This window comes from Capricornis sumatraensis, chromosome 11 (assembly GCF_032405125.1).
Source record: "Capricornis sumatraensis isolate serow.1 chromosome 11, serow.2, whole genome shotgun sequence".
In the NCBI taxonomy this organism is placed as follows: domain Eukaryota; kingdom Metazoa; phylum Chordata; class Mammalia; order Artiodactyla; family Bovidae; genus Capricornis; species Capricornis sumatraensis.
Window position 1 is genome coordinate 92056671 of NC_091079.1, and position 144179 is coordinate 92200849.

The following is a 144179-nucleotide window of genomic DNA, read 5'->3' on the forward strand; positions in this document are numbered from 1 at the left end:
TATTAGTGATTACCAGAAGGGAAGTGGGTTGGGGAAGGGCAAAATGGATAAAGGGGAGTAACCATATGGCAATGAATGGAAACTAAACTTCTGGTAGTGTATACAGAAGCTGAAATATAACATTGAATATATGAAACTTACATAATGTTATAAACCAATGTTACCTTAATAAAGAAAGAAAAAGAAAGATTTTAGTGCCTCTTAGAAAATAAGAACTCAACTGAAATCATAATTGAACTATCCAGCACTAAAAAGTGATTCTCTCTCACTTGCAAAATACCCATAAAATAAACACTTGACCCCATCAAAATAGAATGACCAAAAAATGACACTCAATTGCCACACACACTGATTTTTCTATTTTTTTATTTTATTTTTCAGCACACTTAAGAGTCTAAACAATCTAAAGGTAGACTGTGGTGCTTAAATTGGTCCTTTACTTTTCTTTTCTTCCTTTACTTAATGTATTGACAAAGAGCAGGGTATCACAAGCCGGGCATAATCTGACTATGTGTGCAGAGCCGACGGGTAAGTCATGTGAGGCTCTAAATGAGCTTCTTACCTGCTCTACCCCTGAGCAATCCCAAAGATGTTAGGGTTACGTTGGTAAAAACATTTATAAGAACAAATTAATATTTGAAGAGGTACCAGCTGTAGATTTCTGCTTATTTTCCAGTTCTAAAAAGTAAAGATTAAAAATAAAATTAAGGCACTACTCAATAAATATTTTAAACATTTACAATATTTTAAGTATTTTAAGTAAATAAATATTAGCTTTCTCAGAGATTTCAGAATATTGATTTCTAAAGTACATGCTAAACTATTTATGCTTGATTTGCTCTTTTCCCACACACAAACAAACAAGCTTAACTAGTTAACAAAGGCGTGCTGCTGTGTGCTGTGCCTAGTCGCTCAGTCGTGTCTGACTCTTTGTGACCCCAAGGACTGTAGCCCACCAGGATCCTCTCTCCATGGAATTCTCCAGGCAAGAATCTTGGAGTGGGTTGCCATTCCCTTCTTTGGGGGATCTTCCCAACCCAGGGATCAAACCCAGGTCTTCTTCACTGCTGGTGGATTCTTTACTGCCTGAGCCACCAGTGAAGCCCTAAGAAGGGCATACTCAACACTAAATAAAATTCAAATGATAAAAGATTATCTAGGCTTTTATCCAAAGATATTATTCTATTGCCTAGTTGTAAAGTTTCTGGGATGAAGGCAAAAAAAATGATACAGAATCCACACAAACCTGATTCTGATCTACAGGGATGTTAAACTGATCAGTAAACAGAGACTAACTGAACACTTCAATACACATCTCAGTTTTACCCAGCATCCATTTCTCATGGAAATTAATCTTCCTGATACTCTGTTTATTGTCTGCAATGTTCATTAAGATTTTCATGGGCTAGGTTTCAGGCAAGTTGATCAATATATGACTTAAGTTTTTGTACTTACAATATCTCTCATGTTACTTCTAAATGTACAAATAAGGAATTTTAGAATATATACACTAAGTTGGTATACATGTTCTGACCATTTCAATTCAGTTCTGTTTGGTCATTCAGTCATATCCAACTCTTTGCAGCCCCATGGACTGCAGCAGACAGGCCTCTCTGTCCATCACCAACTCCCAGAGTTTATTCAAACTCATGTCCATTGAGTCAGTGATCCTATGCAACCATCTCATCCTCTGTCATCCCCTTCTCCTCCCACCACCAATCTTTCACAGCATCAGGGTCTTTTCAAATGAGTCAATTATTCACATCAGGTGGCCAAAGTATTGACCTCTTAGTGTACATGTTCTGACCACTATATTTGAAATAATAGCAACCTCAAAGCTTACCATTTATATGCTTTATAAACACTTCTGAGGTCAACACAGCTCTCAGTGAGAGAGTCCAAAACAGAGTCAAAGTTTAATTGGTTGATAACGCTGCTTAGTTTTATCATTAACCAACCCACTGGGCTATCATTGTCACAATCCACAGTAAAAGATTTCATTACTGTTCTGTTCACTCTTCCATAAAAGAACACCCTGGACCTATTTAAAGGTTAAAGCACCTAAATACAGCTATTAATCCACCCTCAAGAGAGTAATAATCTTTCAACTTGGTAATAAATCAATGAAGAGCCAAAGGCTCAGAGAATACTAATGATAAAATATTTTGGATGAGGGTGAAAATTAGAATCTCTACAAACCTGACTTATCTCCTAGAAGTTTACGTGATCAACCAGGAAACATGACTGAAATTCCCTAATGGGAATATTATTTTTTGTCTGTCAGCACTCATTTCCCACCAGCTGGCACAAAAGCCCACCTGTTCCTTTAAGGAACTACCCATACTCCAATTTCAGTGCAAATGTTATGAAAGAGAGAGGGCAACTGATCCCACTACCATAGCCATGTAAGCACATGACCCAAGAGCTTCCAAGAAAACCGATAATCATTAGCCCCAAAGCTTTCCCTGAATCTGTTGAGAGAGGGAAGCGCCCCCTCCACAGCCAAAAGACACAACTGAGAGAACTCTAACCGAAGAGCAAGGGTGCCCCCAGTGGCTCAGTGGTAAAGATCCACCTACAGGGCAGGAGCCACAGGAGATGCAGGTTCGATCCCTGGGTCGGGAAGATCCCCAGGAGGAGGGCATGGCAACCCACTCCAGTGGGTTGTTCTTGCCTGGACAATCCCATGGACAGAGGAGCATGGCGGGCTACACTCCACAGGATTACAAAGAGTGAGACACGACTGAAGCAACTTAGCACACATGCACGCAATCTGAGAGAAAAGTCAAAACAAATGAAACCAGGAGGACAAATTCTGGATGAATAAATTTGGATACCCAACCCAGCATGATTAAATATTCAGCCAGACTTATCCCTAGACCTTCTTCATTACTTGAGTTAGTGTGTGAGGTGGGTTTCTTTTACTTGCAGCTAGGAATTATGACAAATAACAACCAAAAACCTGTACCCCATTAGGCAAAAGTGTCAAAGATACAAAGATACATAAGAAACAATCCCTGCCTCTAAGAATCTTTCAGCAACTAGTTGGAAATGTAAGACATAAACACAAAAAAATAACTAGAAACATAAGGCTCAATCCAATGACGTGTTCTGCATGAGCGCAGAGAAAAGACACATCACCATAGGCTGCATATGAAGCAAGACTTCACAATATAACAAAACAGTGAACTAGGGCTTTAAGGATGTCTAGGATGTGGCTACCTGGAGAAGATACAAAAAGACATTTATTAATAGAAAAGGTTAACTATGAGAGCAGTAATTCAAGAATGTTCATTTTGTATTGGGAAAAATATACTCTCTATATAACCAATAAACATCATAAAATGTTGACTCACAGGACATCAACAATAAATATTAGTCCAAAGATAAAAAGAATTCATAAGTAGTTGTACAGTATCAGACACATTATATATAATAATTCAGATCTACTCTATATGAGATCAAATTGATTAATTAGCTTATAATGGTTGTATGTTGAAATGGTACTTAAAAAACTAATGACAAAAGCCGAAATCTACATGTGGCCTTTCCATATACACAGTAGATAACCCTCTCATCTAACAAGCTATTCCTGTCGACTACTGTAACACATCTCATCCAGAAGTAACGGCTATCAAAATATACCGTGCTACATGCACTTCACTCAGCTTCTGTTTAAAAACCAGGACAAAGAGCAGAGCCATGAACCAAGAGGAGGAGGTTGAAGAAAGACAAACACAAACCAAGGAAGCAAGCGCAGCCATACAGCAATCCAATTCTCTTTGTCCAGTTTCTCCATGAGGTGAAAATGTCATAACAGAAACTATTAAAAGCATTTTCTATTTCTGCTGTGGTTTTAGCCATTCTCCCTCGTGTCTTTAAGAAACTGCATGAGCACAATTTGACTTGGCACTTGCTGCAAGCAGGAATGCAAGATGTCTGTGTTCCTCATTCCTCTTCTGGAGGATATTATTATTTAATTAGAATACAGTATTTTATTTAAATTTTTTAGTATCTTATTTTACCAAAAGCCATTATCAGCTTTGTATTGAACAATTTGTGGTTATTCTCTGAGTTAATAATTACTATTTTGATATCATATCTCTCACAGCTATTAATTGTTTCCTGGAAATTTTACTGAGAAAAATGGACTCAATATAATTCCTTGATAATATACTTTTCCATCTAAAGTCTTTGGACTCAGTAATGCTTACATGAGAAAAGAAAATCTCTAATACCTCGACTCTTGATGCCCATTTAAGTTTCTATTTCCATCTGTGGCACTGTCACCACTATGACATATATTTCTAATTGTATAACATACATCCATTTGAAATAAGCATTTACAAAGGAATTATGACACACAGAGCAGACATGTCTTCAAAAACCTCAATTAATAACACCTCGTAACTCTACCAAAGATAAATACCACTTTGTTGTTTACACTTAGAAACTGAAACGCTAAAACATCCTTTTTATCAAGCCAAAGTCAGAGAAGAAGGAAAGGAGTTGGTTTATGATTTTCTATCTTTTTAGCAAAAAGCTTTAAAATGTGAAATGCTACACTAAAGTCTAATTTTCAGTCTTTAGTCTCTACAGTGAAATGCATTATTTCATAAAGGAAATAAACATGATTATAATCCTCTCCGTATTTTAAGGAAAAGTAGTCTTACACTTTAAGTTTGAAAATGCATGCTTACTAAGTTTTATATTCATTGAATGGTGGAATTGAGAGTTGTTTTTAAAATATGCCTGAGTGACAACTACCATATTTTAAGCTTTAAGAAATCAAAAACTATCAAAATATATATTTATATCATATAGTATAAAGCAGAGCTTTGGATAAAGTTTCAGTATTTCATGAAGCGCAAGGACTAGGAAAGAAGAGATTGATGTCTTTCTTTTTTTTTAGGAAAAGGTATCATGGTAGGCAGGAAAAAGGCTCCCCCAAAATATCCAGGTCTTAAACTCTGGAACCTGTGACTACATATGTTATCTTACATGGAAAAAGAGACTTTGCAGGTGTGATAAAATTAAAGATCTTAAAAAAAAAAAATTAAAAGGATCTCAAGATGGAGCGGTTAGCCTGAATTATCCAGGTGGACCCAATTTCATCGTAAGGACCACTGAAAGTGGAAGCGGGAGACAAAAGACAAAGTCCAAGTGACGTGGTCTGAGAAGGACTAGATTTGCCAATGCTGGCTTTGAGGATGGAGGAAGGAGACCATGAGCCAAGGAATGTAGGCGGCCACTAAACCCCGGAAAGAGCGAGAAAATGGATTCTCTCTTGGAGGAAAGAATCCTCCAGAAGGAATGCAGACCTCCTGACACTGATTTTAGCACAATAACACTCATATTGATCTTCTGACCTACTAAACTACAAGATAATACATTTTTGTCGTTAAAACATCAAGATTATTAGAAATTTGTTACAGCAGCAATGGGAAACGAATACTAATATCATGTTCTGAATTAGCAGGACCATTAAAAGCATGACAATGATAGCCACTCTCCCAACTAAGGAATCAAGGCACTCTGGAGCTAGGAGAGATTTTGAATCTACTCACTTCATTATACAGATGAGGAAACTGGTCCAGATATAATGAGAAGGAAGGTGACTTACCTTAGGCCTCATAGTTAGAGGCAGAGACATGACAAGAATCTAAGTTCACTAAACTCTAGATCATTTTAGTCATAGTGTGCCTCCCAGCTTCTTTCTCCAATGTAGTGTTTTGATCAGAGTTTAATAATAATTTGCAGAACTGTTTGGAAGAATGAACAGTTATTGGAAAGTGTACATATTTTCAAATAAAACATAAAAGTTTGTTGTCTGCTATTCTAATCTGTCTCCAACTGATTGCTAAACATAGTCACTTGAATTATCCACATATCACTTGAAACTCAACATGTCTAAAATGAAACTTGAAGTCTTGCCCCAAATCAGATCCTTCTGGAATCTTCTGGGTTTCCCACGTCCAATCAGTCACCGCGTTCTGCTCTCTTTCCTCCCTCATGGCGCTTCCTTTCCTTGCATTTCTACTTCTACCCCCCACACTCCACCAGGCAAGCACTCTAACAGGTCTCTGTTCTTTAGTTTCTCTTCTCTTCAAACTCCAATTACTCTAGCATAAATGATTCCTTCTAAATCCCAAATGACTCCTTCTAAAATTCTTTTTTATAGCATTGACTCGTCCCCACACATTCAGGAGCACTCCATTTCCAAACAGGATCAAGTTCAAACTCTTTATTCTATCCTTTCCCATGTTCACAGAATTTGACCTTAATATTTCTGTCTCTTTCTCCTACTCTTAGCCACAAATCACCTTAATTGATTCATTGCCTATAAACATGACTCTATCACCTCCATACTGTTCTCTTCTCCTAGAATATCTTCCCTGCTTCCTTCTCCATGTATCTGAATTCTAACTATGTTAATGCCCTGCACAAGTTTCAGCATCTGCCTAGGCACTTCCTAGGCCTGACAACCTATAGCAATCTCATCTTACACTTTGAATCCCTAAAGCAACTAGTCTCATTTAACATTTTGAGTTTATAGCTAATGTCTTTTACACCTTCAGAGTTTAAACTCTTAGATTTTAACCATTTGAGACAAACTAGGTTCCCTATTTGTTTCCATGGTACTTAGCACCCAGACGTCCCTGCTTAAAACAAGCTCTCAAATATCTATGTAATGACTGAAAGTGAAAATGAAAGGTGAAAGTGAAAGTTGCTCAATCGTGTCTCTTTGTGACCCCATGGACTATACAGTCCATAGAATTCTCCAGGCCAGAATACTGGAGTGGGTAGCCTTTCCCTTCTCCAGGGGATCTTCCCAACCCAGGCATCAAACCCAGTCTCCCACATTGCAGGTGGATTCTTTACCATCTGAGCCACAAGGGAAGCCCTGAAAGTGAGTATAAAAATACAAGATGAACATTCAGAATGACAACTCCTCTATTCCACATAAGCACCAGGAATGAGCACTCCTCTAAAGTTAACTGCTTCAATTAGGAAGTGTAGGAATATTCAGTTTTGCTTAGGACAGTCCTGGCTTCCTGATTTTTCAGTTACTAAGAATGCTGTCTACTTTCACTCTCAAAAGAATCTTGACTAACATGATATACTATACATGGTCAGTCCACCCTTAGGGCAGTTTGGACTGTAATAAGGGCAGAAATCATAAAGAAAATCATGCTCATGATTCAGCGACCCATCTAGCTACGCAACATTCTCTCTAGTACAGAGTGATACTGCCCTCTCATCACCATCTCTGCATAATCAATGGCTTTTGAGTTTCACGTGGGAGGTTCAAACATTCTGGTAATGCACAGCAGATAAATGTGGTGCAGTTGAATGAAAAAGATTCTTTAGAAGGAAAAAAAAATCATGTATACTGAATACAATTGTTAACTCTACCTAGCAGTTTAAGAAAAGAGTTCCTTAAAGGGAAAAGAGAATTCCATGAATTCCCATATAAGTAGAAGCAATCAAGAGACAGTATGTGAGATCATTCATGATGCTGTTATTGTTCAGTAGCTAAGTAGTTTCCCGACTATAGATCACCAGGCTCCTCTGTTCGCCACCATCTCCCAGTTTTTCAAATTCACATGCATTGATTTGGTGATGCTACCTAACCGTCTCATCCTCTGCCACCCCCTTCTCCCAATCAATCTTTCCCAGCATCAGGGTCTTTTCCAATGAGTCAGCTCTTTGCATCAGGTGGCCAAAGTATTGAACCTTCAGCTTCAGCATTAGTACTTCCAATCAATATTCAGGGTTGATTGACTTTATGATTGACTGGTTTGATCTCCCTGCTCTCCAACAGACTCTCAAGTCTTCTCCAGCACCACAGTTCAAAAGAATCAATTTTTTGGTGCTCAGCCTTCTTTACGGTCCAACTTTCACAGCCATACAAGACTAATGGAAAAACCATAGCTTTTACTAGATGGAAGTTTGTTAGCAAAGTGATGTCTCTGCTTTTGAATACATTGTCTAGGTTTGTCATAGTTTTCCTTCCAAAAAGCAAGCATCTATTCATTTCATGGCTGCAATCACTGTCCACAGTGATTTTGGAACCCAAGAAAATAAAAATCTGTCACTGCTTCCATTTTTTTATTCTTCTATTTGCTGTAATGGGACCAGATGCCATGCTCTTAGTTTTTTGAATGTTGAGTTTTAAAGCAGGTTATCCACTCTCCTCTTTCACCCTCATCAAGAAGCTCTTTAGTTCCTCTACATTTTCTGCCATTAGAGTGGTATCATCTGCATATTTGAGGTTGTTGATAGCTCTCCTGGCAATCTTGATTCCACCTTGTAATTCATCAAGCTGGAATCATGCTTGGCATTTCACATGATGTACTCTGTATATAAGATAAATAAGCAGGGTGACAACATATAGCCTTATTATGCTTCTTTCCCAATTTTGAACCAGTCAGTTGTTTTACACCTGGTTTTAACTGTTGGTTCTTGACCCACATACAGGTTTCTCAGGAGGCAGGTAAAGTGGTCTGGTACTCCCATCTCTTGAAGAATTTTTCAGTTTGTTGTGATCCACACAGTCAAAGGCTTTAGCATAGTCAATGAAGCAGAAGTAAATATTTTTCTGGAATTCCCTTGCTTTCTCCATGATGCAACAAAAATTGGCAATTTGATCTCTGGTTTCTCTACCTCTTCAAAACCCAGCTTTTACATCTGGAAGTTCCTGTTTCATATACTGCTGAAGCTGACCTTGAAGGATTTTGAGCATAACCTTGCCAGCATGTGAGATAAGTGCAATTGCACAGAAGTTTGAACCTTCTTGACATTGTCCTTCTTTGGGACTGGAATGAAAACTGACCTTTCCTAGTCTTGTGGCCACTGCTGGGTTTTCCAAATATTCTGACATATTGACTGCTTTGATTTAGGTCATACCTGGATGGCTTAGTGGTTCTCCCTACTTTCTTCAATTTAACCCTGAACTTCAGTCATGATCTAAGCCACAATCAGCCAGGTCTTGTTTTTATGATCTTACAGAGCTTCTCCATCTTGGTTGCGAAGAACATAATCAATTTGATTTTGGTATTGACCATTTATATCCACATACAGTCATCTATTGTGTTTTTGGAAGATGGTGTTAGCTGTTGCTAGTGTATTCTCTTGACAAAACTGTTAGGCTTTGCCCAGCTTCATTTTGTACTCTAAGGCCAAATTTGCTTGTTATTCTGAGTATCTCATGACTTCCTACTTTTGCATTCCAATCCCCTATAATGAAAAGGACATCTTTTTTTGGTGTGAGCTCTAGAAGACCTTGTAGATCTTCTGAGAACTGGTCAGCTTCTCCAGCATCAGTAGCTGGGGCACAGACTTGGATTACTGTGATGCTGAATGGTTTGCCTTGGAAAAGAACCAAGATGATTCTGTCATTTTTAAGACTGTACCCAAGTACTGCATTTTGGACTCCAGTGGACTGTGAGGACTACACCATTTCTTCTAAGAGATTCTTGCCAATAGTAGTGGATATAATGGTTATCTGAATAAATCCACCCATTCCCATCTATTTTAGTTCACTGATTCCTAAGATATTGATGTTCAATCTTGCCATCTCCTGCTTGACTGCATCCAATTTACCTTGATTCATGGACCTAACATTCCAAGGTCCTATACAATATTGTTCTTTACTACATTGGACTTTACTTTCACCACCAAACACATTCACAGCTGAGTGCCATTTCCACTTTGGCCCAGCCACTTCACTCTTTCTAAAGCTATTAGTAACTGCCCTCTACTATTCCCCAGTAGCATACTGTATACCTTCTGACCTGGGGGGTGGAGGGGAGGGCTCATCCTCCAGTGTCATATCTTTTTGCCTTTTCATACTGTCTGCGGGGTTCTCCAGGCAAGAATACTGGAGTGGGCTGCCATTTCCTTCAGCAGTGAACCACATTTTATCAGAACTCTTCACCATGACCTATCCATCTTCGGTAGCACTGCACCACATGATTCATAGTTTCATTGAGTTATGCAAGCCCCTTTGCCACAACAAAGCTGTGGGTCATGAATGGCAAGATCATCTATACTCTAACTGTTTTACTGTTTTCCAAATAAAGTGATAAGAAAAATTCATGCCATTTCAATTTTCTGAATAACTATATATTACTGTCATGATTATTTATAGTTAGAAAATGTGGTATCTTTGATCTCCTAAGTGTGTAATTTACTTTAAATTAACTAACCACTGCATAAATGTTTTAAAACTAACATTCATTTTCACAGCTGACTGGTTGAAATCAGTTTCATAAATGAATGTCAGTGGTATATAAACAATAACTTTTTGTTGCAAAGTAGGATTTTGCTCTATATGTAATGAGTAAAATTATTAAATGTAATCTTATGTTTTATTACTGACAGCTTGTTATAAAAAAAAGCAATTAAGACTGAAATTTTCATTATTTTCATAAAGTAGATCAGCTTTTCCACTCATGTGTGGTGAAACCTACTCAACTGAGATTCTTTTGAAGGAAGCCCTAATTACATTACATCACTAAATACAGGACTGAGAGTTCATATTCCAAACTATTCCCTCCCTAAACTCTTCAGCTTTAAAGGAATCTAGGAAAATATTAAGTTCAATTAATCTAACTATACAAAATGAAAATATTGAATGCATATCTTTGGCACTATTTGGAATGCAGTATTTGGAAATAATTTTATGAGATTATTTCATTGGTAGTACCAAGTACCATCAACATAGATGTTATGATCCAAGTTGGTGGTAACTAAAAAGGATTAATTTTTGTTGTTGCTTTGAAGCATTATATCCGTAATAGTTAATACTTAAGTATCAATTACTTGAAGTTAATGATAATTCTGTAAATGCTGAGGACTAACAAAACTCAGATGGCAAGAGCTATAACACATGAAAAAGTCAAAGGCATCTGAATGAATTATGGTAAAAGTTAATATTTGAGATTCAGAAGAATTTTTCATCAAATATTTTCCAATCCACATCTCACTAATCCATAAAATAATTATGGCATAATTTCACATTCACATGAATAGAAACATTACAATTTGATATTTAGTTATTTCTAGCTTTTTAAATCAACAACAAGGCCAATTTGTGATTGTGTCTCCTTTTTCAATACAATAGGAAAGACTAGAGATCTCTTCAAGAAAATTAGAGATATTAAGGGAACATTTCATGCAAAGGTGGGCACAATAAAGGACAAAAACAATATGACCCAACAGAAGAAGAGATATTAAGATGTGGCAAGACTACACAGTGAAGTGAAAGTCTCTCAGTCATGTCTGACTCTTTGCAACCCCATGGATTAAACAGTCCATGGAATTCTCCAGGCCACAATACTGGAGTGAGTAGCCATACCCTTCTCCAGGGGATCTTCCCAACCAGGGATCAAACCCAGGTCTCCCACATTGCAGGCAGATTCTTTACCAGCTGAGCTACCAGGGAAGAAGAACTATACAAAACAGATCTTAATGACCCAGATAACCACAATGGTGTGATCACTAACCTAGAGCTAGACATCTTGGAATGCAAAGACAAGTGGGCCTTAGGAAGCATCACTACAAACAAAGCTAATGGAGGTGACTGAATTCTAGCTGAACTATTTCAAATCCTAGAATAGGATGCTGTTAAGATGCTGCACTCACTATACCAGCAAATTTGGAAAATACAGCACTGGCCACAGGACTGGAAAAGGTGAATTTTCATTTCAATTCCAAAGAAGGGCAATGACAAAGAATGTTCAAACTACCGCACAACTGCATTCATGCTAGCAAAGTAACGCTCAAAATCAACAGCATGTGAACCTAGAACTTGCAGATGTTCAAGCTGCATTTAGAAAAGGCAGAGGAACCAGAGATCAAATTGCCAACATCCACTGGATCATAGAAAAAGCAAGAGAATTCCAGAAAAACATCTACATCTGGTTCATTGACTATACTAAATCCTTTGACTGTGGGGATCACAACAAACTGTGGAAAATTATTAAAGAGATGGGAGTATCAGACCATTTGATCTGCCTCCCTAGAAACCTGTATGCAGGTCGAAAAAAAAAAAAAAAAAACAGTTAGAACCGGACAAGGAACAATGGACTGGCTCAAAACTGGGAAAGGAGTACATCAAGGCTGTATATTGCCACCCTGCTTATTTAACTTATATGCAGAGTACATCGTGAGAAATGATGGGCTAGATGAAGCACAAGCTGGAATCAAGATTGATAGGAGAAATATCAATAACCTTAGATATGCAGATGACACCACCTTTACAGCAGAAAGTGAAGAAGAACTAAAGAGCCTCTTGATGAAAGTGAAAGAGGAGAGTGAAAAAGTTGGCTTAAAACTCAACATTCAGAAAACTAAGATCGTGGCATCTGTCCTATCACTTCATGGGAAATAGATGGGGAAACAGTGGAAACAGTGTCAGACTTTATTTTTTGGGCTCCAAAATCACTGCAGATGGTGACTGTAGCCATGAAATTAAAAGACACTTGCTCCTTGAAAGGAAAGTTATGACCAATCTAGACAGTTTATTAAAAAGCAGAGACGTTATTTTGCTGACAAAGTCCATCTAGTCAAGGTTATGGTTTTTCCCGTAGTCATGTATGGATGTGACAGCTGGACTATAAAGAAAGCTGAGCACCGAAGAATAGATGCTTTTGAACTGTGGTGTTGGAGATGACTCTTGAGAGTCCCTTGGACTGCAAGGAGATCCAACCAGTCCATCCTAAAGGAGATCAGTGCTGGGTGTTCATTGGAAGGACTGAGATTGAAGCTGAAACTCCAGCACTTTGGCTACCTGATGCGAAGAGCTGATTCATTTGAAAAGACCCTGATGCTAGGAAAGATTGAGGGCAGGAGGAGAAGGGGATGACAGAGGGTGAGATGGTTGGATGGCATCACCAACTCAATGGATATGAGTTTGAGTAAATTCTGGGAGTTGGTGATGGACAGGGAGACCTGGCGTGCTGCAGTCTATGGGGTTGCAAAGAGTTGGACACGACTGAGTGACTGAACTGAACTGTATGCACTACTGGTGGAAATGCAAATTTGTACAGCCACTATAGGAAAGAGTATGTAGGTCACTCAAAAAATTAAAAATAGAACAACTATAACATACATCAATTCCACTTTATTACATATCCAGAGAAACTGAAATCGGGATCTCGTAGAGATCTGTGCACTCGTGTGCATTGCAGCATTACTCACAATAGCCAGGATTTAGAAACAACCTATGCATGTCTGTTAACAGATGAATGGATGAAGAAGTTGTGGTGTATATCTATACACCACTGAATGTTATTCAGCCAAGGAAAATAAGGAAATCCTGCCATTCATGACAACTCAGATGGACACTGAGGGAAGTACACTAAGTGAAATAAATCAGACAGAGAAAAAATAAATACTGCACAATAATTTATATGTGGAATATAAAAAAGAAAAACTTAGAGAAATAGTAAAGTGATAGTTATCTGACGTTATGGGTTGGGAGAAATGGGGAGATAGTGGTCAAAGTGTACAAATTTTTAGTTATAAGATTAAGTTACAGGGTCTAATGTACAGCATGGTTATTATGGCTAGTACAATATACATGTATCATGCTTATTATATATATGTATATATATGCATCATACATATGTATGATATATATTAGTCATATACACATATATTAGAATACATATTACATATGTATCATATGTTTGAGAAGAGTTGACTCATTGGAAAAGACTTTGATGCTGGGAGGGATTGGGGGCAGGAGGAGGAGGGATTGGGGGCAGGAGGAGAAGGGGATGACAGAGGATGAGATGGCTGGATGGCATCACTGACTCGATGGGCATGAATCTGAGTGAACTCCGGGAGTTGGTGATGGACAGGGAGGCCTGGCATGCTGCGATTCATGGGGTTGCAAAGAGTCAGACACGACTGAGCGACTGAACTGAACTGAAGAAAATAGATCTTAAGTGTTCTCACCACAAAAATAAAAAATGATGATATGTGACAGGATGGAGATGTAGGTGATAACTGTGGTGGTAGTCATTTTGCATTTATAAATGTATCAAATTAACATGTTGTACACCTTAAATTTATACTATGTTATCTATCAATTATAAATCAATAAAGCTGGTGAAAAACTCATTATATCATCATAGATGTCAATTCTTAGATACAAATGTAGTTTATATTGATCAACTTAAACAAGGACAAAGAATAAGAGGTGGTCTTATGTTCATATTCATACAAAAAAACACCATTTACCTTTGATGGAGGAAAAAATTCAACACATTCCAGCCATATGGTTAAAAAGAACTTCCCACATATTGCACACTTTCTTCCCTGAGAGATTATGCTCCTGACCTGTGGGTACCATTTTATGGCTTTCATTAGGAAAGGATTCTTTTCTGCTAGCTGATTCATTATAAATCTTGATGTTATTTCCTAGATTAAAAAAGAATATGGTTCCTCAGATTATTCTCAAAATAACTGTTTTATATTACATTGATTCCCATTTCACTAATTTATATTTTTGGCTTATTCTTCACAGTTTCTGTTAAATTAGTTCTCCATGGTATATATAATGAATTATATTGTCAATAACTGGCATTGTAAGTTTAGTTTTCAGCATATACAAAAAGCAAGTTACTTTCATTGTAATATTTCTGTCTCTGACATATAGGAATTCAGATTATAATAAATTTACATTATTAAAGTATAGGTTCAAATTTTGTATCTCTCATCACAATAGGCAAGGACTGTACAAATATTTAGACTAGACTCAAAAATTGAGTCTGTCACATTTACTAAGCTCTAAATCCTTACTACTTAAGCTGCAGAATCAGTAGAACCTGTATCACCTAGAACCTTATTAGAAATTCAGACTTAGTTGCACTTCAGATCTATTGAGCCAGAATCCACAATTTAACCAAGTTCCCCAGGTATTCTGTATGTATGTTAAAGTTTGAGAGATACTAGACTTAAGTTATCTACTAAACTGAGTACCTGAATTGAACCAAATTAGTAGAGTATTGATTTCTATTAATCAAATCTTTGAATTCAGTAGGTATTAAATGTATCCACATAAATACATACAGAAAACTACACTTTAGATAATAACATTATTAAACAATAAAATAGGTGGTAAGGATGGTCACTATGACAACATCACCATTCTAAAATAAAAAATTATAAAATACATAATTATATCTTCACTGCCCAAGCAAACAAACTAAACATTTGATTCACTTCACTAAATGCCCCTCTTGTACCAAGAGCATGAAGTTCTATGTAAATTTTACAAAAACACTGCATGAATTTTTAATAGTGTATAAGATCTTTTTCTATGGGCTTCCCTAGTGGCTCAGATGGTAGTCTGTCTGCAATGCAGGAGACCTGGGTTCGATCCCTGGGTTGGGAAGATCCCCTGGAGAAGGAAATGGCAGCCCACTCCAGTATTCTTGCCTGGAAAATCCCATGGACTGCGGAGCCTGGTAGGTTACCGTCCATGGGGTCGCAGAGTCGGACACAACTGAGCAACTTCACTTTCACTTTCAAGACCTTTTTTTGGCCAAAGTGAAAGATTTCTCAGTGGTATTCAAGATAGTCCATGTGGAAATACAAACATACATACATAAATATACATATATAAGCATAACCTTTCACTCAACTATCCCAATTAAAATATTAAAAAATAATAACAAATTCTATAAATCTCTGTCTCCCTGTTCCTTATTACTCTATCCCTCCCACTCAGCAAACATCTGGGAAAGTTGCCTCTGTACAGAAACAGCCCTGAGCATGGGTTCCTTAACTGCCTGATCCTTCAGCAGCATAACCTCCTACATACTTCAGCTTATTCTCTGGGATGGTTACATGATGAAGTCATCCTTTCTGAAAGAACTGCCCTTTCACACTAATATTACAGGACTCCTAAATTCAATGTCTATTATCCCTTCCCTCTAATTAATTACACAGAACATAGCTTGTGATTCTGAATAAAGTGGTGATTTTTGAGGTAAGTTTTAGCTACCAGAATTCAATGGCTAGTTTCACTATAAAGCCACAGAAAATAGAGAAGAATTCAGACCCAAAATAGCAGACAGTAGAAGAATTTGCTGAAATACACGGGACCAATGAACAGGTCCCATGAAAAAGACACTGATGATGGGGAGAGGCTGAAGGCAAAAGGAGAAGGGGGCAGCAAAGGACGAGATGGTTAGATACCATCACCAACTCAATGGACATGAGTGTGAGCCAACTCTGGGAGATTGCAGAGGACAGAGGAGCCTGACGTGTTACAGTTCATGGGGTCACAAAAAGTTGGACATGACTTAGCAACTGAACAATAACAATTCACACAGCTGACATTTTCCATTCATGAAATTCTGGAACCAATCATGTTTGTTGCACTTGGAATTGTTGCAGAACTCTTCTATTACCCATTATTTATATCTTTCTCCTACTTGCTGCCAATGTGTTGCTTTGGAAGACTAATACATATCATTGAAATATAAAGTTATTACTAGAAGAAACACACACACACATATATATAATAAGATACTTTTGGCATGACCAAAACTTTAAATTTTAGGAAATTTGTACCATAAAGACACACGCAATGCAGTTTTTGAGAATATACTACTTAATGATGGCTTGATCTCAGTGTTATTTAAAAGTCAAGAAATCATTTATGGAAAAATAAATTATTCCTTTTGAATAGCTTATATGCTATTCTGTTAGAGTATTTGTTAGCTAACTATATGCAGGTCAGAGATTATATTTATGTTTAAACAATCATAGATTAAAATTAGTTTAAGGTGTTTCTTTTAGTTTCCTTGATTTGATTTGGATCATAACGTTATCTTTACATATATTTATATATAAATATTAAAAATTATAAAACATAAAAATAACTGTGAATCAGAAGGAATGAAGAACTTTGGAACTCTTGTACGATCAGTTGTTACTGAATGATAGGCACTAAAACACAGCATCAACAGCAAGATACTGAGTCAGTCAGATACATACATACTTGAAAATCATGTGGCTCTATGACTTGCTAGTGTGATCCTATTTGACAAGTCCTTAAATTCTCTGATCTGGAATACCTCACCTATAAAATAGGAATTTTGTTTCCAACTCTACCATACAGATTTCAGAGAATCAAATGATATAACACAGGTAAAACTCTATCTAGTATCTGCTGACAGAGTATACTCTGGTTAATATTTTGTTATAATATAATTATCAATATTAAATTTTAGTTCACAAATCTCTGAGATAAGGAAAAGTCTTTAAAAACCTAACCAAGGAATATCATGAAACCAGTCCCTATAGTTTTGAAAGTCCAAGTGCTTTAATCAGTCATGTTATAATGGTAACCAAATATCCAGTAGAAATGACTTTTAAGTATAAATACAAAATTTTAGTAAATTTGTCATCTTTCTAAGAAAAATTCTTAGAGATACTTTCAAAAACACCCAAATCATTTATATAAGTAAAAATCATTGCTTCTACTAAATAAGCAAAACAAAACTCCCAAATTGTTGTGCTCCTGGGTCCTTAAAGTTTTGAAAATGAGAGGGAAGAACTGTTCTCTCACCCTGCACCTGGGTCCCCAACTCAAGGTAACATTCTTGCTCTCATGGGCTCTCTGTAAGACCCCTGCCACCTTGGGTTAACTGCTTATCCAGTCCCCTCCACAAACCAGAATTTCTTAGAACAAGAGACTACCTTTGTTTCCCTTTTCCCTCACTTCTGGCAGCCCCTTTCTGAGGCAATATTGCAGCATGGAGTCTGGAGGCCAACTGCTTAGAATGGCATCAGCATTTTAAAACTTACTAGACCTGTGAACTTGGACAAGTTATTTAAACCAAGGCTCAATTTATCTATAAAAGAGGAATAATAATGGTGTCTTCTTTCTGAGGGTTAATGGAGGACTGCTGCAATTGATGGGGTCAGACACAACTGAGCGACTGAACAGAAGTGAACTGAAATTAGTTCATTTCCATTAAGTGCTTGGAACAATGCCTTGCCCATGGTAAGTATAGTAAGTATTAGTTGTCTATTAATATTTTTATTATTACTATCAATACTATTTTATTACCACTGTTCTGAAATGTTTGATTCAAGGAGAACAATTAGGGTATGAGGAATTAAACAAATTTAATACTTCAATTTTAAAATCATTTATAATTAAACATCAAATGAGTTTTTATTCACATAAGAGAGGGAAATAATACTGCTTATGGAAATATAGATTGAGTCTCTGGAAGAGAACTGGAATAGAGTTAATCAGCCTTGAAAGGATGAAAGTCCTTTGGCTAAGTGATTTCATTCACAGGGATAATATGGACATGAGAAGAGGGTCCAAGGTCAGGGGCGGCAGCCAGGAGGAGACACCCCACGTCCGAGGTCGGGGCGGTGGCCGAGAGGAGCTACTCCATATCCGAGGTCAGTGGCGGCCGGGAGGAGACACCCCATGTCCGAGGTCAGGGCGGCGGCCAGGAGGAGCTACCCCGCGTCCCAGGCCAGTGGCAGCCGGGAGGAGACACTCTGCATCCGAGGTCAGGGGCAGCCAGGAGAAGCCACCTCGCACCCGAGGCCAGGGGAGGTGACCCTGAGGAGCCACCCTGAGCCCAAGGCCAGGGGCGGCAGCTGGGAGGAGCCACCCACGTCCGAGATCAGAGTCAGTGGCGGGGAGGAGCAACCCTTGGAGCTGTGGCTGCGCAGGCACAGGAGGGCCTAGAGGAGCCATCCCACGTTGAAGGTCAGGAACGGAGGCAGAAAGGAGATAGCCCTCGTCCAAGGTAAGGAGCAGCGGCTGTGCTTTGCTGGAGCAGCCATGAAGAGATACCCCATGCCCAAGGTAAGAGAAACCCAAGTAAGATGGTAGATGATGCAAGAGGGCATCAGAGGGCAAACACACTGAAACCATACTAACAGAAAACTAGTCAATCTAATCACACTAGGACCACAGCCTTGTCTAACTCAATGAAACCAACCCATGCCTGTGGGGCAACCCAAGATGGGCAGGTCATGGTGGACAGGTCTGACAGAATGTGGTCCACTGGAGAAGGGAATGGCAAGCCACTTCAGTATTCTTGCCTTGAGAACCCCATGAACAGTAGGAAAAGGCAAAATGATATGATACCGAAAGAGGAACTCCCCAGGTCATTAGGTGCTACTGGAGATCAGTGGAGAAATAACTCCAGAAAGAATGAAGGGATGAAGCCAAAGCAAAAACAATACCCAGCTGTGGATGTGACTGGTGATGGAAGCAAGGTCCGATGCTGTAAAGAGCAATATTGCATGGAAACCCGGAACGTCAGGTCCATGAATCAAGGCAAAGTGGAAATGGTCAAACAAGAGATGGCAAGGGTGAACGTCAAATTTCTAGGAATCAGCGAACTAAAATGGACTGGAATGGGTGAATTTAACTCAGATGACCATTATATCTACTACTGCAAGCAGGAATCCCTCAGAAGAAATGGAGTAGCCATCATGGTCAACAAAAGAGTCTGAAATGCAGTACTTGGATGCAATCTCAAAAATGACAGAATGATCTCTGTTCATTTCCAAGGCAAACCATTCAATATCACAGTAATCCAAGTATATGCCTCAACCAGCACGCTGAAGAAACTGAAGTTGAACAGTTTTATGAAGACCTACAAGACCTTTTAGAACTAACACCCCAAAAAGATGTCCTTTTCATTATAGGGGACTGGAATGCAAAAGTAGGAAGTCAAGAAACACCTGGAGTAACAGGCAAATTTGGCCTTGGAATGCAGAATGAAGCAGGGCAAAGACTAATAGAGTTTTGCCAAGAAAATGCACTGGTCATAGCAAACACCCTCTTCCAACAACACAAGAGAAGACGCTACACATGGACATCACCAGATGGTCAACACTGAAATCAGACTGATTATATTCTTTGCAGCCAAAGATGGAGAAGCTCTATACAGTCAACAAAAACAAGACCAGGAGCTGACTGTGGCTCAGATCATGAACTCCTTATTACCAAATTCAGACTCAAATTGAAGAAAGTAGGGAAAACCGCTAGACCATTCAGGTATGACCTAAATCAAATCCCTTATGATTATACGGTGGAAGTGAGAAATAGATTTAAGGGCCTAGATCTGATAGATAGAGTGCCTGATGAACTATGGACTGAGGTTCGTGACATTGTACAGGAGACAGGGATGAAGACCATCCCCATGGAAAAGAAATGCAAAAAAGCAAAATGGCTGTCTGGAGAGGACTTACAAATAGCTGCAAAAAGAAGAGAGGCGAAAAGCAAAGGAGAAAAGGAAAGATATAAACATCTGACTGCAGAGTTCCAAAGAATAGCAAGAAGAGATAAGAAAGCCTTCTTCAGTGATCAATGTGAAGAAATAAGACGAAAACAACAGAATGGGATAGACTAGAGATCTCTTCAAGAAAATTACAGACACCAAGGGAACATTTCATGCAAAGATGGGCTCGATAAAGGACAGAAATGGTATGGACCTAACAGAAGCAGAAGATATAAAGAAGAGGTGGCAAGAATACATGGAAGAACTGTACAGAAAAGATCTTCACGACCCAGATAATCATGATGATGTGATCACTAATCTACAGCCAGACATCTTGGAATGTGAAGTCAAGTGGGCCTTAGAAAGCATCACTACGAACAAAGCTAGAGGACGTGATGGAATTCCGGTTGAGCTATTTCAAATCCTGAAAGATGATGCTGTGAAAGTGCTGCACTCAATATGCCAGCAAATTTGGAAAACTCAGCAGTGGCCACAGGACTGGAAAAGGTCCGTTTTCATTCCAATCCCAAAGAAAGGTAATGCCAAAGAATGATCAAACTACCACACAATTGCACTCATCTCTCATGCTAGTAAAGTAATGCTCAAAATTCTCCAAGCCAGGCTTCAGCAATACGTGAACCATGAACTTCCTGATGTTCAAGCTGGTTTTAGAAAAGGCAGAGGAACCAGAGATCAAATTGCCAACATCCGCTGGATCATGGAAGAAGCAAGAGAGTTCCAGAAAAACATCTATTTCTGCTTTATTGACTATGCCAAAGCCTTTGACTGTGTGGATCACAATAAACTGTGGAAAATTCTGAGAGAGATGGGAATACCAGACCACGTAACCTGCCTCTTGAGAAATCTGTATGCAGGTCAGGAAGCAACAGTTAGAACTGGACATGGAACAACAGACTGGTTCCAAATAGGAAAAGGAGTACGTCAAGGCTGTATATTGTCACCCTGCTTATTTAACTTATATGCAGAGTACATTATGAGAAACGTTGGACTGGAAGAAACACAAGCTGGAATCAAGATTGCCGGGAGGAATAACAATAACCTCAGATATGCAGATGACACCACCCTTATAGCAGAAAGTGAAGAGGAACTAAAAAGCCTCTTGATGAAAGTGAAAGATAGGAGTGAAAAAGTTGTCTTAAAGCTCAACTCAGAAAACGAAGATCATGGCATCTGGTCCCATCACTTCATGGGAAATAGATGGGGAAACAGTGGAAACAGTGTCAGACTTTACTTTTTTGTGCTCCAAACTCACTGCAGATGGTGACTGCAGCCATGAAGTTAAAAGACGTTACTCCTTGGAAGAAAAGTTATGACCAACCTAGATAGCATATTCAAAAGCAGAGACATTATTTTGCCGGCTAAGGTCCGTCTAGTCAAGACTATGGTTTTTCCTGTGGTCATGTATGGATGTGTGAGTTGGACTGTGAAGAAGGCTGAGCGCCAAAGAATTGATGCTTTTGAACTGTGTTGTTGGAGAAGACTCTTGAGAGTCCCTTGGACTGCAAGGAGATCCAGCCAGTCCATTCTGAAGGAGATCAGCCCTGGGATTTCTTTGGAAGGAACGATGCTAAAGCTGAAACTCCAGTACTTTGGCCACCTCATGCGAAGAGTTGACTCATTGGAAAAGACTCTGATGCTGGGAGGGATTGGGGGCAGGAGGAGAAGGGGACGACCGAGGATGAGATGGCTGGATGGCATCACTGACTCGATGGACGTGAGTCTGAGTGAACTCTGGGAGTTGGTGATGGACAGGGAGGCGTGGCGTGCTGCGATTCATGGGGTCGCAAAGAGTCGGACACGACTGAGCGACTGAACTGAACTGAATGTTTATAAAGGCCAAAAAGTTATAAGATTATTAATATCTAAACAGCCAACAGCAGGAAAGTAGTTTAAAATATTCTGGTATAATTGTATACCAGTATATTATTATGTAATCATCAATAAAGATGTCATGGACTTATTTTTTACTGACTGGAAAAATATTCACCATATTTTGAGTAAAAAATGAAGTATCTAAATAGTACACAGCTTGAACAAAGTTTTGATATCAAAAACTTCTGGATTTATGAAAAGTTCTAGCAAAATAAATGTTAGAACAGTGATTGTATCTCTGCACACTGGATTTTTTAGTATTTTTATGAATTTTTATTGCCTTTTCTCTGATTTCTCTAAATAAGCTTGTATTACTTTTAAATAATTTTTCAACTGGTGGCTCAGATGGTAAAGAATCTGCCTGCAATGCAGGAGACCCTGGTTCAATTCCTGGGTTGGAAAGATCCTCTGGAGAAGGAAAAACCAATACACTCCAGTACTCTTGCCTAGAGAATTTCATGGACAGTGGAGCTACATGTGGTGGGCTGCAGTCCACAGTATCGCAAAGAGTTGAACACAACTGAGTGACTGACACACATGGCATTATAACTAATGTTCTTCCTCGCTCATCTGTATTTTCTCGTTTTCTGTATTAAACATATATTACTTGTTCAATAAGGGGAAAATGTTATTTTTTTTTTAAAAACTAAACCATTATTGTTTCCTGTAGTCAAGAAACTTGAACCATTCCCAATACTTGAACGTTTTAAGACAATTCCGCATGTTCAGCTAAAAGGACCTGAGAAATCCACATTCACAATACAGACTCATACTCAAATGTGGTAAAATCTGCAGTCTTCGACGTGTCTATCACCAAAAGACATATGCAGCCAGTCCTCTAGTATACTTCCCTATTCCTCCTTTTAATATCACCAACTTCTTTGACTAAAGGGAACACAATTTCTGGATCTTATTCTTTCATCCCCTAGGAATGGGGATAAATGACAAGGGGATGGAAGAGGCAAAAGACCCCAGTAAGAACAAATCAAATATATCTTTAGATAATACTGAAAAAATACATGGACGCTAAAGCGAACACAAATTCCTCTCTTTTGATCCAACAAAATGTTTAAAACGTCTCTGAATGTGGTCACTCTGGAAATCAGATAGGATCACATTGGATTCTGCATCAAGTCAAAAAGATTATGACTAGGGTCCACAATGCCAATGGATTATGGTTGTATTAATCATTTGCTGGCTTGGTAAGAATGCTTTAGAAGAAAACTCTTTAAAACTTAAATCATGGCTGTAGCTCGAAGACCTGTGTGAATGACATAAGGCTTCACCTGTAAACTCCAGACGTCCTCCTGTTTTACAGCACTAACTGGCCACTTCAGGAACAGTGGGTTTCCCTCACAGTAGAACTCCTTCAGCTTCAAATCTTGAAACTTTCAAAAACAAAATAAAAAACTTCATTACACAACAAAATAAACCTTACTTCGGAGCCTCCATCGTCAACAAAACTAGACTTTTTAAAAAGTCTACTTTAAAATTTAAAATAATTAAATATTTACCAATATTTTTAAAAAATATTACTTTATTTAAAATCCATATCCCACATTAGGATTTTAACAGCAAGGCATACTCAAGTTATTAGAAGCATAACCATGTTACCAAGGATGGCAATGACTTTAAAGGTCATTGGTGGAATCCCCCAAACTAGACAGCTGAGAAAGCTTGTTCAGGATCATAGAGCTGGTTATTAATGAAATAAGGGTTAATTAATCAAGTGCTGGGTACAGTTTGCAACTAGTATGTTTGTTAGGAACCAAGTATGATGAAAAATCCCTGGAGGTATGCATAGCAACCCACTCCAGTATTCTTGCCTGGAGAATCCTCATGAACAGGGAAGCCTGGAGGGCTACAGTCCATAAGATTGCACAGAGTTGGACACAACTGAAGCGACTTAGCACGCACTCATGCATGATGAAAAATAACACTCTAATACACACCAACATCTAGGTATCACATACTGTCTTATGATTCATTTATTTATGATCAGGGAGGGAGGAAGGTAAGGGGAATAGAGAAATATCAAAAAAAAAACCTCATTTTATTGAAGTACAGTTGATTTACCTGTTGTGCACAATGAAAATTTAAAAAAAAAAAGAAAATATACAATTCACAAGGGTATTAAATCTTCTTTGAAGAAAACCTAAATTCAGCTGGATTCTATGCTTTGTATAGAAAAATAGGGAATTCTCTTATATTAATATTATGCTTTGACTCCCAAGAACTTATGTGGTTTTTAAAATTAAACTAATTTAGGGATTTACTTTTCTGAGACTGTCAGATAGGGAAAATAATACCTGCCTTTAGTGGTGTGCAGATAAAATGGTTCTTTGGAAAGGAAAAAGAAGCTCTGATTTGTGGCATGTTTCGATTCGAAGGTGTCAATTCTCCTACAATGGCTGATTCCAGCCACTGAACAGAGTTGGGAAGAGATGTGGAAAACTGACTCTTCTGAGCCAGGACCAGTGCCATTACACCACTGCACTTCACACTTATGAAAGAATTAGAGATACTTCCTTGATTTCAGCCCAGGGTTTAAAAAAATAATTGATTTTAATACATCTCTCCAGGGCAGCATGTCATCAAGTCTCAAAAGTCTCATGAAATTTCTACAACATAGACAAGATTTTAAAATGAAATACAGGGTTCAAGACCCCACTGGAATCACCTTTAGACATTCTGTCTTTCTTAATTTAGTTTCCTCTGGTATCCATCAAGAAGGAGAACCCAGAGAGTTGAACCCAATGGTAGCCCCTGGTAAGTGCTGGGTGTGCTAAAATGAAAAGAGCACTTCTTGTGCTTAATGGAATCACCCTTTCTTCCTTCTGGTCCTGGAGAATAACATTCTATTATTTATACTTAAACTCAGTCTTTTTATAAAAAAAACTGATACAAACGAGTATCTTGGGATATGCAAAAGCATTAACAGATGTGAACCTCATTTCAAAGCTGACCATGGTCCAAAGAGCATATATTTTTCTTTAGGGATCATTTTTTTCTTCCTTCAAACCCTGTCATTATTCTTCCATTGAACATGGTAATGAGTTATCCAGCTTGCTAACTTACTACACATAATATATCAGAAAGAAATTAATGAAAGGAAAATAATTAATAATGAAAGTCATTAACATATGTTTTGTAGCAGGTAAATTTCAGCAACCTGAAGTCACACAACGTCTCAGTGTCCGCTCTGAATATTCCCAGAGCAGCATTCTTTAATAGCCTGTTTCTACATGCACTATGGGGCTTCCTGTCAGTGCAAGCACGCTGTCACCTCAGTAGTGCCTGACTCTGTCTGACCCTATGGACTGCAGTCTGTCAGCTCCTCTGTCGATGGGACTCTCCAGGCAAGAATAAGTTGCCTTGCCGTCCTCCAGGATATCTTCCTGACTCAGGGATCAAACCTGTGTCTCTTATGTCTACCTGCATCGGAAAGCAGGTTTTTTACCAAGAGCGCCAGCTCAGAAGCCCTTCCTGTCAGTCTAACTTTTTAATACAACAATATACTTTGCTAGTGTCATCACTCCAATAGCATAATCTCTCCTGCTAATAAAATACTGTTATAGCTGTTCAGAGGTTCTTTGCATAGGCCTGCTTGAACAAACACTGTCATGACTTTAATCTCAAATGGAACAATTTTGTCCCTCCCCTCCCCCTTCAAGAGTCTACAGATATTTTTCATTGTTACAAGTGGGGGAGGGGCAGTATTACTGGCATCTATTTAGTAAATATTAGGGATGCTGAGAAACATCCTGTAATATATACAGCAGCCCCCGTAACAAAGAATTATCAGGCCCAAAGTGGTGCTGAAGTTGAGAAAACCCTGGTTTAGAGGTACAAAGTCATAAACATTCACTGACCCTCTTATCTAGAAAGGGTATTTGCAGCTGGAGGAAAATGAAGGTTCAAATGAGGGGTTTTATTTTTTTAACATAAAGACGACTTGATCATGTAGAAGTACCAACATGGAGAGATTAATTTAGAGGAGAAAGAATAATTGAAAGAGTAATGCTCAGGTGAAGGACACAGAAAGACCTTTGAATATTAACATTTTTGAATTATCCTGTTCTCTATGGCTAGAAGAAAAGATGCAGACATGAATAAGTTTGAAGGTGTGGAACTGGATGTGAAGGAGTCAGACGTGATCCTTTCAATTTTGCCTTTGAAATAGAGAATAAGACCATCTGCTAACTGAGTTATGAAGTTGTTAGCAAGTTGCTAATGTGGGAAAAGTATGGAACAGTATGGGATATGCTATAGGTTTTAGAAAAGGAACCTAGCATGGTACAAGCAAAAATATTATACAGGGGTGTTGAGGGACCCACTGAATCCACACATTTGGAGCAGTCCCTGCCCACAGACTGTGTGCTCCTGTGGCACCCAGCAGTCCAGATGCACTAAGAATCTGCAGAAGGATATACCAGAAAGCAGGGAATGAGCTCATACGTACTAAAGCATAAGTGAACTGGACTGGGTTCTTTGACGTTTGGACCAGATAGAAAAAAAAATAACAATACAAAGTTTTGAGGGACTGAAAGTAAAAGGCAGTGTGGAGGGACATGAAGTCTCAGTGATCTCAAAGGAAAGATACCGCGATAAAGCAACAAGAGAACTTGAGCATGGAATAAAACAGAGGTCAAACTGCCAAACTGGACTCTTAATTCTTCACACTGAGAGCAGCTGAACAGACGTGATGTGATGGTAAAGCGAAGACCTGAAAAGAGCATCAAAGTCAAGGAATCAAGGGACTTTGAGCCTAAGTTGACTGTGTTGACCACATTTATAAGACTTGAGTAATATTTATTCTCAAATATTTGGCTGTCTCCTGGACATCTCCAGATGGGAGTCCCACAGTCACCATAAATTCTAACATTCAAGAATTGAATCCATTTCTCCCATATTTTCTTCATTCCTTTTCCTTATTACCCACATCAAATCTTCTGTCATCAACCTCCTGTTCTATCAATTCTACCTTCTTAAAACTTCCGGAATTTATCCTTTCTTTTCATCCCCCATCCCACCCACCTCCTCAGCACCTCTGCACCATCCTTCTTCCTGCTCCCTGCCCCAGCCACTAATCTCTCCGGTTTGATTGAGGGCTTCATCTTATATGAACTACTGCAACAGTTCATATATTGCAAACTTTTGCTCCCAAAGTAGTCTTTTAAAATGAGAACTTATTCATAATACATCCTTGCTTAAAATTATCAAGGTTCCCTTATGTCCACAAGATAAATTCAAAAGTCCTAGTATATCATATTTGGTTCTCCTTGGCCTGTTTTAACAACCATATATCCTGGTAGGCTCTATTGTTACCCTTATAAAACAGCCATCCTGTAGAACTTAGGGTCTCAGAAGAGGCCAGTGTCTTATAATTATCACTTGTGTTGTGCCCACTACTCAACACACTCCTGGATATTCACTTCATGACTAAAATATCACCCCTATAAGCTTTTTTACTTTCCTTGTGACTCAGATGGTAAAGAATCTGCTCGCAAGGTGGGAGACCCGGGTTCGATCCCTGGGTCGGGAAGATCCCCTGGAGAAGGGAATGGCAACCCACTCCAGTATTCTTGCCAAGAGAGTCCCATGGATAGAGGAGCCTGATGGGCTACAGTCCATGGGGTTGCAAACAGTCAGACACTACTGAGCTACTAACATTTCCACTTTCAGTTCTTGCAACTACTACCAAATATTCCCATATCTCCTTAGGCCTTATATGTAAATTAATCATATAAGTCATATATGAATCATGCAAGTCGCTTTTGTCATGTCTGACTCTTTGCGACCCCATGAACTGTAGCCCACCAGGCTCCTCTATCCATCAGATTCTCCAGACAAGAATATTGGAGTGGGTTGCCATACCCTTCTCCAGGGGATCTTCCCAACCCAGGCATCGAACCCAGGTCTCTTACATCTGGTGCACTGGGAAGCGGGTTCTTTACCACTAGAACCACCTGGGAGTCGTGTCCAACTCTTTGTGACCCTGTAGACTGAAGCCTACCAGGCTCCTCCATCCATGGGATTTTCCAGGCAAGAGTACTGGAGTGGGTTGCCATTTCCTTCTCCAGGGGATCTTCCTGACCAAGGGATTGAACCTGGGTCCCCTGCATTATAGGCAGATGCTTTTAACGTCTGCCACCAGGGAAGTCCAAATTAATCATACCACCTGTAAATACTATGAGGCAATCACTGTTGAAAAGTCTGCCTTCATTTATCAGGTTTTGGTCTTTTTAAGAGCTGCATCTAGAGCTCTTAAATTTCTTTACTCTTAAATTAAATTATTATTTAATGTAAGTTCTAAATAGTACCTAGTACACAGTTGAGGCCCAATAAATAATCAATCACATACAGCTCTCCCTGGATACTTAAGATTTGCAAAGGCCTCCTTCTCTAGACTTGTTCAACTGTTACAAGTGTTTCTGAAAAGCCCCAGGCCTATGGACAATGTGTAAGTTCTGCAAGCCCTTTTTTTGCTTTAGACCAGTCTTAAGTAATGGGGGAAATCAGAACAGGGCTAATTTAGGAAGAAATTTGTTAGTGTAAATGAGGAGAATGGAGGCTGAAATTTCATATGAACTCAAAAACAGAACTGATAAGTAAGTGATGGCAAATAACCACATACCCTTTAGACCATCTCAAAGCTCACAGGGTTACCCTTTAGCAAGAATTGGAAATGATATATATGCTAACAGTTATTTGTGACAAGAGTTAAGATTTTAAGTATTGGGACTATGTCATCCAAAAATATCTGAAATGGGAGCAAGTATGTATATATAATTTCCTCAGAATTATTTAAAATTTTAAAACCTTCCTATATATTAAACAATGCATGACAAGTCACATTACACATGTAATATTCAGGTACTCTACCTTATCACTGTCTATGTATAGCGATCACCCCTACCATCAGCCTTCCCTGTCTCTGTGCTATTTACAGTTACACCTTAGGGTATGCAAGAATCACAACAAACTCTTCACCGACTTCCAATATGGTAGTCGGTGGTTGCCAGAAATTCTCCTCTAGTCAACATGCTAGTCAATACAATTCCATGTTTTCTTTGCTGGCTCATCTTTTTTGCCCAACCATGAAATAGTTCTCTCCTAAGCCTAGCACATTCTCTTCTCACTTATTTTTTCCCTAGGCAATCTGAGCCATATACATGACTTCAGTGAAACCTTTATGCATATGACTCAGGTTCCACACCCTAAGCCAACTGCCAACTCAAAATCTTCACTTGGATATCATAAATATATGTTAAATTCACTCTATCCAAGACTGAACTCAGGATCTGCCCTCCAGAAGTTGGTATTTTTCCAGTGTCTTCTATCTTACTCTATAGAAAGCTCACTAGCTCATCACCATTTCTAAATTTACCTCTTAAATATCTCTTGAATTTGTTCAGATATTTCTATCCCAATTGTCACCACCTTAGACCAACTTACTATCATTTACTTCACTTCAGCAAAAGTCTACCAGATGCCCACCCAGTTCCCTTTGTCAACCCTTCCGATGTGTACTCTACATTTCATAAATATGATCTTTTCAAAATATAGTTCTGATTATGTCACCCCCCCTTCCTAAAACCCTTTAGACTTGCATTGCTCTTCAAATAAAGATCAAAATCCTCAGCATACTCTACATTCCTTGGTCATGGGCCCCTTCTATTCCTTCCAGTTGCCTGAATATCCAAGGTCCCTCCCACGCCAGGGCCTTTCCACATGCCATTCATTTTGTCTGGAAAGCATCTTTCCCCTTCATCTAATTTATTCCTACCATTCTTCAGACAAGTTTTGTCACTTCTTCTAAGAAGTCTTCCCCTACCTACTTTTTAATCAAGTTCTTTTTCTCCTTCTCAGGCCAGTGGTCCTTTCTTTTACTGTACTGATATCAGTTTGCAATTATACATTCATAATGATAATTATTGATTAATCTGTTCTCCTCCCTATAGTACAGCACTGGAAAGAGCAGAGAGCCTGTCTTGTTTCCTCACCATTATATGCCCAGTTCTTAGTACAGGGCTTAGTATGTAATATAAAATGTCATAGAAAGAGAAGATAGAATCAGAAATCAAATTGCCTTGTTTGAATTTGAGGTCCTTTAAGCATACTAGCAAACATCCTCTTCCAACAACACAAGAGGCGACTCTATACATGGACATCACCAGATGGTCAGATTGATTATATTCTTTGAAGCTGAAGATGGAGAAGCTCTATACAGTCATAAAAAACAAGACTAGGAGCTGTCACATCATTTATATAAAACCATAGACCCACAAGTGGTTTTCATTAGGTAAGTGTTGGCTTGTGTCCCACTTTTTAAAGGCCACTGAATCTTGTTTTAAATGTATATCTCCTAATAAATATTGGAGAAGGAAATGGCAACCCACTCCAGTATTCTTGCATGGACAGAGGAGCCTGGTAGGCTACACACCCCATGAGGTCGCAAAGAGTCGGACATGACTGAGCAACTAACACACACACACACACACACACACACACACACACACACTCCTAATAAATTGAACCACTGACAACCAAAGAAAAATACACTATTTTCAAATTAAGGTCAAATTTTAGAGAGGCTATAATAAACTGTAAGAATAGGGTACAACATTTCCTAACATTCAGCCTAGACAGAAGATAAACTATACATAATGAACAGGAAAAAAGTGGATCTCTAACGTTGCTATTCAATAGAGGCAGAAAAGCAAGGAAGATGGAGGTAGATAACTGGAATGTCTCATGGCTATTTGAGCAAAGTGGAATACTCAAAATACTTCAAAACAAATTATTAGAATATGGAGATACTTGGAGATGTCCTCATCTATAGCTTTATGAACATTTCCCTGAATATCATTTTTCACTTTGAGGTTATTTTTAATCATCTTGCAAGAGAGTTTCCAAAGTTTTGATAGAACTTTTGGTACTAGTCTGACATCATAATTTCATTTTTCCAAGTTCCATTCACAAAACTGTACAAAACTCAAGGACATTTTTGGTCATGGACATGTTGAAACTATATAGAACAATTTTCTAAGTGTACAATCAATTTCACAAAAATACTTGCCTTAATCCAAAGCTGAATGACCTCCATGTGTGTATGTGAACATATCTGTGAATAACTGCTCATACATGGGTATAATTTTACTGAAGTCAAGTGAGTTTATTTGGAAATTATAAGAATCATTCAAATATAAAATGGCTATCATCACTTGACTTTGGATGAAGCACAAAAAAAGTAAAACAACAAAAGGCACTGGGAACATTTGTGAAATATTTAGGCTTTATAAATTAGACAAATAAGAAGCCAAGAGTGACACTAAACCAGGATCTATCTACTAGATCTCAGGCAAGGGTCTGGAATCAAGGGAATATAAGATATGCTTTCACTGGAATAGATTAAAATCAATCAGCATTGCATTTTTAGAGCAATGCAAAACAAAACTACAATAATGTACCACCTCACACTGGTCAGAATGGTATCATTAGAATGTCTGCTGCTGCTGCTGCTGCTGCTAAGTCGCTTCAGTCGTGTCCGACTCTGTGCGACCCCATAGACGACAGCCCACCAGGCTCCCCCGTCCCTGGGATTCTCTAGGCAAGAATACTGGAGTGGGTTGCCATTTCCTTCTCCAATGCATGAAAGTGAAAAGTCAAAGTGAAGTTGCTCAGTCATGTCTGACTCTTCGCGACCCCATGGACTGCAGCCTACCAGGCTTCTTCGTCCATGGGATTTTCCAGGCAAGAGTACTGGAGTGGGGTGCCACTGCCTCCTCCATTAGAATGTCTACAAAGAACAAATACTGGAGAGGGTGTGGAGAAAAGGGAATCCTCCTATACTATTGGTGGGAATGTCAAAGGATGCAACAGTGTGGAAGTTCCTCAGAAAACTAAAAATAGAATGACCATATCATCCAGCAATCCCATTTTTGGCATACACCCAGACAAAACTGTAATTCAGAAAAAACCCATGCACCCCTGTGTTCACAGTGGCACTGTTCACAATAGCCAAGCCATGGGAACAACCTAAACGTCCACGGACAGATGCATGCATAAAGATGTAGCACATGTACACAAGGGAGTCCTATCAGTCATTAAAAGGAATGCAATGCTGCCATTTGCAGCAACATGGATGCTAGAGATTATCATACTGAGTAAAGTAAGTCAGAAAGGGGAAAAATATATCATGTGACGTCACTTATACATGCCGTCTAAAATATGGCACAAATGTACCTATCTACTAAAACAGAAACAGACTCACAGACATAGAGAACATACCTGTGGTTGCAAGGGGGAAAAAGGTTGGGCAAGGGAAGGACTAGGAATGTGGAATTGGCAGCTGTAAACGATCATTATATTGCTATTATTATATAGTTATATTTTTATTTGTATATATAGGATGGACAAACAACAAGGGCCTACTGAATAGCACACGGAACCATATTTGATATCCTGATAAACCACAATGGAAAGGAATATAAAAGAAGAATGTCTATATATCTATAACTGAGTCACTCTGCAGCAGAGATTGGCACAACACTGTAAACCAACTACACTTCAATAAAAAATATATACATATAAACAGAGCTATAAACAGAGAAATAATTTTAAATTAAAAGTATTCAAGGAAATAAATGACACCAAGATAAGTAGTAGGTGACCAGTTGTGTAAAGCATCTAAGAAAAGAGGAATTCAGTTTACAATGGATTCAGAGGGATCTCATGTGACAATCAGAAACCAAGTGAGTCAGGAGGAAGAGGGGAAAGGATGAGACAGAAATAAACAGAGAATCAAAGGTGAGGATCTAGGGAAAGAAGGAACTCTTTCAGGGAGACAGCTGATTAGTACTGTTTTGTTGATTAACCAAGGTAGGCCAGAGAATGTCAATGGATCTGTAGAGGAAAATAAGCCAAAACATTGTGCTGCTAACACAGTATTTACCCTTGCACACAGAACGGTGGTTACCCTACAAATTGCACATTAGAATCATTCAGGTGTTCTCGTAGCTTTGAAAGACATCCCTACATTTGGTATAGTTTCAGCAGCAGATAGCTCAGACCAAACTTTAAAATGAAAAGAAAATAACATTTAATATCCAGCATGTGCCAAGCATTAGTAAAGGATTTATATACATTATCTAATTTAATTATTCATTCATTCTATATGTGCTACGCACCAGCTATTGTGTCAAATACTTACCCAACAATGTTATGACACAAGCGTTTATTAATATCCTTGTTTAAAATCACATGCTAAAAACCTCTCCATTGCTTAGACTGGCTGACGAATACATGTTTAAGAGATTACATCACTTCTGGTTGAAGATGGGCAGAGTAGAAGGACAGACACTCATCTCCTCCTGAAAGAGCACCAAAATTGCAACTAGCTTTTGAACAACCATCAACAGGAGGATGCTGAAATCCACCAAAAAAAGATATCCCACATCCAAAGACAAAGAAGAAGCAACAATGAGATGGTAAGAGGGGTGCAAACACAATAAAATCAAATCCCATACCTGCTGGGTTGGTAACCCAACTATCTGGAGAACAATAAATACCAAAGAAGTTCTCTCACTGCTGTGAAGGTTCCGAGCCTCATGTCAGACTTCCCAGCATGGGGATCCAGCCAAGAGACTGGGAATCCCCAGGGAATCTGACCTTCAAGGCCCATGGAATTTGATTACAGGACGTCCACAGGACAAGGGGAAACAGACTCCACTCTTGGAGGGGGCAAACGAAATCTTGTGTGCATTAAGACCCAGGGGAAAGGAGTCATGACCCTACAGGAGACTGAGCCAGTCCTACCTGCTAGTGTTGGAGGGTCTCCTGTGGAGGTGTGGGTCGGCAGGGGCTCACTGTGGGGATGAGGGCACTGGCAGCAGCAGGCCTAGAAGAGGCCCCTTGCCATAAGTCCTCTTGGAGGTCACCATTAACCCTACCAGAGAGCCAGGAGACCCCAGGGCTGGGTTGTCTCTAACAGAGGCAAACAACTAACAGAGAGTGAGTGCAACCACACCCATCAGTTGAGAATTGGATTAAAGTTTTACTCAGCAGGCTCTGCCCACCAGAGCAAGACTCAGTTTTCCCACCAACAGTCCCTTCCATCAGGAAGCTTATACAAGTCTGTCAGCTTCATCCATCAGAAGGCAGACAGAAGAAGCAAGAACCACAATCCCTCAGCAGCGAGAACCAAAACCACATTACAGAAAGTGAACCAGAATGAAAAAGTAGAGGGTTTTGTCCCAGATGAAAGGACAAGATAAAACCCCAGAAAACAAATGAATGAAATGGAGATAGACAACCTTCCAGAAAAATAATTCAGAAAAATGACAGCGAAGATGATCCAGAATCTCAGAAAAAGAATGGAGGCAAAGATTGAGAAGATACAAGAAATGTTCGCCAAAGACCTAGAACTAAAGAACACACAAACACAGACGAACAATACACGAGAAGCAATCAATAGCAGAATAACTGATGCAGAAGAACAGATACGTACCTGGAGGACAGAACGGTGGAAATCACTGCCATGAACAGAATATAGAAAGAAGAATGAAAAAAATGAAGACTGCCTCAGAGAACTCTGGGACAACATTATAAATACCAACATTCACATTATAGGGGTCCCAAAAGAGAGAGAGAAAGGACTTGAGAAAATATTTAAAGAAATAATAGCTGAAAACTTTCCTAACATGGGAAAACAGTCAGCCAAGTCCAGGAAGCACAGAAAGTCCCAGGCAGGATAAACCCAAAGAGGAACGCACCAAGACACATGGTAATCAAAATGATGAAAACTAAAGATAAAGATAAAATATAAAAAACAACAAGGACAAAAGGACAAATACCATACAAATGAACTCCCATAAGATTATCAGTTGACTTTTCAACAGAAACTCTAGAAGACAAAAGGGAATGGCATGATATACTTAAAGTGATGAAAAGGAAGAACTTACTACCAAGAATACTCTACCCAGCAAGACTCTCATTCAGATTTGATGGAGAAATCAAAAGCTTTCCAGACAAGCAAAAGTTAAGAGAATTCAGCACCACCAAAATGAGCTTTGCAACAAATACTAAAGGAACTTCTCGAAGCACAAAACACAAGAGAAGGAAAAGACCTACACAAAATAAACCCAAAACAATTAAGAAAATGGTAATAGGACCATACTGTTGTTCAGTCACTAAGTCATGTCTGACTCTGTGTGACCCCACGGACTGCAGGATGCCAAGCTTCCCTATCCTTCACCATCTCCCAGAGTTTGTACAAACGCATGTCCATTGAGTCAGTGTACCATCCTACTATATTATCCTCTGTCACCCTCTTCTCAGTCTCTCCCAGCATCAGGGTCGTTTCCAATATGTCAGCTCTTCACATCAGGTGGCCAAAGTATGGGAGCTTCAGCTTCAGCATCAGTCCCTCCAATAAATATTCAGGGCTGACTTCCTTGAGGATTGACTGGTTTGATCTCCTTGCTGTCCAAGCAACTCTCAAGAGTCTTCTCCAGCACCACCATTCAAAAGCATCAATTCTTCGGAACTCAGCCTTCTTTATGATCCAACTCTCAAATCCATACATGACTACTGGAAAAACCATAGCTTTGACTATACAGACCTTTGTCGGCAAAGTGATGTCTCTGCTTTTTAATATGCTGTCTAGGTTTATCATAGTTTTTCTTTCAAGGAACAAGTGTCTTTTAATTTCATGGCTGTAGTCATCATCCACAGTGATATTGGAGACCAAGAAAATAGTCTGTCTCTGTTGCTATTTTTCCCCATCTATGGTGGCTCAGAGGTTAAAGCATCTGCCTCCAATGCGGGAGACCCGGGTTTGATCCCTGGGTCGGGAAGGTCCCCTGGAGAAGGAAATGGTAACCCACTCCAGTATTCTTGCCTAGAGAATCCCATGGACAGAGAAGCTTGGTAGGCTACAGTCCACCGGGTCGCAAAGAGTCAGACACGACTGAGCGACTTCACTTTCACTTTCACTTTCATTTGCCATTAAGTGATGGGAATAGATACCATGGTCTTCGTTTTTTGAATGTTGAGTCTTTAGCCAGCTTTTTCACTCTTCTCTTTCACTTTCATCAAGAGGCTCTTTAGTTCCTCTTCACTTTCTGCCATAAGGGTCGTGTCATCTGCATATCTGAGGTTAATGATATTTCCCCCGGCAATCTTGATTCCAGCCAGAGCTTCATCCAGCTTCATCCAGAATTTCACATGATGTACTCTGCATATAATTAAAATAAACAGAGTGACAATACACAGCCTGGACATACTCCTTTCTCAATTTTAACCAGTCCTTTGTTCCATGTCCTGTTCTAACTGTTGCTTCTTGACCTGCACACAGGTTTCACAGAAGGCCTGTGAAGTGGTGTGGTATTCCCATATCTTTAAAAATTTTCCCCTGTTTATTGTGATCCACACAAAGGCTTTATTATAATCAATGAAGCAGAGGCAGATGTTTTTCTGGAACTCCCTTGCTTTTTCTATGATCCAACAGATATTGGCGACTTGATCTCAGGTTCCTCTGCCTTTTCTAAATTCAGCTAGTACATCTGTAAGTTTTTGGTTCATGTACTGTTGAAGCCTAGGTTGAAGGATTTTAAGCATTACTTTGCTAGCATGTGAAATGAGCTCAATTGTATGGTAGTTTGAACATTCTTTGGCATTATCCTTCTTTGCAATTGGAAAGAAAACTAAACTTTTCCAGTTTTATGGACACTGCTGAGTTTTTAAACTAGCTGACATACTGAGTGCAGCACTTTAATAGCATCTTTTAAGATTTGAAATAGCTCCACTGGAATCCCATTACCTCCACTAGCTTTGTTCATAGTAATGCTTCTTAAGGTCCACTGGACTTCACACTCCAGGATGTCTGGCTCTAGGTGAGTGACTACACGATTGTGGTTATCTGGGTAATTAAGACCTTTTTTACAGTTGTTCTGTGTATTCTTGCCACCTCTTTTTAATCTCTTCTGCTTCTGTTAGGCCCATGCCATTTCTGTCTTTTATTGTGCCCATTTTTGTATGAACTCTTCCCTTGATATCTCTAATTTTCTAGTCTTTCACATTCTATTGTTTTCCTCTATTTCTTTGCATTAGTCACCTAAGGCTTTCTTATCTCGCCTTGCTATTCTTTGGAACTCTGCATTCAGTTGAGTATATCTTTCCCTTTCTCCATTGCCTTTCACTTCTTTTCTCAGCTCTTTGTAATGCCTCCTCAGATAAACATTTTGCCTTCTTGCATTTCTTTTTCTTGGGGATGGTTTCAATCATCACATCCTGTACAATGTTATAAACCACCATCCATAGTTCTTCAAACACTCTATCAGGCTGAATCTATGTCACTTTCTCTGAATAACCATAAGGGACTTGATTTAGGTCATACCTGAATGGCCGAGGGTTGGTTCTTCCTCTGTGTTCATCATTTACCACAATAGTGGCCTTATCTCTCAAATGTGGAAAATTCTATTCATTTGGACTAGCTGGACCAAACCTCAGATGAATTCACAGAATATTTTACTTCAATGCTCCCAGAAAATTCTGAAATAGGTGCTCCAAATGCAACACTAAGTCATATTCTTTCAAAATTACCCTAAATTAATGGGATGGTGTTTTATTAAAACAACAAAATTATAACTATAGTATCACTATAGAAGGAACTTTGAATTCATGGTACTACTAAGTCAAATACTGAATATAGTTAAAGAAAATTACTTTTATTTATATGTTTAACAAATATTTATTCAATTCAAGGGCTTCCCAGGTAGTCTAGTGGTCCAACTGTCAATGCAGGAGATAATAAGAGACATGGGTTCAATCCCTTGGTCAGAAAGATCCCATGGAGAAGGGCATGGCAACCCACTCTAGTATTCTTGCCTGCAGACTCCCCACGGAGCCTGGCAGGCTATAGTCCACGGGGTCACAAAGAGTCAGACATGACAGAAGTGACTTAGCACACATGCATTCGACTGAAATTCAAGACTCTGCTGGTATAAAGGGAAAAAAGAGAACTCTTCTCCTTTGGAAGATTACAGTTTATTGAGAAGACCAACTTGAAAAGTATTGTTCTATTTTGTGGTACATACAAACCACAGAGGTGCCAGAGAAGACATGGGCGGCTTTGGCAATCAAGGCAGGTATCATAGGGCAGAAGAAGAGTCATACCAAGACATGGATAATATCGTGTAGCAGGAGAAATAAAATCCTGTAGGATTTTCAGGGTCAGTATTAACATCAAATGCTTATTAAGCATTCAAAACTGTAGGTTTTTGGAAAACAGTTTGGCAATTCCTTAAAAAAAATTAAAATATGGAATATGACTCTGCAATTCCACTGCGGGGTATATGCCCAAAAGTGAAAGCAGGGACTTGAGCAGACATTTGTATGTCTATATTCACAGCAGCATTATTCTCAATAGCCAAAAAGGGCAAGCAATCCAACTGTCTGTGGGCAGACAAATGAAAATACAATATATATATATACATTTAATGCATATGCATTACATATAATGGAGTATTGTTGGAGCCATAAAAAAGAAAATCTGACACAGCTATAACATAGATGGACTGTGGAGACATTATACTAAGTGAAATATGCCAGTCATAAAAGGACAAATATGGTATGATCCTATTTATATGAGATTCCCAAAGTACTCGAATTCTCAGAGACAAGAAGTAGAATGCTGGTTGCCAGGGGTTAGAGGGAGCGAGGAATGGATAGAAAACTTCTGGAGACAGGTGGTGATAATGGAGCTGCACCAACATGAATATATATATGTATTTATATATATATATAGTGACTTAGAACTATACACTTAAAAATGGTTAAAATGATAAGCTTTACTAAATATCACTCAGAGGGTAAAAAGGATGATAATCTCAATTTTGTATTGATTAATCAGAAAAAGTAATGGATCAACAACTATTTATTGAATACCTCCTGGATTGTTGGGCTTCTAATTACTACCTTGAAGTGGAAACACATTCACTCCAACATGAAAAATTAGCTTATTTCTGAAAAGTTACAAGTTACTAAGACCAGTTACTTAAAGCAAAGTCAAAATTCATCTCCAAGTGAAAAAAAGTGCATTTCTCATTGTCCATGGCTTAAGTAACTAATAAATATCTCCTTTGGACGAACTCAGTTCAGTCACTCAGTCGTGTCTGACTTTTTGCGACCCCATGGACTGCAGCACACCAGGCTTCCCCATCACCAGCTCTCAGCATCAGGGTCTTTTCTAATGAATCAGTTCTTCACATCAAGTGGCCAAAGTATTGGAGCTTCAACTTCAGCATCAGTCCTTCCAATGAATATTCAGGACTGATTTCCTTTAGGACTGACTGGTTTGATCTTACAGTCTAAGGGACTCTCAACTGCAAGGGATAAAAATCTATGCTCTGGAAAGTAATACTTTGAAAAAGTCTGAAGTGACCAAAAACAGTATGTGATTTTTAAAAAAAAACAATCATAGATAATCTATTAAAATATTTATGATAACAATCAGAGTTCACTCCGTTCAAACAAGTTCAGCAAGCACAGAACACAAAGGAAGGAATAAGAAAGAACAAGTTCTGAAGTTCTAGAACAAAGCAAATCTTTCCATTATTCGTATTAATTCAAGGTTCCACTTACCAGAGGTTTTACTGGCTGCCTGTTTTTTCACAGAGGATTTCCTCTGGCTTAGACAGTAAAGAATCTGCCTGCAACGTGGGAGACCCAGGTTCAGTTCCGGGATTGGGAAGATGCCCTGGAGAAAGGAGACAGAGGAACCTGGCAGGCTACAGTCCATGCGGTTGCAAAGGGTCGGACACGACTAAGCGACTGACGCTATTTTTTCTATTCCCAATAAACAAAATTATTTTTCAATTATAATACAAGTTGACTCTACTTACTCCTGATGGAAACATCTGAATAACATTTCCAGCTACGTCTAGAATTCTCAGGTTGAAAAGATCACAAAGTCCCTATGTCAGGAAGCAAAAGAGAGAAAGAGAGCTTTTACAAATCTAATATGTAGCATCATAAACATCTCTTGTAAGTTTAAACTTGATGAGGCTGATCACCTTTCCTAATTACCTGATCAGTACTCTCCCCAAGGAAATCACTACGAATGAAGCACCAGATTCTCTGAATTCTCCATTTCCTCTGACCACTTCAGGGCAACATAACATGGTAGCCAAGAACTAGACTATTTGTAGTAAATATCTGTAGGTTCAAATTCACCTCTGACACTTACTATATATCAAATTTCTTAATCTTTGTACTTTAGCTTCTCCATTTCTAAAATGGAAACGTTAATGGAAACCTTACTTTCAATATACCAGCAAGAGATCCAACCAGTCAATCCTAAAGGAAATCAGTCCTGAGTGTTCACTGAAGGACTGATGCTGAAGCTGAAACTCCAATACTTTGACCACCTGATTGATGTGAAGAGCTGACTCATTTGAAAAGTCCCTGATGCTGGGAAAGATTGAAGGCAGGAGGAGAAGGGGATGACAGAGGATGAGATGGTTGGATGGCATCACCGACTCAATGGACATGAGTTTGAGTAAACTCCGGGAGTTGGTGATGGACAGGGAGGCCTGGCGCGCTGCAGTCCATGGGGTCGCAAGGAATCAGACACGACTGAGTGACTGAACTGAACTGAACTGACCTTCAATATGGACACTGAATGCATTAAACAAATTACTAATCAGAAAGTGCTCACTAAAGGGTTTAATAGATAATGAGCATTTAGTAGACATTTCTGTCATTAAAATAGAAAGAATCTTTGGGAGGCAGAAAACAGACATAATTCCACTGGCACTTACTTCACAACTACCTCTTGTGCAGCAATAAGCTGACACAACCCTTTCCTTATAAAGGAAATCTGTTAGTCTAGCACATGCCCAACAGGACTGGATGGGCATATACATTCAGACACATGTGTGCAGACATACACATGATTTACAACAGATCAGAAAATGATTCACAATACATTCATTATCAAAACAAACGACTATTTTCTGCAATGCCTTATCATTTATAATACAGACCAAAAAGAACAATGATAGACTGAATCATATTAAACTTACAAGGATATAAATGATTACAGGCATTCTTTGCATGATAATTCAGGACAGGATTTACTAGCCTTCAAGTTTTTTTTAAGTTTAAAAGCTTCAGGGTTTATAAATTTGTAGTAAGACTATTGATTTGAAATATGGACTTTTACGTTAGACAGGCATGAATCTAAGATCCTTCCTTGACCTTTTCAAACTATGCTTGAGTCACATAACCACCTTGATCTTTATTCTAAAATGAGTTTAATAAGAGATATATGATAAAGCTGTTATAAACACAAAATAACATAATGCTTCATGATGATCCTGTTGCTGCTGCTGTTGCTTTCCTTCAAATAAGAGAGACATGCTTTTAACAGGTTTATTCTATAATTTCAAGATATTTTACTTGTTTATACTAAGTAGGATTTTAAGAAATATATGAATAAATTTTTGAAACATACTTATTTACAGCCTATACCTTGGTATATTTTTACATATCATATTACAGTGTGCACAGAATTTTTAAAGGAAACATCTTCTTTAGAGAAAAGTGAAATAGTAGGAATTAATCTATTTTTATTCCTCAGTTTACTGCACACCATGCCTTTCCTCCTATCAAATTAATTCTAACTTGCCTAATAAGGAAGGTAAATCTGTTGACAGGTTCCTAACAAGAAACAGTACTCTCAAACTAGAAAAATTGGGGGGGGGTGGTTAATAAAGTCACTGTTTTTAAAAGTTTGACAGGGTTTAGGGAAACCAACAAGGTTCTCCAAGCCAAGAAAGGTTGTTCCCTAAACCTACAAAGTTCCCAAAAGCTAGCAACAGCAGGGAGTTCTTTGACACCACAGGTCTAAAGAGCCAAGGGAATGTAACAATGTTCACACGACAATGTTCTGATGATCACAGGACGTTGCTATGACCCTCCAGAGAGGCATGTGGGCAACTCACAGCAACATTCTAGACAGCCCCACGGGAAAACCATCTGGTACTCAGTCTCTAGGGCTTTCCAGGGGGCTCAGTGGCAAAGAAGCCGCCTGCCTATGCAGGAGGTGAGGGTTTGGTCCCTGGGTTAGGAATATCCCTTGTGGAAGAAATGGCAACCCACTCCAGTACCCTTGCCTGGAAAATCCCATGGACGGAGGAGCCTGGCAGGTTACAGTCCATGGGGTCACAAGGAGTCAGACACGACCGAGCAAGTGCTCATGCATGCACTCAGTCTTCTCCTGCCCTTTCACCTCCTGACACTGCCTCTCACTGAACATACCCTATAGGAAATCAGAGGACGAAGGAGTTCACTGATGCTCATACAAGTCAGTCTCCCAGACACAGAAGAGAAAAGCAGGTTGGAAAAGGATGGACAGTGGATATAAAAGAAAAATGGAAGATATCCAGAATATATTCCAAAATCAAAAAGTACTTATACTTTGTGCTCTATACAAAGTTGCCAGATAAAAATGCAGGAGACTCACTTAAATTTAAGTTTCAGACAAAAAAGATAAGATTTTTAAAATGTTGAAGTATGTCCCATGCAATATTTGGGGCATACTTATACTAAAAGAATTCTTCTTTGGTAGTCTGAAAATCAAATTAAAGCATTTTGTATTTTTATTTACAAAGTCTAGCTTTGTAAAAAAAAAAAAAATCCAAGTTATAACCTTCTTTTGTCATAGTGATTTGGGAACTAATCATATATAATCAGAGGGAAAGCAAATGATGGCTTGTACTCAGACACCCTAATCTAGTCTATAACTGCTCTCTATCACAGTGTAATGAGTTCTTCACCAACAAAAGAAAATCTGGTTCCATCTTGTGCTTACCTCTGGCAAAGATTTAATGTTGTTCCTGGCCAGAAGAAGCTTCTGAAGCTTCTTCAAGAACTTAATTTCTTTGGGTATGCACACAAGCTGATTGTAGTTAAGTTGAAGTTCAGAAAGATTCTCAAGGAAACAAAGTTCTCTAGGAATGCTGGCTAGCTGGTTATGATTTATACTCAAACATCTAAGATTTTTTAATCTAAAAAATAAACAAAATATATGAATGAAATTCACAAGAATAAGCAAGTCCATTGTACATTTATGTACATGTATCATATATCAGAGCCACATATCAATTCATATTTTTTGTAGCTCATCTGAGCTTTTCTCCAGTCAAGTGTTCACAACTACAATGAATCATTTGAGGATTAAAAAAAAAAAAAAAGCCTTTGCTGTAATTTAACTTTTAAAGACATTTTATGATCAGATAGTTCATGTTTAAAGTATTTTATGTAATCACAACCTAGATTTAAGAGAAAGAAAATTTTGTCTTCAGTCTTTGTACTTTATTAATAGTTATACTGAAGAGGAAGCCAGAAGCCAAATGCCATATACACACATATGGATATAGATAGATAGGGATAGATTTAGACATAGATCATATATTCTGTACCACTTAGATGCTGTGAAATATGCAAAGACAGGTTGACCACAAATTCTACCCTTATATATATCATTGTCTAGAAGGAGATCTTACAGACACAAAATAAGGAGAGCAGATACCAACAAACAGTGAGAAAAGGATTAATGTTTGAGCCTGTAATTGCAGATACAGTACCTGAGGTTCATAAGCACTTTGGAAGAACCAACATTTTGAACTTGGCCTGAAAAAATTAGGGCAACAGGGAGGCATAGTAAATATGCCTTGAGTAATATTTCCCTTGAGAAAATATTAAGTTTATTTTGAATAAAGAAGCCAGAAGAAATAAGCATTCAAAGTGAAAAGTGAAGTCACTCAGTCATGTCTGACTCTTTGCAGCCCCATGGACTGTAGCCTGCACCAAGCTTCTCTTTCCATGGGATTTTCCAGGCAAAGGTATTAGAGTGGGTTGCCATTTCCTCCTCCAGGGGATCTTCCCGACCCAGCGATCGAACCTGGGTTTCTCGCATTGCAGGCAAACGCTTTATTCTCTGAGTCACCAGGGAAGCTAAAATAAGCATTACTGAACACCAATTTTGTACTTGTGCATTAAAGTTAATCAACAGCACAACCTTAAGGTTGGAATTATTACATTTAATCTAGAAATGAGGAAAACAAAAGATCAGAGGCAGTGAATAACTTGTCTAACTTAACCATCAGAAAACAGTGTCAAGATTCAAATTTCTTCTTGCAAAGCTAAGAATGAAGATTTATAATGCTCTAAAGGTGTTCCCTGGTGGCTCAGACACTAAAGCATCTGCCTGCAATGCGGGAGACCCAGGTTCGATTCCTGGGTCGGGAAGATCCCCTGGAGAAGGAAATGGCAATCCACTCCAGCACTCTTGCCTGGAAAATCCCATGGACAGAGGAGCCTGGTAGGCTACAGTACATGGGGTCGCAAAGAGTCAGACACAACTGAGTGACTTCACTTCACTTCAAAGGTGTTAAAAAAATAACAGAATGAGGTGCCATTTCTAGGCAGTTATAAATGGGGCCTGGAGCTTACGATAATAGTGAGAGTGAAAGAGATTTATGGAAAAACTCTATGATCTCAACTGCGGAAGCCATATGAATAGATGAGACTGACAGAAAGAACAAAAACGAAAGGGCAGAAAGAGACAGACAGGAAGCCAATGGAAAGATTCTTGAGAAATATGAACATCTGATCCCCTCCCAAAAGGCACTCAGAGAAGGTAAGAGCAGAAAAATAGATAAACCAGGTTAAGAAGTAATTTCTAAAGGTATGGGAGAGGAGTATTTCAAAGTTTAAAAGATGGGCAAAACTCTAAATATTAAAATATTAAAGAGAAGTAGTATAAAAAAAACCCAACCTACTAGAACTAAAAGCAGGGTCACAGACTACAAAGTCTCTATTTAAAATTTATTAATTATTTATTAGTTATTAGAGATGAGAAAACCAAGATCCAAGACAGTTAAAATATTTGGCTAATGTCATAAGGCTATTTGCGCAGTTACGACCTGAACCTAATTCACCAGATCTTCCAAAGCGTCATTTTTTTAATTACATCACCAACATATAAATCAATTGATAAACTCAATGAGTGAAAAAGAAGACAACTATTGGCATTTTATTACTATAAATATTCCTTTTCTTCAGAAATGAGATGGCTTCAAATATTTTTCTAGGTGCTTTTATTTAAAACATTACTTTTTCTGTAAAAATCTATCTTGGAAAAATACATTGGGTAGAGGTATGGACAAGTAAATTAGAATAAACTTTAGGTAAGGCAGAAAGCCTTTTGTTGAGAACTATTCATAGTTTTGGATTCTTCCTTCAAAAATCTGGATTTTTTATGTTGTAATACATCTGTTTCTGTTCAACAGGCAATAAGGAGTCTCTGAAGTAACCCTAAAGGTTTCTCTAACAGTCAGAAGAAAAACCCAAGAGGGTGTTCTGCCAACAGAAGGACAAGGCCCTCAGTTGGCTCCAGAAAGCCCCTTTAACAACAGCTTGTCTGTGCAAATTTGAGTGATAATAAAATGTGGGGCTTTTTTCATGAAAATGACATACTGATTTTAAAACCTTTATTTTCACATTACCTATTCCATCAAGCTGAAAATGTTTTACTGTAAAGTCTCCAGTTCTATGGCAGAGCAAGCTCCAAGAACCCCACAGTTAGGAAATCAGTAACAATCAACTTTAGAACTGTTTCAAACCCTCACTTTTATACTTAAAAACACTACCAAATCCTGTGGTTTCTCATTTCTCTGAAGTGTTTAAAGAACCATCTGCTTAAACTTAGTGGCTTGCCTCAGTCTTTCGACTGCTCTTTGCTATGTATAAATCTCACAAGGACTTGAGTCTAGGCATACGGTGTTCTTCTAACGACCAGGGTGGAGGGACACAGTAGCTGGGGGCGGGGGGGGGGGGGGGGGGGCGGGGAGTAACCATCTCTCATTATAACAAAATTACCTGCTAATTTCTTGAGGAATCCATGTAAGCTGATTGTTGTTCAGATTAAGCAGGATCAAACTTTGTAAACCATCTGTTAAAAAATAATTTCAATCACTTTAGCTATCTGTTAGAAAATAATGTTTAGTCACTTTTCCATACACCTTTGCTCTCCTTGTTTTTTTGTGTTGGCCAAGGTTCTTTGGGTGCTGCTGATATCCTCTTAAATTAGTTAAGGCAAAAAGGTACACCTTACCATGAAGTTACAAAGCTAAATCGTGGCCCCAGTACTGCCAAACTCACCAGAAACTTGAAGCAGAAACTCAAAGGCACCAGTGCCCACGGCTGTTTTAGTTCAGTTTTTGAGACTTGCAAGAGGAGCCCCATCAGTTCAGTTCAGTTCAGTTGCTCAGTTGTGTCCGAATCTTTGTGACCCCGTGAATTGCAGCATGCCAGGCCTCCCTGTCCATCACCAACTCCCAGAGTTTACCCAGACTCATGTCCATCGAGTCCGTGATGCCATCCAGCCATCTCATTCTCTGTTGTCCCCTTCTCCTCCTGCCTCCAGTCCCTCCCAACATCAGAGTCTTTTCCAATGAGTCAACTCTTCGCATGAGGTGGCCAAAGTACTGGAGTTTCAGCTTTGGCATCATTCCTTCCAAAGAAATCCCAGGGCTGATCTCCTTCAGAATGGACTGGCTGGATCTCCTTGCAGTCCAAGGGACTCTCAAGAGTCTTCTCCAACACCACAGTTCAAAAGCATCAATTCTTTGGTGCTCAGCTTTCTTCACAGTCCAACTCTCACTTCCATACATGACCACAGGAAAAACCGTAGCCTTGACTAGATGGACCTTTGTTGGCAATGTAATGTCTCTGCTTTTGAATATGCTATCTAGGTTGGTCATAAATTTTCTTCCAAGGAGTAAGCCTCATAAATGTTTGCAAAGCGCCATGAATCAAGTCCAGAGTGTCTTCTTGACCCGTAGAACTCATTCACCTGACAGAAAACTCGCCAAAGGCCCGCGGCCTGCAGGCACCTCCCACCCAGGCAGGGGTCTGCAGACCTCCCACCCGGACGGAGTCTGCAGTCTCTTAGGAACCAGGCAGGCAGAACTCCATATCGAAGAAAGCAAAGTAGACTCAGAGCGTGCTCCACTCCATGCAAGTGCAGAGCCAGGGTCTCCCTGGAGCAGAAGTCGCAGATGTGCACTGGCCCGTGCAAGTTTCTGATCTTCCCCGGAGACTGGAAGGATCCGGGAAATTCTGTGCGGTCTTCCATGGAGAACAGGTCCTCTTCGGTCACCAGCATCTGCGCAGGGCACAATACGAAGTCTAGTACTAGCGGGCTCTCCCCGCTCTCCATGCCGGCTACTTTGATGGCTCCCCTCTGGCACCCCTCCTGCGTGCAGGGCGCCGGGCTTGCCCACGCTACTCATGGACACCGTCGCACGATGCTTCCCAGCCCCTGGAGGAGGTCGATCTCCCAGGCACCACTACCAGTGCCTTGAACTTGAAGTCGGTGATTCCAGACTGGGTGTACCCCGCTTCTAGGTACCTTTTCGTCTCCCGAGCAGTCTCCCTGGTTTTGGCCTCAGACTTTCCCAGGAGCCAGTCCATTGCTGCCTGGGCCTGCCCCGCCCTATCCTGTTTCCAACACGCTGGGCCCTGTGGTGCAGCGAGAGTCAAGTTAATAGAAACGTATGTATGTGTATAAATGTGTATGTGTAAATATGCATAATATGTAATTTTACATATCACAGTCCCATGAACAACAGGCAGGCATTAGAGGCACCCATCCTCCATCAGTGGAAAAATCCATGTATAACTTCCAGTGGGCACTCCCATCTGTTCTTCCTCTGCACCCCAGGATTTAACCAACCGGGGAACCTGCAGTAGGCAGTATTTACCATTGAAAAAATACCCTGGTATAAGTGGACCCACAATTCAAGCCTGTGTCGTTCAAGTGTCAACTGTATGTATTGGGTACACATATATAAACACAGTCCTTTGGTTTCTCTTGGTAGTCACAGAGGGTCTCCTGGGCTTCTGATGCTCCCTCAGAATCACTGAACCAGGTTGTGATGGTCAAGGAGACCCCCACACCAGCTCCAGGCTTAATAGTCTCTCTCCAGAAGATTCTCCAAGTCTGGGCGATTACACTCTCTGGGAATCTCTGCAGAACATAAGAGCTTCATTTTTCATTACAGCTTCTCTAAGCTTCATATTCATATTCTCTCTCTCCCGCATTCCTTCACTCCTTATTCTTTCACTTTTAAACATATTATCTCTACTTTTCCATGTATCCATATAGCCATCCCACAACTCCTGCATTTGAATGGTTACGGAGCAGATGGAGTTCTCACACTGACATGCCTACAAGAACCTGCCAGGAGCCAGCATGGGGAATCCCGCCCGTGGCAAAAGTCATGTGGAAAGGGGCCTGACAAAACGCAAAGGCGGGATCAGGCCTCAGGGGTCCCCCTGGACTTTCTTGAGCATCTACTCCCAAAAACCAGAGTCTGCCTGCCTTACTGCATTATGCTTTCCACCTATTCTTCTGACATTACAGGGGGGCTATCCCTGACCACCTTTCTCTGGAAAAAGTTAACTTAGAGCTCCAGTTAATAGACTCTTGCATATAAAAGGAGTGTCTCAGCTCAAACCCCTCTGATGGCTCTCTAACTTGCCTGACAGGTTTACCCGGACTTTTACAACTACGCATGTGATTGTTTACAGCCCCCCAACTGGGAGAGGCATGGGAAGTCTAAAACATAGAGCCTTTCAAAGAGTTAAAAGCTGTTAGAATAGTGCTGGTGTAAGATTTCACTGTTGAGTCAATGCTTGCTGCCAAGTTCCTGTATCCCTTATCCACTGTGCACCTGGGAGTGCATTAGTTAACATAGTCGGAATGTAAGAAAAACAAGTGTAGCCTTGAAATTAACCACATCAGACCTTTGAACTAATTGGTTCTTTCTTTGTTGTAACTCACTGCACTTCTGCTTCATGAAAATGTAACTGTTTGATACTTTCTGACGCTAACGTAGATTAGAAATATAAAGAAAAAACACTTCAAGGGAAAATAAGTTTTCTGGTTGAGCAGCTTTTATCAAAAGAGGGTTATAAAATGTCCACAGGCCTCCAAGGCCAGAAGATAATATACACAACATTGTTTGTGGGAAAGGTATGCAGAAAAAAGCCTGGTCTTGATAAGGGTCAGGGCTGCTGACCCTGCATGACTTTGTATTATCCATTGATCTCTATGTACAACTTAAAGTATAAAAGCTTTCCTGGAAAATAAAGAGGCAGACCAGTTTCTCGGAAATCTGGCTCCCCCCGTGTCAATTCTCTCTCTCTCTCTTTCTCCCTCTCCCTCCCTCTCCTTTTCAGGCTGAATTCCCGTCTGGAACACAAAGGCTTGCTGTGTCTACTAATTTTGCCTGGGCTTCTTAGACTCAAATGGGAGGCGCTTTGCGTCTCCGCTCCTTTGGGAGACTGGCAGGGCGCCTGTGGCCTAACATAGACGGTGCAAGCTCCTTGTCTCGGAACTTTATTAGCTTCTTGTGTAAACCAAGGAATCTCAGCCCCTTTTTCTCTATTACACTATTCTCTTCTAATCTCTCTTTATATCTCTAAATAAATAAGTCTCTTCTCGCCGATGCCGTCTCCGCTTCGAATTACCCTGGATCCACTTGGGCTGGACCCCAGCAGGAACCAAGAAGATAACTCAAAGCACAGCAGTGGGCCTGGCAGGGGTCCACCTCACATGGGTACACTGAATTGGTGAGCACATGCTTTCTGCCACAGCGGACCTGCATTTCTGCCAGCTCCCAGTAACTGGTGTCATGTGGGAATATGAGTCCATTGTTGCCTGATCTTTCTTTTTCAGAGAAACACAAAAGAGCCAGAGATCCAGACTTTTATATGAACTCTCTTAATTTGCAAATTTGGGTTGTTGTTCAGGTGCCAAGTTGCGTCTGACTCTTCACTATCCCATGGAGTGCAGCACACCAGGCTTCCCTATCCCTCACCATCTCTCTGAGTTTCCCCAAGTTCATGCCCACTGAATCAGTGATGCCCTCCAACCATCTCATCCTCTGTTGCCCTCTTGTCCTTCTTCCTTCAGTCTTTCCTAGTATCAGGGTCTTTTCCAATTAGTTGCTCTTCACATCAGGTAATTAAAGTATTGGAGCTTCAACTTCAGCATCAGTCCTTCCAATGAGTATTCAGTGTCGATTTCCTTTAAGATTGAAGGATTTGATCTCCTTGCTATAGAAGGAAGGGACTCTTAAGAGTCTTCTCCAGCACCACAATTCAAATTCAGTGCTCTGCCTTTCTTATGGTCCAGCTCTCACATCTGTACATGACTACAGGAAAGACCACAGTCTTGACTATATGGACCTTTCTTGGCAAAATGATGTCTTTGCTTTTTAACACACTGTCTAGGTTTTTCATAGCTTTCCCGGCAAGAAGCAACTGTCTTCTAATTTCCAGGCTGCAGTTACCATCCGCAGTGATTCTGGAGCCCAAGAAGAGGAAATCTGTCACCTCTCCCACCTTTTTCCTGTCTATTTGCCATGAAATGATGGGACCAAATGCCATGATCTTTGGTTTTTTAATATTAAGTTTTAAGCTGGCTTTGACCCTAATTCAAAGAGGCAGACAAAACAGAACCAACCTATTTGTAAACCAGATTCATAACAGGTCACCAGTTTGCAACTTTTCTCTTAGTTCATGTGTTTAGCTCAGACCAGAAAAACTATTTTAGATTCTGTCATAAACCCCAAGAAAGAGAATGTGACTGACTCAGCTTGGGACACATCTTATCCTGGTCCAGTCTACTCTGATGGGGTAGGGAGAGGGGCAAGAACAGCACCATGCAATATATGTTGGACACCAAACTGCCTCTGCCTTTGGATAATCAAGACCTGGCATAGAACATAATTTATGTCACTCACATGACATTTTCAAAGTTCGACAGCCCCAGATCAAGAAACAGAGAAACTATAGACCTTCAGGGGTAGGGTACTGTACACAGATTACATATATTTTTTAAACCTCAAATTTAAGAGCAACATGAGAAAAAATTTCTTTACAGAAGCCTAAAGTAGCATGAACCAGGTTGCTTAATATCATTTATGTATATCAGATTTTACCTGTTTGCCCCTCAGTGTAGATCATAAATATTATTATATGCTTTTTTGCATCCCCTTAATTTTTTGTTATTTATAAACTGTTTTCTTTGTAAGTAAATTATAATTGAACCCTGTATCTATAAATTTGTATATATAATGTACATACCATTAATAAGTTTATTACAGTTATTATTTTGTGGAAAAATATTTCTCCAAGACACATGATCTAATATTTTAAAATATTTTAAAGAGGTAGGTAGTACTAGAATCTACTTGTGTTTTTGTTATATATCCACAACTGAGACCCCATGAAATTATACCTTTAATAAGTGCTGCTCAGTTATAATGATGACAATATACAGTACCCATGCCTCAGAAGTTCACAGGACATCATAAATTCTATTCTATAGTTATGATTTTACTCTTGAGGACACATAAACTAGTGAAGGGCCTTACATGAGTTAATGAAGCTATAAGATTATCTGGATCTCTTTGTCATGTGTTCTATCCTTAAGCATTTTCTACCTATATTAAATAGGAAAAAGGTCATATTAAATGGAGAAATTATTAGCTTAAGGGAAACACGAAGAAGAAATGCCATTTATTTAACCTCATATCTTTTCTTTAAAATTCTCCCCAAGTTGAGTTAAGCTTCACATCTTTATTTATTTATTTATTTTAATTGGAGGCTAATTACTTCACAATATTGTAGTGGTTTTTGCCATACATTGACATAAATCAGCCATGGCTGTATATGTGTCTCCCATCCTGAAGCCCCCTCCCACTTCCCTCCCCATCCCATCCCTCAGGGTCATCCCAGTGCACCAGCCCTGAGCACCCTGTCTCATGCATTGAACCTGGACTGGCAATCTATTTCACATATGGTAATATACATGTTTCAATGCTATTGTCTCAAATCATCCCACCCTCACCTTCTCCCACAGAGTCCAAAAGTCTGTTCTTTACATCTGTGTCTCTTTTGCTATCTTGCATATAGGGTCATCGTTACCATCTTTCTAAATTCCACATATGTGCGTTAATATATTGTATTGGTGTTTTTCTTTCTGACTTACTTCACTCTGTATAATAGGCTCCAGTTTCATCCACCTCATTAGAACTGATTCAAATGCAGCTTCACATCTTAAACAAAGATAGTGACTTAATAGTTAATATGGGATAAAAAGTATAAAGAACAAGGAGAACTGTGGAGATGTTTCTTGATTTGATTTTCAACTAGTTTTCTCTCCAGTCCAAAAAAAGGGTGCTCAGATTTGATAGTCTATGTGTACACTGATTCTGAAAAGGGGAAAATTTGCTAACTTTAATTTAACTACTTATTTTCTTAGATTTACATGTAAAGAAATATATAGTGCAGTAGTTTAAAAAAGTTGTTCCCCAAATTCTCTAATTTCCAGTGTAAATATCTTAAACCAAAAAAGACTAAAATTCCTTTTTCACTTTAGTTCCAAATTGTTCAATATAAGGAAATTAACTTTGACACTATAAACATGCTCTTATTTGACTAACTTACCACATACTCCAGGCGCAAATCTATGTATCTTATTTCTAAATAAATGGAGCTTCTTCAGGGATGTAAGGTATTTCACCTCTTGTGGAACTTCTTCTAAAAGGTTGTTTCCCAGATGTAGTGCTGTCAACTGCAAACATATAGAGATTAATAAACTCATAATAAACTCATTATCCACCTTCAAATGAGAAAAAAAAATAATTAAGCCACTTTTCTGAGATCCATATAACCTAAAAAAATCATCATAACCTTAATTATTTCACATTACCCAAAATTATCTTTATAAATAAAAGTTCATTTGAGTTTCATGTTCACTTGATTTAAGCACAAATTCTCAATTAGAGTACATAATTTCATTAAAATTTTATTACAAACCATTTCAAGGGTATTTAAAAACACAATTAATGATCCATTCACAACTCACTTGAGCAACTCAAGAGTATCCTAACACTGTGACTCACAGACTGAGAATCATTTAAAAGTCAGCAAAGGGGCTAATTTCCTGAAATCAGAAATTAGCCAAAGATCTGAGGTCCTTCTCTCATACTAACCCCAAATGAACTTTTTCACTTAGGCCAGTAAGACATGGGTGGGGGTGGAGTAGGAACATAGCCATTAACATCACTGTGGTCACAAAGTTCGTACCAGAAACTATTAACATGATAGGTAGGGTAGGGAAGATCTGCTCTACATGTACCTACTAACATCAGATTGGTCAGATATAGGAAGGACCATACATAAGAGGAGTTAGAAAGATCCTCTAATCCAATAAATCCGTGACACAGGATTATTTCCTAAAGATGGTATTCTTCACTGATTTGAAATCTAATTTTATCTTTCAAGATTTGGAATCTTTCTTTTTACTCCTAAACCACAGTCACAAAAAACTAACCAAACTGATACACAGATCACAGCCTTGTCTGACTCAATGAAACTGTGAGCCATGCCAAGTAGGGACACTCAAGACGGACGGGTCATGGTGGAGAGTTCTGACAAAACGTGGTCCATGGGAGATGGGATTAGCAAACCACTTCAGCAGTAAGAAAAGGCAAAAGACAGGACACTGAAAGATGAACTTCCCAGGTCCATAGGTGCCCAATATGCTACTAAAGAAGAGCAGAAAAATAGCTCCAAAGAAATGAAAAGGCCGAGCCCAGCAGAAACAACACCCAGTTGTGGATGTATCTGGTACTGAAAGTAAAGTCTGGTGCTGTAAAGAACAATATTTCATAGGAGCCTGGAATGTTAGGTCCATGAATCAAGGTAAATTGGAAGTATTCAAATAGGAGACGGCAAGAGTGAGCGTCAACATCTTAGGAATCAGTGAACTAAAATGGACGGGAATGGGCAAACTTAATTCAGATGATCATTACATCTACTGTAATGGGCAAGAATCTCTTAGAAGAAATGGATTAGCCTTCATACTCAGCAAAAGAGTCTGAAATAGAGTACCTGGGTGCATTCTCAAAACAACTGAATGATCTCTGTTCATTTCCAAGACAAACCATTCTATATTATAGTAATCCAAGTCTACCCCCCAACCACTAATGCTGAAGAAGCTGAAATTGAATGGTTTTATGAAGAACCTACATGATCTACTAGAACTAACACCAAAAAAAGATGTCCTTTTCAACATAGGGAACTGGAATGAAAAAGTAGGAAATCAAGAGATACCTGGAGTAACAGGCAAGTTTGGCCTTGGAGTATAAAATGAATCAAGACAAAGGCTAACCAAGTTTTGCCAAGAGAATGCACTGATCATAGCAAACACCCTCTTCCAACAACATGAGACAACTCTACAGATGGTCAATACCAAAATCAGATTGATTATAGAGCTTCTCCACCTTCGGGTGCAGGGCTTCCCTTTGGCTCAGCTGGTAAAGAATCCAACTGCAATGTGGGAGACCTGGGTTCAATCCCTAGGTTGGGAAGATCCCCTGGAGAAGCGAAAGGTTACCCTGTCCAGTACTCTGGCCTGGAGAATTCCATGGACTGTATAGACCAGGGGGTCACAAAGAGTTGGACACAACTGAGAAACTTTCATTTTCACCTTCAGGTCCAACGAATATAGTCAGCAAAAACAAGACCAGAAGCTGACTGTGGCTCAGATCATGAACTCCTTATTGCAAAATTCAGACTTAAAATGAAGAAAGTAGGGAAAACCATTAGGAGAAGGTGATGGCACCCCACTCAAGTACTCTTGCCTGGAGAATTCCATGAACAGAGGAGCCTGGTGGCTACAGTCCATGGGGTTGTGAAGAGTCAGACATGACTGAGCGACTTCGCTTTCACTTTTCACTTTCATGCACTGGAGAAGGAAATGGCAACCCACTCCAGTATTCTTGCCTGGAGAATCCCAGGGACGGAGGAGCCTGGTAGGCTGTCGTCTATGGGGTCGCACAGAATCGGTCATGACTGAAGTGACTTAGCAGCATAGCTTACCATCAGAGAAGGCAATGGCACCCCACTCCAGTACTCTTGCCTGGAAAATCCCACAGACAGAGGAGCCTGGTGGGCTGCAGTCCATGGGGTCACTAAGAGTCAGACATGACTGAGCAACTTCACTTTCACTTTTCACTTTCATCCATTAGAGAAGGAAATGGCAATCCATTCCAGTGTTCTTGCCTGGAGAATCCCAAGGACAGGGGAGCCTGGTAGGCTGCCCGTCTATGGGGTCGCACAGAGTCGGACACGTCTAAAGCAACTTAGCAGCAGCAGCATAGATTACCGTTCAGACTGCATTACAACTTCCATACTTCAGAATTTTAATATTAAAGGGTAAAAGAAAAGGAATCATGGGAGTTTGACAAATTATTGAGTTTACATAAGACAAGAAAAATAACTAAAAAGAAAATTAAGGCAGTTTGTGGTTTATATTGAAATACCACCTGGTATCTGGTATGAATGTATGTCAATTATTTAAATTAATAAAAGTAGACATAGATATATTTACAATGAAATTCCCTGTCCTTAGAATTCATGGAAAAGATTTTACTTCAGAAATTCATGCTTTCCTTTGAGAATTACCATTATCCTATAAACAAACAAACAAAAAAAAATGCATCCATCCTGGAGGCCTTATTCTTTTGTGAAGCTTAAGTTAAAATATATTCAGGTAGCCATGCTACAGAAAGACTTAATCCAGAGTCAGTGACTGTATTAGTTTCCAATTGCAGCTATGACAAATTACCAAAAACTTAGTGGCTTAAAATCATACAAATTTATTGTCTTACAGCTCTGCAGACCAGGTATCAGAATGGGTCTCATTGACCTAAAATCAATGTGTTGTAGGGGTGTGTGTATTTTGGAGACTCTAGGAGGGAATCTGTTTTCTTGCCTTTTCCAGCTTCCAGAGGCTGCCCACATTCCTCAACATCTGATCCCCCTCTTGTCTTCAAAGCCAGCAACAGCTGGTCAAGCCCTTCTCAGATCACATTACTCTGAAGCTCTCTTCTACAATTTAAAGACCCTCATAATTACACTGGATGCACCCAGGTAATCCAGGATAATCTCCTTATGTCAAGATGAGGCGACAACTCTAATCTCATTTTCACCCTTCTTTCCCCTTTGACATATGATCCAACATATTTGTAGATTGTGGGGATTAGGATGTGTATTATCTTTGGGGCACCAAAGCAACTAAACCCACACACTACAACTACTGAGCCAATGCCCCACAACTAGAGAGTTTGTGTGCGACAATGGAGGATCCTGCATGCTGCAACAGAGACTCAATGCAGCCAAGTAAATAAATATTAAAAAAAAGAAAAGCTTTCATAAGTCACCTAGTGCAGCAGATAAAATACAAGTGAGCAACTATTATATCTTCTTCATGAACACGGTAATGAGTGGCTTTTTATTTCGTTAGGCAGTTTTACATCACTCAATGGCCTATACTCTTAATTTCTACATTATATGCACTATTTATAGCAATTTTAAACTATTTTTAAAAAGAATTCATTGCTGTTCAGAATGATCATATATGTACATATAATACATACACTCATTACACATACACACACAATGGAATTGTATGCAATATATGGATCTCTCATTTTATTCTTTTTCTATAGGTTACACCATCTAGTCAGTATTTTGCAGTAGGTAAAGCACAGGCTTTGGAGACCATCTGCTATGCGATGTACTAGCTCTGGGATCTCAAGAAAGTCACTCAAATTCCTAAGTCACCCTTTCTATTTTTTAAATGGAGATACTAGTATCTACTTCTCAGGGCTGTCTTAAGGATTAGAGACAATATAATGAAGTACCTGGCAAATAATGGATATTATAAAATGCTAACTATAATCTTTTAGACTTAAGAGAAGACCATGGAACAAGATGTTAGACATACATGGTGCTAGGAGTGCTTCTATGTTGACACTTCAACTCAGTTTTCAAATGTTGAGCCCGTTTGTTTTCTTAATGATTTCTAATTCATTTTCCCAAAGATTTCTAAATTCATAGCCACTTCTGAATGACATTTTCAGGAAAGAGAAAAATATCTGTTATTCTGTTGGCCACAGAATGACTTTCTATTAAACAGTTAATTTTGCTGTAAACTTTTTTATTGTTTCTACAATGATAATGTGTTCAGAATTTCCATTAAACTATTACTATACCTTGGTTCTCCAATTATTATAATGGATATCTGTGTTTAATACTCCCTCTTGCTTCTCCCCCATGTATCACCTTCACCAGGAAGCTGTCTTCCTTTTGAGGTTGCACAGCACTGTGTACTTCCTATGACCAATTATTATCTTCTGCTTTGTATTATAGTGACTCATGCATATATCCTACCTTTACTACAAAGTTGGAAATACTGCAAAAATAGGGCCTCTTTGCAATGCTGTCATTCATCTAGCATTAGAAAATAGTGTCTGGCATATAATAGCTGTTCAACAAATATTAGTTGAATACTGCCTTAGATCATTTCGCTAAAAACCCAGTGGATAGGGGCTAAAATTTTATGAATAGCCAACACTGCTAAGGCACTCTGCACAAGATGAGTCAAGGGAGGCACAGAGACATTATATGCTCAGTCAGCAAAGTGAGAAAAGAAGGTTGGTGCTCTTCTGGAGATCTGACAGCTAGAGGAAGAAGCAGAAGTTCCAGTGGGGGTTCAAGAGGTTTAATGCAGCCTTGGGCATAAAAGCAGAGGCAAAAGGAGGAATAAACTAGGGTAGAGAGAAGGAATTCACTAGGTGCCAAGACAGCGTACACAGTATAAGGAGGCCCCGTTTTGATAGCAAAGCCAGGCTTGGCAAACAGAAGGCATTGCCTATGCTTGACAGAGGAAGAGTGCATGTCCAGTGAATGAGACAGGACAAAGGACAGGCTTGATGTGGACAAACAGTACGATGACATCAGGGCCTCAAACATCCAAACGCTTAGCTCTTCCAAACATTTAAAGTTTTACATTTTAATGGAATGAGTTTTGCGTTGTAATTCTTCTTTTTGGGGATTTGGAACTCTTATCCTTGCTTCTTTAGTCTTTTCTTTAGGAGCTGTGGACAGTATGATAAAATGCCTTGTTAAATCTTGTGCTAAGACTGCCAGAGATTCTTTCCAACACTGTTGAATAAGAAATGCCAGTTCCCATAGGATTAACTTTGGGCTCTAAGGCAATAGTTTTAGAGGTCACAGGGATCCTCTAGAGATTAGATGTCATGCTTGACCTTGACTACAGTTCCTCATAACACAACATAATTCTTCTTCATGACACTTTTCACAATTATAATTTTACATCTATTTGTATATTTGGTTACTTTTCCCCACTAGGGACCCACGGATGTTTTCATTCCTTTTCGTACTGTCAGTATCTAGCAGAGTGCTAGTCTACTAGCAGGCACAAGAACTATTTGTTAAACACAGGAAAGGAGGAAGGCTGGAAGGGAGGGAGGCATTTGGGGAGGGAGGTGATTGGGTTAGGGGTCATCCAAAAGCACCGTAAAAGTATGAAAAATAGAAACTATGGCTATAAGGACAATTTACAAACTACTGAACTCTGCTGAGAGTTGTCCTTATTTACTGTCAATTATTTAAGGTCAAATAAAAGCTATCACAGACCATATCTTTGTCCTGGGCAGCCACACATGTGAACCACTCAAGGAGATCATTGCTGTACTACCACTGGACTTTATGATGCATGAATCAGAAATAAAGGCTATTTGTTTCCTTCGGGATTTTAAAGCTCTGAGTGACTTACCTATAAAGGATCTTAGTTTCTAGATGGTGCCATAATCATGACAGCCCTGTGCTTGATTAAGGTGGACTTTGAGAATGGCTTACATCCCATCCCATTCAAGTCGACACTCAGTGGTTTACTTAGTGGCAGTCAATAGGGACAAGACAAGGCCTTCACCCTCAAGAATTAAAATAAAGTGCTTCTTTGAACACTGTTGATATCCCAGCACTTGAACAGTCCTAGGCCAAATGCGTTCATCCTATGTTACGGGACAGAGGCAGAGTCAAGATGGAAGAGTACCAGACATCACTTTCCCAACAAAAGTGCATCTAGTCAAAGCTATGGTTTTTCCAGTAGTCATGTACGGATGTGAGAGGTGGACCATAAAGAAGGCTGAGTGCCTAAGAATTAATGCTTTTGAACTGTGATGTTGGAGAAGACTCTTCAGAGTTCTTTGGACAGCAAGGAGATCAAACTAGTCAATCCTAAAGGAAATCAATACTGAATATTCATTGGAAGGACTGATGCTGATGCTGAAGCTCCCATACTTTGGCCACCTGATATGAAGAACCAATTCACTGGCAGTGACCCTGATGCTGGGAAAGACTGAGGGCAGGAGAAGGGGGTGACAGAGAAGGTCAGGGAAGCTGGTGTGCTGCAGTCCATGGAATCACAAAGAGTTGGACACGCCTTAGTGACTGAACTAAAAAGCAAAAACTAAAGAACAAATAGTAATGAACAACACAATAACTGAAATGAAAAATACCCTAAAAAGAATCTATAGCAGATTAACTGAAGCAGAAAAATAAGTGAGCTGGAAGATATTAATAGAATGGTGGAAACAATTGTCAACGAGCAGAATAAAGAAAAAAAAAAATCAGTCTGACAGTATCAGACAGCTCTGGACAACTTTAAACATAGGAACATTTGAATTATAGGAGTCCTAGAGAAGAAGAGAAAGGGTCTGAGACAATATCTGAAGAGATTATAGTGAAAACATCCTTAACATGAGAAAGAAAATAGTCAACCAAGCCCAGAGTCCCATACAGGATAAACTCAAGGAGAAACATACAGAATCAAATATTAATCAAACCAACGAAACTAAATTAAAATTTAAAAATATTGAAAGGAGCAAAGGAAAATAATACAAGGGAATCCTCATAAGTTTATCAGCTGATTTTTCAGCAGAAACTACAGGCTAGACAATAATGGCAGGATATATTTAAAGTGATGAAAGGGAAAAACCTACAACCAACATTACTCTACCCAGCAAGGATTGCATTCAGATTCAAAAGGTTTATAGACAAGCAAAAGCCAAAAAACCTAAGCACCATGAAACCAGCCTTCCGATATATGCTAAGGAATTTATCTAGACAGACAAAAGATAAAGAAAACATCCACAAAAACAAATCCAAAACTATTAGGAAAATGCCAACAGGGACATACATACTGATAATTACTTTAAATGTAAACAGATTAAAGCCTCCAACCAAAAGACATAGACTGACTGATTCAATACTGAAAGAAGACCTGTATCTATGCTATCTACAAAAAACCAACTTCAGACCTAGGGACACATACAGACTGAAAGTAAGGGCATGGGAAAAAAATACTACATGCAAATGGAAATCAAAAGAAAGCAGGAATAGCAATAATCATATCATACAAAATAGACAATATTTTAATGAATTTTTTAGTTGGAGGATAATTGCTTTACAGTATTGTCAGTTTCTGCCATGCACCAACATGAATCAGCCATAGGTATACATATGTTCCCTCCCTCTTGAATCTCTCTCACCTCCCACCCAATCTCAACCATCTAGATGGATACAGAGCACCAAGTTTGATATCCCTGAATCATACAGCAAATTTCCACTGGCTAAATATTCTACATACTCTAATACATATATTTCAACGTTAGTCCTTCAATTTGTCCCTCCCTTTCCCTCCCTGTGCCCACAAGTCTGCTCTGTCTGCATGTCCATTGTTGTCCTAAAGATAGGTTCATCAGTACCGTCTTTCTAGATCCCATATATATGCATTAATATAGCATATTTATTTTTCTGTTTCTGACTTAGTTCACTCTGCATAATAGACTGTAGGTTCATCCACCTCATTAGAACTGACTCAAATGTGTTCCTGTTTATGGTTGAGTAATATTTCATTGTATATAGGTAACACAACTTCTTTATCTATTCATCTTCTGATGGGTATCACATTGCTTCCATGTCCTAGCAACTGTAAACAATGTTGCAATGAACATTGAGGTACATGTCTTTTTAATTATGGTTCCCTCAGAGTATATGCCCAGTAGTGGGATTGCTGGGTCATACGGTAGCTTTATTCCGTTTTTGTTTTTTTTTTTTAAGGAACCCCCATACCATTCTCCTTAGTGATTGTATCAACTTACATTCCCAGCAATAATGCAAGAGTGTTACCTTTTCTCCATACCCTCTTCAGCATTTCTTCTTTGTAAATTTTTTCATGTTCACCATTCTGAACAGTATGAGGTGGTATTCTTTGTAGTTTTGATTTGTGTTTCTCTAATACTAGTGATGTTGGGCATCTTTTCATGTATTTATTAGCCATCAGTATGTCTTCTTTGGAGAAATGTCTGTTTAGGTCTTCTGCTCAATTTTTGATTGGATTGTTTGCTTTTCTGATAGTGAGTTGAATGAGCTGCTTGTATATTTTGGAGATTACTCCTTTGTCAGTTGTTTCACTTACTATTATTCTCTTCCATTCTAACGGTTTTATTTTCAACTGCTCACACCTCTGTTGTTTACTCACTCAGTCATTTCCCACTCTGTGACCCCATAGACTGCAGCACTGCTAGTCTCCCCTGTCCTTCACTATCTCCTGGAGCTTGTTCAAACTCATGTCCATTGAGTCAGTGATGGCATCCAACTATCTCATCCTCTGTTATCCCTTTCTCCTCCTGCCTTCAGTCTTTCCCACCATCAGGGTCTTTTCTAATGAGTCAGCTCTTCACGTCAGGCAGCCAAAGTACTAGAGCTTCAGCTTCAGCCTCAGTCCTTCCAGTAAATATTCAGGATTTATTTCCTTTAGGATTGACTGGTTTGACCTTGCTGTCCAAGGGACTTTCAAGAGTCTTCAGCACCACAGTTCAAGAGCATCAATTCTTCAGGGCTCAGCCTTCTTTATGGTCCAACTCTCACATCCATACATGACTACTGGAAAAACCATAGCTTTGACTATATGGACCTTTGTCGGCAAACAATGAGAATTTTATTAATAATTCTTTTTTCAATCAAGATTCATTTCTTTTCCTTCTCTGATTGCTGTGGCTAGGAATTTAAAAACTATGTTGAGTAATAGTGGTGAGAATAGGTATCCTTGTCTTGTTTCTGAGTAAATGCTTTCAGTTTTTCACTGTTGAGAATAATATTTGCTGTGAGTTTATCATATATGGCCTTTATTATGTTGAGGTATGATACTACTATACATACTTTCTGGAAAGGGTTGTTTTTTTATTAAATCATAAATGGGTGTTGAGTTTGGTCAAAAGCTTCCTCTGCATCTATTGAGATGATCATACAGCTTCTAGCTTTCAATTTGTTTATATGATGCATCACATTGTTTTATATGTATGTACTGAAGAATCCTTGCATCCGTGGGATAAAGTCCACTTGATCACAATGTATGATCCTTTTGATGTGCTGTTGGATTCTGTTTGCTGGAATTTTGTTGAGGATTTTTGCATCTATGTTCATAAGTGATATTGGCCTGTAGTTTTTTTTTTTCTAGCATCTTTTGACTGGTTATGGATTCAGGGTGATGATGGCCTCATAGGTTCAGTTTAGTTTTCCTTCCTCTACAATTTTCTGGAGAAGTTTGAACAGTATAGGTGTTAACTCTTCTCAAAGATTTTGATAGAAATTGCCTGTGAAGCCCTCTGGCCATGGGCTTTTGTTCGTTGGAAGATATTTTACTACTCTATTTCCATGCTTATGATTGGTCTGTTCTTAATTTCTATTTCTTCCTGGTTCAATTACAGAAGGTTACACTTTTCTAAGAATTTGTCTATTTCTTCTAGGTTGTGAAATTTATTATCATGTACTTACTTGTAGTAGCCTCTTATGATCCTTTGTATTTCTGCATTGTCTGTTGTAACTTCTCCTTTTTCACTTCTAAGTTTATTGATTTGAGTCTTCTCCCTTTCTTTCTTGATGAGTCTGGCTAATGGTTTGACAATTTTATCTTCTCTAAGAACCAGCTGTTAGTTTTATTGATCTTTGCTATTGCCACCTTCATTTCTTTTTATTTCTGCTCTGATCTTTGTGATTTCACTCCTTCTACTAACTTTGGAGCTTTTGTTCTTTTCTCTTACTGTAAGTATAAGGTTAGGTTGCTTATTTAATGTTTTTCTTGTTTCTTGAGGTAGGTTTGTATTGTGATAAATTTCCCTCTTAACACTGCTTTAATCGCGATCAATGTCTTGAGATGAGTGTTTTTCAATTCCTCTTTTATCTCTTCACTGACCTCTTGTTCATTCAAAGTATGATGTTTAGCCTTTATGTGTTTGTGTTTCTATAGTTTTGTTTTGTTGTTGTGTTCTTTTTCCTGTATTTGGTATCTAATCTGAGAGGACTGTGGTCAGAAAACCTGCTTGAAACAATTTCAATACTTTTATAATTTACCTTGGCTTGATTCGTGACACAAGAGGTGATCTATCCTGGAGAAAGCTCCATGTGAACTTGAGAAAAAGTGAAATCTGCTGTTTGTGGATGAAATGCCCTGTGGATATCAATTAGGTCCAATTGGCCCAATGTATCCATTAGAGCTTGTGTTTCCTTATTAATTTTCTGTCTGGGTGATCAGTTAAGTGTTAAAGTCCCCCAATATTACTGTGTTACTGTCCATTTCCCCATTAATTGTTGTTAGCACTTGCCTTATTTATTGAGGTCCTCTTGAGTGCATATATATTTTTAATTGTCACATATTCTTGGATTGATCCTGTAATCATTATGTAGTGTCCTTATTTCTTGTAACTATTTTAAAGTCCATTTTATCTGAGTATTGCTACTCCTTCTTTTGATTTCCATTTGCATGAGTATCTTTTTCACTTTCATTCTGTAGGTGTCATTACCTCTGAATTGTGTCTCTGGTAGAGAGCATATATAAGGGGTCTTGTTTTTGTATCCATCCAGTAATTCCATGTGATCTGGTGGTACCATTTATTCAACTTACATTTAAAGCAATTATTCATATGTATGACCAACCTAGATAGCATATTCAAAAGCAGAGACATTACTTTGCCAACTAAGGTCCGTCTAGTCAAGGTTATGGTTTTTCCTGTGGTCATGTATGGATGTGAGAGTTGGACTGTGAAGAAATCTGAGCACCAAAGAACTCATGCTTTCGAACTGTGGTGTTGGAGAAGACTCGTGAGAGGCCCTTGGACTGCAAGGAGATCCAGCCAGTCCATTCTGAAAGAGATCAGCCGTGGGATTTCTTTAGAAGGAATGATGCTAAAGCTGAAACTCCAGTACTTTGGCCACCTCATGCGAAGAGTTGACTCACTGGAAAAGACTCTGATGCTGGGAGGGATTGGGGGCAGGAGGAGAAGGGGACGACAGAGGATGAGCTGGCTAGATGGCATCACGGACTCAATGGACGTGAATCTGAGTGAACTCCGGGAGTTGGTGATGGACAGGGAGGCCTGGCGTGCTGCGATTCATGGGGTCACGAAAAGTCGGACACGACTGAGCAACTGAACTGAACTGATGATCCTATTACCACTTACTTTGTTGTTTTGGGGTTTTTTTGTAGGCCTTTTCTTTCTCTTATATTTCTTCTCTAGACACATCCCTTTAATATTTTTTGTAAAGTTGGTTTGGTGTTGCTGAATTTTCTTAACTTTTGCTTTTCTGTAAGCTTTTGATTTCTCCTTCAAATAGGAATGAGATCTTTGCTCAGTAGCATAATGTTGGTTGTAGGGTTTCTCCTTTCATCACTTGAGTATATCAAGCTACTCCCTTCTGGCCTGCAGTTTCTATTGAAAGATGAGCCGTTAGCCTTAAAGGGATTCCCTTGTATGTTATTTGTTGCTTTTCCCTTGGTGCATTTAATATTTGTTCTTTGTGTTCAAATTTCATTAGCTTGATTAATATGTGTCTTGGCATGTTTATCCTTGGATTAATCCTGTATGGGACTCTCGGGGCTTCCTGGACTAGAATGGCTATTTCCTTTCAAATGTTAGGGACATTTCTAATAGAATTCCCTCAAATATTTTCTCAATACTGTTTCTTTTTGTCCTCTTCTTCAATTTGTATATGGGTGTGCTTAATGTTGTCCCAGAGGTCTCTGAGACAGTCCTTGTTTATCCTTAGTCTTTATTTGGCTCTGCTTCCTTTATCCACCAATCTATCTTCCAGATTACTTATCCATTCTTCTCCTTTATATTTCTGCTATTGGTTTCACCTAGTGTATTTTTAATCTCAGTAATTTCGTTGCACATTGCAGATTGTCTCTTCTTTATTTCTTCTAGGTCTTATTAACCTTTTATCATATCTTCTGGATATGTGCATCCAGTCTATTTATCTGAGCCTCTATTTTATTTTCAAGATTTTGGATCAACTTTACTATCATTATTCTGAATTCTTTTTCAGGTAGAATGCTTATTTCCTCTTCATTTCTTTGTCTTATGGGTGTTTCCATGTTCCTTCATCTGCTACACGTGTCTCTGCTTCTTCATTTTGCTTAATTTACTGTTTTGTGTCTTCTTTATGTCAGCTGGAAGATCATGGTTCTTAATAATTGTGGAGTCTATCCCCCATGGGTGGGGTTGGACTAGTGCTTTGTGAAGATTTCCTAGTTGGAAGGACTTTTGCCTGTGTTCTGGTAAACAGAAGTAGATCCTGTGTCTCTGAAGGGCAGTGCATGTCCAGTAGTGTGTTTTGGGGTGCCTATATATTTGGTATGGTTTTGGGCAGCCTGTCTGCTAATGTGCAGATTTTGTTCCTGTCTTCCTGAAGGACTGGTGTGGGGTGTCTGGCACTGGAGCTTGCTGGCCTTTGGGTGGGCTTGGTCATAGTGTTGAGATGAAGGCCTTTGGGAGAGCTCATGCCAGTTAACATTCCACGGGGTCGGAAGTTCTCTGATGGTCCAAAATCCTGGACTCAGGTCTCCCACCTTGGGGGTTTACGTCTGACCCAAGACTTCACAGGCCATATAGCATAGAAGATAAGACCTGAAGATTAATGGTGAAAGCACACTGAACAGCCCAGAAAACCCAAAGAAACTCACATCCTTACAAAGAACAAAGAAGAGAGAAAAAGGAAAAAGAAAAAAAAAAGGAGGGGGGATAAAAACAGGAGTCAAAAAAGAAGAGAGCAATCAAGCCAATAAATCCTTAAATGAAAATGAATAACAAAACCTAGACTAGCAAGAATACAAAATCAAAAGCATAGCCAAAAATGCAACATAACTAAAGGGTACTTTGTTGATTTTGCCAAGAAAGGTCCATTTTTTCAAAGCTATGGTTTTTCCAGTAGTCATGTGTGGATGTGAGAGTTGGACCATAAAGAAGGCTGAGTGCCAAAGAATTGATGCTCTCGAACTGTGGTGCTGAAGACTCTTGAAAGTCCCTTGGACAGCAAGATCAAACCAGTCAATCCTACAGTAAATCAACTCTGAATATTCATTGGAAAGACTGATGCTGAAGCTAAAGCTCCAATACCTTGGCCACCTGATGTGAAGAGCCAACTCATTGGAAAAGACCCTGATGCTGGGAAAGAATGAAGGCAGGAACAGAAGCGGGCATCAGAGAATGAGGTGGTTGGATGGCATCACTGACTCAATGGACGTAACTCTGCACTAACTCTGGGAGACAGTGAAGGAAAGGAAAGTCTGGTGTGCTGCAGTCCATGGGGGTCACAAAGAGTTGAACATGACTTAGCAACTGAACAATAACAACAACTGTAAAAATAGGGAAATTTATTTAAAAATAAGATAGTTTTAAAAAGTAAAAAGTTATACAAAATAAAAATGGAATAATATAGAAAGACCAACACTAGAATAATATGAAAAAGAATAACAGAAAATTATATAAGAGTGGTAGTAAGAGGAATGTCCTTCTGATTTCTGTGTTTTCCATCCCACATAGTGTGCTCCAGTCAATCTGCTTACTCAGAAAGTTCTCTAGTATTTCTAGGAAGGTCTCTGGACCTGTGTGGGCAGAGTAGGGTCAGCACAGTCTCAGACCTGGACTTACTCCAGCCTGTACTTGCTCCCAAGGGCCACAGTTGCCCTTATAATCCAGTCTCAGGCTAATCGCGAGGATTTAGTTTGCTACATCTGAAGCTGCAGGAGCTAATTCCCTTTCTATTCTTCAGTCACATAGCCCCTGGTGTTCAGCTTTGGTTTGGGGCTAACCTTTGCTTGCACGTTGCCCTCCAGTGTCTGCTCCCCACCTAGGCAAGACGGGGCAAAGACCAAGGCTTATTAGGGCCATTTTTTCAATTGGGCTGGGGAGAAGGTAGTATATGACATCACTCAGTGTGATGTACCAATGAGTGTCTACAGTAGCAGAACCTGTGGTATGTCATTATAGTCTGAGATGTCACGTGTGCTCTCCTAGAGGAGTTGGCCTTGGGTTATGAGTCCCTAGGAAGAGCCAAGCTGCTCAAGCTCTGGGCAAGGTGTGGGCAGTAACCTGTGCCTGCTCACCACCTGGTGGCAGATGTTATCTGGGGTTGGGACCCCAGCGGCAGTGTTTTGTCTGCTGTCAGGCACTTCCCCTAGCTTTGGCACTAGCTAGTGGCTTATGTTTCCTGCTCTGGGATCATAAACAGCAGTCACATCTAATGCCAGCAGCACTCTTACTGGTTTGGCCAGTTTTGGTGGCCACTGATGGGCACACAGCCATTGTCTGTTGACTGCACGGAGTTAAGAATGGCCTGAGAAAAAAGATCTCTTTCCTCTCTGGGACGGCCAGTCTTTTCCCTCAACTCCCCCAGCTGTGTCATACTAGACCCCTCAGAGTATCTTTACAGCAGCCAGCACCAGTGCTCTCTCCTGGGGCCAAAACCTGAGCCTGAGCCTCAGCACCCCGCCCCTCCCTCTGCTGCAGGCAGGCATGCCAGCCGCTCTCTGGCTCTTACACGCTGTTCGGCAATGACCTCTGTGGTGAATTCTCTCCATTTTGCCTTCTGAGCACCGGCTGCTGCACTTCCGTCCACCCTGTCCATGTTGGGGTTTCAAAGTGTGCAGAAACTTTTCCTCTTTCATGATTCCCTTCCCAGAATGGAGGTCCCCATCCTGAAATTTTCTCTTTTTTTTTAATCTTTATCTTTTGCCCTATCTCATTCTAAGGAGACCGGCTTGCCTTTTTGGAAGTCTGAGTTTTCCTTCCAGCATGCAGAAGGTGTTCAGAAGGAGCTGTTCTATATGCAGATGAATTTTTGATGCATTTGTGGGGAGGGAGGTGATGGCCCCATCTTATTATTCTTCCATCTTGGAAGTCCTCCTCAAAATAGACTTTAAATAAAGACTGTTTCAAGAGACAAAGAAGGTCACTACATAATGGTAAAGTGATTAAACCAAGAAAAAGATTTAACAATTATATTTATGCACCCACCATAGGAGCACCATAGGAGCATCTTAATAAATAAGGCAAATGCTAACAGTAAAAGGTGAAATCAAAATAGTAAGGTATTTTAACACCTGAAATATACTAACGGACAGATCTTCAAAGCAGAAAATAAATAAGGAAATACAAGCTTTAAATGACAAAATACACCAGGTAGATTTAATGGATATCTATAGGACATCCCAGCTGAAAGTGACAGAATATAGAATCTTCTCAAGTGCACATGGAACATTCTCTAAGATAGATCATATTCTGGGTCACAAATCAAGCCTCAGTAAATTTAACAAAATCAAAATTTTATCAAGCATCTTTTCTGACCACAATACTATGAGATTAGAAAACAAGTATTAAGTTAAATATTAAAATAAAAACATGCTAGCTAAACAATACATTACTAAATAACCAAGAGATCACTTAAGAAATCAAAGAGGAAATTTTAAAAATACATAGAAACAAATGACAATGACAACATGATGACCCCAAACCTATGGGAGGCAGTAAAAGCACTTCTGAAAGGGAAGTTCATTGCAATTCAACCTCACCTCAAGAAACAAGAAAAATCTCAAGTAGACAATCTAACGTTACAACTAAAGCAACCACAGAAGGAACAATAAAACCTAAACTTAGTGGAAGAAATCATAAAGATCAGAGGAGAAATCAATGAAACAAAAATGAAGAAAATGAGAGTAAGGATCAATAAAAGTAAAAGTTGGGTTTTTAAGAAGATAAAATTGATAAACCATTAGCCAGACACCTCAAGAATAAAAGGGAGGATTCAAATCAGTAAAATTTGAATTGAAAAAAGAAAAATTACAACTGACACTGCAGAAATACAAAGGATCATAAGAAAATATTACAAGCAACTATATGCAAACAAGATGGATAAGCCAGAAGAAATGGACAAATTCATACTAAAGTACAACATTCCAAGACTGAACCAGGAAGAAATATAAACAGACCACTCATATGTAATTAAACTGAAACTATAATTATAATCTTCCAACAAATTAAGGTCTAGGACCAGATGGCTTTACAAGCAAATTCTACCAAACATTTAGAGAAGAGTTAATGCCTATCTTTCTCAAACTATTCCCAAAAATTGCATGGGAAGGAACACTCCCAAACTTATTCTATGATGGCACAATCACGCTGATCTCAAAACCAGACAAAGACAGCACACACACAAAAAAGAAAATAACAGGTCAATATTACTGATGAACACAGACACTACAGTCCTCAACAAAATACTAGTGAAAAGAATCCAACAACATATTAAAAGGATCATACACCACGATCAAATGGGATTTTTCCTAGGGATGCAAGATTCTTCAACATTTACACAATTCAATCAGTGTGCTACACCATATTAACAAAAACTAAAAACCATCTGATAGTCTCAATAAATGCAGAAAAAGCTTTTGACAACATACAAAACCCATTTACGATGAAAACTCTCCAGAAAGTGGACATAGAGGGAACCTACCTAAACATAATAAAGGTCATTAAAACAAACCCACAGCAAATATCATTCTTAAGAGTAAAAAACTGAAATCATTTTGTCTAAGATCAGGAACAAGGCAACAATGTCCACTCTCAGTACTATTATTCAATGTAGTTTTCAAAGTCCAGGACAAGGCAATCAGAGAAGGAAAAGAAATTTTTAAAAATCTCAGTTGGAAAAGTAGTAGTAAAACTGTCACTGTTTGCAAATGACATGATACTATACATAGAACATTCTAAAGATGCCACCAGAAAACTACTAGAGCTCATCAGTGAATTCGGTAAAACTGCAGGATACAAAAGCAATGCACATAAATCTCTTGTAGTTCCATAACCTAACAACAAAAGATCAGTAAAAAAAAATTAAGAAAACAATCCTGTTTACCATTTCAAGAAAAAGAATAAAATACACAAGAATAAACCTACCTAGGCAGACAAAAAACCTATGTGAAGAAAACTATAAGACACTGATGAAAGAAATCAATGATGACACAAATGGAGAGACATATATACCATGTTCTTGGATCGGAAGAATCAATATTGTGAAAATGACTATACTACCTAAAGCAATCTATAGAATCAATGTAATCTCTATCAAATTACTAATGGCATTTTTCACAGAATTAGAACAAAAATTTTACAGTTTGTATGGAAACACAAAAGACCCAGAATAGACAAAACAATTTTGAGAAAGAAAAGTGGAGCTGGAGGAATTAGGCTCCCCAATTTCAGACTATACAACAAAGCTACAGTCATCAAGACAGTATGGTATTGGCCCAGAAACAGGAATATGGATCAATGGTACATGATAGAAAGCCCAGATATAAACCCACAGACTTACAGTCACCTAATCCATGACAAAAGAGGCAATAATACACGATAGAGAAAAGACAGTCTCTTCAATAACTGGTGCTGGAAGCAAAGGAAACTATAAACAAGGTGAAAGACATCCCTTAGAATGAGAGAAAATAACAGCAAATGAAACTGACAAAGCATTAATCTTCAAAATATACAAGCAGCTCATTCAGCTCAATACCAGAAAAACAAACAACCCAATCAAAAAGTTTGGGACAGAAGATCTAAATAGACATTTCTCAAAAAAAGATATACAGATGGCTAATAAACACATGAAAAGCTCATTATTAGCGAAATGCAAATCAAAACTACCATGAGATATCACCTCACACCAGTCAGACTGTCCATGATCAAAAAAATCTACAAACTAAATGCTGGAGAAGGTGTGGGGAAAAGGGAACTGTACTGCCCTGTTGGTAGTAATGCAAATCAATACAGCCACTATGGAGAATTCATGGAGATTTCTTTAAAAACTAGGAATAAAACTACCATATGACCCAATAATCCCACTATCTGTCATATACCCTGATGATGCTGCTGCTGCTAAGTCGCTTCAGTCGTTGTCTGACTCTGTGCAACCCCACAGATGGCAGCCTACCAGGCTCCCCCATCCCTGGGATTCTCCAGACAAGAACACTGGAGTGGGTTGCCATTTCCTTCTCCAATGCACGAAAGTGAAAAGTGAAGTCGCTCAGTCATGTCTGACTCTGAGGAAACCATAATTGAAAAAGACACATGTACCACCAATGTTCATCACAGCACTATTTACAATAGCAAGGACATGGAAGCAACCTAGATGTCCAACCTAGAAAGATGAATAGATAAAGAAGTTATGGTATATATACACAATATGACTTGGACAGAAAAAGGAATACATTTCATTCAGCTCTAATGAGCTGAATGAACCTACAGCCTATTATATAAAGTCATGAAGAGACTTTACATATGCATATACATGGAATCTAAAAAGATGGTACTGATGAACCTACCTGCAGGGCAGCAACAGAGACACAGACATAGAGAACAGACTTGTGGACACAGGGGGAAGGAGCAGAGGGTACGAATTCAGAGAGTAGCATTAAGACAAACATTATTATATGTAAAATTAGACAGCCAGTGGAAATTTGCTGGATGAATCAGGGAGCTCAAATTCAGGGTTCTGTGACAACTTAGAGGAGTGGGATGGGTGGGAGGAGAGAAGGAGCTTCAACAGGAAGGGGACATAGGTATACCTATGTATACGGCTGATTCATGTTGATGCTTGGCAGAAACCAACACAATTCTGCAAAGCAATTATCCTTCAATTAAAAATAAGTTAAAAAGCAAAAAATTAATTTTTTTAAAAAGTGGTGCTGGGAAAACTGGAGAAGTACATGTAAAAGAATCAAACTAGAACACTGCTTAATACACAAAAAATAAACTCAAAAAGGATTAGAGACTATAAAAACTCTAAGATGAAAACACTGGTAAAACACTCTTTGATAAAAATTACATCAAGCTTTTTTTTGACCCACCTCTTAGCATAATTAAAATAAAAATAAACCAATGGGATCTAATTGAAAGCTTCTGCACAGCAAAGTATAAGCAAGTTGAAAAGACAACTCTCATAATGGGAGAAAATACTTGCAAATGAAGAAATTGACAAGGGGTTAATCTCCAAAATATACAAAAAACTCATGAATTCAATATCAAAACAAACAACCCAAGGACAAAAATAGGCAGAAGATCTAAATAGACATTTCACTGAAGAAGACATACAGATGGCTAAGAGGCCCATGAAAAGATGCTCAACATCACTAACTACTGCAGAAATTCAAATCAAAACTACAATGAGATATCACCTCACACTGGTTAGAATGGCCATCATCAAAAAAAATCTACATACAAGAAAAAAAATCTACACACAGGAAATGCTGGAGAGGGTGTGAAAAAAATGGAATCCTCTTGCACTGTTGGTTGGAATGTAAACTGATATAGCCACTATGGAGAACAGAAAGGAGGTTTCTTAAAAAACTAAAAAGCTAGAACTATTATATTATCTAGCAATCCCACTACTGGGCATATACCCCGAGAAAACCACAATGGAAAAAGAAACATATACCCCAGTATTCAGTGCAGCACTATTTACAATAACCAGAACGTGGAAGCAACATAAATATCCATTGACAGATGAACGGATAAAGTTGTGGTCCATATATACAATGGAATATTACTCAATCATAAAATGGAATGAAATCAGACCCTTTGTAGAGATGTTGATGGACCAGAGCCTGTCATACAAAGTAAAATAAGTCAGAAAGAGAAAAACAAACATCTTATATTAATGTGGAATCTAGAAAAGTGATATAGATAAACCTATTTGCAGGCAGGAATAGAGACAAACATAGGGAACAGACGTGTGGATACAAAGGCAGGGTGGGGAGGGCTGGATGAATAGGGAGATTAGGACTGACATATATATACACTGCTGCTGCTGCTGCTGCTGCTGCTGCGTCGCTTCACTCATGTCCGACTCTGTGCAACCCCATAGATGGCAGCCCACCAGGCTCCCCCGTCCCTGGGATTCTCCAGGCAAGAACACCGGAGTGGGTTGCCATTTCCTTCTCCAATGCATGAAAGTGAAAAGTGAAAGTGAAGTTGCTCAGTCACGTCCGACTCTTCCCAACCCCATGGACTGCAGCCCACCAGGCTCCCCCACCCGTGGGATTTTCCAGGCAAGGGTACTGGAGTGGGATGCCATTGCCTTCTCCATATATACACTACATATGTAAAATAGCTAGTGGGAACCTGGAGCTAGCTCAGCTCAGTGTCCCTGATGATACAGATGGGCGGGATGGGGGAGGGACGGAGGTCTAAGGCAAGGGGATGTATGTATACATACAGCTGATTCACTTTGTTGTACAACAGAAACTAACAGAATACCGTAAACCAATTATACTCCAACAATAATACAAAATAAATTATAGGACATCAACTATTTCTTTCAAGTCATTAGAAGCGATTTGAAAATTTCCAGTTTCACAAGTCAATTACCAAAGAAAAAAGAGATAAAGTCTGTATTCTCCAAAGACTCTGGTCCCACTTATCCTTGTGTTGTTGCTGCTGCTCCTACGTCGCTTCAGTCGTGTCAGACTCTGTGCAGCCCCATAGACTGCAGCCCACTAGGCTCCTCTGTCCCTGGGATTCTCCAGGCAAGAACACTGGAATGGGTTGCCATTTCCTTCTCCAATGCATGAAAGTGAAAAGTGAAAGTGAAGTCGCTCAGTCGTGCCCGACTCTTAGGGACCCCATGGACTGCAGCCTATCAGGCTCCTCCATCCATGGGATTTTCCAGGCAAGAGTACTGGAGTGGGTTGCCATTGCCTTCTCCGAGCACTGTGCTGCTAGTCAGACCATAAAGGTGATAATAATTTTAATAGCAACACTAATTTATTTAATAGATCCAATGTCAAGTACTGAGTTTTTTATATATTAAAATTTAATTCTCAAATGTGAAGACAAAGACCTTGTTTTTTTCACATCTGTATCCTCAGGACCAGCATAGACACAAGATGATGAATGATAAGTATTTGTCAAAAGAATGGACACATAAAACGGAGAGTTGGAACAATATATGTATTAATAGTATTTAAAACTGCCATCTTCAGACAACTCAGGTTTTCTAAGTGTATAAAATAATAAAACAACAGAGCTGAGAGCACCTCAAGAGACTTCATTTTATACATGTATTCAATGGTTGACCTTGAAAAGCAACTTAATCTCTTTCTGAATCATAAATTTTATTATCATCAGTCATAATAATAACTTCCTTGAAAACTTCCTTCCTAGCACTGTGCCAGCACTCAATACATGGGGGATGCTGCTATTCTATCTCATACCATTTTGTATCAAAATGGTACAAAAATTTAGAAACATTACTTTTCAATTAGGAACTTAAATATCAAGACTATTTTAATGCCATGTAAGTGATTATATATATATATATATCATAGGGGGAGTTTCAATCATTACTAATAAAACTACAACCTGTAGCAACACAAAAAAGAATTCTAATTAACTTTAGAAAAACACATTCCTGGATTTTATAGAAAATTGTTAAGAGTAAAAATTATCAACTTTGAACTATGACATAAGCATGACCAAGTTATGAAGACCACAAGGACTCTTACATCATTTCACCTGAAAGCCACAACATGTCCTGCCTGCTTTTTCTGTTATATTTTTTTCCTTAGCACTAATCACTACCTCACATTCCGACTTGTTCTGCTGTTTCTTGCATCTCTTCTGACTACAGCATAAGCACCATGAGGCAGGTATTTTCACCTGCTTTTAATTGCTAAGTTACCTGAGACATAGATGGTACTCAACACTTAAGTGTGGCTTTGAAAAAATGAAAGCAGAAAATGAGGCCCATAAGAAAGCCTTCCTCAGTGATCAATGCAAAGAAATAGAGGAAAACAACACAATGGGAAACTAGAGATCTCTTCAAGAAAATTAGAGATACCAAGGGAACATTTCATGCAAAGATGGGCTCAATAAAGGACAGAAATGGTATGGACCTAACAGAAGCAGAAGATATTAAGAAGAGGTGACAGGAATACACAGAACTGTACAAAAAAGATCTTCACGACCCAGATAATCACAATGGTGTGATCACTCACCTAGAGCCAGACATCCTTGAATGTGAAGTCAAGTGGGCCTTAAGCATCACTACGAACAAAGCTAGTGGAGGTGATGGAATTCCAGTTGAGCTCTTTCAAATCCTGAAAGATGATGCTGTGAAAGAGCTGCACTCAATATGCCAGCAAATTTGGAAAACTCAGCAGTGGCCACAGGACTGGAAAAGTCAGTTTTCATTCCAATCCCAAAGAAAGGCAATGACAAATAATGCTAAAACTACTGCACAATTGCACTCATCTCACACGCTAGTAAAGTAATGCTCAAAATTCTCCAAGCCAGGCTGCAGCAATACATGAACTGTGAACTTCCAGATGTTCAAGCTGGTTTTATAAAAGGCAGAAGAACCAGAGATCAAACTGCCAACATCTGCTGGATCATGGAAAAAGAGAGTTCCAGAAAAATATCTGCTTCTGCTTTATTGACTATGCCAAAGCCTTTGACTGTGTGGATCACAATAAACTGTGGAAAATTCTGAGAGAGATGGGAATACCAGACCACCTGACTTGCCTCTTGAGAAACCTATATGCAGGTCAGGAAGCAACAGTTAGAACTGGACATGGAACAACAGACTGGTTCCAAATAGGAAAAGGAGTATGTCAAGGCTGTATAGTCACACTGCTTATTTAACTTCTATGCAGAATACATCATGAGAAACACTGGGCTGGAAGAAGCACAAGCTGGAATCAAGATTGCGGGGAGAAATATCAATAACCTCAGATATGTAGATGACACCACCCTTATGGCAGAAAGTGAAGAAGAACTAAAAAGCCTCTTGATGAAAGTGAAAGAGGAGAGCGAAAAAGTTGGCTTAAAGCTCAACATTCAGAAAACTAAGATCATGGCATCTGGTCCCATCACTTCATAGGAAATAGATGGGGACACAGTGGAAACAGTGTCAGACTTTATTTTGGGGGGCTCCAAAATCACTGCAGATGGTGGCTGCAGCCATGAAATTAAAAGACGCTTACTCCTTAGAAGAAAAGTTATGACCAACCTAGATAGCATATTCAAAAGCAGACACATTACTTTGCCAACAAAGGTCCATCTAGTCAAGGCTATGGTTTTCCCAGTGGTCATGTATGGATGTGAGAGTTGGACTGTGAAGAAAGCTGAGCACCAAAGAATTGATGCTTTGGAACTGTGGTGTTGGAGAAGACTCTTGAAGAGTCCCTTGGACTGCAAGGAGATCCAGCCAGTCCATTCTGAAGGAGATCAGCCCTGGGATTTCTTTAGAAGGAATGATGCTAAAGCTGAAACTCCAGTACTTTGGCCACCTCACGCGAAGAGTTGACTCACCGGCAAAGACTCTGATGTTGGGAAGGATTGGGGGCAGAAGGAGACGGGAATGACAGAGGATGAGCTGGCTGGATGGCATCACTGACTCGATGGACGTGAGTCTGAGTGAACTCCGGGAGATGGTGATGGACAGGGAGGCCTGGCGTGCTGCGATTCATGGGGTCGCAAAGAGTCGGACACGACTGAGTAACTGAACTGAACTGAAGATTAAATACCTATGTTTAGTTGGTGAACAGCTGAACAGGTTGAAGTACCCAGGACTTCAGGGCTCTTTTCAGCTCTCCAAGCGCTCTCTTTTCTGAAAGTTTTGTTTTCTCTGTTAGCAGCTGGCAAAATGAGCAATACTTCTGAAATGTGTAAATAATCTCTATCCATCATTTGCAGATTTCTAGCACATTTGAGGTGCTTCTAGAATGGGCTTCCCTGGTAGCTCAGAAGGTTCATTCACCTGCAACATGGGAGACCTGGGTTCAATCCCCGGGTTGGGAAGAACCCCTGGAGAAGAACTGTGTAAATAATCTCTACCTCTCATTTGAGGGTTTCTAGCACATTTTATTTGAGATGCTTCTTCAACACCCATTATAAAAGGGAAATACATTTTTTTCCCAAAAGTCCACAACATTGGAGATTCTATATGAAAAATATTGGCTAGTTCATAACAGTCAAACAATAATGCCATGAGCCTGCATGTTTGTAAAGCACTTTAAAGATGGACCACAAAAAGCCTAATTTCTATCAGCTGAATTCTTCTTTAAAAGTAAGATGTGATTTCTTCTTTAAAAGTTAAGAGCTGAGCTGAGCCAACACCCTGTTAAAGGAAACTGAGCTGGGAAGTCAAAATTTAGAGTCTCTCCTAATAGTCAAAGGATGAAGAGGAAAGTAACAAGGGAGCCACAAGAAGACAAACTAATGATCAGACTCATCATCTTTTTTTACCTGCGGAAGTATATTTTGCAATCTATACTCTTTACTAAACAACTATTAATCAAACAGGAGAGAAGAATACACATGTTTTCAAATATGCAAAAGTTCAAAAAATCTAATTACCACATACCTAGTCTAGGGTGGGGCTTCCCAGGTAGTGCTAGTGGTAAAGATCCTGCCTGTCAATGCAGGAGACAAGAGATTCAGGGTCCATCCCTGAGTTGGGAAGATGTCCTGGAGGAGAGCATGGCCACCCACTCCAATATTCTTGCCTGGAGAATCCCATGGACTGAGTAGCCTGGCGAGCTACCGTCCAAGGGGTCACAAAGAGTTAGATATGAGACTTAGGATACACGAAGATCGGGATGATGCCTGGAGAATTATTTCTAGAAAATAAGTGAGTAAACCAAAAAAAAGAAGAAAATATGGTTACAGGAAACACTGATTCCAATTCAGGAGAAATGCACAAGGATATTCGAGCAGGAAGTATCCACCTAACCTAGATTAGCTTAAACTGGGGCAGGAGGATGGAGGCCCCTGGAAGGAAGTCACCCAAGGAAAAAGCACATTTGATAGGATATGTAATATGATCAAGTTCAAAATGAGGCCATGACAAAGGAAAAAGGTACAAGAATAAGTGAAAGACATTAGGAACTCCAAGGTAACAAAAACAGTATATAAGGACGAAAATATAATCATAGTACTTTGATTGGCTCCATGTACATTTCCTAAAGGAAATCAACGCTGAATATTCATTGGAAGGACTGATGCTGAAGCTGAGGCTCCAATACTCTGGCCACCTGATGCGAAGAGCTGACTCATCAGAAAAGACCCTGATGCTGGGCAAGATTGAAGGTGGGAGAAGGGGACAACAGAGAACAAGATGGTTGGAGGCATCACTGACTCTACGGACATGAGGTTGAGCAAACTCCAGGAGATAGTGAAGGACAGGGAAGCCTGGCATGCAGCAGTCCATGGGGTCGCAGGGAGTCAGACACAACTGAGCCACTGAACAAAATGATACTTACTTATTAACAATATACATTTTAGAATTTTAGAATTCTCCGAGACAAAGATTTAATCATGGTTATTACTGGGTACATTGTAATTACTATACACCTCATAAAAGTAAGAAGTTTATAATTTGTGAAGAGGAAGAGAAAACGTGAGCTGAAAGTAGATTACAGATGCTAATACTGCCATCTTACCAAGTGGAGAGGAAAAAGACTGTAGCTGATGAAAAATAAACAAAGGTTGGGAGATTAGGACTGACACATACACACTACTATACATAAAACAGATAACTAGTAAGTATCTACTGTATAGCGCCAGGAACTCTACTTAGTACTCTGTAATGACCTATATGGGAAAAGAATCTAAAAGAGTGGATATATGTATATGTATTACTGATTCACTTTGCAGTCCATCAGAAAATAACACAGCATTATAAATCAACTATACTCCAGTAAAAATTAATCAAAAAAGAAACAAAGGTACATTTCAAAGATAACTATGAAGAAACTAAACATATTAATAATTTATATTTGGAAGATGATGAAGATTGATATTTAAAATGGACGTATCAAGAAAAGAACTAAAAGCAGTTATATAAGGAAGTCAAAATTGTGATTTCTTAAGAACAAATGGACTGTTACTCTAATGACAAAAAAAAAATCACACAAAGGTGGAGAATTGGCTCACTCAAATTCCAAATTCTTTTACATAAAACTCCTCTGTCACATTAGAAAAGTCCAAATCTTTACTGTTGTTCTGTAACTCAAAGGTACTTTTGGAATTATTAAAGGGGGAGTTTTGGAGTATTTCCCTATTTCTTGGAAAGACATGGGCACAGATTACAAACTCAAATAATTTTGTAAACCTAAGAAATGAAGTAGGTGAAGATAAGAAAATAAGAGTTGTTGTTAGTAACTCTCAACTCAAAACTAATGAACTATAATGAATTACTGTTACTTAGCTGGTTAGAGATTCTTTCAGTGCTGATGACAGTTTAGAAATGAACAAAAAGAAAACTACCAAGTTAATATCCCTTGCCTTCTCCCAACTTTAAGATTTTTATCAGCTGGAGTTTCACAGAAATGTCGTTCATCAGAAATACTTAACACAAGCATCTGGGATTCATTCTGTTGCTCTTTACAAAGGATATTCTTTATTTTAAATGCTAAGTTTCTTTTAAGGACTACTTCATAAGAAATCCATGTTGTCCTTCCCATTTCCTGCCAGTACTCCATTTCAAAGTGTAGCCTGCTCTAGGAAATTGAAAAGAACTCCCCTCTAATATCAGAAATCTCTCTTCATTCCATATGCAACAGCTTCAGGATAGTCCCCAGGGTATACAGCCTCTCGGGGATCTTCAAAATCACTTTGAGATGGAGCCCCAAGGTAGACAAGTAGATCCAGGCTCCCAAGCCCTCTCCAAATGACAGCCTCCAGAAAAATAAGTGTTGCAGAGGCCTAACCCTCTGATGCCAAGTGTGGGCCATAGAGCATATGAATAAATTGAAACATCTCCCCCTACCATATGTAATTCACTAAAAGAGAAAACCATCTGATGCTGTTCCAGCAACCATCCACATTAATTCTCCAGGGAGCTAAGTCTCCAGTGATTGAAGCCTTCTTCTCTTAATTCTTTTTTCTCTTCCTATCCTCTCTTTCCACCCTTAGTTGAAAAAGATAATGCTGTTTCTCACCTGGGTCAAGTTGCTTATCTCTGGGCACACTTTGGAAATTTGGTTATTCTGAAGGTAAAGTGTCTTCAGGCCTGGCAGTTTTTCTAACACTGAGGGCATCTTTGTTATGTTCTTTCCATTTAAGGTTATGATTTTAGTGTTTTTACCACCCTTCAGTGCTCTTATTAACAACCTTTCAGCCATGGGTATGGAAGAGAAACAGGTTCCTTATTACCCATCTTTGGAATCTCTAATTGCAGAATTGGTGTGTCATGGAAACAAAAACATTCTGAGATCTATCATGCTGAAGGTGAGAGCACTGGATAATTTCCTGTGTAAAAGGTAGGGAAGGAAAATAACTGATTCCAGGTTTAGGGCAGCAAACGTACAAGATGAGCCTAGAATATCTTATACCAGAAACATGACATTACCAAGGACTAATGAGATCACATCAAAAGAACATACAAGCGGGCTTCCATTAGTCTAAAATGGGAAAATTTGAGAATCACAAAGAATGACGAATGGACCAAAATAAATTAAAATCTAGAGCTAATGGTATCATAAAAATAAAAGAAAGCCTCTGATTACATTGGAAGTTGCTGGGGAACCAACACTTAAGACTGAAAAATAATAAATGGAAAAAAACGAAGCACTTATTCTGCTTTTCCAGTACAAATCATATTTTTGTGTAACCTAATAAAGTTCTTACTCACTGAAAAATTGAAGCCAATAAATGAGGAAGAAAAAAATAGATTTAGAAAAATCACCATTTTTGCAAAACTAATGAAATAATGGATATATAAAGATAATTGGATGCTAAATGCATTAGGTGAGAGGTTGACAGGGAACTTTCCAAGTATGAAATCAGGTTAATTACCTACTAATCAATTTTACCATCACTAAAATTGAGAAAATCATATAATGTTTTTAGGTTTATCATAGTGTCATACAATAAAAATTACACAGTATCAATATTAAATATTCTTGAATCTGAGTTTAATCATGCTTCTATATCTAAATACCATTTACAGAAAATATGAGGGACAGAAAAAAGCTAAATTAATCTCAGGGAAACAGTCAGACAAATCCCCAAACTGGGAAATTCTATAAGGCAAATGATACACAATATTTAACCAACAAGTTATGTCACTAATAAAAAGATGGGAAACTGTTATGAAAAATGAGACTTAAGAAAAACAACAGTCAAATGCAGCCTGTGAATCTTGTTTAGCTCCTGATTCGAATAAAAATATTTCAGAGTCAACTGAGGAAATTTGATCATGGACAATGTATCAGATAACAGGAATTACTAATTTTGTTATGTATAATAATGACATGGTAGTACTATTTTCTTAAAATGTACCTAACATTTAGAAATGGATCTGAATTTTCAGGTGAATTTTTTTTTAATAAGTGGGGCAGAAAAGTGAGTGGAAAAAATAGATCAAATAAGATTGACCAAACATTGGTAATTATTTATGCTCAGTAATAGGTAATAGGGGTTCATTATATTATTCTTACTATTTTTTGTATAATCTTTGAAAATTTCCAAATGAATGATTAAGACAAAGGCAAAAGAGTAAGGGAAAAGAGATAAGGGAAAACATATTTGATTAGAACACCACTTGGGCTAGTTATGAGGCTTGGAGGGATTTGGACTACATATGTACCACATCTGGAGGGCTCATTTCCAAGAACTTGAACACTATAAAATGCATTCTGCATTCAAAGTACTCAGAACACAATTCCATCTTCCTCTGTAATTCCCTTTATTCATTCAACAAACATTTAGAAGTACCTACTATGTGCGACACTGTTCCACTGGGGATAAAAGAATGAAATAAAATGACAAAAATATCTCAATGAAATTACATTCTAGAAGGAGAAAAAACAAGCAAATAAGTAAGGTGTTAGATGGCACTAGATGCTACAGAAAAAAATAAAAAAACAGGTAAGAAGTTTGCAATTTTAGAGTAGCCTGAGAAGGCTTCACTGCAAGGGTGCTATCAGAGACGGGAGCTTTTCCAAATAAGATGGCGAAGCAAGTGCAAAGAAGAATCATTAAATTTATACAGGTTATTATAATGAACATCAGTATCATCATAACACTAAAATAAAAGGTGCTGATTAATAGAGTTCCAATTGCTAGAATCATCATTTTTGGGGGTACTTAATCACTGCTCTTTTTATTGAAATATCTCTTCCAAACCTTCCAAACCTATTTTCCAATGTCTTTATTTTGATACTCTTTTAGTTTCCTAAGAACAATCACGATGTTACTATCTGAACAAATTAAAAACTTTGTTTTAAAAAAAGAAGTCTCATAATACTCATCTCCTCTAAAGTAATGCTGCATGGCTAGGACCCCAGCTGACACTGTCTAAATGGGTCATTTTTTTCCTGCTTTAAATGGGTAAACAGGCCAATACAATCTACTACTGCTTTTTTTTTTTAATTAATTTTCCTAACCTAGAAAATCTGGTAAACATTTTTAATTTCTCCTTCTCTCTCCAGGCTCCTCTGCCCAGAGGATCCTCCAGGCAAGAACACTGGAGTGGGTGCCATTCCCTTCCCCAGATCTTCTGGATTCAGGGATTGAACCCAGGTTTCCTGCATTGCAGGCAGATTCTTTAATGCTGAGCCACCAGAACGACCAACCCCAGACCCTAGGTAACCACTAATCTCCCTTCTATCTCTATGTGTTTGCCTAGTCCAAACATTTTATACAGATAAGAACATATGTGTCTTTCACTCAATGTAATGCTTTTAAGGTTCATCCAGAGTGATAGCATGTACCAGTACCTCAGTCCTTTTTATTGAATAAAAATACTCCATCCTATATTTATTTATCTACTTATCAGTTGATGGACATTTAGATTGTTTCTGCTTTTTGGCTACTACAAACAGTGCTCTGTACAATTTTCTTGGGCATATACCTAGGATAGGTCAAATGGTACCCTTTCAGGAACTGCCAGATTGTTTACCAAAGTGCCTTCATCAGTTTATATTCCTACCAGCAATGTATAAACGCTTATCTTTTCATTTTTTACTGTCGCTTTTGACCCAAGTTGATACAATCAATCCCTTTAAAAAATTTTGCCTTGAAACAGTTCATAATTCACTCCATCAGACAAAAGCCACATCCCAAAACTCTTTGCAATAGCCTTTCTCTATTATAGGTTCCCAAATGAAACTACTGTGGGACAGTAAGAATTTTAGAAGCTCTCTCATCTGCTGATTAGGAAATGCCTTTAATATTTCTGAGATCCTAACAAAGAGTTTCACATATGCCCTAGGCTTCATCTTTGGAGTTCATTTTCCTGACAGTTCCCCGATTTGGTCTCTATCTGAAAGTTAAAGTCTTAGTTGCTCAGTCATATCCGACTCTTGGCGACCCCATGGACTGTAGCCCACCAGGCTCCTCCATCCATGGAATTCTCCAGGCAAGAATACTGGAGTGGTTGGCCATTCCCTTCTCCAGGGGCACTTCCAACCCAGGGATCGAACCCAGGTCTCTTGCATTGCAGACAGATTCTATCTGAAACTTACTCCTTAATTTTACCATAATTTACTGTCTGGCTGGCTGAAGCACAAGCTGGAATCAAGATTGCCGGGAGAAACATCAATAACCTCAGATACACAGATGACATCACCCTTATGGCAGAAAGCGAAGAACTTAACAGCCTCTTGATGAAAGTCAAAGAGGAGAGTGAAAAAGCTGGCTTAAAACATTCAAAAAACTAATATAATGGCATCCGGTCCCATCACTTCATGGCAAATAGATGGGGAAACAATGGAAACAGTGACAGACTTTATTTTTTTAAACTTCAAAATCACTGCAGATGGTGACTGCAGCCATGAAATTAAAAGATGTTTGCTCCTTAGAAGAAAAGCTATGACCAACCTTGACAGCATACTGAAAAGCAGAGACATATTACTTTGCCAACAAAGTTCCGTCTAGTCAAGGCTATGGTTTTTCCAGTAGTCATGTATGGATGTGAGAGTTGGATTATAAAGTTGAGTGCCAAAGAATTGGTGCTTCTGAACTATGGTGTTGGAGAAGACTCTTGACAGTCCCTTGGACTGCAAGGAGATCAAACCAGTCAATTCTAAAGGAAATCGGTAATGAATACTCACTGGAAGTACTGATGCTGAAGCTGAAACTCCAATCCTTTGGCCACCTGATGCATTGGAAAAGACCCTGACGCTGGGAAAGATTGAAAGCAAGAGAAGGGGATGACAGAGGGTGAAATGGTTGGATGGCATCACCAACTCAATGGACATGAGTTTGAGCAAGCTCCAGAAGTTGGTGATGGACAAGGAAGCCTGGTGGACTGCATTCAGTCCATGCAGTTGCAAAGAGTCAGACATGACTGAGTGACTGAACTGAACTGAACTGTCTGGAGTGGCTAAGAATGAGAAAGTTTTGCTTTGCTTTTCAAACCCCCAAAATTTGCAGCTCATTTATATTTAATAATTTTTCCTCTTGCTTGCCTTTCTCCTCCATCTAGAAGAATCCAGATAGCACCTTCAATACTCTCTAGAAATCTCGTCAGGGAGATCACCCAGCTGATGAGATATACTTATTTTCCACGTTAATGCTTACTGGCATCATTATTAAACTTTCTTCTGCTATGTAACAGAAATTACTTTTCTTCCAAATTCTAATAATATTTTCCTCATATTCCTTACCAACATCAGGCTCCTGCTAACAATCTCTTCAAGGCCTTTTCAACTTACACCCAAGTCCCAAAGCTCATTTCATGGTTTAAGTATTTTGTTACCATACCAAATTCTTTTCAGGGCTCAATCAGAGAAAAAGACCAACTGGGAACCATACAGTTTGACTTTAGCTAATTACAGAAGCTGCGGAAGCCATCTGTGTAGGTCTGTTGCGTTTGTGTCTGGTGCTGTGCCTACCCCAGAATTCAGAGAAGCTCAAGCAAAAGATCTGGCAGAAGTGGCAGAAGCTAAAGCCTTTACGAAAAAAGTGACCTATCTTGTTCATTTCTATGTCCCTAGTGCCTCAGTGCTACATGGTGTTACCACCTCTCTAAGTCCCAAGAGGAGTGCTTGCACACTTGAGAGTTAACAAAAGCTGAAGATTTCTATTTAAAGGTCTACATGAAACAGCACAAAAAATAACTACTTTTACTGAGCATTTATTACATATTAGGCAGTGTGCTAAATTCTTTATGTAAGTGGACTTACTTAGTCATAGAAGGCAGGGCTTGGTATTTTTTTAAAAAATCAGAAGCAAGACTATAAGTCATTCCTGTTAAAAAAAATTAATAAATTCAGCAGCCTTGTGCAAAAGCAGTAATTTGTTTCAGTAAGCCATGTTAGTCACCCAAGTATACTGAAAGAAGACAATCATTAACTTCTTCCTGGTCAGTATATTAACAAAGCTTTTTATTTGTTTTGGGTCTGTATATTTATTTTCAGCAACCCCTGGGTCAGGAAGATCCCTTGCAGGAGGAAATGGCAACCCACTCCAGTATTCTTGCCTAGAAAATTCCATGGACAGAGGAGCCTGGTGGGCTACAGTCCATGGGGTCGTAAAGAGCTGGACACAACTGAGCACACACACATACCCACACTTATTTCAGAAGTTATTATTTTTTAGGTTTGTTAAAATCAGATTGTCCTAATCAACACAGGAAGGTAAATTAACTGTAACACTCTATCAGAAGTTTTAAAAAGGGAAAACTCTCTTGGGTTCCATTCTTCAACTAACCAGAAGACTTAAGAATTCACCAAGGGTAATATAAATTAAAAGACAGCCCTTCTGTGAGCCAAGAATAATTCTAAGTCACTATCTCGTTTATTCGTAACAGTCTATTAGCCTAATGAAACTCCTAAAAGTCATATCCTATCCACTGAATTGATCTTATAACTATTAACAAACCTTAAGCACTTTATAGGACTAACAATGTGACAGACATTTTAATAGTGAGGTCCTTGTTTCTAAGCACTTAAAGACTAAGGGGAGATAATAACAACAATAATAAACAACTAAATGTTAATAACTATCATTAAGTTACTTGCAAGTAACATGTATGACCCGGAGTGCCTAACCTAGCCCCAGTGGGAGAAGTCTGGGGAGCTTACCTAGGTCAGAGCTATTTAAGCTGAGACCAGAAGGACAATAAACCAGGTAAAGCAGGTGGGACCCAACTTCAAGTGTCAGTTCAAAGGCCTTGTAGGAGGGAACATGGTGGGATAATATAGAGAACTGCTGCTTCTGAAACTGACTTTAAAAACAGCATTAGAAACTCTGTGAGTTCTACTTTTCCACAAGATGGAGAAAGATATATTTCAAATGAGACTTAGAAAAATCAATGTATGTAAATACACAAGACAGGAAGAAAAAGCTCATTTGTTCAGTAACAGTAAAAACAGTATGAAATTACAAATTAAACTTCAAAAAAAAAAAAAAACCCTGCCCTATTGCTTCAACTAGTTCCTAACAACTTCTACCAAGACCAGGTATTAACAAGTATGTGCCTGCAGTAACTTGCAGATTTCCTTCTTACTGCTTCATTTTCTTACTCATGTGTATTCATTTTTCTTTAACATCCAAGAGTTTTGGATAGTCTTCTAATTTGCCCTTATTTTAAAATAACAAAATAATACATAAATATTAGAATCTGTTATTTTCAATTATACATGAGGACAAAATAAAAACTAAATAAAATTCTCAAAAAGTTTTCTCTACTTCTATATTCTAAAAGTATTAAAGAATAACAATTTAAACAATGCTCATTTAATTCATCTTTTATTTTTTTCTTTTAGCAAACATTAGATAATATGAACAAAACTGTACTGTTAACTATAGTTACACATCCTTATTTGCTTTATATGTTATAAACATACTTAAGCAGATAAAATTCACTGAATTAGACATATTCCAGAACTCTGACATATACTTTTCTAAGTCAGGCAAAAGAAAGCTTATCAGATTTTCCTACGAGATCAGCATCATACAGCAAACTAAACTAGTATATGCTGCTTTTAACTTAACACGTGCCTTTTCAGACTTTAATTTTAGGTCACAGCTAAAATAATTTTTATCTCAAGTTTTATGAAAGAACAGAAGCTGAAACATACAAGTCCTGTCCGTAACCATATTGGCCATTTAAAAATTAAAAATATACCTATAATCAAGAAAATTCTATTCACCCTGCTAGAAAAAAATAGCCAATATTTTATAATACTTTAAGTATAGTGGGAATTTACAATAACTAGATTTCACTGTATCTTATTTTATTGCTTAATGCTTCTCTTTTAATTTTAAAATAACAGATTACCCATCGCCCCTCCTTTGCAAAAAAATCCAGATCCAGCATTACAAAACAAGCAGCATTCAGAATATATTCTGCTTAGCAGGCAGAGTGGTTCTTAGTCTTTGCAAGTATGTAAAACCTTCATGCAGCACTTATCTGCTCAATAGTTCCCCACACTGTCCCCTGCTGAATACATAACACTGATACCCTGTTTTCTATGTTATAAAACCCAGTTGTTGTTACTTAGTTATTTAGTTGTGTCCAACTCTGTTGACACCACAGACTATGCAGCCCACCAGGCTCCTCTGTCCATGGAATTTTGCAGGCAAGGTTACTGGAGTGGGTTGCCATTTCCCATTACAGGGGATCTTCCCGACCCAGGGATCAAACACCGGTCTCCATACCCCCTGCATTGCAGGTAGATTCTTTACCACTGAGTCACTGGGGAAGCTCATAAAACCCAGTATTTACTTAGAAAAATTTGTTGCATTCATGGAGAAAAAATTCAAACTTTATATACACTTGATGTAAAATGTTATTAGTTACTTATCTGAGAAAAACAGATCAAACCAAAAAGGTCTCATTATCATAAAACCCCTTACATAACAAATTACCACACACATTTGTACATATGGGTGTACCATCTTCTTAAAATATTTTTATAAATAACTTAAAATCTGATCTGACAAATCATTCAACTGAAAAGTACTACACTGACTATTATACAATCTTGACTCAACAGTGGCTTTCAGCTTTCTCCATATATATAACATAAAAATTCCCAGATATTTGAAACAAATATTTTCAAATATTTGAGGAAAGATGAAATTAATAAGGCTAATAAAATAATAGTAACAAAGGCTTTCCCTAATCCTAGAGAATGAAGCAAAAAGAGAGACCTTATAAGACAAACTGGAAAAGAAGAATTTGAAGTAAATTTGGCCTTGGACCCTTTTATAAATTTACAAATTGCTACTCCTTCAATTTGCACAAGTTAAAGAATAACAGAAGCTAATAACTTATTTCTCAGTGGAAAAGGGTGCAAGGAAAGCAAAGCAGCTGAGTAGTGATGGAGAAAGTACAACAAAGAATATATAAATTTATAGTTAAGATAATCAAGAAATGATGTCACAACCATTCTGAAGTTGAGAAATAACAAGGAATAATCAATGAATTAGAAAAGCAATAATGTGCTGTATCTTTTAAAGTTATATACAAATAAAAGACTTATTTTTATTTTTATTAAAGCAACCTTCTTAGCTGCACTTTGATGGGGTTACAAAAATGGCACAGCATCAACCTAAAGGGGTGGGAAGGGCAGTGATGGGAGGGAGGTTCCGGAGGGAAGGGATATATGTATATATTAAGGCTGACTCGTGTTGTTATATGGCAGAAACCAACACAACGTTCTAAAGCAATTATCCTCCAATTAAAAATAAATGTTAAAAAAAGTCACAGCATTAATCCCATCAACAGCAATGTTACTGCAATCAAATTATTTATAAACATTAATTATATTTGTTATCACCATCACCACATTATTGCAATGTCAGAGAGACTGAGTCATTTCACATCTTCACGAAAAATTACATTGATACAGTTACTGAAAGCTTTCAATATAAGGAGAAAAAAAAATTTTTTTAACAACTTCAACACAGAATAGAATGTTCAGAATCTTATATTTAATAAAAATATCAACAATCAGGGTACCATCTTGGTATAAATGATATTCTTCACAAAGAATTTACAAGTGTTTTTAAAACACCATTAAGGGGACATTGGTTAAAGTTTCTCTCGGACACGTTTTTTTAAAACCTATTAGTAGCTTTGCCATAAAACTGATTTAAGGTAGTTGTGTTTTTTCAGAAACACTGAAAATAATCCAATACTTGGTATTAATACTCAGATCAGCACACTGACATAATAGCAACATTTTATAGACTAGCTGCAATTTTCAGTAGCTGTGTTCACCAACCGTGTAACAGAATTGTAGTGTTCTCCTAAGCCATATGCATGTCTCATATAACTGAAATGAAAAAAGGAGAAATAAGTAATTTAGACAAAAGTACTTCACTGTATATAAATGTTTTATGTATTTAAAACCAAGTACTCTGAATTAATCACTTCACAGGGGTATCATTCAATAGACTTCATTGAAAAACTTTAACACCATTTAAAAAGCATCATCAGTGAGTAAAATATGGTTCAGTAACTCTGCTGAGTTTGTCCGGTAAAACACAATCATTAGAGTGAAAAAAAAGACTGAGATGGCAAATTCTCCATGCTGTGTTTCAGAGAACTCTTAATTATGTACAATACTTTCACAATATGAAGGAAAAAATCTCTAAAGAATAAACAATAAGGCAACATGAGTGTATTTCAGCTTTTACACTTGCTGAAACTTTTAGCATTATTAATGTCAAACCAGAAGAACATTAAAAATAATCCTCAAATTTTGTAACCTTTAGAAATGGCTTTATTCTTAACACATACATAAGAATAACTCACAAAAGGTTTAAACAATTATCTAAACCATGTATTTTGACAATGCTTTCTAATTCTGTAATTGCCTTTAAGATGAAATAAGCATAATTAATGCTGCTGAAAATAGACTTGTTTTGATTAATCAACATAACCTAAAATTTTCCATAATCCCTTTTGTCTTAATTATGAAAAATATTAACAGTAGGAATTTCTAGGTACTTACACAAGTATTAACGGATCTTCTGGATATTCTTCACCAACTACTATAGGAGGAGAATCTGCCTGTATTATCTCTATTGGTGTTCGTAAAATGTGAGACAAGGCTCTTAGCTATAAAAGACAAAATGAAAACTATATATATATATACACATATAATTTGTAAGAGAAATAGAGGTAAATCTTATTCAAATCATAAACTACTGAGTTGATGCATGAACAGGGCAACCAGTCAGAGCAGGGATCTACTTCTATTCCTTAATACACATCAAGAGCTCAGTAAAAGGGCATGGAATGGAGGGTGCAAAACAAGCTTTGGAAATCTTAGCATCCCATCTAAGTCTTCAGAAATCATACACAGAATTTCTCTTTAATAATTTAAATTTACTCCACTGTGAAAATAGCAACTCTTATTTCAAATGAATTAACAAATGATTTAAGAGAAAATGTCCTTCAAAAGATGTTTAAAGGTTTTTCCAATTTAAAAAGTCACTTATGTCTCTAGAACTCACATTGATTTGAGATTCTTATTAAAAGTTCAAGCATCTTTAATTACTCCTAATGTAGTCACAAAGCTAGCCTTCCCAAGTTTCGAAGACCCAGGAGAGGCATATAAAACATTAAGGCATATTAAACAAGTTCCCTCTGGTGGCTGAGAAGAGGTACAAACGTAACACTGCTAAGAAAAACACTTGGACGAAGCAATCACGTCCTATCTTCAAACTTAATTCTTGAAGTGAAATACTCAGAGCCACAAACTATTTGAGATGGCTAATCATCATTACTGGAGAAGGCAATGGCACCCCACTCCAGTACTCTTGCCTGGAGAATCCCATGGACAGAGGAGCCTGGTAGGCTGCAGTCCATGGGGTCGCTAAGAGTCGGACACGACTGAGCGACTTCACTTTCACTTTTCACCTTCACGCATTGGAGAAGGGAACGACAACTCACTCCAGTGTTCTCGCCTGGACAATCCAAGAGGCGGCGGAGCCTGGTGGGCTGCCGTCTATGGGGCCGCACAGAGTCGGACACGACTGAAACGACTTAGCAGCAGCAGCAGCAATCATCATTACACAGTAATATTAATAATACTGCTAGATTCATCCACGTAGCACTTTAGCTTCAAACTTCAATGCATATAGCCTTTGCTTTGTTTAATATATACAAATGGACTATCATATACACATGGGGTTTTATTATCCTCATTCAATAATCAGGAAACTGGAGCTCAGGAGGTTGGCTGACTCCCCCAAAGTCAGAAAACTGAGAAGTAGAAGGAACCAGCACCCAGCCCCCAGACTTTCCCTGTTACTCCCTGACTTCTAACACCCCAAGCTACCTCATCACCATCTGCACACTCGGGGGTTTTATTTTCCTTTAATGAAACAAAGATAACAGTAAAATAAATAATTAGAGCTATAAAAAAAAATCATGATTAACTCCCTACAAATGACTAAACATATTTTCTTGCAAGTAAATTTTAATGCATTAAATACTGCTTTCAAATCAGTCAGTATCAACTAGGAACTCAAGACACAATTGTAATAGATGTGTTATGGTAGGATTTGACCTGTAATCTCACATTAAAATATTGTTTTCTATTTCTGACATTTTCCAATGTGATTTTCATCAGTTGAGCCACTTGGGTAAAATTTTACTGTATTTGAGAAAATCTTCACTTTCATAAGTCCATAAACTCAAATATATTGCCTGCAGCAAGATCACAAATGGAAATATGCAGACAACACTAGCTTCACCAACTCACAGATCAAACACTGGGCTATTTAAAATTAAACAGTGCTTCAGTTCCCAAAGGTACATAATTAAATTAAAGGCCTAAGAATATTAACTCCTTATATCAGTGTTTTATCGGTAGAGAAATAGCAAATATATAAAGAAAAGGAATTGTCAAAAGAAAAATTGGGGTCACCTGAAAAATATGTCTGGAAACTACAGAAGGGATTTAAAAATAATTTAACAATTTCCCAATGAATAACAAACTTACCTCAAGTTGACCCCCCCATGCAGCTGTGTTTACAATATCATCACAATACTTTCCAAACTCTTCTGTAGGAAACAGATCAGAATATAGCACTTTTTAGAATTCATATTAGATCCCTTTTCTAACTCCCACAATGCCTGATGAAACTGCCCAAGTTACGAACTTCCTCTTTCTCCACATATATCCTCCAGAATTTAATCCATTTCCCAAATCCAAACTTAACTCACTCCATCTTTCCATCCAAGAGCAAAGCAATTCATCTGTTTCTCTCTCTCAACCTGAGGTCTAGCAATCTCAACTAAATTATAAGCCTACCTCTCTCTTGATCCAAGCACTGACCCCAAAATTGCCACCACATTCACATTGCAAAATCCAAATCTGCATCTGAAAGAATATGCTACAAGATTAAAAGATGCATCCTCTGTAAAACAGGCTTCACTATAAAACCCTATAAGAAATGTGAGAAGAGAATCAAAGTACAAATGAGTTGAAACCCCTTTCCCAGTGACTGTTTGATGACAGTGACATCAAACAGTGCCTACATATTTTGGAAATGTTTACTTTACTGTTCTAGCCAAAAAAAGGTCTTCCTGTATCAGTTTTGAGAGGAGGTAAAAGACCTAACTTCAGAGTTTATAATGGCATATCTTGAGCATACACACTGCTGATATACAGAAAGTTAAAGTCAGAAAAAACACTAACACCCTTGGTGTTTAGAGGAAGAGGAAAAAAATTATGGGCATCTAGGAGAAAACACATTCCATATGCCCGTCTTATTCAGTCTCATATCCCCAGTGATAAGAACAGTGCATCAGCATGCTACGGCCCTCAATAAACACTGACTGAAGGACTGGGGATAATTACAGCTTTCGTCTTTTTCTTTGATTCACCAAGCTGAGGTATCACCTCCTCTCCCCTGCCCTACAACTAGCACAGCTGGGGACTTCATTAAACAAAAGCCAACCCTAGCCTTCCCCTCTTCAATCCGCCCTGACCATATGACTTACTCTCAGGGGATATTGCCACATCTGCTGTCTTATCTCAAGGACTAACTTTCTCCCTTACTCCCCTTTCACTTTCAGAAACTTTTTCAAATTTTTACTCGTTTCCTCCTTTATTTGCTAGTTGTACATTTTTTTTTTAACCTTCTCAACTATCAAAGATATTATACAGACTAATAAGGCAGGTTTTGCAGTCAAATTCTGCCTGAATATTATGACATTACGAATAAAATTAAATCTTCCAAAGTACAGGATAAAAGGAAGAATTAGTTTTCCTAACCATTCTCTACTGATCGTCTTCAGATCCAATACTTGCAGAGACTAGGCAAAGCTTAACTTTGTGAAATATGAACTTATTTACACACTTTTTAAACTAGTAATATGAACCCTATTCCTATTTTTATCTTAAGATTAATATTTTCAACTACAAAATAGTTAAGTACTTAAAAAGATCTTGATAAACAAAAATGTGCTATCATCTACTCAAGTCACAGAAAATAATTTTGCCTAAATGTTGAGATGTTTTCCCCCATAGGACTGTTCAGGCTTTCTTTTTTTTTTCATTCTCAGTTCCAGAAACCACTTTACTTAATAACCATCACAGCTACAACAGCAACAAGACGTAGCAGAGAAAAATAAATTACCTGGAGTATACATTTCTCCTGTATTAGGATTTGTTAAAAATGGCAGAAAGTCTTCCACATGACTCTGCATATAGTCAGCAGTCTGACACCTTAAGGCAGCCACAGTCAGAACGCCGTTCTGCTCTTTCAGCTGATCTTCAATGGCTCTATACATACAGTGCCCATCAGATGGAATCTGTTTAATTTCCAACTGTCTAGCTGCCAATATTTGAGCAAGTTTTTCACTTTCTACATGTCTAGCTCCAGTTAAGTTTTCAATTTCAGCTTCAGCTATCCTTTCTTCCCGCTCCTTTTCCAATGCAGCCTTTTTGTCCTATGCAGAAGGTAAAATGCAGGAAAGTTAATTCCTAATAATTAAGACTCGTCTACATTCATCATGGGGACAGAAATATAAGATTCTCAAAAACATTTTTCTCCCTTCTCCCACAAGCACTATCAGATAGATGATCTCATCACCTGTAGAATTTTCTATACTGTGAACACTTCTAAAGGCAAACAATATTTCTCATCTGTGTGTACCCAGCACAGAGCTGTCTTGGAACAAAAGAAGGCTCTCAAATTTTTCTGTGAAGTCTGTCTGAAACTATATGCCAAGTTTCTAAAAACTTGACTTACTGATTTCAAAGTACTATGGTAGATTGAGCTGTCCTAGGCCTTAAAGTAACATCATTATCATACTTAAGTCCAAGCTTTATAACTTATTACTCCACCAGTGAGGTCTTAATGTGCTAGATCACCAGTTCATGAGCAAGGCATTAATTTGCTTAGGTCTTTAGAATGGTACAGCAGCTCTATTTATCCGACATTTAAAAAAAAAAAAAAATGTGCACATACAAACACACACACATTTAGCTTAAGTAACAGATAAAAACATTCTTCTCTATTAAAAAAACTATTACAGATAATCTAAAGTCCCCCTTAAGGACCACTGCCAATCTCTCAGCCTGCTCTAGAGATCTGATATGTATCCCTCTAGATTTTTTTCCTATGCATTTTAATAAATACAGGTGTATTCATAGAAAATCTATAGAAAACAGTATTTTAACAAAAGTGCTATCATCCATTACATTCTTCAACTTGCTTTCCTTCTATTCAAATTTCCTAAGAAATCTTCCCATACCAACATATGCAAAGATGGGATGAGGAGAAGGTAATGAGAGATTTATGACATGAAGGATGGATAGGAAGTAGAATGGGAAGACTAGGGAAAAGAGAGAAAATTCCTGACACTTGGAATAACAAGGATCAAAAAGCAGAAAGCACTGTATGCTTCATTCATGGCTGAACACAGTTCATATAGCTAGAATACCAGAGAAAAGTGTCAAGAGATGAGGTGGGAGGCAAAAAAGACTGTACATAGTTAATAACATGAAAATCTATGCATACATAGTTCAAAAAGCACCAGAAGGATATCCATACAATAGTGCTTTTCTCTGGATGGCAGATTACAAAATAAGTTTTGTTTTGTGTGTGAGCCTGCGTGCGTGTGTGTGTGTGTGTGTGTGTGTGTGTGTGTACATGTTTCTGAATCTCCATGGTTTCTTTTGGGTACCAGCTGCGTGTGTGTGTGTGCACATGTTTCTGAATCTCCATGGTTTCTTTTGGGTACCACCTACGTGTGTGTGTGTGTGTGTGTGTGTGTGTGTGTGTGTGTGTACATGTTTCTGAATCTCCATGGTTTCTTTGGGGTACCACCTGCGTGTGTGTGTGTGTGTGTGTGTGCATGTTTCTGAATCGTGTGTGTGTGTGTGTGTGTGAACATGTTTCTGAATCTCCATGGTTTCTTTTGGGTACCATGGTATATTCCCAAGTGGCTCAATGGTAAAATGTCAATGCAGGAGATGGGATTCAATCCCTGTGTCGGGAAGATCCCTGGAAGAGAAAACGGCACTCCAGTATCCCCTCCAGTATCCTTGCCTGGAAAATTCCACACACAGAGGAGCCTGGCAGGCTACAGTCCATGGCGTCACAAAGCATCAGATACGACTGAGCACATAGCACATGGGCCTGCCTGTGCGTGTAAACAGCTCTCTAGCTGTCCATGGTATGTTTTATTTGTACGCTGAGAGCAAGTATTTTCAACTTAAGAAAATAAAAAGTTAAACTACATTCTATAAATTTTGATGTACTGATAGCAACTACAGGGAAGGATTTGGATAAACCAAGAAAAAGAAGATACAGGTAAAAATTTTTATATCCCCAGCTCCTAACCTTCCCGTAACAGCAGAAAATATGAATGGAAAGGCAAATTTCAATTTCACTTAATGCCACCTGCTTCTACTATACGCTTGTTATATGCCATGCCAGATAACGCTAGTGCTTCCTAAGTTACCTGAATCAAAAGCTGCTGCTGCTGCTGCTAAGTCACTTCAGTCGTGTCCGACTCTGTGCGACCCCACAGACGGCAGCCCACCAGGCTCCCCCGTCCCTGGGAGTCTCCAGGCAAGAACCCTGGAGTGGGTTGCCATTTCCTTCTCCAGTGCATAAAAGTGAAAGTGGAGTCGCTCAGTCTTGTCCGACTGTTAGCGACCTCATGGATTGCAGCCTACCAGGCTCCTCTGTCCATGGAATTTTCCAGGCAAGAGTACTGCAGTGGGGTGCCATTGCCTTCTCCGAATCAGAAGCAGTATTATCTTAATAAAACATAAACCTATTTAAATTTTTTCTTTCCAACTCAAACCATGCCAAAAGTAACATGATACAATTTATTTCATTGCATATCTACAACTGTGGATCACAGTGGCATAAAACCTTAAAACACAAGATGGCACTATTACTTTTTAAAAGACTACAGAAAACATTTTTCAGAGGGGAGAGGAAGAATAAGCACCTTGAATATCATCTAATCCAAAACTCCTCATTTTCCTCTTCTGAGGAAAGGAAGATTTCCAAAATAGCATGAAGAAAGATTTCAAAAGGCCATACAGTTGGTTAGGAGCTGAGCAGGGACCAGGGACAACAGAGAGCTCCTTCTATCCAGGCACCTGAATCAGAATAAAAGTTGGAGCAGATAGGAGCTGGAGTTAATGATGTCAAGTACTATGGGAAAATTGGAACTTTACACTATCTATAAAACCTTAATTTAAGCCTCTAAAATACTCATCCAAGAATCTCTTTTTTTTTCCCCTCATGCTCTGCTTCAATATTACACAGCAACTGCATTTCCTTTCCAGGACACCCAGTAGAAAACACACTGGATTGTTTTCCCAACATTCTTCTACTATATGAAGTTTTCCAATGGCATGAGCAATTTCCATTTTACAACCCTAGTCCTGGAGATAGAATGGCATCAATAAACTCTAATGAAAATGTATGTGAGATGAAAATAGCACAATAACCCAAACATACACTGTCAGTAAAACTAGACTCATTCTGGTATAGCAACAGCAAAAACAAATCTGAAGATAAATATTAAGAGCTAGGAACCAGTGCAGCAGTTGTAAACTTTTAGCATGCCACTGAGACAACTTGAGACTCCTCAGCTTTTCGTTTATAATATAAAGAAACTGAGGGAGATCTCATTCCAGCTCTCAAATTTCAAATTTTTGGAACCCAGTTCTACGTTCTACTTCAGGCTGTTTCTACTATATCAATGAGTTTTCACTGAAGCTCTCTGAAATAAATAACATACTCCCTATGCTTTTCTAGATTGACTTTTCATCCCTTGGCGCCTCTGGGTGGGCGGGAGTGGGGAGTGGGGTGGGAAGTGGTTCAATATAAGTCTAAGACTCAATTATCTACCCTCGTTTTCAGGTCCCATTTTCTTAAATACTATAAACTCAGTGTTTTCTGCCCCAAAATCCTATTAACACAACGAAGCAGTAAGAAACTCTGGGCATTACTTACGAGGGTGTTTTCTCTGCCAAGTGTTGAACTGGCAGACAAGTGTTACCAATCTGCTGACTATAAAAGTATACATTTATTGACACTATAGCCGGAAAAAGCATGCATTTCAGCTATGCAATATTTTAGGAGAAACGTAACAAAGTGTTTGAGAAAGGTAAGCATTTGTTTTGTTGCCTAAGGGACAAAGTAGAGTGAACAAACTTTGATAGACATAAAGGAGTTGTATCCTTTTCTAGAATTAAATAGTTGCTTCTCTAAGATACAGGGGCTTCCCTGGTGGCTCAGACAGTAAACCGTCTGCCTGCAATGCTGGAGACCTGGGTTTGATTCCTGGGTGGGAAAAATCCCCTGGAGAAGGAAATGGCAACCCACTCGTGTTTTTGCCTGGGAAATCCCATGGACAGAGGAGCCTTGCAGGCTACAGTCCATGGGACTGCAAAGAGTTGGACACGACTGAGCAACTTCACTCTAACATGCGTGGGCTTCCCAGGTGACACTAGTGGTAAAGAGTCTACCTGCCAGTACAGCAGACTCAAGAAACACCTGTTCAATACCTGGATCAGGACGATCCCCTGGAGAAGGAAATGGCAACCCATTCCAGTATTCTTGCCTGGGATATCCCAGAGGAGCCTGGCGGGCTACAGTCCATGATGTTGCAAAGAGCTGGACACGACAATGACTGAGCAAACACACTCTAAGGTACGTATATACTATATACTATTATACACTAAGCAGAGTCAATTCCAACAAATATTTTGTTATGCAAAATTTCTGCCCTTCACTTCTGACCTATAGAAAATAGATGACAATTGTAAAACTATAACAGAAAGAACATATGTCATTAAGTAGAGAGCTGGTGAATTAGATAACCTCTCAGTTCAGTTCAGTTCAGTCGCTTAGTCGTGTCCGACTCTTTGCAACCCCATGAATCACAGCACACCAGGCCTTCCTGTCCATCACCAACTCTCAGAGTTCACTTAGATTCACGTCCATCGAGTCAGTGATGCCATCCAGCCATCTCATCCTCTGTTGTTCCCTTCTCCTTCTGCCCCCAATCCCTCCCAGCATCAGAGTCTTTTCCAATGAGTCAACTCTTCGCATGAGATGGCCAAAGTACTGGAGTTTCAGCTTTAGCATCATTCCTTCCAAAGAACACCCAGGGCTGATCTCCTTCAGAATAGACTGGTTGGATCTCCTTGCAGTCCAAGGGACCCTCAAGACTCCTCTCTAACACCACAGTTTAAAAGCATCAATTCGGCACTCAGTCTTCTTCACAGTCCAACTCTCACATCCATACATGACCACTGGAAAAACCATAGCCTTGACTAGACGGACCTTAGTCATCAAAATAACGTCTCTGCTTTTCAATATGGTATCTAGGTTAGTCATAATTTTTCTCGAAAGGAGTAAGCATCTTTTAATTTCATGGCTGCAGTCACCATCTGCAGTGATTTGGGAGCCCCAAAAAATAAAGTCTGACACTGTTTCCACTGTTTCCCCATCTATTTCCCATGAAGTGATGGGACCAGATGCCATGATCTTCGTTTTCTGAATGTTGAGCTTTAAGCCAACTTTTTCACTCTCCACTTTCATTTTCATCAAGAGGCTTTTTAGTTCCTCTTCACTTTCTGCCATAACGGTGGTGTCATCTGCATATCTGAGGTTATTGATATTTCTCCCGGCAATCTCAATTCCAGCTGTGCTTCTTCCAGCCCAGTGATTCTCATGATGTACTCTGCATAGAAGTTAAATAAGCAGGGTGACAATATACAGCCTTGACATACTCCTTTTCCTATTTGGAACCAGTCTGTTGTTCCATGTCCAGTTCTAACTGTTGCTTCCTGACCTGCATACAAATTTCTCAAGATAACCGCTGCTGCTGCTGCTGCTGCTGCTAAGTCGCTTCAGTCATGTCCGACTCTGTGCGACCCCATAGATGGTAGCCCACCAGGCTCCTCTGTCCCTGAGATTCTCCAGGCAAGAACACTGGAGTGGGTTGCCATTTCCTTCTCCAATGCAGGAAAGTGAAAAGTGAAAGTGAAGTCACTCAGTCGTGTCCAACTCTTCGCAACCCCACGGACTGCAGCCTACCAGGCTCCTCTGCCCATGGGGTTTTCCAGGCAAGAGTACTGGAGTGGGTTGCCATAACCTCTAAGATACCATAAAACCTAAATTTCATGAGTCTATGAAGTTCACAATTATAATAATTACTCAAGAATAAAATTTTACATTAGTATAAGAAATGCTTGACAATTTGCAGCTTAAGCAACTTTCAAACAAATTGTCTTAGGTTGAATTTCTTAAGTGGTGTACTATGCAGTACTTAAACACAGTGAAAAACAGTATCATTTGCTGACCCAGCAGTTCTTCAGGCCTTGTGTTAGGGCTTTGGAAACAGTAAATTATTTAACATTCACAATAACTCTATGAAGTAGGTATTAATTTTCTCCTATTCTAAACATGGGCTTCCTTGGTGGCTCAGATTGTAAAGAATCTGCCTGCAATGATAGAGACCTGGGTTCAATCCCTGGGTCAGGAAGATCCCCTGGAGAAGGGAGTATCAACCCACTCTGGTATTCCTGCCTTTAAAATTCCATGGACAGAGAAGTCTGGAGGGCTACAGTCCAAGGGGTCGCAAAGAGTCCAAAGGATCAGACATGGCTGAACAACTAATACTTCCACTGCCATTTCATACATGTGAAACTAAGGCTTAGAAAGGTTAAGAATCTTATCCAAAGCCACCACAGTGGGATTAAAATCTCCACCTGACTGACACCAATTCCATGCTTTATTAAATGTACATACTAAATTATATTTACTACTAAATTATAAGATACAAGCTAGTTTAAAACAAACATTTGAATCCTAGAAAACACTTGTGTTAATATAATAAAACAATATTTGAAAATAAAAAGACTGGATTTAAACTTGTTCTTTTTCAAAGTGAAAAGCCCTTTCCTATCTAATAACATTCTCATAATTTTGATATCATAAACTTATTACATCCAATAAATCAGTTTCCTTATAGCTCTTCTCACATTTGTTTTTGTGCAAGATGTCTCACATACTCCAAATAGCCTAACTAAATAATTATATTTCCATAAAACACCAACTATTTAACACTTAGCACAGTGAGTTTTTCCTTCTCTAAATTTTCATCACAACCAATACATATATAACTACATAATCCTGTTAATTTTGTGTATCTATATATCTTAACTTCTAGGTTCAAATTCTTCTTTATCACTTAATACCGTAGTTCTTAACCGAAGCTGTACATCAGAATCACCTGGGCTCACACTCTTCAGATTCTAAATTAAGTCTGGAAAAATATATTTGTAAAAAATATCCTTTTCACACCCCCTTTCCTAGATCCACCCTCCTATGAGAACTGCAGACTGGACATTTCTTATCTATCTATTTTCTTATCTATAAAATGAGGATAAGAAATCCTACTTCACAGGATTACTGTCAAGACTAAATGAGATTTCATATAATCTAAAGCCTAATAGGGCTTCCCTGGTGGCTCAGAAAGTAAAAGCGTCTGCCCACAATGTGGGAGACCTCGGTTCAATCCCTGGGTCAGGAAGATCCCATGGAGAAGTAAATGGCAACCCACTCCAGTATTCTTGCCTGGACGGAGGAGCCTGGTAGGCTACAGTCTACGGGGTCACAAAGAGTCAGACACGACTGAGCGAGTTCACTTCAAAGCCTAATAAATGTTAATTTAGGTCCTTTGGCAAGGGAACTCCCTTTTTTTTTTTCTATTCCCTTCCAATACAACACCTAATATAGTATTACACACATAGCATTAACAAATACTAGGCGACTTTCATACCCGTCTCTTTTGTGCTTTTGATATCCGAAGTGGCTGATTCTCAAGAACCAAGTTTGAAATATTGACAGCAACAGAATCTATCTAAAGGAAACAAAAAACATTACCAAGTTAAGGAAAAATACCTTTAAGTTATAATTTAAAGTATTAGATTATTAAATTATTATTGCAAGTCACATATTATATGTCATTCCACAATTCAAATCTGAATAACAGCACTAGATACAATACTAAATGACATGGTTGTATATACTTTCTCTATATTTTAGAGAGAATTTGTCAGGTTCCCAAGAACTTTCCTTATAGCTCTACAAAGACAATGCTTATTTCTGCATGGTTTCCTTCCGTCTCAGAATGCCTACTCCATTCATATAAATACTTCCTACAAGTGCCAGTTCATTCAGTGCACCACCCTTCCCATCTCTAAATGTTTTACTTTATAAAATATATAAAGTCCTGTGTTGGCTCAGTTTATACTACTTTCATAACCTCAAAAATGGGGGCAAATGCCTTCCTCCATCATAGTTAGCCAAAACCTGATAAGCAATGCTTCTTGACCCTAGTAGAAATTTGTTAATTTATAGTTATCATTAAGACATTACAACCAGTCTTAATCATCAAATGACTGTTATATGTTTGCTAAAGAAAACAGATTTAGACTTATTTACTATCAGGATTAACAGCTAGTATTTTATTACCACAACTATATATTAAGCTAGTTTTTAGGTGACACATACATGGAACATATCAAAGCCTCTAATAACAAGAGTCAGCAGTCTCTAAGTCTCTTTGGCCCAAATGATCAAAATATCAAAATAAGATTAAGACTTCAAAGAGTGAAATAGGATTCTTACAGTTTTTCAGAGGAATGTGCTAAAATTTACAAACTGCCATACTGACAACAGGCAAAATACAAAGAAACAACTGGGGAAAAAAAGAGAAAGAAATGACAAAAGAATTCAGGTGACATTCTAGAAGAAAACAAGTTTCAGTTAAAATTAAAAAAAGATAATAGTTCAAAGTATGAAGAGAGTTTGTATTTTAACAGTTGGACAATATGTCACTTAACAATCAAACATTTTTCACCTTCGAAACCTAGGAAAGAAATCTCACAATTGAAGAGCCTGAGAGACTAAACTATCTCACTAACAGAAAAGATAAGGAGATAATTAGAAATGCCATGACTCTAACAATACAGACACCTGGAAGCACGCCTTGTTACTTGGATTTTAATAAAGTGTGTTAAAGGCAAGGAAGGCCAGGATCTTGATGAATGGCAAAAAAACTTCAAGAAAATAAAACTAAGTTATTAAACTTAGTATAAACAAGCCATTTTCCCTGTCAACAGCAGATCAAAAATAAACCAAATAAAATTTATTTATGGTAGATAAAATCTTGGGCTTCCCTTACAGCTCAGTTGGTAAAAAATCTGCCTGCAATGAAGGAGACCCGGGTTTGATTCCTAGGTCGGGAAGATCCCCTGGAGAAGGAAATGGCAATCCACTCCAGTATTCTTGCTTGGAAAATCCCAAGGACAGAGGAGCCTGGCAGGCTACAGTCCATGGGGTCGCAAGAGTCGGACAAGACTTAGCGACTTTACTACTACTACTTGATGAAATCTTGCATAGACATAAGAACTTTTCAGCTATCAAAAATGAGAGTGAGGAGTCTATGATATTTGACATCTAAAACCCATGAAATAAATTATCACTCTAGATAAAAATTATAACAGAATTCAGTATTTACCTTCTGGAGTAAGAGCTCTAAATTTGAATTTGGGCTTTGATACTTAGCAGTTGTTATAAATTTAGAAGGCAGTTTTTAATCTCTCTGAATCTGTCTCCCACTTTAAAACTGGGATTATCTACACTTACTTCAGAGGTTAACACTGACCAGTGTGTTATTGTGAGAATTATTTGAGAAAATGAATGCAATATATTAAACAAAGTATGTGGCATACAATACACTGTGTGTAGCTATACTGATGAGATACATATTAGCTAAACTGATGACAGTTAACATGCTCCAATTTACCCAAGAAACATCAGTAAATTTCTATTTATTACAACTTGCTCATAAAGCACTTTCATAACTTAAAAAATGATTTCACATTTATTCTATTTCTTAGAAAAATCTTGTGCTTAAACAGCAGTAGTATTTGTATCATACATGTGAAGAAATTGATGCTCGAGAAGATTAAGTAAATTTGCCCAAGTTCAAATACTATTTAATAGCAATTCTGACACTAGGAGACTGGTCTTCCACTTTCTTTTGATAAAGCTTCCTCTAGCCCATTTTATGAATCCGTTCATCTTTGGGGCAGCAGACTTTCTTTGCTGTCCTTCCTTAAAAAACACACTACCATGTAAACCTGATCAGAAAAATACCAATGAAAGGTGATGCCTGAGCATGACTAAGTGCCTTCTTTCCCTCCGGTTTTACATTTCATATACTTATATAGTTAAATGTGTAACAGAATCTATATAAAATCTATGGATTTTTATATAGTTAACTGTGCTTTCCGATGTTGTAGACAAGGAGAAACATTACTTTCACATACTTTACTCTCTTTAGAAGTCAGCTTCAACTGATCCAGCTCCTCTCTATGTTTCTGTTCCATTTCTGCTTCTAACTTAGCAACATCTTCTGTAAGTTGCTTCCTCCTCTTTTTGTCATTCCTGGGAACAGCATTCTTCATACTCTGTATTCTGGCTGAAAAGCCACCAAAATCATTACGTCAAAAACCAAGGGATTAAGAGGAAATAAGAGATAATAGCAATAAGGAGATGGTAAGAAGAAAAGGGTATAGGAAAAAAGTAATTATGAAAGCAAAAAGACAAATTACAAAACAGACAGCTACAGAGAAGAGTCCAGATGAAGCTGAGGCCCTCTCTCAAAAAAAATAATAATATTAATAACATAACCGTGAATTTGGTGTGGGATGAGAAAAGGGCGGGCGGTGGGGGGGAAGAAACTTAAACGTTCAAATCTTTCAACTCTCCTTTCCGAGTCCTTAAAACTGAGGTGAGATATTTTCGAAACGCACCCATTAGGGCCAAGTGTCGGTTAACTAGGGCAGGACCAGGAAAGGTGGGGGGGGGGGGGGGGGGGTCTGAATCCAAGACTGTGGCTAACAAGGGTTTTCAGAAACCCGCACCCCGGCGCCCTCGCAGGATGGGGGAACGCGGCGCACCCGAAAAGAGGAAGCTTTTGAAGGTCGAGGGGATTAAGGGGGGCTGGGATGTAGGTCACTGGCTACCCTGAAGAAGCCTAGGAGGGTTCAGAAGTCCCTCAACGTTCCCCAGAAACGACCCGCCACGCTCCCTTCCCTGGGTCCTGGCGACTCCTGGGTTCCCCGGTCCCCCGTCACCTTGCAGCTCCTTCTTCTCTTTGCGATGCCGTCTCACCAGCTGTTCCTCTTCATCAAGCTCCTCAGTCAAGACTGCCTCCATGACGGGTAGGCAGCCCAGCACACGCGCTGAGAAGAACCAGCGCCGCGGCCTAGCGCCACCTTCCACCTTTCAACCTTCACCCCGCGCGCCATTGGCTGCGAATGGCATCCAGCCCCGCCTTAAGGCTGTATCAAAAGGTCAAAGGTCTGCGCGTGCGCACTCCCTTGACCCGCGCTGATAGAGAGGGGCGGCGGGGTGGAGCGTGTCGGCCGATTGTGGGTGTGGCTCCGTCGGCTGATGTTTGCATGTGAGCGCTAGTCTATTGGCCCTGACTTGAGCAGTGCAGAGATGACGTAGATTGAGGCGTGCAGAGATGACGTAGAGGGAACTTTTTCGGACGTTTGTTTTGTTCGTTAATCGAAACGTCTTTCCCTTTTGGTGCCATTGCTTAGAAGGGTTGTTCAAAAGGTAAGAAAGAAAAAACATTTCAACAAAATCTTGAATAATTCTCATTGGAAATCTTTGTGTTGATTCAGTCAAACAGTAGGGGATTGAGTTCTTTTTTTCTTATTTTCAAGGTCGTGATACCGCAGGTCCGAAGGAAAACAGCTAATTGAGAAAATGCCGCCTCTTGAAACGAGTATAGCGGTGAAAACAGAAGAGATAGCAAGGATTAAGTATCATATCGCACCAGAGCTTAAAGACCTATGCTTAATGATAAAAATTGCTCTTGTCGGAGCACTTGAAGAGTGCGAGGGAGCTGAGAGAACGGAAATGTTCAAGTCTGATGGGGCACAAAATCGAATTACTGAAGTGAACGCAAAACGAGAAATTTTCACAGCATGCAGGAAGAAAAAAAAAAAAGGAATCAAGTAAAGAGAAGAAGGAAGCCCTCGATGACCTGTCCAGGTGATAAAATCTATGCATAATAGGAATACCTGAAACAGAAGACAAAGCAAATGAAGCTGAAACTGTAATTAAGGAACTAACTGAAGAAAAATATTCAGAGTTAAGAAACTAGATCTACAAGTATTGAAAAGGCTCGCAGGGTGCCATTAAGTTTTAGTGAAAAGAAAGCAGTACCTAGATATATATATCCTGCTAGTTTTTTTAAATTAGAAAAGGTAAAGAAAAAAAGTCCACAAGTATCCCAGAGAAGACAAGCCACTTATAAGAGGATAAAAGTTAGCCTGACCTCAAATTTTTCCCTTGCAACTGTAAATGTCAGAAAACAGTATCTACAGGTTTTGCTCAGAGGCTCAGTCTTATATCCTGCTCTTTACGACCCCGTGGACTATCAGGCTTCTCTGACTGGGGGATTCTCCCAGCAGGAATGGTGGAGTGGGGTGCCATTTTCTTCTCCAGGGGATCTTCCCCACCCCAAGATGGAACAGGTGTCTCTTTTGCCTCATTCATTGGCAGGCGGATTCTTTACCATGTGCGGAGCCCATCTATGGTTTTAAGGGCGAATAGTTTTGAACCAGTTAGATGTCCTGACAAGTTATTTCTGTACCAAGGCAATTGGAAGCGTTCACAGATATGCAGAGGCTGAGAAAGTATATCTTTTAAGTACTGCCATTGAAAACTTTGTTAAATGATGTACTGCAGCCAACAAAAAACATGGATTAAAATAATAAGACTAAGGAGGCAAAGGGATTAAAAATTTGGTGGTAAGGTTTAGTTAAACAGCCTTAAGGTTACAGTGTTATGTAGAATTATAAAAATAAATGCAAACATAAATATGTAAACTGGGTCTAAAATTTCAGCTTATGTCTTTATAAGCTTAAAAGGCATGCTAAATGTTCAATATGTAAAAACAAATACTGCTTTATTTTTAGCATGTAAAGATATGCATGTTCTTAAGTTATACATTAAAATAAACGGACTTTGTCACTGTGGACAGAATCTGTAGAATAAAGGCATATCAAATGTTAACCTGACAAAATGGGAAAACCAGTAGTATAGTTTTGTTTCCACTAGTTTTAATTACAGGAGTGGGAAAGGAGCAAATTTGTAATGCTAATACTAGTAGTGTAAAAAGAAACTATAAATTATCGATTGGGGTGGTACTGGATTGAAACCTGTAAAGTACATCTTGCCTGTGGAAAATCAGTACCTACTGCTTTATGTAGTAGCTCCTTGAAGGTAAATTTGACAATAAATGCTACAAATAGAGTACATATTCAAATTGTAGGGGAAGTGGTGGAAAACAGCAAGGAAGCATTAAAATTGGCATAAAGTAGATTGATACAGGTACTGCTGAGTTACCACACTCAAACTGGTTAAATATTCCTATTTTAAAAGATTGAAATTGGATCAAAAATCAATCTATAATCCTGGATACCCACATTTGTAGAAAACCGTAAAAGAATTTAAAGAATATGAAAACAATGAGTCATAAGGGAGCAATATTTTTATTAGACAACTCAAGCTATAACATTTATAAAATATACAGTACAGGTTGTAATATTTAAGATGCTTTATGTGGTAGATAACATGAATCCATTGTAAAATAAATGTTCAGTATCTTCCTATGAGTGATAGTTTCACTGATGTATACATGTTTTTTAAAATTGTACATTTAACATTAGTATACTTTATATACTTAGAATTAATAAAGTAATCCTTTAAAGAAAATACACATCACAAAAACTGTCAGACTGTGACTTCAATACGTAAAGCATTTAGTAAGCCAAATAAATGAAAAGTTGAGATAAATAAGAAGTAAATAGTTTAGAGGTGTGTGTGCATTTATATTATTTTCAAATTGTCCTGAAACATTTCTAAGTGATCTTATACTAGGGTGCAGAGAAAACCTTAATATATTTCTAGAAATCACAAATTATCACATTGCAAAAAAGCCTAAGAGCTAAGTTAAATGCTGGAAAATAACATATTTGAACTTTTTTACTGTTATGAAATCAGTTCAGTTTAGTTCAGTCACTCAGTCGTGTCCGACTCCTTGCGACCCCATGAATCGCAGCACAACAAGCCTCCCTGTCCAACACCAACTCCTGGAGTTCACTCAGACTCACATCCATCGAGTCAGTGATGCTATCCAGCCATCTTATCCTCTGTCGTCCCCTTCTCCTCCTGCCCCCAATCCCTCCCAGCATCAAAGTCTTTTCCAATGAGTCAACTCTTTGCATGAGGTGGCCAAAGTACTGGAGTTTCAGCTTTAGCATCATTCCTTCCAAAGAAATCCCAGGGCTGATCTCCTTCAGAATGGACTGGTTGGATCTCCTTGCAGTCCAAGGGACTCTCAAGAGTCTTCAACACCACTGTTCCAAAGCATCAATTCTTCGGCGCTCAGCCTTCTTCACAGTCCAACTCTCACATCCATACATGACCACAGGAAAAACCATAACCTTGACAGACCTTAGTCGGCAAAGTAATATCTCTGCTTTTGAATATGCCTTCCAGGTTGCTCATAACTTTTCTTCCAAGGAGTAAGAGTCTTTTAATTTCATGGCTGCAGTCACCATCTGCAGTGATTTTGGAGCCCCCCAAAAAATAAGGTCTGACACTGTTTCCCCATCTATTTCCCATGAAGTGATGGGACCGGATGCCATGATCTTCGTTTTCTGAATGTTGAGCTTTAAGCCAACTTTTTCACTCTCCTCTTTCACTTTCATCAAGAGGCTTTTTAGTTCCTCTTCACTTTCTGCCATAAAGGTGGTGTCATCTGCATATCTGAGGTTATTGATATTTCTCCTGGCAATCTTGATTCCAGCTTGTGTTTCTTCCAGTCCAGCGTTTCTCATGCTGTACTCTGCACAGAAGTTAAATAAGCAGGGTGGCAATAGACAGCCTTGACGTACTCCTTTTCCTATTTGGAACCAGTCTGTTGTTCCATGTCCAGTTCTAACTGTTGCTTCCTGGCTGCATACAGATTTCTCAAGAGGCAGGTCAGGTGGTCTGGTATTCCCATCTCTTTCAGAATTTTCCACAGTTTATTGTGATCCACACAGTCAAAGGCTTTGGCATAGTCAATAAAGCAGAAATAGATGTTTTTCTGGAACTCTCTTGCTTTTTCCATGATCCAGCGGATGTTGGCAATTTGATCTCTGGTTCCTCTGCCTTTTCTAAAACCAGCTCGAACATCAGGAAGTTCACGGTTCACATATTGCTGAAGCCTGGCTTGGAGAATTTTGAGCATTACTTTACTAGCGTGTGAGATGAGTGCAATTGTGTGGTAGTTTGATCATTCTTTGGCATTGCCTTTCTTTGGGATTGGAATGAAAAGTGACCTTTTCCAGTCCTGTGGCCACTGCTGAGTTTTCCAAATTTGCTGGCATATTGAGTGCAGCACTTTCACAGCATCATCTTTCAGGATTTGAAAGAGCTCAACTGGAATTTCATCACCTCCACTGGCTTTGTTCATAGTGATGCTTTCTAAGGCCCACTTGACTTCACATTCCAGGATGTCTGGCTCTAGATGAGTGATCACCATTGTGATTATCCGAGTCGTGAAGATCTTTTTTGTACAGTTCTTCTGTGTATTCTTGCCATCTCTTCCTAATATCTTCTGCTTCTGTTAGGTCCATACCATTTCTGTCCTTTATCGAGCCCATCTTTGCATGAAATGTTCCCTTGGTGTCTCTAATTTTCCTGAAGAGATCTCTAGTCTTTCCCATTCTGTTGTTTTCCTCTATTTCTTTACATTGATCGCTGAAGAAGGTTTTCTTATCTCTTCTTGCTATTCTTAGGAACTCTGCATTCAGATGCTTGTATCTTTCCTTTTCTCCTTGGCTTTTCGTTTCTCTTCTTTTCACAGCTATTTGTAAGACCTCCCGGACAGCCATTTTGTTTTTTGCATTTCTTTTCCATGGGGATGGTCTTGATCCCTGTCTCCTGTACAATGTCATGAACCTCATTCCATAGTTCATCAGGCACTCTTATCTATCAGATCTAGTCCCTTAAATCTGTTTCTCACTTCCAATGTATAATCATTTAGATTATAATAAATGATAATTTAGGAACTGCAACAAAAAGAACATTATGTGTTGTATATTATGGGATCGATGTACAAAAGGCAGGGAGCTAGGAAGGAGATGAAGAATGGTATATGCACCTAGGAAAGACCTAGTTACTGAACTTTGTAAATTTTGCTACCTTCCAATTCTAAGCAGTGGATTTACTTAAATATAAACTTTTCTAAGTGCCACAGTTAACTTCTTGTTCAATTGCTAAGTCATTCAGTTGCAACACCATGCACTGCAACACACCAGGTTTCCCTATCCTTCACTATCTCCCGGAGTTTGTTCTTCAAATCATTGAGGCCATCCAGCCATCTCATCCTCTGTAGCCCCCTTCTCCTCCTGCCCTCAATCTTTCCCAGCATCAGGGTCTTTTCAAGTGAGTCAGTTCTTTGCATCAGGTGGCCAAAGTATTGGAGTTTCAGCTTCAGCATCAGTTCTTCCAATGAATATTCAGGACTGATTTCCTTTAGGATGGACTGGTTTGATCTCCTTGTAGTCGAAGGGACTCTGAAGAGTCTTCTCCAGCTCCACAATTCTAAAGCATCTGTTTTTTCAGTGCTCAAGCCTTTTTTATGGTCCAGTGCTCACATTCTGTAATGACTACTGGAAAAACCATAGAGGCAGATTTTTCACAATTGAATTTTACCATAATGAATTCTAAGGACTTAACAGTTGACTCTTTAAAGAGAGAGAAGCTAATTCTCAACTCTCACCACCAACCTGGCCTTCTCCCCATCACTGTTTTGTTATTCCTTTCTCAGACATCTATATAATTCTTCTTGCTCTACAATCTTTATTGAAAAGTATCATCTTTAGAAAAGCAGTGTGAGCACTGCCTGGGAGCTTGTTAGAAATGTGGTATGCCAAGGTAACAGTGGCACAGATTAGATGACGAACTGTATTGTTAAGCATCTATAAACCTCAGTTCACACAGTGCATTGTACATTATGAATGTTTAATAAGGGTTAAATAGTATTAGAATCTAGAAACAGGTTCATTCAAGCAGTGTTATTGTATAAGAGATTTTGTGATTAGGCTATTGCAACATCCCTCTTTAAATCAACGATTTGGGCTCGTTTTCTAAATATTTCAGATGAGAACTAGTGCTTCTGTTTTTCTTTGTAAGATGGAACACAAGGAAAACTTATTGAACAATCCAAATTTTAAAATGTTGAAGGAGTACAATTTAAAATGGCAGAAAGACAATTTCCCCGGTGGTCCAGTGGTTAAGAATCCACTTTCCAAGGCAGGGGACGTGGGTTTGGTCACCGGTCATGGAACTAAGATCCCACATGCCACAACTGCTGAGTGTGCATGCTCACTCAGCCCAAGCACAAGAGAGGCCCTGAGAGAAGTCTTTGCACTGCATTGCAACAGGAGAAGCCTCCACACCGCAACAAAGACCCAGAACAGCCAAAAAATGCATAAAAAAATAAAGGATAATGAAAGAATGAACCTTTCTCTAGTAAATAAAATAACCATGAAGTAGATTGAAATTAGATATTTCAAGGTTTCTGAATAAAATATCCATTTACAGCAGCTATATATAATTGATAACAGGTACGTAAGAGCATTGGCAATAATTGTAATAGTAGCTTTAGTAAGTTACAGGACTTTTTTGACTCATGAATGATCTACTCCCCTGAAGGCGCTACAAAACCTTTGTTAGCAAGGGAAAACCAGACCAGTGATGCATAAATTTAAATATGCAAACCAGTTGCCTGGGAAGATCGTGGTGGTGGTTTAGTCGCTAAGTCGTATCTGACTCTTACAACCCCATGGACTGTAGCCCGCCAGGCACCTCTGTCCATGGGATTCTCCAGGTAAGAATACTGGAGTAGATTGCCATTTCCTTCTGCAGGGCATCTTTCCGACCCAGGAATCAAACCCTGGTCTCCTGCATTGCAGACAGATTATCAACTGAGCTACGAGGGAAGATCATATTAAGATGCAAATATTGATTCAGCAAGTTTAGGGTAAACCTGAGATTTCGTGCGAGTCCCTGTGGGGTGTTGTTGCTGCCACTTTGAGTACCTACCACACTTTCAAGAAGAACAATAATAAAACCTATATTGTATCTACTGTCCATGAAAATGAGGCTCAAAAAAGGTAATTGGCTTAAGACCACACAGTAAGTATCAGAACCAAATCTGATCTCAAGGTGACTTTATACCATCTATACAATCCTGTCTTCATCCATACTATAACACCTACGTAGAAGATTGTTGTGAGGAAAAAATTCACAGAATAATGAATAAAGCTCATACTTCAGGTAAGGTACATAGGTCAGAAAACAATGGAAGGGAAGATGAATTTTGTTTGTAACATGTTGAGCATGATTTGTGACAGGGACATTTGTGGATAAGTCAGACAGGTATTTAGAAATTCAGATCCAGAGCCAGAAGACATGTCATGACTGGAAATTTAGGTTTTAGCTTTCTGACTTGAAGCTGGCATTTGTATCCATCAGAAATCACCCTGCAAAGAGTGATAGGAAATAGAAGAAAAAGAAAAGGAGGTTAAACCTTAAAGGCCACACCTATATTTGATGGGTAGTTGCTAAAGAAGAATGAAATATATTCAAATTTATAGTTTCAACTGAATTAAACATCAAAAATAATGCACTACAATCACTGAGTTGAATAATGAGTAGGAGAACCTTTTATCTTTAAAGAATCATGTGATGCAGGAGACCTGGGCTCATTCCCTAGGTCAGGAAGATCCCCTGGAGAAGGGAATGACAACCCACTCCAGTATTCTTCCCTGGAGAATTCCATGGACAGAGGAGCCTGGTGGGCTATAGTCCATGGGATCGCAAAGAGTCGGACACAACTGTGCTAACACTTTAGATTTTTTAACTTATAATTTATAAACTATAAAAAATCTGTAATAGCACACATTATTCCATATTGATTCTAATTTTGTGATTCCCTACTACATGTCTGTATCTAGTTGATTTTTGTTAGTGGTGGTAGTTATGTTCTCTAAAGTTTCTTAAAAAACACTGAATTCAGTTCAGTTCAGTCGCTCAGTCATGTCTGATTCTCTGCGACCCCATGAATCACAGCACGCCAGGCCTCCCTGTCCATCACCAACTCCTGGAGTTCACTCAGACTCACGTCCATCGAGTCAATTATGCTATCCAGCCATCTCATCCTCTGTCGTCCCCTTCTCCTCCTGCCCCCAATCCCTCCCAGCATCAAAATCTTTTCGAATGAGTCAACTCTTCGCATGAGATGGCCAAAATACTGGAGTTTCAGCTTTAGCATCATTCCTTCCAAAGAAATCCCAGGGTTGATCTCCTTCAGAATGGACTGGTTGGATCTCCTTGCAGTCCAAGGGACTCTCAAGAGTCTTCTCCAACACCACAGTTCAAAAGCATCAATTCTTCGATGCTCAGCTTTCTTCACACCCAACTCTTACATCCATACTTGACCACTGGAAAAACCATAACCTTGATTAGATGGACCTTAGTCGGCAAAGTAATGTCTCTGCTTTTGAATATTCCATTTAGGTTGGTCATAACTTTTCTTCCAAGGAGTAAGAGTCTTTTAATTTCATGGCTGCAGTCACCATCTGCAGTGATTTGGGAGCCCAGAAAAATAAAATCTGACACTGTTTCCACTGTTTCCCCATCTATTTCCTATGAACTGATGGGACCAGATGCCACGATCTTCGTTTTCTGAATGTTGAGCTTTAAGCCAACTTTTTTGCTTTCCTCTTTCACTTTCATCAAGAGGCTTTTTAGTTCCTCTTCACTTTCTGCCATAAGGGTGGTGTCATCTGCACATCTGAGGTTATTGATATTTCTCCTGGCAATCTTGATTCCAGCTTGTGTTTCTTCCAGTCCAGCGTTTCTCATGATGTACTCTGCACAGAAGTTAAATAAGCAGGGTGACAATATACAGCCTTGATGTACTCCTTTTCCTATTTGGAACCAGTCTGTTGTTCCATGTCCAGTTCTAACTGTTGCTTCCTGAACTGCACATAGGTTTTTCAAGAGGCAGGTCAGGTGGTCTGGTATTCCCATCTCTAAGAATTTTCCAGATTTGACCTTGCCGAAGTCAAAGACTTTGGCATAGTCAATAAAGCAGAAATAGATGTTTTTCTGGAACTCTCTTGCTTTTTCCATGATCCAGTGGGTGTTGGCAATTTGATCTCTGGTTCCTCTGCCTTTTCTAAAACCAGCTTGAACATCTGGAAGTTCACAGTTCATGTACTGTTGAAGCCTGGCTTGGAGAATTTTGAGCATTACTTTACTAGTGTGTGAGATGAGTGCAATTGTGCGGTAGTTTGAGCATTCTTTGGCATTGCCTTTCTTTGGGATTGGAATGAAAACTGACCTTTTCCAATCCTGTGGCCACTGCTGAGTTTTCCAAACTTGCTGGCATATTGAGTGCAGCACTTTCACAGCATCATCTTTCAGGATTTGAAATAGCTCAACTGGAATTCCGTCATCTCCACTAGCTTTGTTCATAGTGATGCTTCCTAAGGCCCATTTGACTTTGCATTCCAGGATGTCTGGCACTAGGCAGTTAATCTTACCTAACACATATTTCCTCTATGAGTTATTTAAGAACAGTACAGTACCCTTATGGATCATTTAAAACACCCAAATCACTCATAAAAAGCACAAAATTCCAAAAATCCAGTAATTATATTCTGAAAAGGATACTTGTTTACAGTGTGAGAACTGAGACAAGATAGGCTGTCACCTTTTTCCATTTCATCAGGGATTATACATTTCAGGGGACTGGTACAATGTATAATTGTATAATTATACAATTAAAAATGTATAATTATAAAATGTATAATTTATAATGTATAATTTTTTTTGCTGCTCTGCACATCAATATGCCATTAGTTTTTATTTCAGGGTTACTAATTTTAGTAAATGAATTCACAATCTGTGAAAAATAAGCATACACTAACAACATGCTTTGTTCCGTATTTTTTCAACTTGAGTTTGGGAAGCCATATTTCTACTAATGAAGCCTAAAAATTCTGGCTTTTCTTTTTTTTTTTTTGGTAGAGAGTACCACACTGATGACTGCCACAGGTTTAAACATCAGTAAAAAAGTTCTGAAGGACTTGTACATGGTTACCATGAACTGCTCAGGAGACTTGCTGTATTCTCTTCTGTTGGCACTGAGCCAGAAAATCTAGCTTACTAGCAACATTATTTCATTATCCTCTCTGGGATGGCAGGAGAATATTCCCAATATGAAACAGGAAGCGTTGAAATCTAAAATACCTGTTCCCAACTGTTAATTTCAAAGAACTCTCAGGAGGATTAAATGATGGTATGAATCTATATGACAAAAAAAATTACAGGAAAATTGAGGGTTTCCATTTTCTGTTTGGTTGGCGAGACTGCAACTATTTATGAAATGAGATTGATATTCGAGGGTCACAAATTACCTCAGCAGGGTTACACACAGCAGAAAGGAATTGGGCCTTAGTTTTTATTAGTTGGCAATTTTGAGCCAATCATCCTAAAGACTATCATAATGACAAAAAGGGGAAAAAATGATATTTCTTAGTCTATGTGGGCTGCCATAACAAAATACCATAGACTGGGTAGCTTAAACAACATAAATTTTTCTCACTGTTCTGGATGCTGACAAGTCCAAGGTCAAGATGCCAAGAGACTCTGTTTCTGATGAGCACTCTCTCCACGACTTGTAGACAGCAGCCTTCTCATTGTTTCCTGATGTGTTTCAGGGTGAGGAGAAGGGAGGGAAAGAAGCAGCAATGGGAGAGAGAACGAGCTCTCTGGCATCTACTTGTGCTGTACTTAGTCGCTAGCTCAGTTGTGTCCGATTCTTTGCAATCCCAGGGACTGTAGCCTGCCAGGCTCCTCTGTTTATAGGCATTCTCCAGGCAAGAATACTGGAATAAGTTGCCATGCCCTCCTCCTCCAGGGGATCTTCCCAACCCAGGGATCAAATCCATGTCTCCCGCATTGCAGGCCGATTTTTTGCCATCTGAGGCACCAGGGAAGCCCAAGAATACTGGCGTGGGTAGCCTATCCCTTCTCCAAGGGAACGTCCCAACCCAGGAATTGAACTGGGATCTCCTGCATTGCAGGCAGATTCTTTACCAGCTGAGCTACCAGGTAAGCCCCTATTGACCCTGGACAGGTGAATTTTCATTCCAATCCCAAAGAAGGGCAGTGCCAAAAAATGTTCAAACTACCCAACAATTGCACTCATTTTGCATACTAGTAAGGTTATGCTCAAAATCCTTCAAGCTAGGCTTCAGCAGTATGTGAAATGAAACCCAGATGTACCAACTGGGTTTAAAAAAAGGCAGAGGAACCAGAGATCAAATTGCCAACATTCGTTGGATCATAGAGAAATGAAGGGAATTTCAGAAAAATATCTGCTTCATTGACTATGAGAAAGCCTTGACTATGTGGATCACAACAAACTGTGGAAAATTCTTAAAGAGATGGGAATACCAGACTACCTTACTGTCTCCCGAGAAACCTGTATGCAGGTCGATAAGCAACAGTTAGAACTTTATAGGGAACAACTAACTGGTTCAAATTTGGGAAAGGAGTATGTCAAGACTGTGCATTGTCACCCTGTTTATTTAACTTATATGCAGAGTAGATGATGTGAAATGCCAGGCTGGATGACGCTCAAGTGGGAATCAAGGTTGCCGGGAGAAATATCAACAACTTCAGATGTGCAGATGATGACACCACTCTGATGGCAGAAAATGGAGATGAAGTAAAGAGTCTCTTCATGAGGGCGAGAGAAGAGAGTGAAAAAGTTGGCTTTTCACCAAAAACTAAGATAATGGCATCGGTCCCATCACATCATGGTATATAGAAGGGGAAAAAGTGGGAGTGGTGACAGGTTTTACTTTCTTGCACTCCAAAATCACTGCAGATGGTGAGTGTAGCCATGAAATTAAAAGACACAGGCTCCTTGGAAAAAAAGGTGTGACAAACCTAGACAGCTTATTTAAAAAGAAATACATCACTTAGTCAACAAAGAGTTCATATAGTCAGAGCTATGGAATTCGTCTGCACTGCAGGAGACCCCAGTTTGATTGATGGTTCGGGAAGATGCTGGAGAAGGGAAAGGTTACCCACCGCAGTATTCTTGGGCTTCCCTTGTGGCTCAGCTGGTAAAGAACTCCCCTGCAATGCAGGAGACCTGGGTTCAATCCCTGGGTTGGGAAGATCTCCTGGAGAAGGGAAAGGCTACCCACTCCTGCATTCCCGCCTGGGACATCCCATAGACAGAGGAGCCTAGCAGGCTATAGTCCATGGGATCACAAGAGTCAGACATGACTTAGCTACTAAATTACCACCACCACATATGAATTTAGGGGGGAAACCAAGACTAAACTACCACCACCACCACCAGTTCAACCTACAGCAAAATGGGAAGGCCATGCATTTTGAGACGTGCAGCCCTAAGCAACTACTAGTTTACCAACACTGAGCTCTTAGGCAGCAACCTGTTTACTCAGCTATTATATGCTAAATATTTTATAATAATTAAAAAATGGAATGAAAATCAACTTGGAAGTTTGAGTTTAAGAGGTTTCTGTATTCTAAAAAAAATTTTAACTAAACTTCTGCATAGTTTTGTTTAAAGAAGAACTGCAGATATTCAATTAATTTCCATCATATGCCTTCTATGATTGCTAAAATGGGCACAGTGCTCTATGACTATAAAGTCCTCATATATTATTACTATTTTAAAACCTCAGTTCACTAAGATAAGAAAAAACTATTGCCATCATCAATCCTATGCTAGAGATAAAGAAAATAGGGTCCAAGAGATTTGAACTGGAGCAAATAATACAACAGTGATGAAATGATCAATAAATTCTTTCAGTGTGATTAACCTTTTACACTTTTGAAGGTAGCATAGTAATTCATACCAAAACCAACTACTTAATCTCTTGAAATCTATCCCGGATAACAATAGAAGACTATGAGAAAATCTGTAAAATTGAAAACAATGTGTATGTCCAGGTATAAGATGTTAGTTACATACATTAATGTATAACTGTTAAAAAGAGCAAGCTCTCTACTGATGGATAATAGAAAGGGTCTCATAACATACAGGAAGGAGAAAGTCTAAATAAAAGTCAAAAGCAAATATAATATTACTTCTTTTACATTTTTACTGTTCAATGTATTTATCTCTCCATCTATATAGAAAATGTAGAAAAATATTTGGATATTGTACATTTAACAGTAGCTACATCTGAGTGGTAGACTTTTGGATAATTTTTTATTTATCTTTCATCATCATGTTCATGTTAAAAGAAAAAATAAAGTTACTTTACCTTTTTTAATTAAAACATGTCTGCAGAAATTTTGAACAAATTATACATGATATTAAGTGTTACCCACCATCCAGGGATGTCCTGAGAACAGGATATTTCTTATTAGAAATTACTTTTAAATTACAGGAGGGGTGGCAGTGAGGAGATACTCCTCATCCAAAGTAAGGAGCAGTGGCTATGCTTTGCTGGAGCAGCCATGAAGAGATACTCCATGTCCACGGTAAGAGAAACCCAAGTAAGATGGTAGGTGTTGAAAGAGGGCATCAGAGGGCAGACACACTGAAACCATAATCACAGAAAACTACTCAATGTAATCACACTAAGACCACAGCCTTGTCTAACTTAATGAAACTAAGCCATGCCTGTGAGGCCACCCAAGACGGGCGGGTCATGGTGGAGAGGTCTGACAGAATATGGTCCACTGGAGAAGGGAATGGCAAGCCACTTCAGTATTCTTCCTTGAGAACCCCATGAACAGTACGAAAAGGCAAAATAATACGATACTGAAAGAGGAACTCCCCTGGTCAATAGGTGCCCAATATACCACTGGAGATCAGTGGAGAAATAACTCCAGAAAGAATGAAGGGATGGAGCCAAAGCAAAAAAAATACCCAGTTGTGGGTGTGACTGGTGATAGAAGCAAGGTCTGATGCTATCAAGGGCAATATTGCATAGGAACCTGGAATGTCAGGTCCATGAATCAAGGCAAATTGGAAATGGTCAAACAGGAGATGACAAGAGTGAACGTTGACATTCTAGGAATCAGTGAACTGAAATGGACTGGAATCGGTGAATTTAACTCAGATGACCATTATATCTACTACTGTGGGCAGGAATCCCTCAGAAGAAATGGAGTAGCCATCATGGTCAACAAAAGAGTCCGAAATGCAGTACTTGGATGCAATCTCAAAAACGACAGAATGATCTCTGTTCGTTTCCAAGGCAAACCATCCAATATCACAGGTATTCAAGTCTATGCCCCAACCAGCAACACTGAAGAAACTAAAGTTGAACAGTTCTATGAAGACCTACAAGACCTTTTAGAACTAACACCCAAAAAAGATGTCCTTTTCATTATAGAGGACTGGAATGCAAAAGTAGGATGTCAAGAAATACCTGGAGTAACAGGCAAATTTGGCCTTGGAATACGGAATGAAGCAGGGCAAAGACTAACAGAGTTTTGCCAAGAAAATGCACTGGTCATAGCAAACACCCTCTTCCAACAACACAAGAGAAGACTCTACACATGGACATCACCAGACGGTCAACACCAAAATCAGACTCATTATATTCTTTGCAGCCAAAGATGGAGAAGCTCTATACAGTCAACAAAAACAAGACCAGGAGCTGACTGTGGCTCAGATTATGAACTCCTTATTGCCAAATTCAGCTTTAAATTGAAGAAAGTAGGGAAAACCGCTAGACCATTCAGGTATGACCTAAATCAAATCCCTTATGATTATACAGTGGAAGTGAGAAATAGATTTAAGGGACTAGATCTGATAGACAGAGTGCCTGATGAATTATGGAATGAGGTTCATGACATTGTACAGGGGACAGGGACCGTCCCCATGGAAAAGAAATGCAAAAAAGCAACATGGCTGTCTGGGGAGGCATTACAAATAGCTGTGAAAAGAAGAGAAGCAAAAAGCAAAGGAAAAGAGGAAAGATATAAGCATCTGAATGCAGAGTTCCTAAGAATAGCAAGAAGAGATAAGAAAGCCTTCCTCAGTGATCACTGCAAAGAAATAGAGGAAAAGAACACAATGGGAAAGACTAGAGATCTCTTCAAGAAAATTAGGGATACCAAGGGAACATTTCATGCAAAGATGGGCTCAATAAAGGACAGAAATGGTGTGGAGCTAACAGAAGCAGAAGATATTAAGAAGAGGTGGCAAGAATACACAGAAGAACTGTACAAAAAAGCTCTTCACGACCCAGATAATCACGATGGTGTGATCACTCACCTAGAGCCAGACATCCTGGAATGTGAAGTCAAGTGGGCCTTAGAAATCATCACTACGAACAAAGCCAGTGGAGGTGATGGAATTCCAGTTGAGCTCTTTCAAATCCTGAAAGATGATGCTGTGAAAGTGTTGCACTCAATATGCCAGAAAATTTGGAAAAATTAAGCAGTGGCCACAGGGCTGGAAAAGGTCAGTTTTCATTCCAATCCCAAAGAAAGGCAATGCCAAAGAATGATCAAACTACCGCACAATTGCACTCATCTCACATGCTATTAAAGTAATGCTAAAAATTCTCCAAGCCAGGCTTCAGCAATATGTGAACCGTGAACTTCCTGATGTTCAAGCTGGTTTTAGAAAAGGCAGAGGAACCAGACATCAAATTGACAACATCCGCTGGATCATGGAAGAAGCAAGAGAGTTCCAGAAAAACATCTATTTCTGCTTTATTGACTATGCCAAAGCCTTTGACTGTGTGGATCACAATAAACTGTGGAAAATTCTGAGAGAGATGGGAATACCAGACCACCTAACCTGCCTCTTGAGAAATCTGTATGCAGGTCAGGAAGCAACAGTTAGAACTGGACATGGAACAACAGACTGGTTCCAAATAGGAAAAGGAGTACATCAAGGCTGTATATTGTCACCCTGCTTATTTAACTTCTATGCAGAGTACATTATGAGAAACGCTGGGCTGGAAGAAGCACAAGCTGGAATCAAGATTGCCGGGAGAAATATCAATAACCTCAGATATGCAGATGACACCACCTTTATGGCAGAAAGTGAAGAGGAACTACAAAGTCTCTTGATGAAAGTGAAAGAGAAGAGTGAAAAAGTTGGCTTAAAGCTCAACATTCAGAAAACTAAGATCATGGCATCTGGTCCCATCACTGCATGGGAAATAGATGGGGAAACAGTGGAAACAGTGTCAGACTTTATTTTGGGGGGCTCAAGAATCACTGCAGATGGTAACTGCAGCCATGAAATTAAAAGATGCTTACTCCTTGGAAGAAAAGTTATGACCAACCTAGATAGCATTTTCAAAAGCAGAGACATTACTTTGCCAACAAAGGTCCATCTAGTCAAAGCTATGGTTTTTCCTGTGGTCATGTATGGATGTGAGAGTTGGACTGTGAAGAAAGCTGAGCGCCGAAGAATTTATGCTTTTGAACTGTGTTTGAAGGGTTAATGCGGCCACAATAGGGAAAGTGGAGATGTGCTGCTTGCAAACAGGATGTTCTGCCAAGGAGATGGACACAGCCTTGAGATTAATGGTCCCTTGCAAATAAGGGAACATCCCCTTCTTGTGATAAGGGCTCTGGACAGACTCTGCAGTAGGCCGGAATTTCACTCCCTTTTACTGTACGATAACATTTGTGCACATGTGCTGTACTGAACAAGTTTGGTCATACAGTCTGGAATTCTGCCCAGAGGGGATGTATATAAATAAACCGCGAGCTCGCTGGCGCGCAGTTCTTGTCCCTCTGGCCAGAGTGTATGTCTCTTGTGTGCGTCTTGTATGTCTTGTATGTTCTGTGTCATTTCACTCGTAGTAACCAACATCTGGCGCCCAACGTGGGGCTCGAGTGAAACCGAAAGAGGTAAGAAACCCCGGGGGGATTTTAGATCCATAGCAGGGGAGCTTTCGGAAACATGGGAATTCCTCACCCTAGCGGGAAAAAATTGCTAGGTGAATTCTTGTACATAATCATGGGGAATTCTTCACCCTAGCAGGTGGGAACTTTCAAAAGTTCATGGTTCAAAAAACCATGGGGAAATCCTGCTAGGAAGAAATAAATGTTCATTACGGACACAATATGTGAATTTATATATTAAATCATGTTATAGAATTTATGTAATGCTATAACACAGGCTTTGACTTTGCTATCTACTGATAATGAGACTAAATCTAATGCTTTAATGAAGGAAGAGGCAATTTATGAGGATATGCCAAATGTTGGTGGAATTTCTGCATTGCCTGAGGGTAAAGATAAAAATAAGCCTCCTTCTGGAAATGGTGAAACATCTGATAGTTCAAAATCAGATTCAGAGGCTTCTTTGGTTTCGTCACAGGAGGGTAAAGAGATTAAAGAAATGACCCATCTATTTCAAGAATGGTAGAAATCCCATAGGGAAGAAAGGAAATCTGCGCCTTCTGCTCCTCCTTATGCTTCTCTTTTCCCCACTGCAGTTGATTGGCCCGATGTGGGCAAGGAACATTGTCGGTTCTCCTTTCCTTTGTCTATGCTTCATGATGATGACTTGCTTGCTCCTCCTAGTGGTTTTATCAATCCTCCACAATTATTTCCCATGCAGAGACAGCAAGATGGCAACATGATAAATATTCAATACACTCCTTTGGAATATAAATTTTTTAAAGATCTTAAAGCTGCAGTAGCACATTACGGTCCTCAATCGCACTTTATTTTGGCTATGCTAAATTCATTGGGGAAAAGACAACTTAGGGGAAAGATAAAATTTCAGAGATATTATTACAAACTTTAGCATTTGAGAATGCAAATACTGAATGCAAACGTATATCAGGGACTTTTCCTCCCTGTCCTCCTGCCGTCCCGCATACAATGCCTCATTTAAAGGACCTCAAATGATGGTTTCAGACTTGCGGTCTGCTATTTCAGGGAGTGCTACTGCTGACTTGCCACTAGCTGAGAATGTTCTTTTGTCACCAGGAGGAGGCATTTACAAATTAAAAACAAATGTATTCGGACCACTGCTTAAAGGCACCTTTGGCTTAATATTAGGCCATAACAATGCAGCTTTGAGAGGTCTAACCATAATTCCTGGGGTAATAGACTGACTATGTTAGGGAAATTTTGATTATGGTTTCTACTTCTACCATGCTTTCATTACTAGCTGGGGAACATATTGCTCAAATTCTTCGAGCGAGGCCCATTTACTTTATTCTTCTCAGGGCTTTTTTACCCTGAGTTATACATACAGCAAGGTAAAAAAATACAGAGTTACATTCTTATGGAGCAAAGATTCAGCAGGTTACAGCAAAGAAAAAACTTATTAACTCAAAGTCTAATGTTGCCAATGCTAAGGCTATTACTTGCTTCTTTTACATCCTGACTATATGCACTCCCAGGAACACAATGGATAAGGGATGTAAAAACTTGGCAGCAAGCATTGCATAGGCTCAACAATGTTGCAAAAGTCTAGATAAAGCTGCCATGTAAGCTAAAATGCTAACAGAGGGTTTAAAACGCTCCTTTCATGCCCAGGAGATTTATCAACTAGAGCCCTAAGTTAACTCTTTTGGTCAGAGACAGCCCCTTGCTAATGTCAAAAGAGCTTCATTTCTTTTTGGCTCTTCCTAATGAACAAACAGGAGGATTTAGAAATACTGGACGACATATATTTTGGGAAATGCTTAACAAAGATTCTCGCCCTGTTCTCTCCTTGATTATACAAGGAAAAAACTTTAAAGGACTATTAGACACTGGGGCAGATGTTTCAATTATTTCTTCTCAACAATGGCCCCAAGATTAAACAAACAAAAAAAAGCCCTTTAATGCTGACGGGATTGGGCTCCATTGCAGATATTTAAAAGAGTACCCATCCCTTGCAATGTCAATTCCATAATGGAAGATTAGTGTTTGTTACCTTTTATATTGTAAATATACCTATTAATATATGGGAAAAAGATCTTTTTTCTCCTTTGGGGGCTTCTGTAACCATTCCCCTGGAAAACTAGTAGCCACTGCTCAAATTCCTTGAGCTCTCGCATTAAAATGGTTAACTAATACTCCAAAATGGGTTGAGCAGTGGCCATTACCACAAATGAAGCTCGAGGCATTAGAACAAGTAGTACAAGAACAACTCCAACTTGGTCATATAGAGCCCTCTACCTCCCCCTGGAATTCTCCTGTTTTTGTTATTAAAAAAAAAAATCTAAAAAATAAAAAATGTTAACTGATTTACAAGAAGTTAATAAATGTATAAACCTATGGGAGCATTGCAATTAGGACTCCCCTCTCCAGCTCTTATTCCTCAAAATTGGTCCTTAATGGTGCTAGATCTTAAAGACTGTGTTTTTTTTTACCATTCCCGTACAATTTCAAGATAGAAATAAATTTGCTTTTACAGTTCCTGTTCTTAATCATGCTCAACCTGTTAAGCGTTATCAATGGACAGTCCTACCGCAAAGAATGATAAATAGTCCTACCTTATGTCAAGAATTTGTAGCTCACTCTTTGCAATCTCTCCATCAAGAATACCCTAATTATATTCTATATCATTATATGGATGATCTCCTATTGGCAGCTCCTAGTATTGCTGAACGTGACAAATTCTTTTTAAAAGTACAAAAGGCTTTAAGACTACACAATTTGCAAATAGCCCCAAAAGTCACAAATTAGAAGAGACCACCTCAGAACCTTAAATGATTTTCAAAAATTATTGGAAGATATTAATTGGCTACGCGCGGTACTTAAAATTCCTACTTATCAGTTACGACGTTTGTTTTCTACTTTAGAGAGAGATACAACTCTGGATAGCCCCCGAACTTTAACCCGATTGGCTTTACAGGAACTTCAACTTGTTAAACAACGACTAAATGACGGCTCTTTGACTTACTTACATGCATCTCAACCTATTTCTTTTATCATATTTCATACCCCTTATTCCCCATCTGGTATAATTGCTCAAAAAAAAGGATTAATAAAATGAGTTTTCTTACCTAACAGTTTTTCCAAAAAATTGACTATATATATATATAGATAAATTAGCCTTCCTTATACAGAAAAGTCGCCGTCATATTTTACAATTATCAAAAATGTGAACCACACCAGATTGTTACTCAGTTAACAACTGCTCAAATATCTCGATGTTTACAATTTAATGAAAACTGGCAAATTTCTCTTGCTTCATATCCTGGTTCGTTTTCTAACCATTATCCATCATCTAAATTGATTGATTTTCTCCGGACTAACACTATGATATCTCATTCCCCAATTTCAGATGTTCCAGTTAAAGGACTCACTATTTTTACAGAGGCAAATAAAAATACTGCTGGATATTGGACCGCAAAAAATTCCAAGGTTCTCCCCCACTCATTTTCTTCTGTACAACCTGCTGAATTGTGGGCTATCTATTTAGTTTTAGGAGATTTTCCCCAACTTCCTATTAACATTGTTTCAGATTCTCGATATGCTGTTCTCTCTTGCCTACAGCTTCCTCATGTCCCCCTTCCACTGACTCTTAAAACAGCTATTGATAAATTGTTTTACCAAGTACAACAATTACTCTTGCAACTTTCAGAGTTAATTTTCTTTACTCACATCCGTGCACATTCTGCCCTTCCTGGACCCTTATCATTCGGAAATGCTACAATTGATGCCTTACTTTATCCTATAGAAGCAGCAAAACAAGAACATCTCTTACAGCATACCAAGTCCAAAGGGTTACAAAAATCTCACGCTATTACTCGAAAACAAGCTCAAAATATTGTTCGTTCTTGTTCCATATGTGCACCCTTTGCTTTGCCATTTACCTCACCAGGTATCAACATGAGAGGACAACAAGCAAATCAGATATGGCAAGTGAATGTAATTTACATTTCTTCCTTTAGACAACAAAAATATGTGGGCCACTGCATTACATTCTAAAAAGGCTGATGCTGTTATTACTCATTTGTTATCTTGTTTTGCAGTTATAGGATTACCAATTGAATTAAAAACTGATAATGCATCTGCTTACCAATCCACGAAATTAGCTCACTTTTTATCCCAATACCATATAACTCATACTTTTGGTATTCCTTATAATAGTCAAGGGCAAGCTATCATTAAAAGAGCTAATCGTACATTGCATGATTATCTTGAAAAAATAAAATAGGGGGAACAAGGGAGATTTATGAAACCTAAAGACATTCTGAATAAAACCTTACTTACCCTAAATTTTTTGAATGTTTGGAGCAAGGAAAATCTATCAGCAGCAGAGTTGCACTTTCAAGGGAAAGAAGAGGATAAGAAGATCTTGAATACGCCCATTTGGTATAAAGATAAAGAGAAAGGCTGGATCCCAGCATCATTAATATATTTGGGGCAAGGGTATGCTTTCATTTCTGTTGATAATTACAAGTTTTAGACCCCAGCAAGATTGATCAAAATCAGCAATGGTTAATCCTCTTGTTCAGAAATTTGAAGAGCTTACTATGCAGAGAAGCCTTACCTCCCGTACAAGGGAAGCAACACCTCCTACGTGGGGTCAAATGAAGAGGTTGACCCAGAAAGCAGAAAAGACATTAATGAAGGTGGGGCAACCTCTAAATCCTACCAATCTTTTGCTTGCCATGATGGCGGTGGTAACATGTCAGGTAATCGGTGTATCGGCAGGTAATCATACATATTGTGCATATATACCTAATCCCCCATTAGTAAGAGCAGTTTCCTGGGGGGAGCCAAAAGTGCAGGTATGTACTAATGAGACTGACTTCTTTCCCCTGCCAGCTTGCGGGGGAATAAAACAACTATCTCATCATAAACAATAATATAATATTAATAATTTGACCATTGCAATGGAAGGTATTCCTTTATGTATAGGGGGACACCCCTTTTGTCTGTCCACCAAGGAACATTCTCATCATTCCTATAATACATGGGGGGTAAAGCATAATAATTACCATTTTGCTACTTTTGCTGTGCTTGTTTCCACCAGGGGATTTAACACCTCGACAGAACCGACGGATACTCAATGGAAAACACATGTCGCTATGTCCTGTTAACCTTTTTGTTCCTTCTCTAGAATCTTTGAAGTGGGAACGTTGCCAAGGCCATCGACCCTTTAAGGTCATAAATTATTCTGGGGCCATCATTGTAGATTGGAGTCCAGATCATGGACAATTCTTAAAAAAATGGTCAAATAAACCTTTTAGGTGGCATCACGCAAATACCACTTTGATGGGCAATGGTAATGAAACAGTTAAATGGCAGCAATTTCCCTCCTCAATTACAATTGCAAGGATATCCTCACATTCAAGGAGATATTTGGAAACTATGGGCAGTTTCTAGTAATCTCACTATCTGGTCAGGAAATTATACTTTGGACAGTGGTGACTCTTCGGGTTCATTCCATGTTAATTTACATGTTAATAAATCTTATTCTGCAATGGCATGTGTAAAATATCCTTTTGCATTGTTATATGGAAATTGGACCTGGAATGATACTGTGGGGTCTATGTCAAGTAACTATTGTAATTTAACTCAATGTATAGATGTCTTGGTGGAAAGAATTTAAAAGACAAGCCTCTAACTCCAATTTCTCGCTAGTAATTGTTAAAGCTCGGACAGAACTATGATTGTCTATAAATCTGACTCAGCCGTGGTCAGATCCTTTTGCTGCTTCTCATCTAGTAACCGCTGTACAGACTTTGCTACACCGATCTCGACGTATGCTTGCTGTGGTCATTGCTTCGATTCTTGCAGTCGCATCAGTAACTGCAACAGCAGCTGTAGCAGGCCTTGCGTTACACCAAGGAATTCAAACAGCTGATTTTGTTCAGGACTGGCAAAAGGACTCTCATTTGTTATGGCAACAACAGCAAGATTTGGATGCACAACTTGCTACCGACGTGCTTAATCTTCAAACACACCATTTCCTGGCTTGGAGATCAATTGGCTGTTTTATCTACACAAAGTATGTTAAAATGTGATTGGACTTCTCAGTTTTGTATAACACCTGTACCATTTAACATGAGCCCTCCAAAAAATTAACCGAGACATATAAATAAAAAGAGTTCTAGATGCCCATCATCTAGAGAGATTCCGCCTAGCCCCTAAGAGGTGGCTGGATAGCCAATGACGGGTAAGACCCTCAGAGGAGGGCAACCTAAGACAGGCACAGCTGCAAGAGGGGCTGGTGAGGCTGGAGGTTGGCCGCCTACAGCTTTACACCTTGCTCTACAGAACATCAATACAAATGTCTCGAGGGCTTAAATAAAATAAAAAAGGGGGAGATAAAGGGTTAATGCGGCCACAATAGGGAAAGTGGAGATGTGCTGCTTGCAAACAGGATGTTCTGCCAAGGAGATGGACACAGCCTTGAGATTAATGGTCCCTTGCAAATAAGGGAACATTCCCTTCTTGTGATAAGGGCTCTGGACAGACTCTGCAGTAGGCCGGAATTTCACTCCCTTTTACTGTACGATAACATTTGTGCACATGCGCTGTATTAAACAAGTTTGGTCATACAGTCTGAAATTCTGCCCAGAGGGGATGTATATAAATAAACCGCGAGCTCGCTGGCGCGCAGTTCTTGTCCCTCTGGCCAGAGTGTATGTCTCTTGTGTGCGTCTTGTATGTCTTGTATGTTCTGTGTCATTTCACTCGTAGTAACCAACAGTGTTGTTGGAGAAGACTCTTGAGAGTCCCTTGGACTGCAAGGAGATCCAACCAGTCCATTCTAAAGGAGATCAACCGTGGGATTTCTTTGGAAGGAATGATGCTAAAGCTGAAATTCCAGTAATTTGGCCACCTCATGCAAAGAGTTGACTCACTGGAAAAGATTTTGATGCTGGGAGGGATTGGGGGCAGGAGGAGAAGGGAACGACCGAGGATGAGATGGCTGGATGGCATCACGGACTCGATGGACGTGAGTCTGAGTGAACTCCGAGTGTTGGTGATGGACAGGGAGGCCTGGTGTGCTGCGATTCATGGGGTCGCAAAGAGTTGGACACGACTGAGAGACTGAAATGAACTGAATTGATATTTAGACTATATAATATATATATATTTCTGCTTTTTGTTCACTTGCAGTAAAGCATTTTTAATGCTGCATATTTTCCCATCACTTAAGACAACTGTCAAAATCATCAGTTTTCAGCCTGCCACTAGCTTACTTTCTAAGTAATATTGGACACCATTGACTATCCCTCCTGTCCAACTTCTACTCAAACATGAATAACCCTGCCCTTGTCTGTCTTCACAAAATAAAACCAAAAGCAATGTGCCCTCCCCACCTAGCTTTCCTATTGCCTTGCTTAACCTGCTTAATGCTAACAGTTATCACTATCTGGAGTACATACATATATACTTTCTTCAGCATCATCTGTCTCCCCCGGGGCCTCTGTGACACAGCCTCTCCTCTCGGCTGGATCTCTATCACTCACTAAAATTTGCTGGATGCCTTTGGGCTCTGTCCCAGCACGTCTGTCCTTCTTTGCACTTCCTGCCAATTTCACTTCCCATGGCTGTAACTACGCATCTACGTGCCAAATGAACCTCTCTTCCAAGTGCCAGGGTCAGACGTACGTATACAGCTTCCTGGTTGACTTCACTTGGATCACCCCACAGGTATTTCAGACTTAACGTATTTAAAGTCCTAGAACTCATTAAATGGCATCACTCCATATCTTAGAAGACCCCCCACCTGTTTTTGTTCCTGTATTCATGTCTGATCCCATCTACTCCCAACCCCAGACCTTAGCAATTTTGATCTTTTTCTCTGTTTCTTCTTGCCACAGACGTTTTCCTCAAGGTACTTTTACGAATTGGTAAAAATACAATTTTTTTTAAGCTGGCCTTATACTCAGGTAAAAATTCATACGTTTCACTTTGACAAAGATGCCTCAAAACCTACATGGCACCCCTGCCAGCAACTATATAGCACCTCTCTCAAGGCACTGCCAATCTCTTTACCTGCTGTATCACTGTCATAGCCCTGCTTCCTCTCTGATAGCATCTTCTTTTAACCTTTTATCTTCTCAAAGCTTTATCCACTGAGGTATAATTGACATACAGTAAATTATAACAAGTCAATCAATAAATAACACCACTTTCCTCAGTTACTTACATCAAAAACCTGGGTATCCCTCTTGCACTTTTGGTGGGAATATAAACTGATACAGCCACTAAGGAAGGCAATATGGAGATTCCTTAAAAAAAACTAAGAATAAAACTATCATATGACCCAACAATTCCACTACTGGGCATATACCCTGAGAAAACCATAATTGAAAGGAACACATGCACCCCCAGTGTTCATTGCAGCACTATCACAATAGATAGGACGTGGAAGCAACCTAGATATTCACTGACAGATGAATGTTATCAGCTGTGTACATGGATATGATGGAATACCTCTCAGCTATAAAAAGGAACACATTTGAGTCAGTGCTACTGAGGTGGATGAACCTAGAGCCTATTATACAGAGTGAAGTAGGTCAGAAAGAGAAAGACTAGTATTGTATATTAACTCATATATGAAGAATCTAGAAAGATGGCACTGATGGACCTATTGTCGGGGCAGTAATGGAAATACAGACATAGAGAACAGACTTACGGACATGCGGAGAGGGGGAAGCAGAGGGTGTGACAAATGGAGAGAGTAGCATGGAAACATATAGACTGTGTGCGTCCATGGAGAACTTGTGTCTGACTCTTCACAACCCTATGGATTGTAGCCCTCCAGGCTCCTCTGCCCGTGGGATTCTGCTGGCAAGAATACTGGAGTGGGTTGCCATGCCCTCCTCCAGGGGATCTTCCCAGCCCAGGGATCAAACCCACATCTCTTATGTCACCTGCATTTACCACTAGAGACAGCTGGGACAACCAACATACACACTACCGTATGTAAAATGGAGAGCCAATGGGAATTTGCTGTACGACTCTGGGAACACAAACCTGGGCTCCAGAACTGCCTAGAGGGGTGGCAGGTGGGAGGGAGGTTCAAGAGGGAAGGGTCATATGTATACCTATGGCAGATTCATGTTGATGTATGGCAGAAACCAACACAATATTGTAAAGCAATTATCCTTCAGTTAAAAATAAATAAATTAAAAAAAAAAAACCCTGGGTATTCTTCTTGACTATTTTACTTACAACAAATCATTAAGTCCTACTTTTTAACTATATCTTATATTAATCCACCTTCCTCAGCTTTCACTGGCACCTGTATAAGTCTGAGCCTTAACCACTTCTCACTTGTACTACAAAAACATGCCGCTCTCATATTTATTCTTTATAACACAATAGAGTGATCTTTAAAAATTCAAGCTGAGTTTAAGAGTTCCAACTCTTTAGTTTTTCAACGAATGTGTAGCTTTTAGTATGCTTCTCAGGGCCATCAGCAGTCTCATCCTATGCCACACTCTATTACCATCTGATTAAGCCATCTGGAATTTGGTATCTTGAACTACCATGCTTTTTTTTTTTTTTTTCCAGGCATGGATACCTTTGGAAACAGTGATTTCTCAACACTGCAAATATAGACCTGTTATCAGTCTCTCACCACTCTGTCTAAAGTAATTCACAATCTTATACATTCATTTTCTATTGCAAGTGCCTTATTTTTCTTCTTTGTAATATTTTTGTCTTCTCTGAATCCTGCACTTGGATATATTTCCATGAAGCATGGACTAACTAGATCTGTCTTCTTCACGTGTGTGTTCTCATTACCTAGTATGGTGTCTAGTATATAGAAGCCCTTCAGTAAACATTTTAATAAGTCAAACATGAACTTATAATCACTTAGCAATAGTAAAGGCAGATAAAAGAGTATTTAAGGTTTCTTTTATCTTTGAATTCAACATTTATAGAAATATCTTCTTACATGTTACCTTCAGTATTTCTCAGCCGTGATTATAAGATGGAAGATCAGGTCTTGTCTCTTTGATGAGCTTTTACCCAATGGCAAATAATAGAATGCCAGTAAATAAAAAGAAACACCTTAAAGAACTTTCTCTTTTCATCTTTTAACTTTCTAGGATGTCTTCTGATTTATATTCTGTTTTACTTTGTTCAAATATTTTAAGTTACAGTGTTTAAAATCTCACATTTTCCTTTCTTGCCCATTTCCAAATCCTTTTTGCTAAATTACTTTTCTTCTTCTTTCATGAAATTTTTTCTTTCAGCTATCATTAAAAAAAAAAAAAATCCCTCCATGGATCACAGCCTTGCAGTGGCAAAAGGGCTTGCATAACTCAATGAAGCTGTGAGCCATGCCATGCAGTGCAACTCAAGATGGACAGGTCACAGTGAAGAGTTCTGACAAAACATGGTTCACTGGAGGAGGGAATGGCAACCCACTCCAGGATTCTTGCCAAGAGAACCCCATGAACAATATGAAAAGGCAAAAAGTTATGGCACCAGAAGATAAGCCTCACAGGTCAAGGGGGTCTGATATGCTACTGGGAAAGAGTGGAAGGCAATTACTAAGAGCTCCAGAAAGAAAGAAGCTGGTGGGTCTAAGCAGAAATCACGCTCAGTTGTGGATGTGTCTGGTGATGAAAATAAAGCCTGATGCTGTAAGAAACAATATTGCATAGGATCCGGAAATGTTAGGTCCATGAATCAAGGAAAGTTGGAGGTGGTCAAGCAGGAGATGGCAAGAGTGAACATAGACATCTTAGGAATCAGTGAACTAAAATGGATGGGAATGGGTGAATTAATTCAGATGACCCTTATGTCTACTAATGTGGGCAAGAATCCCTTAGAAGAAACAGAGTAGCCCTCATAGCCAACAAAAGAGTGCAAAATGCAATACTTGGATGCAGTCTCAAAAATGACAGAATCATCTCAGTTTGTTTCCAAGGCAAATCATTAAACACCACAGTAATCCAAGTCTATGCCCCAACCACTAATGCCAAACAAAGCTGAAGTTGATTGATTCTATGAAGACCTAAAAGAACTTCTAGAACTAACACCAAAAAAAGATGTCCTTTTCTCCATAAGGGATTGGGATGCAAAAGTGAAAAGTCAAGAGATACCTGGGGTAACAGCCAAGTTTGCCTTGGGGTACAAAATGAAGAAGGGCAAAGGCTAACAGAGTTTTGCCAGGAGAATACACTGGTCATAGCAAACACCCTCTTCCGATAACACAAAAGATGACTCTACACATGGGCATCACCAAATGGTCAATGCTAGAGTCATATTGATTATATACTTTGCTGCTAAAGATGGAGACTCTCTATATAGTCAGCAAAAATAAGACCTGGATCTGACTGTGGCTCAGATCACGAGCTCCTTATCGCAAACTTCAGGCTTAAATTGAAGAAAGAATGGAAAACCACTAGGCCATTCAGATAGGTCGGTTTAGCCACTCAGTCGTGCCCTGGTTTTTGCTACCCCATGTACTGTAGCCTGTCACACTCTTCTGTCCATGGGATTTCCAGGCAAGAATACTGGAGTGGATTCCCATGCCCTCCTCCACAGAATCTTCCTTATGCAGGAGCTGAAGCCGGCTCTCCTGCACTGCACGGGGCCACCAGAGAAGACCTGGGCCATTCAGTTATGAACTAAATCAAATCCATTATGATTATACAGTGGAGGTGATGAATAGATTCAAGGGATTAGACCCGAAGAACTATGGACAGAGGTTTGTAACATTGTGCAGGAGGCAGTGATCAAGTCATCCCCAGGAAAAAGAAATGCAAGAATGCAAAGTGGTTGTGTGAAAAGGCTTCACAAATAGCTGAGAAAAGAAGAGACGTGAAAGGCAAGGGAGAAAGGGAAAGATGAATCCAACTAAATGCAGAGTTCCAGAGAATAGCAAGGAAAGATAGGAAGACCTTCTTAAATAAACATTGCAAAGAAATTGAGGAAAACAATAGAATAGGAAAGACTAAAGACCAGAGATCTCGTCAAGAAAATTGGAGATATTGACAGAGCCTTTTATGCAAGGATGGGCACAATAAAGGACAGAAATGGTAAGGAACCAATGGAAGCAGAAGAGATTAAGAAGAGCTGTCAAGAATGCACAGAAAAGTGAAAGTCACTTAGTTGTGTCTGACTCCTTGTGATCCCATGGACTGTATAGTCCATGGAATTCTCCAGGCCAGAATACTGGAACAGGTAGCCTTTCCTTTCTCCAGGGGATCTTCCCAACCCAAGAACTGAACCCAGGTTTCCCACATTGCAGGCAGATTCTCTCTACCAGCTGAGCTACATGAGAAGCCCAAGAAAAATGGAGTGGGTAGCCTATCCCTTCTCCAGCAGATCTTCCCAACCCAGGAACTGAACCAGGCTCTCCTGCATTACAGGCGGATTCTTTACCAACTGAGCTATCAGGGAAGCCCTGAATGTGAGACCAGACAGTACAAAACTCCCAGAGGAAAACATTGGCATAACACTCTGGCATAAATTGCGATAAGATCTTTTTTGACTGATCTCCCAGAATAACAGAAATAAAAACAAAAAATAAGCAAATGAGGCCTAATTAAACTCAAAGTATTTTGCAAAGCAAAGGAAATCACAAGCAAAATGGAAAGACAACCAAAAGACAGGGATACAATATTCTCCAAAATTTACGGTTCATGAGGCTTAATATTATCAAAGCAAACAATAACAACAAAAAAAACGAAAACAAAATTCTGTAAAGCAATTATCATTCGATTAAAAATAAATAAATAAATAAGGGTCAAGGTCTAAACTGACATTTCTCCAAAAAAGACACACAGATGGTTGAGAGACACATAAAAAGATGTTCAAGATCACTAATTATTAGAGACATGCAAATCAAAATTACAATGAGATATCACCTAACATCAGTCAAAATGCCTATCATGAAAAAATACACAAACAATAAATGCCAGGAAGGATGTGGAGAGAAGGCCGGCCTGCTATGCTGTTGGTGGGAATGTACATTGGTATAGCCACTATGAAGAACAGTATGAAGGTTCCTTAAAAAACTAAAAATACTGCTTCCATATGGCCCTGCAATTCTACTCCTGGGCGTATATCCAGAGAAAAACATTGTCTAAAAGTATACGTGCACCCCAATGGTCACTGTACGCTGTTTACAATCGTCAAGACACAGAAGCAATCTAAATGTCCACTGACATAGGAATGGAAAAGGAAGGTGTGCTACATATGTACAGTGGGGTATTCGTCATTGAAAAGAACGAAGTAATGCCATTTGCAGCAACGTAGGTGGACCCAGAGATTGTCGTCTGAGTGAAGCAGGTTTTATGCAGAGAAAGAAATATTGTATGACGTCCCTTGAAAGCAAAATCTAAAAAGAAAAAACACAAATGAACTTATTCACAAAACAGAAATAAACTCACAGACTACGAGAAGGAACTTATGGTTATCTGGGGGAAGAGTGGGGGGAACAGATACTTAGGGGTTATGAGATAGTCATGTACACACTCCTGTATCTAAAATGGATAATCACCAAGGACCTACCATAAAGCACAGGAAGCTCTACTCAGGTATGTGGCAGCGTGGATGCGAGGCAAGGCTGGGAGAGAATGGATGCATGTACGTGTCTGGCCGAGTCACTCTGCTGTGCACCTGGAACCATCACAAAATTGTTAATCGGCCATGTGCCAATATAAAATAAAAAGCTAAAAAATAATAAATAAAGTGGGCACGTGTATATGCGTAACTGATTCACTTTGCTGTACACCTGAAACTAACACAACATTGTGAATCAATGATATTCCAACAAAAATTAAAAAGAAAACTATACTATCATTTTATCATTCTATGGCCACAGGACCAGAAAAGGTCAATTTTCATCCCAATCCCAAAGAAAGGCAGTGCCAAAGAATGTTCAAATTACAGTACAGTTGCATTCATTTCACATGCTAGAAGATTATGCTCAAAATCCTTCAAGCTAGGTTTCAACAGTACATGAACCGAGAACTTCCACATGTACAAGCTGGATTTAGAAAAGGCAGAGGAACGAGAGATCAAATTGCCAACATCCTTGGATTATACAAAAAGCAAGGGAATTAAACATATATATATATATATATATATATATATATATATATATATATATATACTTCTGCTTCACTGGTTATGCTAAAGCCTTTGTGTGGATCCCAACAAACTGTGGAATATTCCTTAAGAGATGGGAATACCAGACCGACTTATCTGCCTCCTGAGAAACCTGTATGCAGGACAAGAAGTAACAGAACCAGACATGGAACAATGGACTGGTTCAAAATCGAGAAAGGAGTATGTCAAGATTGTATATTGTCACCTGCTTATTTAACTTATATGCAGACTACATCAAGTGAAATACCAGGCTGGATGAATCATAAGCTGGAATCAAGATTTCCAGGAGAAATAGCAACAACCTGAGATATGCAGATGACACCACTTTAATGACAAAAAGTGAAGAGGAACTAAAGAGCTTCTTGATAAAGGTGAAAGAGGAAAGTGAAAAAGCTGGCTTAAAACTCAACATCCAAAAAACTAAGATCATGGCATCTAGTCTATCACTTCATGGCAAATAGATGGGGAAAATGAGGCAACAGTGGCAGATTTCATTTTCTTGGGCTCCAAAATCAATGCAGACAGTGACTGCTGCCATGAAATTAAAAGATGCTTGCTCCTTGGAAAAACAGCTATGAAAAACCTAGACATGTATGAAAAAGCAGAAACATCATTTTCCCAACAAAGATTGTATAGTCAAAGCTATGGTTTTTCCAGTAGTCATGTATGGATGTGAGAGTTGAACCATAAAGAAGGCTGCTGCTGCTGCTGCTAAGTCGCTTCAGTCGTGTCGAACTCTGTGCAACCCCATAGACGGCAGCTCACCAGGCTCCCCCGTCCCTGGGATTCTCCAGGCAAGAACACTGGAGTGGGTTGCCATTTCCTTCTCCAATGCATGAAAGTGAAAAGTGAAAGTGAAGTCACTCGGTCATGTCCTACTCTTCGCCACCCCATGGACTGCAGCCTACCAGGCTCCTCTGTCCATGGGATTTTCCAGGCAAGAGTACTGGAGTGGATTTCCATAGTCTTCTCCGAAGAAGGCTGAGCACCAAAGAATTAACACTTTCAAACTGTGGTGCTGGAGAAGACTCTTCAGAGTCCCTTGTCGATCAAACCAGTCCATTCTAAAGGCAATCAACCCTGAATATTCACTGGAAGGACTGATACTGAAGTTGAAGCTCCAGTACTTGGGCCACCTGTGTGAAAAGCTGACTCATTGGAAAAGACCCTGATGACGGGAAAGATTGAAGACCAAAGGAGGGAAGAACGGCAGAGGATGAGATAGTTAGATAATATCGCTGACTCAGTGGACATGAATTTGAGCAAACTCTGGGAGAGAGTGAAGGACAGGGAAGCCTAGAGTGCTGCCACACTGATTCGCAAAGCGTCAGACATGACTGAGTGAACAACAACAGCAAGTTAATGTTTGTTTGTTGATCTAATTAATATAGATATGTCTACGAGTCATTAACATTAAGCATAGTATTTTCATTTTCCCTAGGTTTAATATAAGTCAAATAAAATCTTCTTATATCTGTTATAAATTTGTCGCCAAAGAAAGTAACCTGATGTGAAGAAACTTCTTAGGAAATAAAATGTAAATGAGATAAGAACTTTCAGATAAACTCTATTAAGAACAATCATGTTGGACCAGAATTTCTGTCTAAAATAGTCTCTTTAGATTTTGGTAACTTGAATTTCTAGGGTTATCCTAAACTAAGTGATGGAAGATTATTGAATAGCTAGGTCATTTCCAAATATAATAAGACCCTGAAACATTAATTACTGAACACTGGCATCACCAACTCAATGGACGTGAGTCTGAGTGAACTCCGGGAGTTGGTGATGGACAGGGAGGCCTGGCGTGCTGCAATTCATGGGGTCACAAAGAGTCAGCCACGACTGAGCGACTGAACTGAACTTCCTCTTACAGAGAAACTAAAGTGATTTTGGACTATTAATGAATATGTTTGGTGCTATCCTGAGACATTCTCTATAAGAAACCAAAAGTTTTTTTAGAAATTATCAGCGGTAGTTATGTTGACCAATCTACAGAATGTTAGCATAAAGGACCATTCATGGGTTGCTGAAGGAAAGTAGAATGTGTGTTTTAGTAAAGGTATGAAGAATGGAACTGCATTTTGTTAGGGGAAAAGGCAGTAGGTTTGACACGGATGTCTGTTTCTGAATGGAAGAACAAAGTTATGAACATAGAAAGTGATGAAAATATTTGTGGACAGTTGACCCTAATAAAAGAGTTTTGTGCATGGTCAGGATTGACTAAGCTTAAAGTAAATTTCATTGCATAAATGAATTTAAAAATAAGCTGGTGCAAAGCTTGAATTTGGCTTTTCTCTCTGTGAAGAGGACAAGCTTTCTCCAGATGTTGAACTGTCTTCAATAATAGAGTTTATGCTTCATTACCTCTTAATTGATCTGTTATGTATATGCCTTTGAAATCTTTTATTGTTATTTTGGCTAGGCAATAAATACCATTTTACAGTGACCTGTAATCCATCTGACTGAGTGTTATAAACCCTTTTTGCTATTTATTGACAAAACTTCCTAAATCAAATTCTAATGAAGCCCTTTTAACCTCTAGCTAACTTTGGGATGCCTCAAAGGGCCCCTGAAACATTCAAAAGAGAGATATTAAACTAATTAGGTTCATTTAGTATGTTTAATTGCATGGGAAGGGTTGTCAAATGAATAATAAATCTCCTCAGGTTACATTAAATGGTAACTCTTACTAATATGGATATCCTAGAACTATATGGAGTTTTTAAAATTCTGATACAACCTCATACAAAATGCTATCAGTCCTAATTAGAGTTACTATCTTAAAGTGTTGTCACTACAGTAACCAAATTTCTTTGTCAATTGCATTATAATTAGATTTTAAACGTGCCTTAAGACTTTTGTCATTATATACAGTTATTGTTTTATTCTAATTCCTTTGCAAAAATGCTTCCTTTCAAGAAGATTTATAGAAAGGACTTATAGATAAACACAAGTTTCTAACTTTCAGATCATAATGCTGACCTGGGTAAGAAATTAAAGGAAACTAATGGGAAACTTGATAGTATCATGAAAGGTTAACAAAAGGACTGAATGAACTGGTGAACAGGCTTATAACTTTTATGGTTTCCATCTGAAAAATTACTGATTTGATCTGTGTTTTCCAGGTATAAGGAAAACCTTCTCCTCAAACTAATTATGACTTATAGTAATTTGATAAAGAACTGAGAAGACATCACAAGTAGACAGCTTACCCAAGATGCTGGTCCTGACTCGTGATCATTTACAATGTTTTCCTGACTTTTTGGATCTTTACATATGAATCAAAAGTTTTCTATCGTGAACATGACCCTATGCTAATTTTAAAAAATCAATCCAGTTGTTGAAAAGTTAAAGTGAAATTCACTCAGTCATGTCCGACTCCTTGCAACCCCATGGACTGTCAGAATACTGGAGTGGGTTGCCTTTCTCTTCTCCAGGGAATCTTCCCAATCCAGGGATTGAACCCAGGTCTCCTGTATTGCGGGCAGAGTCTTTACCAGCTGAGCCACCAGGGAAGCCCAAGAATGCTGAAATGGGCAGCCTATCCCTTCTCTAGGGGATCTTCTCGACCCAGGAATTGAACCAGGGTCTTCAGCATTGAAGGCAGATTCTTTACCAATTGAACTATCAGGGAAGCCCCACTGAGCTATCAGGGAAGCGAATTGTTGAGTTTTGGGCCAGTTACCTGTGTCAAGTGTTTCTAAATTACCTTGGTGCTTCCCTCAAATCCAAGGCTCTAATTGGAAGACGGATTTAGGAAATTTATTTAGAAGAATGAAAGTTCAATTCTGTTTAGGCTACTCTTGATATTAGTAGATAGGATCCTCTCACCTGGCCAACTAGTAATGCCTGTTCTGACCATGGCCAGAAATATGAATTTTCTTCCAAAGTTACTCAAGCTCAATCAGAACAATAAGCAAAAATTCAGCCAAGGAATAAAACTTCCAACCATTACAGGATTGACTGATGTGGTTAACACCTGACTGTTAAGGCCCCCCTCCTTTATCTTGGGAACAATTAAATTATACTAAGGATGGAAAAGGCAATGGCACCCCAATCCAGCACTCTTGCCTGGAAAATCCCATGGATGGAGGAGCCTGGTAGGCTGCAGTCCATGGGATCACTAAGAGTCGGACACGACTGAGCGACTTCACTTTTCACTTTCATGCATTGGAGAAGGAAATGGCAACCCACTCCAGTATTCTTGCCTGGAGAATCCCAGGGATGGGGGAGCCTGGTGGGCTGCCATCTATGGGGTCTCACAGAGTCGGACACAACTGAAACAACTTAGCAGCAGCAGCAGCAAGGATAATCAGCCTAGTAACACTAGGACATTGGGCTGGGAGTGCCAATGTATAATTTCCCTAAAAAACTAAAAATAAATATTGGTACAGAATAGACTAACTCAGACAACCTAAGGATATACTGGGCTCCACCTAATGGAAGTTCTTGGCATAATTCTCATTTATGACTTTAATAATATGGCTAGCTGTGTTATTGGTATTTTCTTGTTTTACAAGATTGCTGTTTCTTGCAATTACCAAATATCTAACTAAGTCTCCAACAAAAATAATGATGACTAGGTGACTTGTAGCAGTTGATCAAATATATAGCTTGGTATGTGATCAATGACTGTAGTCATGCAACTCTAGATATGGGAAGATGCAACATGAGGGAACATCTTTCTGTTCTATAGCTAGAAGATAGGCGTCCAGAGACCTTTGACTATTAAGACTTAGTCCAGTAGTGACCTATCAGAAAAGTCTTCACCAGACCTAGGAAAGAGCCTTCCTAGCTCCATGGGAGGAAATGGTCATGAAATGCTTCCCAAAGTATGGTTGGATTTGTGAACATGAGGGGGCCCTGTCAATTACAAATTGTCACTTGCCAAGGGCGTTTGCCATCTACCTCTGAGGGGACTGACCCTTATGCTGCTACAGCTGATGACCTTCCACACGCCCTGAAGGGAATCCAGTGTGGATAACAGGAATGAGGTGCTTTGTACTCCAGGAAAACTGTGGAACGGTTAGATATTTTCAGGATCTGACTTTACAAGCCCAATCCTTGCATTGCCTCACATCTAGAAAAGTACTAACTGCCTTCATGGTGACTTCAGCTCCATGTGACTAGCAGAAAATCTTTCATAAGATAAGTGCTTGATTACATGAACTCCCCCTTCACCAAAATCGCATATATTGACCTTCCCTCCTACCTCTTTGGGGCACTTCTGAGCTATCTGAGGTGTTTTCTCCTGGGCTGCAGTCCTCATTTTGCACCAAATAAAGCTTCTCATAACACGTTGTGCATCTTTTTTTTTAAGTAGACAGAGGCTCCAGAGTAGCCTGACTCCCAAAAAAAGAATGAAAGGCAAGTGGCTTACCCCAGAATGATACCCAGAAAAACACAAACAACAACGAAGATATGATCACCAAAACAAAAAATCAAAGGAGGTATAATCTCAAATTCCACCTCTATTCCCAGACGGAGGTCTCCAAACACATAGGCCTGGCTTTCGAAAGAGCGTGGACCAAGCTGTCCACTTCTCACAAAGGAAGAATCCCTAATGGAGCGGAGAGAATTCCCAGCCTGGGCAAGTTGGAGTGAGTCACTTCCAAAGACACTAAACGTGGCCTGCAGATCCAGACTTTCCCTGGCTCCAGACAGCCTCGTGCCATGGGTGGCTGGTGCCCATTGGGGACAGGCCCTCTGAGATCCCTGGAGCAAAACGGGTTCCAGCAGCTACAGGGGGCTCAGGGAAGGGCCTATCCCAGCCAAGGTCGACCTGCTACGGGCACAAAACCAGACTTCCGCTCGTTCACCAGAACTGCTCTTGTAAGTTCATGTGTTCTTTTAAGTTCAAGTTTTCTGGTTTTGTTTTTTTTTAACCTCATCACTGTTTATTGATTTGTGAACTGTTGAGATCACCGCTGAAATCTGAGACTCACTCATCCCAATCCTCCTCTTGGCTTCTACTTGAAAAGGAAGCTTGGAGCAGGACCATCCCAAACACCAGAGGGTGGAAGGGAGACATGGGGGGCTGCAGAGGATGCAGGGAGATGAGGGGTGGGAGAGGGCAGGGGACCAGCGTGCATTGTTAGGCTTCTGGGGACACACACACACTCCTTGATGCACAATGAGGCCAAACAAATCCAAACGTCAGTCTGGAGCAGAGAAAGGTTTAATGCAGGGCCAGGCAAGGAGACTGTTGCGTCACGCCCTAAAAAGCTCTGAGCTCCCCAAAGGGTTTTGGCAAAACACTTTTAAATGCCAGGTGGTGGTGGGGTCGCAGGGTTTGTGGTCAGCTAATCAGCTCATGCCAGTTCCCTGATTGGCTGATGGTGCGGGAACAGTCCTTAGGCTCCAGGAGGCCTAGGGCTATGTGCTCATGGTCATCAAGTAGTTCAGTTTCCATTTGGCGGGGGTTTTTCACTTCTGCAGAACAGCTCAGGAATTGTGCAGCCAGTACTGTTGCCTAGGTGCTTCAAAGAAAACCTAAAGCAGAGGGTGGTGGGAAAGGTCCCGCAGGGTCCAGCTCAGTGACACAGCTGGCTTCTGAAGCCATGGGAAAAGTAGGTTTCTTATCATAAAATGTGTTTTTACATTAATCAACTGCTTCTATGGTCTCAAATAGGTTTCTCTATGAAATGTGCATATGTGTGTCTCCGAGGGCTAGAAGGATTTTTACAAAGCAGCTTTACTCTAGTAGATTGCATTAGTTCAAGCTGCCACAACAAAATGCCACAGACAGCTTAAACAACAGAAGTTTCTTTCCTCACAGTCGGAAATGAAGGATGGAAGTCTCAGAGCAGGAGCTCAGTTTCTGATTAAGACTCTCTTCCTGACTTGCAGACAGCTATTTTCTCACTGTTTCCTCACATGGTATTTCCTCAGTGCCAATTCGTGGAGAGAAAGATAGAGAGAAACAAAGAATTTAAAACTGAACTTCTCTAAAGCATTATGTCCCTTGAAGAACTCTCCTTTGTCTTTCTTAATGAATTTTTTTTTTACACAAAATACTTTGTGTGTTTGTGAGAGATTATGAAATGACCTCCAGTGAATTACACCTTTTGCATCCATGCCCCTCTGCATGTAACATGCCACATCTTCCAACAAGAGACTGAATCTATCCTTCTGCCTGTCTGAATGTGGGCTGACCTTGTGCTTTTCTTTGACCAACATAATACGGAAGAAGTAACATTGTACGTGTTCCAAAACCTTGGGCTTGTGAAGCCTTGGCAGCTGTGTCTTTGCCCTCTAGGTACCCTGTTTTGAGACTGACGTGGAATGAAGAAGCCCAGGGTAAAAGTGCATTTGTAGACAGGGATTCAGCCAATGCAGCTTTTTTAGTACCCAGCTCATCCACCAGGTGAAAGCATCTTTCTGAAAAGTAAAACATTGCTGTTTTAACCAACTATGTTGTAAGATGGTGGATTCTTACAAAGCAATAAAAAGTGGTACTGAAAGTACAAAGCAAAAGATAAATCCAACAGAGACTGGTACTTAAAGTGCAAATAAATAAATAAATGTAACAGAAATTAGTATTGCTCTAACAAAACCCAAGTGTATGGTATGCCACTGTCTTTAGGACCAGGGAGACTGAGAATGCTGGAAGGTGTAGAGGGGAAACTTTTAGTAGAAGCTATAAAACAGGGAGGAAATTGCTACAAAGACGTGATAACAGAGGTTTACCAATGAACTACTGCTTGTGGTAACTTGGAAGGTAGAAAAAGCACATAATGAACTTGTTGATCTTGCTAATTTCCATCCATGATACAGAAAGTAACAATTAGCTTCATTTACAAGATAAAGGTGTTTGATAAGATAAAGGTATTTGATAAGAGGTGGCATTTTATATTGCTGCCATAAAAATTATCACAAACAGCAGCTTAAACAACATAATTTTATCATTTTATAATTCTGTCAAAGTCTAGGGATGATAAAAATTTAAACTATATAACTAAAA

The 144179-nt window shown here is 39.0% G+C and overlaps 2 protein-coding genes across 4 annotated transcripts; both read right to left on the reverse strand.

Moving 5' to 3' along the window:
• Positions 1-464: 464 nt before the first annotated feature.
• On the reverse strand, positions 465-80709 carry LRRC69 (leucine rich repeat containing 69). 2 transcript variants are annotated; one of them, XM_068983464.1, is made up of 8 exons: positions 80527-80709; positions 52770-52896; positions 46128-46200; positions 43057-43252; positions 40085-40156; positions 23465-23566; positions 14254-14433; positions 465-678 (listed from the first exon to the last, which is right to left on the reverse strand). In XM_068983464.1, the coding sequence occupies exons 1-8, from the start codon at positions 80707-80709 to the stop codon at positions 568-570; spliced, it is 1044 nt and encodes a 347-aa protein (XP_068839565.1). In that variant the 3' UTR covers positions 465-567. The 2 variants fall into 2 exon arrangements, with proteins under 2 accessions (XP_068839565.1, XP_068839566.1); XM_068983465.1 differs by lacking the exons at positions 40085-40156; positions 43057-43252; positions 46128-46200; positions 52770-52896.
• Positions 80710-87413: 6704 nt separating this feature from the next.
• On the reverse strand, positions 87414-105306 carry OTUD6B (OTU deubiquitinase 6B). Of its 2 annotated transcripts, XM_068983462.1 has the most exons (7): positions 105190-105286; positions 104380-104531; positions 101823-101903; positions 94139-94451; positions 92497-92558; positions 90499-90605; positions 87414-89817 (listed from the first exon to the last, which is right to left on the reverse strand). In XM_068983462.1, the coding sequence occupies exons 1-7, from the start codon at positions 105269-105271 to the stop codon at positions 89733-89735; spliced, it is 882 nt and encodes a 293-aa protein (XP_068839563.1). In that variant the 5' UTR covers positions 105272-105286; the 3' UTR covers positions 87414-89732. The 2 variants fall into 2 exon arrangements, with proteins under 2 accessions (XP_068839563.1, XP_068839564.1); XM_068983463.1 differs by lacking the exon at positions 101823-101903 and having other exon boundaries at positions 105190-105306.
• Between the last annotated feature and the right edge of the window lie 38873 nt (positions 105307-144179).

What these genes read in the sequence shown, in the direction of transcription:
- LRRC69 (XM_068983464.1), bottom strand. Translation starts at nt 80,709, where the DNA reads ATGGCTGAAAGGTTGTTAATAAGAGCACTGAAGGGTGGTAAAAACACT. An exon ending in AGATAAGCAACTTGACCCAG is followed by an intron (nt 52,897 to 80,526) that starts GTGAGAAACAGC and finishes ATATGTTTGCAG; the next exon opens with TTGACAGCACTACATCTGGG. An exon ending in AATTTTTTCCTCCATCAAAG is followed by an intron (nt 679 to 14,253) that starts GTAAATGGTGTT and finishes TTTACTTTTTAG; the next exon opens with AACTGGAAAATAAGCAGAAA.
- OTUD6B (XM_068983462.1), bottom strand. Translation starts at nt 105,271, where the DNA reads ATGGAGGCAGTCTTGACTGAGGAGCTTGATGAAGAGGAACAGCTGGTG. An exon ending in AGGAGAAATGTATACTCCAG is followed by an intron (nt 92,559 to 94,138) that starts GTAATTTATTTT and finishes TGTTTCCTACAG; the next exon opens with AAGAGTTTGGAAAGTATTGT. An exon ending in CATGGGGGGGTCAACTTGAG is followed by an intron (nt 90,606 to 92,496) that starts GTAAGTTTGTTA and finishes TGTCTTTTATAG; the next exon opens with CTAAGAGCCTTGTCTCACAT.